General features: G+C 39.1%; 1 protein-coding gene across 2 annotated transcripts; it reads left to right on the plus strand.

The window, feature by feature from the left end:
• Positions 1-2,551: 2,551 nt before the first annotated feature.
• On the plus strand, positions 2,552-105,847 carry LOC138761125 (sodium- and chloride-dependent GABA transporter ine-like). Of its 2 annotated transcripts, none has more exons than XM_069932769.1 (13): positions 2,552-2,744; positions 30,267-30,401; positions 53,387-53,597; positions 72,197-72,329; positions 79,619-79,753; positions 84,265-84,368; positions 84,944-85,068; positions 89,078-89,190; positions 91,439-91,579; positions 93,985-94,084; positions 95,497-95,597; positions 98,580-98,750; positions 105,105-105,847. In XM_069932769.1, the coding sequence occupies exons 2-13, from the start codon at positions 30,293-30,295 to the stop codon at positions 105,234-105,236; spliced, it is 1,575 nt and encodes a 524-aa protein (XP_069788870.1). In that variant the 5' UTR covers positions 2,552-2,744; positions 30,267-30,292; the 3' UTR covers positions 105,237-105,847. The 2 variants fall into 2 exon arrangements, with proteins under 2 accessions (XP_069788870.1, XP_069788869.1); XM_069932768.1 differs by lacking the exon at positions 2,552-2,744 and adding an exon at positions 2,776-3,140.
• The last annotated feature ends 28,558 nt before the right edge of the window (positions 105,848-134,405 follow it).

The following is a 134,405-nucleotide window of genomic DNA, read 5'->3' on the forward strand; positions in this document are numbered from 1 at the left end:
AGGCAAGTGGTCCCACACTCCTTTGCGACATTTCCACAGGACACCCTAGACCCATTCTACTGGTTAGCTGGTGCAGGAAGATCTTCAATGATATATGTAATCTTTCCCATCCTTCCATTAGATCTTCCGTTAAACTAGTGTCAAATCATTATGTGTGGCATGGTCTAAAGAGAGATGTCACCTTATGGGCCAAAACTTGCCTTCAGTGCCAAAAGGCTAAAATTCACAGACATGCGTGTACCGCCTGAAAGATTCTCCACGATGGATGCAAAATTTTAGCATGTCCACGTGGATGTAGTTGGACTTTTGCTGGTCTGTCAGGGGATGAGATAGTTATTTACTGTTATTGACCGTTTTAGTCGTTGGCCGGAAGCAATCCCTATGCAGGCAGCAGACACGGAGACGTGTGCACGGACCTTTATTTTTAATTGGGTTGCACGATTTGATGTACCTCGTCACATCATTTCAGGTAGAGGTACGCAGTTTACTTCCCACCTGTTGACACAGATTTCAAACTTCTGTGGAAGTAAATTATACCACACAACCACCTGTCATCCTCATTCAAATGGACTTGTGAAATGGTTCCATAGGCATTTAAAGTTGGCACTTAAGGCGAGACTGCAGGGGCCGAACTGGATGGACGAATTACCGTTGGTGCTATTGGGAATACGTACAGCACCAAAGGAAAGATTGCCAGTTTCGACTGCTGATGTGATCTATGAAACTCCACTATCCATTCCAGGTGACATACATTTCAGTAGTGACATAAATCAGACAGCTGACTTGGATATTTTACATCTTGTGAGAGATAGCAATAGGGCAAAACAACCCTATCCCACAGTTTTTCATAGGAGTTCCAAACATCAGACGCCACACGACCTACTGACTACAGAATTTGCGAAGGTTAGGAAAGGTCAGAAATGCTCGGCATTTCAATGCCCATATGAGGGGCCCTTTAGGGTAATCAGACGAGAAGGTGTAGTATTTACATTGGACATAGGGAGCCAAGAGCGTATGTTCACAATTGAGCGACTGAAACTGGCAGACACTGACCTTTCGAGACCGGTCACATCACCTCTGAAACGACCCAGAGGTTGCCCCAGGCTGAACTACCAGCATGAACCTACTTCTAGCAGCCACCATTCTGGGGGGGGGAGGGAGGGGTGGTGTAGTGGGGGCTCCACGTGTACAACAGAATCGCACACAGCCACAACAGTTAAGCGAGTGCATTACCAGAGGGCGTAGCCTCCAATTTACATCCCAGTCCTCTAGCTGCAGGCCAGGCACCAACAATTAGGAAAAGTGCACGAATAAGAGCCCGCGCTTTTTATGGCACCCGACACCCGAGGCTGGAAAATGACGTCACTACCGCATCCCAGAAGGCTCAGCGTGAAACGTGTAGAGGGAACTATAAAAAGTGTGGTTAAGCACAATAAAGGCACTGATTCCTGACGCTACTGACTCCAGTGTCATTTATTGCCACTTGCGTCAAGTCGCGTCAGATAGGCCACTACAAAGGACATGACTTGATGAAGAGGATATCACCAATGTTTCACCACTGCAGAATAATGCTATCACAGGAGGATGAGGGGATTGATCTGTAATGTTGAAATGGAATTATAAAGGGAGTTTTGGCCCATAAGGTGACATCTCTCTTTACACTGTGCCACGCATAATGATTTGACATATCTAGTCACTGGTCTGATGGATGAAAAGTTATAATCTTTGCTTCATTTTAAGCAATAAACAATTAATGCTGTTGTTTGGAAATGAGATCTGCTGAGTCATGTTCAGAGATATGAGAGCCAAATAACATACCAGGTCCAAATAAGCATTGAAAACTCATGAGGACAAGAGGGATGCTGTTGTTCAAATTTATTTTAATTCTAGTAGTAGTCTTTTGATCAATATGTCATCGGGTTAAAAAAAAGCTGTTTACTCTCGTTAATAATATCCTCTGGACCCTACACCTCTCCCTATGTAACCTGCTCCAGTCTATCATAGCTCCATATCTCAGTAAACCTCTCCAGCCCTTACACCCCTCTCTATCTCTAAATCCCCTCCACCCCTCTTTAACTTTGTAACCCCCCCTCTGAACACTACACACCTCTGTGGTGATATGTAAGTCCACCACTAGGTCACCAGGGGTCATCCCGGTGACCTTGTATATAAAGCAGTCCAGAGCTACAGTCTAGCTTTCCAGAGAGACAAGACCTCTGAGTGTACATATTAGTTTATTAAAGCTGTCTTATACTCGCACTGCTGCTGTGGTTATTGTCAGTACAACCAGGTTTGTCTTACAGAGAGACAAGACCTCTGAGTGTACATATTAGTTTATTAAAGCTGTCTTATACTCGCACTGCTGGTGTGGTTATTGTCAGTACAACCTCCCTCATTAAAAGAAACCACTATTTTAATCGTACCTAACTGACTCGTTATGTAAATGGTTTCATAACTCCAAAGAAAATGGACCAATGATCCTTTTTCTGATCTCAACCTTCCCTTCCCACTCACACACCACATGAAGCAATCCCTTACTAATCACAGAGCACCGATGCCTGAGGGATTACTTCAAGTGGAATGTGAATGGGGGAAAAAGGTTGAGAACCACCGAGATGGGCCAAACGCAGACCAATGAGACGAGCTGAGCAAGGCAACAGCCTGCACGGACGGAGGCTGTTTCCACGTTGTTTCATGCCCATGCCAGCGCTTCAAAAGAAGGGGCGGAGTTAAGAAATTTGAAGGTACGTCAAATAGTGTTACATAAATGGGAGAAATTTGAAGGTCTATACAGAGGTTAAGAAACAAAGCCTTTTTCGAAGCAGACCCTGCAGTCGCTCGGTGCTGAAGAAGGAGCTGTCCTGCCTCCACGACCCTGAGTCACGGCGAGCGGCGCGCACACATGGGGGTCGGGGCTCAGATCACCGAGGGAGAACGGCTGCCGATGGAAGGGGACAAATTCGAACAGGAGAGGGGCGATGAGGTTGGGGGCGGAGAGCTCCATGACTCGCCATCTCCCCCGCCCCGGCTCAGGGAGACTTGGAGCCGCCAGCTGGAGTTCACGCTGGCCTGTGTCGGCTACGCGGTGGGGCTCGGAAACGTGTGGAGGTTCCCGTATCTGTGTTACAGGAGCGGAGGAGGTAAGCACGAGGAGCTGGGCCGGGGGCTCCGGCTGGGTTGGGTGTGGGTGGAGGGTTGTCCGATGCCGAGATGTTCCAACCTCTCCCCGTCCTCCAGGCCGGGCTGCAGTTCTGGCCTCGTGGTACTCGGTCTAACGCCCCCAAACTGTTCCTTCTCCCCACCCCCACCCCCTAACCGAGCAAGAGAATCCCCCCCCCCCCCCTTCTCCGGAGCCTCCAGATCTCCCGTTTACCTACGCGCTGCTGCCAACGTTTGGTGTCGCTCCTTCTGATGGAGGGTTTATTAGCGCAGAGAGAAAACTCGAGGGGGTTGTGTGGGTCGGGATTGAAAGCAGGAGTTGCATGAGAGTTTTGAGTTAATACTGTTAGGACCGAAATCGTGTGAGTCGGCGTTTAATAGTATTCAGGAAGAATCGATTGGAGTGAGATGATGGCTTGGAAAAGCCAGAATTAAAACTGTTGGTGGGAAGTAGGTGATGGCAGACGTTGCATTGGGAGGGCATGTTGCGAGCCGAATGAAGCTGCCCCTTTTTGTGCCCAGGCTATCAGTGGAACTCTATACCGTTTTATGCATTGAATAATGTCAGCTGTCATCATAGCTTCCAGGACCAGTTGTTGCAAGATTCCTCTCTTTTTCCATTTATTTAAAAAAAACATAATCCTTGTACTGACAGTAACCACACCAGCAGTGCGAGTATAAGACAGCTTTAATAAACTAATCTGTACACTAAGAGGTCTTGCAAGACAAACCTGGAAGGCTAGACTGGAGCTCTGGACTGCTTTAGAGACAAGGTCACCAGTTGTGTAATTATATATCACCACAATCCTTCCTCCCGCTCCACTCCCAGTAACTATTGTGGGCTTGCCAGAATTTACATTTTTGTTTACCTTGCTTTCTGGTGCCAGAGAAAGACAATGGCATTGGAAGAGGTGGGATTGTCCAGTGAAAATCATCTCTTCGAGTGCTGTGTCATTACAAAGCTTGTTTTAAAACAATGGAGAATTTCTGTCAGTTAGTCCTATAATCTTGAAAAAACATTGTCCAAGAAACTTAGTACAAAAAAAATCATTGAAAATTTCACAGGTGATTTTTTTTTAAATCCTCTCAAACGTGTTTGAGAATACTTAGTGTGGCTCTGCCAGAGTCTAAAGTAAATTGAAATCACCTGATAATTAATGTGACTGTTTAGGATGATCTAAAATATTAGTTGAAGAAGAGCAAGGGGTGAGATTGGCATTAAAACAGGTTAGGCTTGGGGAAACATGATGTCAGGAACTGAGGAGGCCAGGAGCTGGGGGTAGTTGTGTGACTGGTGCAGCAAAGTGTGAATGAAGTAGAAACAGATGTGAGAGCAGGGTTAGAAGAAGCTTGAGCAGAAAGTGGCAACATGACTGATGGAACAAGAAAGAGTAGCAGAACCAAGTTCCAGATCTATTTAACTTGCTCGTGATTAATTGTAAACCAAATACTAAGGTAAGTTGATGAAACAAAGGAAAGTTGGGTAGTCTGGGCCAGTAGTATGGGGGATGCTGTGACCATGCTCCCACTGAGGATCAGAGGAGTGCCAGAATGCTGGGACATCACCCCTTTTTGGGCAGCATCCAGCATGGGCTGAAGGCTGGTTTCCATGTTTGTATGATCCAACAATTCCAACTTATCTGCAGTAGTTTCAATATTGTATTAGATTTGAGTTCAAAAACCCATGATTTGTAAACATTGATTGTAATATAACTATCGATTTCCTTTTTTAGATTAAGAAATGAAATATGGTTATGATTTATAATTATGGATGTTGTGCTAAATTGAATGGTTTATTTCACTTATGAAATGGTTGATATAATTTACTAATTTGTACACTTTTTTTGTATACAAACATTTTTTTCATTCTTAACCAATAAACATATTTTAAAAGATAATTGCCCATAACTGGGGCCAATGCCTGAAGAGGGCGCACAAAATCAGTGAATTGGTGCAGACTCGAAAGGCCAACATGGCCTGTTTCCGCTCCGTAAATGGTTATATGGTTAATGTCTGTGGCCAGACTGAGTAGAATGAATGGATGCCACATTCTTTTTTTTTGCAGGTTACTGCAAAATTCTGGTTGCCTGATTAATATGCACACCCCAATTTATTCCCATTTCTTCTATGTGGCATAAGGATCCCCAACTTTGCAGGTGCATTTTGAAGGTTCACACTCTGCCCAGAGACCGGGTTAGTCCACAGTAGTGAAAGGAGAACTGCTGTTGGTCTATGGATGGCAGATTCCTTTAGTGCACCCATTCACAACAAGGGCTCTACAGCCCCTGGATGCAGGCCATAGCACATACAAGTAAAAGCCTTGTTTTCACCTTGTGTAACTGATGCATCATCAATAACTCCAAACTTCATGCTGCTCAACTGTTCTGCACTGGGCTGAGGCTGTAGAAAATTCTGGAATCTTTGGGAGGAGATGCAGGCACAGTTGGTCAATGTGTGTACCCAAACAGACAAACACGTACAAACAGTGGTTTAGCATATTGTTGTGAGGAAACAGGTTTGGTAGGCATCAAAGACAAGGACTCTGAACACCATTTTAGTCGGGAAGATTTTATTTACAGAAGGGAAATGGTAACAGGCACCACAGCACACACTCTTTACAGCATTTGTGGGAAAGAAATAGTGGACAATTAATAATGAACGTGGGGAAAATACGCACACACTCTGAACTGGCACATATGATGATTCAGGATAAATCGCTATGATGCCCCACTACCCCTTGACTCAGTGGAGGCATGGCTCTATGCGACAAGGGACATTAATTAAAAGCTTCCAACCCGTTTTTAACAGTGCACATCTTACCAACAGTTTCTTCAGTGCCCTTCCACATTTCTGGAATGAAGCCGGGTGGTCCAAAGCTGGCACCTTTATAGTGCTGGAGGTTCCAGCCCAGGCTGTTAGCAGAGGTTGATGGATTGGTGCCAGGAGGGTTAATCCAATTACAACATCCAATGGCCCAAGGACAAGTACAGGCAGGCTGGAGAGTCCAGACCTGGTAGCTTCAGGGTGGCAGAGATCATTGTGAAGGGCTTGTAAGCGGTCAATTTGTGTGCTGGCACAGGTCCCACGAGATAGGGCATCAGAAGTCTCATTGAGTTTCCCAGCTGGTACAGGATATTGTAATCGTAGTTGAACAGTTCGATTCTCCACCTCAATATCTTGTTCTTCTTTATTTTACCCCACTGCTGATTATTGAACATGAACGTGAAGTTAACAGGGTGAATCGTTTACTGGCCAAGTAGTATCTCCAGTGTTGCACTGCCTCGACAATGACTTGGGCCTCTTTCTCGACAGAGGAGTGTGGAATTTTGGGGCCCTCAGGGTATAGGAAAAGAAAACAACTGGTCTTCCAGCCTAGTCAAGAGAAGCAGCCAGAGCAAAGTCTGATGTATCATTTTCTACCTTGAATGGGATGGATTCATCCACTGTGTGCATTGTGGCCTTGACAATATCTGCCTTGATGCAGCTGAAGGCTGCATGGGCCTCTGGTGTCAGAAGAAAAGAGGTAGCTTTGACGAGGGGACAGGCCTTGCCTGAATAGTTAGGGACCCACTGGGCATAGTAAGAGGAAAAACCCCAGGTACCTTTTCAGAACCTTAAGGCTGTGGGGAAGGGGAATTTCCAGGAGTGGGCATGTGCAGTCCGGGTCTGGATCAATGACTCTATTCTCAACAGCACAGTCAAGGATGGCAAGGCAGGTTGTGCGAAATACGCACTTGGCCTTATTTTACGTGAGATTGAGGAGCTTGGTGATGTTGAGGAATTTTTGAAGGTTGGCGTCAAGATACGGGAATGTGGTTTACAGCTTGTACTGATCTACAACACAATCCATCTCCCGCTGGAAGACTGAGACTCCATTGGTGATGCCAAAGGGGACCTGCAGGAAGTGGTAGAGATGGACATCCGCCTCGAACCCAGTATATTGGTGATGCTGATAATGTGCAGATTTCAAGTCAATGGAAGAAAAGATCGATACTGTGTGATTTTTGGTTCACTGTATCCGATATACAGGGAGGAGGAACACATCTAGTTGTGTGTAACCTATTAATGGTCTGACTGTAGTCAATAATCACCCTGTTCTCCCCATTCCTCACAAGCATTACTTGTGCTCTCCAAGGACTGGTGCTGGGCTCAATGGTACCCTCATTAAGTAACTGCTACATGTCTGCCAGAATAAAGGCCCTGTCTCTGGCACTGTATCTCCTACTTTTGATAGAGATGGGTTTACAGTCAGGGGTGAGCTTGGCGAACAACAGTGGAGGGGTGATGTTGAGCATGGAGGGTTCACAGATCATGCGCGATGAATAACTGGGTTGCTGGCTGGGTGCCATGGGTGGGGCCTGAATGGTAGATGGAGTGCAGTGGGCGATTCAAGAACTGCTAGTTACAGACAGTGAGGAATGAATGGGGCCCATCAAACTCCATTGTCACACTTTCACGGTGACATTGAAAATCAAGCCCCAGTGCACAGGAGCTCAGAGCTGCGGCATCACCAAAAGTTTAAAGTCTTTATAGTCTATACCCTGCATGGTTAGAGTCACTACACAGTACCCACAGACATCCATCATATGTGACCTTGACGCAGGGAGACCTTTCGGTTTACTGGCTATACTAGTGCCACCACTCCCCACACACCCCCCCCACTCAACATTGCAACTCCCCACCCTCCGCTCAGTGTCGCCACAAGCACCATTGTATTTGGTGGGGGTCTCTCGGGATGTGGCCTGGAGGTCAAGGGGGCAGCAGCCCAAAAAAATTTGGGAACCACTGATCTAGAACATAGAACACTACAGCACAATACAGGCCCTTAAGCCCTCAATATTGTTCCAACCCATATATTCCTAAAGTACTAAACCTTCCCTACCTCATAACTCTATTTTTCTTTCATCTTTGTGCCTGTCTAAGAGTCTCTTAAGTGCCCCCAATGTTTCAGGCTCCACCACCATCCCTGGCAAGCCATTCCAGGCATCCACAACTCTCTGCATTTTGAATAAATTGATAAATAAATAAATAGATTTTTTTAAATGGAATAAATTACCCCTGACATCTTCCCTAAATTTCTCTCCCTTCACTTTGTACATATGTCCTCTGGTGTTTGCTGTTCCTGCCCTTGGAAACAGATGCTGGCTGTCCACCCTATCTATGCCTCTCATAATCTCATAACCTCTATAAAGTCTCCTCTCATCCTTCTATACTCCAAAGAGAAAAGTCCCAGCTCTGCTAACCTTGCCTCATAAGACTTGTTTCCCAATCCAGGCAACAAGTAAATCTCCTCTCCACCCCTTCCACATCCTTTATATAACAATGTGACCAGAACTGAACACAATATTCTAAGTGTGATCTTAGCAGAGATTTGTTGAGTTGCAACATGGCCTCTCTACTCCTTTTTTTTAAACTTTATTTAAAATTTTATAACATGAATAACATATAGGATTACATTAAAAAAAAATTAAGAATAAAATAATAAAAATTACAATACAGTATCCGTAATCTAAATAAACTATACCCACCCCAATAATTATTACACATTAATAACCCAACCCAAATTAGTCCAACCCCCCCTTCCCCCAAAATAAAGAGTGAAGAATTAATAAAGTTAATATATGTGAGAAAAAAAACCTACTTACAAAAAAAACAAAAACATAACCGATTAAAATACTAACAAAAAGAAAAGTAATTAATACTAAAATATCAGACTTAAAAAAAACATATTTAAATCAAACTGAAATGCATATATTTCACAAACGAGGTTAATTAATATAAAAAATTAGTAAAGTTAGTAACATTATCTATCAAAAATTCTTAAACAATAATCAATTCTTAAAAAAAAATTGTAGCATGAAAAAAAAAGAAAAAAAAACTTTCTCTATAGAGATAAACATTCACCAAATATCAGCTAACTTTACATCTATCATCATATTAGTCACATAAACCACCATCTTAAAACAAAATTCAAACCTCATTAAGCATTGTACAATTCAATTTTAGTACTCTTCCACCATTTTTCCCTTTTACTCTTGAATAGTTATCCAATAAAAGCTCCAATACCACATTTAAATATCCCCAATCATTACGTTAAAATTCAGATATCCAAATAATAAAAACACATCTACAACAAAATCTATATCTTCAACAAATGGAGCATAAACCACAAACAAGATTCAAGCCTCATTAAGAATTGTACAATTCAATTTATAACTTTCACCATTATTCCCTTCGTTCTATAACTAAAATAGCAAAATAATATACACCAGAATTAACACTCCTTTCACCTTAAAGTTAAAGAAAAAATATTAAAAAAAACTTATCCATCCCATTCACATTTAAATTTCAAATATTCCTTATCTACTGAATAAACTTTACCAAAAAAATCACATCAATTTTTAGTTTTTTAAACAATCAAATACTTTCTTATGCTTTTTTTTTAATATTTAAACAAAAAAAAACCCTTCACTCTTTAATCTAATAATACAAAAAAAAGGAAAAAAGAAAACGGGTAGGAGGTTAAAAATACCCCCTCCTGTCTAAACCGCGCAGTGCGGTAACTCCCAAAAAAAATGGGTGTAAGATAACTCACACGTAGCAGATGACTTTCAGGAAATAGTGCCTATCCAGTTCTCTCCCCCAACTCTCACTTCATCTTAAACTAACATCATCATTATTTAATATTCCTTTTTTTAAAAAAAACATTAGAAAAAAAAGGACAACTCTTTTTTTAATCAACTCCAACTACTGAGTCACCACTACAACCATTCCTTCTTGGAGCACGGCTCTTTTCTTCCATCTCTTGTCTCCTTAGAGATTACGGCGGACTATGTCTCTGTTGAAACTGAGTAATTGGCAGCTCTTGAGCAAATGCTATAGCTTCCTTTGAAGAATCAAAGAACTTTGGTTGGCAACCATCTTGGAAAACCTTCAAAACAGCTGGATATCTAAAGGTTGCCTTGTAACCTTTCTTCCACAACAACTCTTTAGCAGGATTGAATTCCCGTCGTTGGAACATAACTTCTTGACTCAAATCCGCATAGAAGAAAACTCGATTATTTTGAATCATCAAGGGTGATTTTCTCTGTTGTGCATTTCTAATAGCCACTCGTAAAATTATTTCTCTGTCGTAATAATTCAAGCAACAAACCAAAACAGGTCTTGGACTTTGACCTGAAATAGGTCTTCTATGCAAGGCTCTATGAGCACGTTCCAGTATTATACCTTCCGGGAAATGTTCTTGACCCAGCACCTGTGGAATCCATTCAGTAAAAACTTTTCTTGGGTCTGGTCCCTCCATACCTTCCGGCAAACCAATAATCTTTATATTGTTCCGTCTGGATTGGTTTTCCAAATAATCAATCTTTTTCACCAAATTTTTATTTTGAGTTTGTAAGTCTTCGACCCTTTTGGTCACATCAAAAACTTGATCCCGTATTTCGTCTATATCTTCTTCACACGAATTAAATTTATCTCTCACTTCAAGCTTAAAAGCTTCAAACTCAGCCATCTGTTGAGAATGTATTTTCACCAGAGTATTAAACCTAGTACCAAGTTCAGTCATAATCTTGGATAATCCCTGCATTGTATAAGATCATTTAGATTCAAGATTCACAAATCGTTCATTCATAACATTGCCGTCAGATGCTACTGCACATGTACGAACCAGAATAACTCTTTGTTCTAAAGCCTGTTTGGCGCCCTCTTTAGGGGGCTCTACCGATGTAACATTAATCTCTACATCCGAAAACTGTATCTCTCTCCTGGGATCCATTTCAGGCTGAGTCTCGATGTTTTTCCTGTAGGTAGGCTCCAAAACTTGAACTTTTAGAAAATGTAGTTTTTTGATGATCTGTTGTCATTTTTTTTTTTGCTCTTTTTCACCAAATGTACCGTCAGAAGTTAAATTAACAGCACTGAAGTTATCTAAACTTTTAAAGAATTTTAACGGGCATTTCTAGACAAAACAATAAGATAGAGTCAGGAGAGGACTGGAAGGCATGTCTGATCCTTACGCCATCTTGCCACGCCCCCGGCCTCTCTACTCCTGAACTCAATCCCCTTATTAATGAATCCCAGCGTCCTATAGGCCTTCTTAACTAACCTATCAACCTGTGTAGCGACCTTGAGGGATGTATGGATTTGAATCCTAAGGTCTTTCTGTTCATCCACACTCTTAAATAACCCTATACTCAGGCTTCTGGTTTTTTTCTTCCAAAATGCATCATCTCACACTTATCTGGATTAAACTCCATCTGCCACTTTTCTGCCCAACTCTGCATCCTGTCTACAGTATATCATCTTGTAACCTTTGACATCCTTCAGCTCCATCCACAACTCCTCCAACCTTTGTGTCATCTGCCAACTTACTGACCCATCCTTCTGCCTCTTCATCCAGGTCATTTATAAAAATCACAAAGAGGAGTCGCCACCCCCCACCCCCCTTGTTATGATGTGATAATCATTGGTTTGATATTAGCCACACACATCTTTCTTGCTTGTCCTTCCTCTTTCTGCCCTTGCTCTGAATACAGTCTCTATGCTGCCAAAAGGGGCAAAGATTTCAGGTGTGTTATTTCTGAAGTAGTGCCAGTAAAATGCTTGGTTTGTGGTATCACGAGTAGCCACGATGCTGCCAGAACAATTGGTGGAAGTCGAGCTCCTTCCACCAATCACTTCTAATTTCACAACCACTGCCTCCTGTAGGCCAGCAAGATTTATTTAACCAGAACCCATACCTTTTTAAAGGATTGATTCAACATTGACAATTTAATTAGTTCCTCGTTATCATATTATTTTAAACATGGCTTAGGACCAACTTAATGTGATTGGTTGAAAGGTTTAGATACAATATTCCTCAAGTGGTGATATCAATAATGAGCAAAACAACCTCCAGGTACATCCCATCACTCCCTTGCCTCATAAGTCTCAACACTCCCCCCTCCCCACCTTCCCCCAGCTGGATCCATCTGCCCATCATTTTGTTGCCCTCTCCTTCCAGTTTCATTAAATTTCACCTGCTGACCCCTGTCTCACCCCCCTCTCTTAATCCTGTGCACTGGTTCTCTTCCTTTTACCCTCTCTGCGTTGATGCCTGGTTTTGACCAAAAATGTTGATCGCCCCTTTGCCTCCACAGATACTGTCTAATATGCTGAGTTATTTGAGCTGATTGTTTTTGTTCCAGATTCCAGCCTCTTCAGACCCATGCACCTTCCATCAATTATCCAATGAGTCCTTCCTTTCCTGTGCTTATGAAGTGATATTTGTAGCATCATTAACCAACCACCTTCATGGTGCTTTTTTTTTTCACCTGAATTCACATCATCTGTACACTTTTAAAATTCTATACCTTTTGGTTACTGTGGTTCATCAGAAAATCTCCCTTTCTGCATCTTTGAATCCTCTGTGTGAACTGGGAAATGAATGCAGCCCCATTTACTTTCAATCTCAGTCATCCAGCATGCACAATCTTGTACCTTGAACGTTCCCATTCTAGGAGCACTCCACTGCTCTTTGGACTAATGGGATCATTTTTCATCCATCCAATTGGGAAAACAGTGACTTGGTTTAATGTTTTACTTATTGTTTGCATGGTCAGCTATGCTGCATTCCCACAATATTCTGTGGTGTCAGCCAAGATTATATCCTTAAATCTTGGGTCCAGCTTTCCAATGGAACTGAAAGATAAGTTAATGTTGGCACTGGATACCTCATCTATTTCTTACTGGTTGCACAGTTCATTGGCAGAGTGGTTAATGCATCAGATTTTTACAGCCACCTTGGGGCTGGAATGTCGTGATTCTGCTGCTCAGCTAAAAAATCAGAGCTAGACCAGTCATCTAACTTTAAGACCAGTCCTGAGAGTTTGAAAAGGCAATTATCATTTGTTATTCATGAAGTTGTTGCATCTCCACAAACCCAACTGTCTCACCTGTGTTCTATTCTAAGGGTGGAACCTTTTGAGTTTGCCAATATGACAAGACAATTTAAAATATCCCAAGTCATTGTAACACAGCCTGAGGGATGAGCAGTAAACACCAGCATTGCAAATTATCCAAGAATGACTTTTTTTTTTAAATTATAAATGTATCGATGTAAAGGAAATGGCTATACCATTAAAACATAAGAAATAAGAACAGGATTTAGGCCATTCTATAGAGTCAGCGAAGTTTATAGTCCTTAAATCTCCAGTTCAGCTTTTTGAGGGAGCTGGGAGAGATGAGCTATTCAATAAGGTCGCATTGAACTCTGTTCCATTTACCTGCCTGTTCCCCATCACCCTTAATATACCTATTATTCAATAAACTATCTCGCTGTGCCTTAAGGATATCTAATGAGGCAGCTTGTACTGTTTCATTGGAGATTTGCTCATCTCTGGGAGAAGAGGTTCTTCCTTTTCTCTGTTTTAAATCTGCTCCCTCAAATCTTGAGGCTACGTATCAGTATTTTGCTTCTTAGATCATTTACATGGTCCATATGCAGGTCAATATGACTAGGTGGAATAAAAAGCTTGGGACAGAGTAGATGGGCCAACAGCCCTGTTTCTGTGTTCTGGGTACTATTATAGCCCATTAAAGAATGTGGTGTGCTGTGCAGTTCAACCAGTCCTTGCAGGAGAAGGACAGTGTTATTTTAATCTATACATCAGGGTGGGACCTTTTTGCTGCTGCAGTATATTGATTTTCATGTGGACCTATAACTATGGTTCCATGGCAACCTCAAACAGTAGTGTGTGTGCAAAAAGAACATTTGCTGAGTCATCGTGTATCCACATTCTGAATTGGTATGAACTTTGTCACTATCTGATGAATATAGTAGACGAGAGAATATGATTTAGAGCCGTGGTTTTCAAACTTTTTCTTACCACTCACATACCCGCTTAAGTAACCCTATGCCATAGGTGTTCTGTGATTAGTAAGGGTTTACTTTTTTTGAATATTTTATTTTTAATTTTCAGACTCCTATGGATTCAGACAACAATACACTTCCTTTCAACACTTCTGAATAACATATAGAGTCTGTTCCCCCCCCCCCCCCCATCCCCCAATACAACAGAGAATAAAGTTAAATAAATTATACAAATACACAAAACACAAATACCGGTGAGGTCAACAACCATGCAGAAAACTGAAAAAACCCCAGGTACTTAAATTAAAAGGGATAAGGAACAAAAAAAGAAACACGAGCACATTGTCTGTGCCACGTCCCACTTCTTTGATTCCATTTGTATCCTTGCTGGGACGGATTGTTTAAGTACCCTTATTCTGAAGGGGTGAAAATTATGTCTGTGTATCTGAGTTTCAGATAAGGTTGCCATACTCTAACGAATGTGCCAAATTTCTTCCTTAAATTGTACGTGATTTTCTCCAGGGGAATGCAACTCTGCATTTCCATATTCCATTGTTGGGATTACTTTTTTTAAAATATTTTTTTATTTTTCACACTGAACCATATCAACCAAAATGCATACAAACATTTCCCTCTTAAATATACACAGTGGCATTTTCTCCCCTTTTTTCCCCCCTACCCTCCCTCCCCCCCCCACCTTCTCACCCCCTCCAAAACCAATAAACATTCAACATATACAATACAATAAAACCATTAAATAATGTCATCACACAAAGAAAAATAAACAAACAAAAATGTCATCTACTTTTACACACTAGATCAAGTCATTTTGTCTTCTTATCGTTTTAGGGGGTGGAGGTCCGAGACAAGCCCTCTCTGTTATGTTCCATGTACAGTTCCCAAATTTTTTCAAATAATGTGACTTTATTTTTTATTATTTTTTCCAGTGGAATACATTTATTCATTTCCATGTACCATTGCTGTACTCTCAGGCTTTCTTCTGATTTCCAAGTTGACATTATACATTTTTTTTGCTACAGCTAAGGCTATCATAATAAATCTTTTTTGTGCTTCATCCAGTTTGAGGCCTAATTCTTTACTTCTTATATTACTTAGAAGAAAGATCTCTGGATTTTTTGGCATGTTGCTTTTTGTGATTTTATTTAATATCTGATTTAGATCTTCCCAAAACTTTTTCACTTTCTCACATGCCCAAATTGCATGTACTGTTCCCATTTCCTTCTTACAGCAAAAACATCTATCTGATAATGTTGGATCCTATTTTTTTAATTTATGGGGCGTGATACATAACCTGTGTAACCAATTATACTGTATCATGAGTAACCTTGTATTTATTCTTCGTAGTTCCAGAACATAACTTTTCCCATGTTTCATTTTTATCTTTATGCTTAAATGCTTTTCCCACTTTTGTTTGGGTTTATAGCTTATTTCATCATTTTCCTTCTCTTGCAGCTTGATGTACATGTTTGTTATAAATCTTTCAATTATCATTGTGTCTGTAATCACATATTCAAAGCTGCTTCCTTCTGGTAATCTCAGTCTGTTTCCCAATTTATCCTTTAAGTAGGCTTTCAGTTGATGGTATGCAAACATTGTACCATGAGTTATTCCATATTTGAACTTCAACTGTTCAAATGTTAATAAATAATTTCCTAAAAAAAATCTCTATTCTTTTAATTCATTTTCTCTCCCTTTCTTTAAAGAAAAGGTTATCTATTGTAAAAGGGATTAGCTGATTTTGCATCAATAATAATTTTGGTATTTGGTCATTTGTTAATTTATCTATTGCTATCCTCGGTTTCCCCCGCTTTCCACAAGTATTTCCTTATTATTCTCTTTAGTTCATTAAAGAATTTCTCTGTTAAGGGAATTGATAACGATTGAAATAAGTATTGTATCCTTGGGAAGACATTCATTTTAATGCAATTTACCCTCCTTATCAACGTTAGCGGTAATTCTTTCCAATGTTTCAAGTCTTCCTGCAATTTCTTTATTAGTGGCTGATAATTTAATTTGTAAAAGCGGCTTAAATTATTATCTAGTCTAATACCTAGGCATCGGATTGCTTGTGTTTTCCATTTAAATGGTGATTTTTTAAAAAATTCTGTATAATCCGCATTACTCATTGGCATCACTTCACTTTTATTTGCGTTGATCTTGTACCCCGATATTTCTCCATATTCCTTCACTTTCTTATGTAGTTCTTTTATTGATATTTCTGGTTCTGTTAAAAGTATACTATGATGTCATCTGCAAATAAACTGATTTTATACTCCTTTATTTTTATCTCATTTATTTTATTTTCAGTTCTGCCAATGGTTCTATTGCTAAAGTGAACAATGAGGGAGATAATGGACATCCCTGCCTAATTAACCTACTTAATTTAAATTGGTTCGATACATATCCATTTACTGTTACCTTCGTCAATGGTCCATTCTTTGGCTTGGCTTCGCAGACGAAGATTTATGGAGGGGTATGTCCACGTCTGCGATAAATTGTGTGCATCTTTTGAGGGGGGGGACGTGGACATGTCCTCAGGCCTGCGCAAAGGAGCTTTTAGGTGGAGTGCAGTGTGCGCAGTACTGGCCCCACCCTTTACACCCATGGTTCGTGTGCCGTGGCCAAGCAAGCTGGAATGTGGCAGCGAGGTCCTTGGGTCATAGGTTTTATATCGGAGTGTCCTTCTCCTATGTAGGTTGCTTAACTGGGCTGAAGAGGCCTGCCTCCCCTTTTAGGTCGAACCATATCTAGAGATCTACGACCGCTGTGCACAGTTATGGAGTGGTGCGCCCTGGAATCGGCCTGTGTGCATTTACTCCTGCCGCGGCCGAGAATGGTCCATTATATAATGCTTTAATCCAATTAATATATTTTTCTGGTAGATTGAACCTCTGTAATACTTTGAATAAATAATTCCACTCTACCCTGTCAAAGGCTTTTTCTGCGTCTAAAGCAACAGCCGCTGTTGGCATCTTATTTCCTTGAACTGCATGAATTAAATTAATAAATTTACAGACATTAACCGCTGTTCGTCTTTTCTTAATAAATCCAGTTTGATCTTGTTTTACTATTTTTGGTACACAGTCAGTCAATCTGTTTGCTAATGATTTCACTATTATCTTATAATCTGAATTAAGTAGATACTGACCTATATGATGCTGGTGTTAGTGGATTCCTCCCCATCTTTGGTATTACTGTAATTATTGCTGTCTTACATGAATCTGGCAAGTTTTGTGTTTCTTCTATCTGGTTCATTACTTCCAGGAGAGGAGGAATTAATAACTCTTTAAATGTTTTATAGAATTCTATTGGAAATCCATCCTCTCCAGGCGTTTTATTGTTCGGCAGATTTTTTAATATATCCTGTACTTCTTCTATTTCAAATGGTTTTAACAGTTTGTTTTGTTCCTCTTCTTGCAATTTTTGCAGTTCAATTTTAGCTTAAAATCTCTTCTATTTTATCATCTTTCCCCTCGTTCTCAGTTTGGTATAATTGTTCATAAAATTCCTTAAAGTTCTCATTCATCTCCATTGAATTATATGTAATTTGTTTGTCCTTTTTCCTTGATGCCAATGCAGTTCTTTTAGCTTGTTCTCTTTTAAGTTGCCAAGCTAATATTTTATGTGTTTTTTCTCCTAGTTCATAATACTTTTGCTTTAGTTTCATTGTGTTCTTCTCCACCTTATATGTTTATAATGTTTCATTTTTTTTCCGCCAATTCTCTTTTTGTTATATCATCCCTTATTGCTAGTTCTTTTTCTGTACTTGCTATCTCCCTTTCCAACTGTTCTATTTCCCGATTGTAGTCCTTTTTGATCTTGGTTACATAACTTATTATCTGCCCTCGAATGTAAGCTTTCATTGCATCCCATAATATAAATTTGTCTTTCACTGATTCCGTATTTATTTCAAAGTACATTTTAATTTGGCATTCCAATAAATTCTCTAAATTCCTGTCTTTTAAGTAGCGTGAAGTTTAATCTCCTATATGTTCTTGGTGGGATGTCCTTCAGTTCTATTGCTAATAACAGGGATGAATAATCAGATAGCAATCTAGCTTTATATTCAGTTTTCCTAACTCTCCCTTGAATATGGGCCGACAACAAAAACATATCAATCCTTGAGTATGTTTTATGCCGACTTGAATAATATGAGTATTCCTTCTCTCTTGGGTGCTGTCTCCTCCATATATCCATAAGTTTCATTTCCTGCATTGATTTAACCATAAATTTGGCCACTTTATTCTTTTTGCTAGTCTTTTGTCCAGTTTTATCCAACATTGGATCCAAATTAAGGTTTAAATCCCCTCCTATCAATATATTCTCCTGCATATCTACAATCTTCAAAAAAATATCTTGCATAAACTTTTGATCCTCTTCATTAGGAGCATATATATTGAGCAAATTCCAAAATTCTGAATATATCTGACTCTTTATCATTACATACCTCCCTGCTGGATCTATTATTTCCTCCTCTATTTTGATTGGTACATTTTTATTGATTAATATAGCTATACCTCTAGCTTTTGAATTATATGATGCTGCCCCTACCCAGTCTTTCTTTAATTTATTATGTTCCACTTCAGTTAGATGCGTTTCCTGCACAAATGCTATGTATTTTTTTTTATTGTTTTCAATAAATGTAATAGCTTCTTCTGTTTAATTTGGTTATATATTCCATTAATATTTATAGTCATATAATTCAAGATGGCCATCTCATACTCTGTTTACACCTCTTTTCCACTTCCTTACCACCACCATCCCCCTTTCCCCCATTTTTATCTCTCAATTTTCCCTTTTTAAACTCAATGTATGACAACATATTTAAAACATAAAATACTTCAACAACTCCCACATCCAATATTCCCTTAGCCCCATATGTCTCCCCCCTCTCTGGAGTTTCCCCTTATCCCTTGCTGGGCAACCACAACTCCCCTCTCCATTCGGATTGCGAACCCGCTCGCAAGCGTCAACTGATTTTGCAGTGACAGTTATTCTCTCCCACCCAACCCCCCCCAGAAAATATTTTTTTTTACACAAGAGTCCACCCTCTTTTCCCCCCCTTCCTTTCTTCTCTTTCCCTTCTTTAATTCTTACATATACATTATTTTTACATCTTTATATATATTTTATCGCCGTTTTTCATTCTTGTTACAACTCTTCATCTCTCCTTCTGTCCTGCAGGCGTTCTGCAAATTCTCGTGCTTCCTATGGATCCGAGAACAGTCTGTTTTGCTCCCCAGGGATAAATATTTTAAGCGCAGCTGGATGTCTTAACATAAATTTATAACCTTTTTTCCATAGGATCGATTTTGCTGTATTAAACTCCTTCCTCTTCTTTAAGAGTTCAAAACTTATGTCTGGGTAAAAAAAAAATATTTTTACCCTTGTATTCCAATAGTTTATTGTCTTCTCTAATTTTATTCCTTGCCCACTCCAGTATATTTTCTCTTGTATATCTCAAAAATTTTACTAAGATGGATCTTGGTTTTTGATATATCTGTAGTTTCAGAGCTAGTGTACTGTGTGTCCTTTCTATTTCCATTCCTTCCTGTATTTCTGTCATTCCCAGGACCTTTGGGATCCATTCTTTTATAAATTCCTTCACATCTGTGCCTTTTTCATCTTCCTTCAGGCCCACTATTTTTATGTTGATTCACCTACTATAATTTTCCAACCTATCAATCTTCTGAGCTAACAACTCTTGTGCCTCTTTAACTTTTTTATCATTTTCTTCCAATTTTCTTCTTAAGTCATTCACTTCCATTTTTACAGCCGTTTCCTGTTCTTCCATATTTTCTAATCTTTTCCCTATTTCTGTCATGACCAGCTCTAATCTATTCACTTTATCTTCTGTACTTTTCATTTTTCTTTTCATTTCACTAAATTCTAATGTCAGCCATTCTTTTATGCTCTCATTTGTTCATGGAAAAAAAAAACTTTATCTATATTCTGTCCATCTGTTTTACCTTCTATTTCTCTGTGCAGATCTTGGTCTTCTTCTTTCTCTTCTTCTGTGTTTGTACGTGTGTTTGTGTCTTCTTCTTCCTTGTAACTGTGTCTCTTCTGGGTTTCTTGATGAGTTGCTTGTCTCACTTTGCTGGGCTTCTTGCTGGGTTTCTTCTTGCTTGATTTCTTGCTGTTGGTCTTCTTCTGGGCTACTCATCTGTTGGGCCTCCTGCTGCTGCTCTTCTTTCCTTTTACTCCCTTTCCTGTCACTTTCCTCTTCTTCCAGCTGAGCCCCCCTCCCATTGGTGTTCTCCTTCTCCTTAGTAAGCGCACTGCACACTTTTGTTTGGCTCAAAGAGCCATTTTTGCAGTCCAGCAGTTGGGGGTCACGACTCTGCGGGGTCGTCACCCACCTCGGAAAACGGGCTCTCTTCTCCACGATGGCTCCCTGTTTCTTCATGCAGATAAGGCCTTCTCCTTTCTCTTCCCGCATCTTTTATTTTTTTCCCCGTTGTTTTTACTTTTTCATTCTTGGGTGCCATTTTCATTCTTTTCTCTGCAACTTTATATTTTGTTTGTTATATTTTGTGTCTCTTGACTTTATTTCTTCTTTTCTGGAGAGGGGTGGTATTCCCCTACCGGCCACTACTCCATCACGTGACTCCTCTCTTTGGGATTACTTAAGGTGGTTTGTGAGTGGGAAGGGAAGGTTGAGAACCACTGCTGTAGACCCAATTTTTACTGAAATATTTTGCTTGAGAAAAATTGTCTTTGGCCCATTTCCTTTGGAGTTCTGAAACAGCGCACATAATGAGTCAATAGGTCATTTTAAGCTGCGGCACCTGTGTAGCCCACCTGGGACCCAGGTGCAATTAGTGGGGTCCAGCACCTTTTAAGCTGCGGGGGATTGACCCATTAAATTGTCAACCTGGCGATTTAAGGGGGGGGGGAGATCCTGCCCCCGCAATGACGAGTTGAATGACACACCACGCACTTACCGGAAATAATACCAGAAGTGATGAATCGAAGTCCAAATGGCGAATGGGAACGATTTAAGCAACTCTGCTGTAGTACAGCAGGCAACTGTGTTTTATACCCCAAGTTCAAGTTCATTATTATCTGATTGTACATATACAACATGAGGAAACATCATCTCTCAATAGTGCACATACAAAAACACGAGTATAAAATGATCACATAAATGATCAATAGTAAATCACGAAAATCTGTAGACATCATGGTTGAAGTAAAAACACAAAATGCTAGAGAAACTTAACAGGTCAAATGGTGTCCTTTATGTAGCAAAGGTAAAAATACATAACTGACATTTCGGGCTTGAGCCCTTCATCAAGGTATGAGAGAATGCTGCAGGCAACCATGACACTGTAACGCTATTACTGTGCCAGTGACCCAGATTCAAATCTGTATTTTGTATGCTCTCAAAGTCAAAGTTCAGATTTATTGGCAGAGAAAATACATGACATAGAGCCCTGAGATTCTTTTTCCTGTGGCATAGACAGAATTTCTACTCATTGATAGCGCAAGAAACTGTACTCAAGATGTGTATACAAAAGAGAGAAATGCAAACAAAGAAAAGTGTAAACTGATTCTGCAATGCAGAATATAATCAGAATCCGATAAATACTGATTTGGATATATAAATCATCCCTCTCTGAATTGATTGAAAGGAAGACTATCTGAGCTAAATAAACTAGGTGAGTTGATGAAGGTCTGTGAAACTTCTGTAAGGCTGCAGGTGGTGCCATGTGGAACAACTTAACTTTTGTTGCTTGTTTCATTTGTAAATAAGAGAAGTGTTACAATTTAATTTGAGAGATATTACATGGGATTATTCGAATGTTGTGTTGGATTTCCTTGTTTGTAGGTCTCTCTATAAGGTAAGGTCATTTGTCAGGCTAAATGACAGTTTACACTACAGCAACTCCAATTATTTTTATGTATAATCTGAAGCTAATCCATTTTACTAAATTTATTAGCAGTGTCTGCTATTCCATTGAGCATCACACCCCTTACAGTCTCCCACTATATAACCATATAACAATTTACAGTATGGAAACAGGCCATATCGGCCCTTCTAGTCCGCACCGATTAATAACCAACAAGTTAATTGCATGTTTCTGATGTCAAAACAAAAGAAATATTTTTTTTAAATTTTCATTCAAATAAAATTTCAATGCCTGAATCAAACCGTGTCTTTACGGTTCTAATACCTACACATTATCACTTCACTGATAATTACAAAAATACTTTTTTTGAATACTTTATTTAAAATATTGAATATACAATACAAATGAAACCCCCCTCCCCCACCCCCCCCATGACCCACCCTCCTCCCACCATTCCCCCCCCCCCCCAATAGACCCAAAGAAAGAAGGAAGAAACAGGGGATTTAAACCATCAAAGACACAATCAACCACCATGGATCAGAGCAACACCATGATGAGCTCCAGGAAATTCAACATTTAAACCCCATATAATCTAAATAGAGGCTCCACACTTCAAACAAAAATTATCACGCTAAATTATACGTTATTTTTTCCAATGGAATACATGACCTCAATTCTATATGCCACTTCTGCAATCCCAAATCAATCTCATTTTTCCAAATAATGGTTATACATTTTCTTGTCACAGCCATTGCCAATTTAAAAAATGCAATTTGATACTTTGTCAAGCTCAACCTTTTAACATAACCTAATGAAAATAATGTTGGATCCATTGGTAATTGACTCTTTAAAACTCTCTCTTAAGTTGTATCCAAGACAATTTAACCTTATTACATAGCAGCAGGCAACTGTTGTGACCACTGCTGTCAGGCAAATGCTCCAGTCATTGGGAGGAACAGTAGGATGTAAGCACTGTGCATTTCAGTAGATAAAGCCCAGTCACGCAAGCAAGCACTCACGTCACCAGAACCAATGAGTTGGCCATTTTCATTTTCAATCTGCCGGTGGACGCAACCTTTACTGCGTTCCCTGACCCAGATGTATTTGGACCACACTGACCAGGTCGGACCCATTCAAGCTGCTGCGTGAGTGGGGCGCTAACCGGGCAAATGACCCGGTTAACCCCATTTTACACGGCAGCTTGAAAAGGCCTAATTAGATACGATTAAAACAGTGGTTTTCAAACTTTCTTTCCACTCACATACCACCATAAGTAATCCCTTACTAATCACAGAGCACCTATGGCATAGGAATTACTCAAAGTGGAATACGAGTGGAAAGAAAAAGGTTAAAATCCATTGATTTAGAGCTACAGGAAGCGTGACAAGACTTCTGGTGTAATATGCTGAGTAAGAGCTTCAATACACCACAAGAGTTGAATCATACTGAACATTCAGGGGGGCGTGGCAAGATGGCGTAAGGAGCAGACGTGCCTTCCAGTCCTCTCCTGACTCTTTGTTATTGTTTTGTCTATAAGTGCCCGTTAAAACTTTTTAAAAGTTTAGAAATAGTTAGAGGTGTTGAATTAGTTTCTAATGGTACAACTGCTGAAAAGAAGCAAAAAAAAACGGCAACAGATCGTTAAGAAACTGCATTTCCCGAGGTTATCTGAGCCTACCTGTTTACAAGGAGCCAGGTCTCAGCGTGGAATGGAGCCGGGAAGAGAGGTACAAGATTCGGCAATGGAGCTCCGCTCTTTATCAGCAGGGCTCTTTAAAGATGGCGCCCGGCAGCCCTTGGAACAAAGGGCTGGCCAGGCGCGTGCGCGTGAATCAACGATCGCTGTGAGCACTGTCAGTGAATCTTTGACAGCTAGAACAGCTGGGACGCTGCCAGCTGAAGACCCGACTCTGAAAAGACGCTTACCGATTGATGTAGCGGTGGCGCTGCGAAATGCACCTCCAGTAATGAAGACTTCAACAGACATCGATGTAATGAAGGCATTTGATATAATATGGGTTAAGGATAACCTTGGCCATCAGCCTCCAGATACTGCTGAGGAGGTTGTAGCAGGGGTTTCCACACGCAGTCATACTATAAGAAAAGCAGTTAAACCATATATACAGAAACAGCAGGATCCTACTGTGCCTGAATCTATTCCAGTAGATATGTTTATTAAGAATCTTGAATCTAAATTATCCTCTACAATAAAAGAAATAGGTAAGGCTTTAGTTCAGGTTAATACAAAGCTTAATACTTTGGTGGACATTAATACTCAACAGATGGTTGATTATGGAGCTTTTAAGCTTGAAATGAGTGAAAGACTTGATGGTTGTGACCAAGGCATAGTCGAGGTACGAGACCAAATACAAGATGTAAATAAAACAATTGAAACTTTACAAATTCAGAATAAAAATTTGGCGAAAAAGGTTGATTATTTGGAGAATCAATCTAGATGGAATAATATAAAAATTGTTGGTTTGCCAGAAGATATGGAAGGATCAGATCAAAGAAAATTCTTCACTGAATGGATTCCACAAGTGTTAGGACAAGATAAGTTTCCAGAAGGCTTAATATTGGAACGTGCCCATAGAGCTTTGAGAAGAAAGCCTTTTTCAGGTCAAAATCCAAGACCTGTTTTGGTTCATTGTTTAAATTACTATGATAGAGAGACAATTTTGCATGTGGCTATAAGAAATGCACAACAAAGAAGATCTCCCTTGATGGTTCAGAACAATCGTGTTTTTTTTTAATCCGGATTTGAGTCAAGAAGTTATGTCTCAACGATGTGAATTTAATCCTGTGAAAGAAGTGTTGCGGAAAAAAGGATATAAAGCAACATTTAGATACCCTGCAGTATTAAAGATTTTTCAAGATGGCTATCAACCAAAATTTTTTGATAATCCTAAGGAAGCCATGAACTTTGCTCAATTATTGCCACTTACGCAATTTCAGAAAAGACGTAGTCCACCACGGTCTCCAAGGAGAGTAGAGATGCAAGATGGGAACCGAATTCCAAGAAGAAATGGAAGCAATGGTGGTCGGAGTGACAAAGTTGATTTATATTAAAAAAAAAAATTTTTTTTTCTCTGAGACGATTTCAGATAATGATGATAGTTTAATGTGAAACGGGAGTTGGGAGAGGGAGCTGAGTGGGCATCAATTTCCAGAAGTCATCAGCTACGTGTGAGTTATCTCACACCCAATATTTTGTGGGAGTTACCGCATTGAGCGGTTGAGACAGGAGGAGGTGGTTGCAACCTCCTATCTGTTTTTTGTTAATTAATTTTTGGATTAAGGAGTGGTTTTTTTTATATTATCTTTTAATTTTTTTTTCTTTTTTGTAGTTTTAGGAGGGGATAAGGGAAGGGGGTGTTTTTCTTTTTTTTCTCTTTTTTTTTCTCCTTCTCTTTTTCTTTGTGTTATTGTAAGTAATGTCTAAACTTAAGTTTGCCACTCTTAATGTTCAGGGTTTAAATAATCCTATTAAGCGTAAGAAAGTACTTGCTTACTTAAAAAAAATTAAAAGTTGATGTGGCTTTTTTTCAGGAAACTCATTTAACAGATAAGGAACATTTGAAACTTAAACGTGAATGGGTTGGACAAGTTTTCTATTTTTCATTTAATTCAAAGGTGAAAGGAGTGGCAATTCTGGTGCATAAGAATTTACCATTTCAGTTACAGAATGAAGAGAAAAATGAAGGAAGATTATTAAAACTGAATTGTACAATTCTTAATGAGGCTTGGACTTTGCTTGATGTTTATGCTCCAAATGTTGAAGATACAGCTTTTATTGTAGATGTGTCTTTATTACTTGGACAAACAAATTCCAATGTGATGATTGGGGGAGATTTAAATGTGGTATTGGAGCCTTTATTGGACAAGTATCCAAGAGTAATTAATAAATCTAAGATGGCAGTACAAGTGACTAATATGATGAAAGATTTGAATTTAGTTGATATTTGGTGAAGACTTAATCCTACAGAGAAAGATTTTTCTTTTTATTCTTCACGTCATAATTCCTTTTCAAGAATTGATTATTTCTTAATTTCAACACATTTGCAGGATAAGGTTATATCTGTGGATTATAAGGCAAGGTTGGTTTCAGATCATTCATTATTATTATTAGAAAATCAGATTTCACAAGATGTTCAGAGAACCCCAAGATGGAGATTTAAAATTATGTTATTACAAAAACCAGAATTTATTAGTTATTTAAAAAAACAAATTGAGGATTTTATTAGTCATAATGTTAACTCTGTTTCTCGTCATTTTGTTTTATGGGACGCAATGAAAGCTTTTTTACGAGGTCAAAATATTAGCTACGCATCTAAAGTAAAGAAAGAGAGAATTAGAGAGATTGAAGATTTAGAGAAAAAGATAACTGTTAGTGAAAAAGAATTTCAAAAAAATGCTACTGAAATGCAAAAGAATCAGTTAACTAATTTAAAATTAAAGTATAATGAATTACAAACATATCGATTTGAATGTTTAATGAATCGAACTAAACATAAGTTTTATGAATGGGGTGAGAAAGCTCATAAAGTTTTATCATGGCAGTTAAAAAAAGAACAATTATCTAGGATTATACCAGCAATTAGAAAAAAATCGGGTATTTCTTTTAGACAAAAAGAAATTAATGAGGAATTTTGTAATTTTTATGAAAAATTATATACATCTGAGTGTAAAGATGTAAGTGAAGATGCAATAGATTCTTTTTTGAAAAATATTAATTTGCCACAGTTGAATCAAGAAGATAGACAAGAGTTGGATAAATCTTTTACAGAGAATGAAATTGAAATGGCTATAAGAGATATGCCAAATGGAAAGGCACCTGGTGAAGGTGGGTTCTCTATAGAATTTTATAAAACTTTTTATGTTGATATATCTTCTATTTATAAGAATGTAATACAGCAAATTTATAAAACTTTTCAATTACCTGAATCTTGTTCTAATGCAATAATTACGGTTATACCAAAAAAAGATAAAGATCCTTTTTAGGTTTCTTCTTATCGACCAATATCGTTGTTAAATGTAGATTATAAAATTGTAGCTAAAGTTATGGTATTTACCTAAAATAATACATAAAGATCAAACAGGATTTATAAAAAACAGATATGCGTCTGATAATATTTTGTGACTAATTATTTTGATAAATAAATTTAAATCTCAAATGAATTATGCAATAGTGGTCTCATTAGATGCAGAAAAGGCTTTTGATAGAGTGGAATGGAAGTTTCTATTTAAAGTACTTGAGAAATTTTGTTTTGGTTCTTCGTTTATTGGATTGATAAAGGCTTTATATAATAGTCCGAAGGCTAGAGTTGCTACTAATGGACAGATTTTAGAATCTTTTGATTTAACAAGGTCTACTAGACAAGGATGACCATTGTCACCTGCTTTATTTGCTATAGTTATTGAACCTTTGGCACAGTTAATACGTCAAAATGAAAATGTTAAGGGTATGAGAGTTTTGAATGAGGAATATAAGATTAATTTATTTGCAGATGTTGTTTTATTATACCTGGTAGACCCTGATATTTCTTTACCATTAATTCAAGAATCTTTAGAAAATTATGGTCAATTATCTGGTTATAAGGTAAATTGGGCTAAAAGTGAAATTTTGTCAATTTGTAAAGATGATTATTCGATTTATAAAAATATTACGAAATTGAAGTGGACAAAACAAATTAAATATTTGGGAATTAATGTCAATACAGAATATCAAGATCTATATTCAATTAATTACCTTCCTTTAATAAAAAAGATTAAACTCGATTTGATTAGGTTGAAGGACTTAACCTTTAGGTTTATTGGGGAGGATTAATACTATAAAAATGAATATTTTTCCTCGGATGCAATATTTATTTCAATCAATTCCTTTTTTTTTTAAAGTTTTTTTAAGGATTTATATAAAGCAGTTAGAGAATTTTTATGGAAGGGAAAATTTCCGAGGGTAGCAATGAAAATGTTGATGTGGGACTTTCAATTTGGAGGTTTGAGATTACCTAATTTTCAATATTATTATGAGGCAGCTCAATTTAAATTTCTTAGTGCATTAATGAATATGGAGGATCCGCCCAGTTGGGGAAAGATAGAATTGGCAGTTATTTTAGAAAAATCTCCACATGAATTTTTGTTTCGATGGAATAAAAATTTGTTACGAACTTATGATGTGCCAATATTGAAACATTTATTGAATCTATGGACGAGTAAACTTGATAAAATGGGGCTTAAAAATAAATGGTTTGGGCGATTGCCATTATATAATAATCAACTTGTTCCTTTTACGGTCTCCAATATCACTTTGAAACAATGGGAAAGGAAAGGAATAAAAAACTTATCTGATTGTTTTTTTTGAAGGACATTTTTGTTCTTGGTATTAGTGGAAATTCTGTATTTGTGTACTATCAGTTAAGATCATTTGTAAAAGAGATATGTGGTCGGCAAATGACTTTATTGCCCGAAACTAGTTTTGAGAAATATGTACTTTCAATACCAGAAAAGGGGTATATATCTGATTTGTATTGTATTTTACAAGAAAATGAAAGTAAGAAAGATTGGGATAAAGATACGTTGAAATGGGAAAAAGATTTAGGTTTTACAATAGCTGAAGAAGCTTGGATGGAAATTTGTCAAAACAGTATTCGGAAATTGATTAATGCTAGATTAGCGATGATTAATTATAATTTTATACATCAACTATATTTAACACCAGAAAAATTTTAAAAATTTGGTCTTAGTAAATCAAACTTGTTTTCGTTGTGATCAGGCAGCTAGTACTTTTTTACATACTGTCTGGTCCTGTGACCGATTGCAACAGTTTTGGAAAGGTATTCAATCTATATTTAATAGATTATATAATATTTGTGTTATGTTAGATCCTGATATATTTTTATTAGGGAATATGCAATCATTAATTGATTTGGGATTAAATGATTATCAGATTTCTTTTATCTATTTAGCTTTAGCAGTGGCCAAGAAATGTATGGCGTCTACTTGGAAAGATAGAAATATACTAATTTTGGATAGGTGGTATTTAGAGATGAGGTCTTGTTTAATTATGGAAAGGATATCTTTTTCAATTCAAGATAAGATGTCTTTTTATAAGTTGAAGTGGACTCCATTTGTTAAGTATATGCAATTAAGTTTGATTTAAGTATGTTCTTAGATGTGATATTTTAGATCTGATAAAAAATGTTTAATTATTTTTATTTGTCATATTTTTCTTTTTCTTTGTGTGTGTTTTTTTTAATACATAATATTGTTAATTTTACTAATTCCTCACTCTTTATTTTGGGGAGGGGAAGGGTGGGTTTTTTTTATATAGATTTTTTTAGTTCTTGTATATGTAGGGGGGGTTAGGTTGAATTAAGTTAGATTATTAATGTTGTATTGTAATTATATTATTTTATTTTATATCCTTTCTTTAAATGTAATTTTTCTTTTTATTCCTGTGATAAAATCTTTAAAAAAATACTGAACATTCAGTATTTATTCTTGTTGTGATTTGATGTTCTTACCCAGCACAATAATCCGAAGTTTTGAAACGTTTCCTGCATCATTTCATTTCTCAACCTCCTGTTTAGTGATTGGGGTGAGTGGAGTTTAAAATGCAACAGCAGAATTGGGACCCAACTTGAGGATGACCTCAACGTTATTCCAGCATTCGAATAACTGAGTCCAAAGATAAATGCTTGAATTAAATTAAAGTGAGGCCATATTAGGTGACATTCTGGTGGTGAAACATTTTGATTATTTGTGTAGTTGGCATGGAAATGGAAGCATATGGAAATGGAACAGAACACCAGCTTGTCAGTTACGTGATTTTCAGTTTAAGCCAGTTATCAAACAGAACAATGGAGCTGATGTGAGAGCTTGAGATGATTTCTTTCAAGCTCCCCATTCCTTAACAGAGCTATTTTGAGGATCACCCTAAATAGGAAGTGAGTCAAGCAGAATGCTGGCATACACAAGTCGAATATCAAATATGTGATTGCTATCAGGTGGAAATGTTTACAGTTTCGAGGCTGAGCCATTTTCCCTCCTATGTGACACTATCTGGAATGGTGGGGGGTTGGGGGGGTTATTGATTCAGTAAACAGAGGAATTTCTTACGTGAGAATCATGAATCTTTGGAATTTCATCCCCCAGGGAGCTGAAGGCAGAGTCACTGAATGTATTCAAGCAGAAATTGGCTTTTTTTTCCCATCTATAGGCAAGACCAGTGTTGTGGAGAACTGCCAGGAATGTAGAACTGAAGCCATAGCCAGATCAGCTGTGACTTTATTTCCTTTTTTAAAATACAGTATGTTTCTGTTTAACACAGATATCTCACATTCTTTATCACTTATTCTGACTCTTTTTGTGTCGGGCAGGTGCTTTCCTCATCCCATATCTCATCATGGTCTTGCTGTGCGGAATTCCACTGCTTCTTATGGAATTCATCATCGGACAGTATACAAGCTTAGGACCTGTCCGTGCCTTGGCTGAAATCTGCCCTCTTCTGAAAGGTTTGTAAATGTTTATTATTACAGTGCATTACATCATCTAATTTGGACCTCTGTGACTAGAAGACTACATGTCTTGTTACCAGAATACTACATGTCTTGTTACCAAACCATCCTAGTCTGTTATTTATAGAGTTATGCATAATTCTCTCTAAACTTACTGTTTAATGTTTTAAAACCCCCTTCAACATAAAATATAACAAATGTCTTCACAGACAGAGTGAGTCCAACTGCTCAGCCAGCTGACATTTGACCAATTGCTCCCCATTATTCATGACAACATGAATAATTTCAATAATTTGCTTATGCAGCGACACCCTTGAACCACTAAAGCTATCATTGGTGTTTTGACATTTTTAACCAAGAAGGAAATGGTCAACTTGTATTTGCTAAAGAAGCCTTCCAGTATGGCCTCCTCTGGATCTCAGTTACATGCACTGCATTGACTCCTGCTCTTTTTGCTTCTCCCACCATATCCTAAGGACTACTCTCTGCTCAATGGCAGGTTCCGGCGGACCCTCATTCTCTTGCTACTACAGCTCCGTTCCTCATTCGCCATGATCTGCTACAGACCTCTCCCTCACTTTGTCCTCTGCCAGATCCACACATTTAACCACCGATTCTACATACACCTGACATCCATCAAGGATCGGAAGCTCACGTCCCTGGAGACTGCCGCCTCGGGGAACTCACGCGCACGTCTCCACTGGCCCTGGTGGTTTACAGGACCGAGCTCCTTACCCAAGTCTCCGCCTGGCCTCGGTGACCTACAGGATCAAATCTCTGTCATGAACTTCCTCCCTGAACTTGCCGGCCCACAGGACTGGGCTTCACATGTAGGTCTCTGTCTCGGCCCAGGCAACCTACAGGATTGAGCCTCTGACGTGAACTTTCATCCTGAACCCGGCAGCCTACAGGACTGAGGTTTGAATGCGGGTTTCCACCTTGCCCCTGTGACCTACAGGACCGAGCCTCCATTGAGAACTCCCACCCTAGCTCTGTGAGCACACGGGACTCTGACACTCTCTCTCTCTCTCTCTCTCTCTCTCTCCCTCTCTCCTGACTTTCTCAACTTTCCTATAATCTCCACCTCCTGATTCACCCCATCTTCCTATCCTCCCTGACACCCTTCACTCCAATGAACCTCCCCATAACTCCTACCTTCCCCTCTCGGAGACTGAATTCTCTGTCCTCCATAAAAGCCTCACTTTCATACTCCTTATTGAGTTCCGTGCACATCATGATGACTTCTTCTGTCGTCTGTCTCCGTGCCTACTTCCACAGCCATAACTCTTTCCCCCCCCCCCCCCCCCATCAATTGCAGATCACTCCTTCTGCTTTAAACTTTCACCCTCCTGGACACCTTGTTCCAGTCTTTTGTCTGGTCTGGACCTTTTATATTTCCAACTGCGGCCATGTTCACTTCACTACTCCCCTCACTCATTCCACTCTCACTCCCTCTGAATGCCTGGCTCTCCACTCTCTCTGCACCAGTCCAAACCTCACCTTCAAACCCACAGACAAGGGTGGTATTGTTGTGAACTGAAGCAATGTTTCGCCTGTGAATCAGCAGGGATCATCTACTGCATCCAGTGCTCCTTTGTGGTCTCCCACATCAGAGAGACTTGGCGCAGACTAGGAGATCACTTTGTTGATCATCTCAGCTCTGTTCGCGCAATGGCGTGGATCTCCCAGTGGGCATTCTTTTCAATTCTCTATCCCATTCCCTTGCAGATGTGTCTGTCCATGGTCTCAGACTGAAGCCACCTGCAAATTGGAGGAACAATACTCACCTTGTGACTGGGCACCCTCCAACCGAATGGCATTAATATCGACTCCTCTGGATTTTGTTAAGCCCCACCCTTCTCCAGTCACCTTTCCCTTTCTCTGTTTCTTCATTCCTGTCTCCTTTTGCACAAACATGAGAAATTCTTTGTCTGGGTTCCTTCCCCATTGTTTGAATTCTGAGACTATCTGAGATTTCCTGGTTCTGGCTTATTCTGCTTATTCCTTGAAAAATGGCTCAGGACCGAAACGTCCGCAATATATCTTTGACTCCTATAGACACTGAAAAGGCTGACCAAGTGCCTCCGGCACTTTAGTGTATTTTTACTACAGACTTTTGTGTGTCACTTCAATCATCTTTGACCTCCTTGGCGCAGGAACAAGGTGTCACTATTATGTTCAGTAATTGACCTACAATATTCCTCCCTTGAAGTGACAATGTAATAGGGTCTAATGACTTTCTGCCCTGAGTGAGTCACAGGCCATTCCAAATAACAAAGCAGTATGTGCTCTGACAGAGCAAATTGGAAAAGAAAAGTAGCTTTGCTATCAAGATTTGGCACCTTGGCAGCATTTCCTGTGGGATTGTCAGACAACCCTGTGGCTCACTCTTGCCCTGAGCCTACAGTCATCTGTGCACACATTCAGATCCCTGAATATGCCCAGCTTAGGGGGTGGAGAGTGGATTGGGGAGGGAAGGGGCAGGGTGGGGGGAGGTATCTTGGCCTGTTTCCATAAGAGGGAAAGAGATTGGTGCCTTGGGACAATCTCAGTGCCAGGATCAGCAAAACCACAATCTTCTTTCAAGGAGTGATGGCTGAATACATTGGTGTCCTCCTTTGGCAAAATTCCTGGAGCACAGCCTCTATGTTTATAGAGACCTGAGCCTGTAGTGCTGTTCCTATTCAGGCACTGATACAGTTCAACTACATTTTCATCTGAGTGCAAAATGGCAATATGTCCACATCACGCACACACTGATTGTTGGATTGGCCCTCACCTAATTTGCAGAAATGTTACCTCTGTTAAACGTTTTAGATCCTATTATAGAGAGTTTTTATCTGACAGCATGATGACCCACACCCAATAAGACCAATGGACACCCATCTTGACTGCCCTGAAGTCTATCATGATTAGTTCCTGTGAAGAAATGCTGAGCATCTCTACCAGGACTGGTAAGATGGAAATGACCAGGGGAGATAAGATCTGCCTCTCGGAAAACACCAGATGCTATTGTGTTGGAAACTCCATAATCTTCGAGATGAAAGACTAAGAGCAGCTGAAGGAAGTAGCCTTACGGAAAACCTACCACTCAAAGAATAATACTCTAAAAAATGAATGGCATAGCAAGCTTCATGATGGTGGGAGGTTTTTGGGGTGAGCTTGGCCGCTGGTTTCCAGTGAGATTTTTGTGTGGCTCCTGAAGGAATGTTACTGTTTTCAAAATTAAATAAATAACTAAATAGATGGTCCCTGCGCTTCCAAGGGGAAAAACTCATTCTGACAGTTGACAACTTTGGCTCGACACCTACTCTCAAGCCATGGATCAGCAATGATATATCCTGTGGTTGCCTTGTTGAGCAAGAGATTATTGGAGTAAACTATTTCATAATTCTGTGCAAGATCATAGATTTTTGTGTTCCTGCTATAAATTTCTTCTGTTCTTGAGTTCAATTTTAAGTCATTTGGCACCTTCTCTTGGTGGGAGGTTTTCTTCAGCTGGTTGATGCAGAGGGCAAAATATCTTCTGTATTTGACTATCCTTTTTGATTCAACTCCTGGACTATTATGATCAGTGTTGGTTTACAGTTTTAGATTAAATGCCGGTGATGCAGGGGGAAAAAGCTGTTTGTGGCCTCTAATTTTAGTCTGTATGCTAAACACCTCTCTAGCAACCAACATTGCTGGTTTTTTTCATTTGTCTGCCAGTGACTGAATTCAGCAGGATCAACAGCACGACATCTGTTCTTTTTTTAAGTTTGATTTTTTTTTTTAAGAACTGCATCTCTGTAACTACCTTTTGGACTGTTATTTTTTTCTCTCTCTGCGGAATCTTGTCCACTTCCTTCCCCTCATTCCCAAACTCTACCTGGATGCATGCTTCCCATCAGTGGTGGAATGGCCAGTGTAATCTATTATGGGTTTTACCCTGACTAGCATTTTGAGTGATCCTTAAAGCAACACAAAAGGCCATCTAATGGTGCAAGTCTTTCCTTATTCTTATTTGGAGATGGTCATATATGGCTTCAGTGAACACTTGTTAAATCCCAGGTTATGTGAGTGGAGTTGGTTCACAGAATAAGTTCGGAGTTCCATGTTCACTGTATCATTTGAAGAGAGTCATCAGTTAGGGGCTCTCTTCCTTCAGATCATTTGAGTTGTGACGCTCAACTTGTGTATCACAAGACAGAGGCAGCTCCAATGTGATTCCTCTCCACCTTAACCAGACTCATCACAGGAAGTGCCAGTGAACATGCAGTATCTGATTTTAATAATGTTGCTTGATGGACTTCAGGGACATATTATGACTATGCAGAAGATCAAGACTACAACCACCTCGAGAGCATTACAATACACAGCAGATTTCTACAATCAGCATTTCTGGTAGCATTGTAGTTAATTAACAGCCCCTATCAGCCCACGCTGCCCAATTAATCTACAGCCTCGGTATGTTTTCAATGGTGGGAGGAAACTGGAATGCCTGCAGGAAGTCCACGCAGGCATGGGAAGAATGTACTAACTCTTTACCAGATTCAAACCCAGGTTTGCTGGCACAATTAATTTTTTTTTTCTTTCACTACCCACAATAAAGAGCTGTTGGAGTTTGCTGATTTGTGTTTATCTGCCAAACCATGGCTGCACTTCAACAGTAATTTTCTGACTAGGAAACCTTTTAAAACTTCCGAGGATTCAAGTGTTGGGTTTCTTTAAGAAGTGGGATAGCAGCAGTGGTGGGAGAGGTTGAGAACTGAGGGCATTTCTTGGCTCTCAGTCCAAGTTCTGAATGTGCTGTCCCTATCTCTCCTTCGTATTCCTGAGTGATGTCTGCTCTGTTGCCATTTCGGCGACTCCATCTAGAAAGGTTGAATCATGATTCCAATCTTTGGAATCCTGAGAATGATTGTCTGAACAAACTTGTAGGAATCTCAACCCCCAACTCCGATGGAACAACGGCTTCTGTCTTTGTGGCTTGCATTACTGAGCCAGGCCTTAAGCACTGCAGATCTGTGCTCCAAACAGATACCCATTCCTTTTCTCAAGATCTCCAAATAATTTCAGCAGTGAGATGAACGTTACCCAATTTTATAGACAGACAACATCATCATATAGCACTGTCAGATTTAATTGTGAGATGCCATTACCCTTTCGCAGAATGGAATCCTGTTCCATTCACATTAACATCAGTCATGTCCAGGCAGCAACTGCAAAGAATGGGAGTTTACTGTCAATACATAGGTGCAATGCACAGATACATTGAAAGCTTTAGTTGGTGCAGCTTGGGTTTCATTTTCACTTGAGAAAGCTTTTGTTTTCTAGTCTCTAAGCAGGCTATTCTGCACCTGCTCCTGATCCCAAGGACCCAGCAACATGGAAGCTTACCACCTTGTGGCTGTTAAACACACACAATGAGTAGCACATTCAGCTCTCTTAGAAAGAAGACTCTTTGATCTGCTTCGGAGGAAGAGACTGTCTATAAATATGAGTAGTAAATTATCACAAGTGCACAAGTTGCTTATAATCTTGGAGCAGTACCATCAAATAGTCTTCTGGATCATTCATTCCACGGGGGTGGTACACTGATTCAACATGTAGTGCTGCTGTTTCTCCCCTCCACTCCTGACAGAATGCACATCATCACCCAGTGATGATGAAGGAAAGGCAAGACATTTAAAATTCAGGTTGTGATGGGGCTTGAAAAACATGTACTCTTTCTGCTTTTATCTTTCTCAGTGATAACTGTCCTGGGTTTGGGAAATACTGTTGAAGTAAGCTTGATCAGTACCAGTACTGCATTTTCTAGATGATGCACACATTAGCTGAGGTATATTGGTAATGGAGGAGTACCAGTCAGTCAGGCAATATTAGTCTTATTGGAGCTGTACTCCAACAAGCAAGCTGAAATTTTTCATCATACAGCTGTGGTGGACTGGTGACCTTCCACCAGCACCTTCGTGAACCAGTTGGTGGGATAGGACCTGGTTTTAAACTCAAAAAAGTGATTTTTTTTTTATTCCTGATGAATGAAATTTAGCTCATCCCATCCAAATCTAAGGAGAGCACAGCAAGTATAGAAACAATCTCCATATATCTCTCACAATCTCACCTTCTTTTTTCTTTGCCCCATGGTAACTTGTTCCTGTGACAGAACTTGGAACTAAGGCTCTGTTCCCAGTGAAGTGTAGTCACTGTTTTAGAACCTTTTTAAAGTAATTTTCACACAACATCCATAATCAACTGTTGGAAAATGCCTAAATAATCTGTATAGTGATTTGAGGTTTGAATACCAGGTAAATCCAAGATTGGATAGTTTGGTGAAAGCACCAAATTAGATTTGGTGTTCAAATCTCTGAAGCCAAGAAATGGATGATGCAATGAACTATATTTGGATCATTTTAAAGCAATTATTGGCTCCTTTCTTTTGTAAAACTTCCCTATCCAGTTAAATAAATATCCAATGCATCTATGTCTGCTTCCCCACAAAGCAAACATCAGCATCATGTGTTGCCAAACTGAAATTCTTCACAATATCCCATTGCATCAAGGCAAATGATGCCTGAATTATTTAAAATTCATACCAAATATATTAAGTGATCAGTTTGTAGGTACATATTTTAAATTGATTGGAAATGTGTATCCTTCTGCATGTTAATATTTCCCAGCTTTTGTTTGCTTCTTCAATATGTCCTTTTATGAATGTGATGTGTTTGGGTTGATTACTCAAAAGGGAAAATTGGATTCCTGCCCAAAGCAAAGATTACTCATTCAGAAATCTTGCTGTTGTTCTGTGTTGAGCATTTTAAATAAAGCAACATGATCTGGTTTTCACTCACTGGCAGAATTGCTTTTATTTTTGCCTTTGTTGTATTTTCTCAAAGGGGTTGCTGCTATATTTTTCCAATTCTAACCTAAAGATTTCTCCTCAGTTTCTTTTGTTGAGACAGAGATAGTCTACCCGATCAAATCTGTTAATCGCTTGATCATTCACATCAGTGCTAATCGGACAAAGAGACAGGTAGTGAATACGCATCTTTTTTCACATGATCGTAAGTCATACTGTTGTCATATTTCCCATGATCCATCCGGCTCATGCATGTCACCCTTATAGACAAATTTGGTGACATTGCCCCATTTTACTTTGGGCTCAGCAACATTAGGTCAGAACTGACTTTGTGATGCCACAACTGGGACTTGCATCCCAATAACACATTTGTGTTCAATAGCTCAGATTTTGACCTGGTTTCTCAACAACCCACAACTTAAAAGTGTTACTTCAATTTCCCGACAAGGCCCATTATGCCCATCATGTTTCATTGCCAGGAAGCTGGGTTCCTGCTGATTGTGTACTTTGCACTCATTGATCTTTTCATTGTCATTGCTATGTTCAACCTTTCCATTCTCTCCTCATTAAATTAAAAACTAGTCCCACAGAAGTCTGCCCACAATTTAAATTCTGAGTGTTTTGGTAATCTTGGCTACATTGGACCAAAGCATTTTGAATTTCAAATTCTCTATTCCTCTTCCATAGAAACGTTAAGAACAGGAAGTGTTTACCCAATTAAAAACTTGAAGCTTTTTAACATTGAATTACCTGTGCTATTTTAAACCTGTTTTGGACAAATAATTGACATTTTGATTGCAGACAAAGGTGATGTCACTTGTCTGCAAGGAAGTCAATGGTGGCCTTAGTCTTGCTCTCCAATAAACCAACTCAAAGTGACACTGGTGGAAACCTGTGGTAGTTTTTGCATGTCGATCCTCTAGATTGAGTCATCATGGTTCGCGTAGCGGTTAGAGCTGCACTGTTACAGCGCCAGCGATTGGGACCAGGGTTCGAATCCCATGCTGTCTGCATGAGATTTCCCCATGGGATCTGGTTTTCTCCCACCCTTCAAATGTACCAGGTTTGTAGGGCAATTGGGTGTAATTGGCGCCGGGACGGGCTCGTGGGCAGAAAGAGTCTGTTGCCATGTGGTATGTCTAAATTTTTTTTAAATTACAAAATTCTAAACATTAAAAAAAATTAGATTATAAATGGGGAGGATAGTGTGAAGAAACTTCATTATTGCAAAATGGAAGAAAAAAAAATCACTCAAGTCTGCAAGTTGAGTGACTATAATGCAGATCAGTGAATCTAGATTCATGTCTTTTGCTTTGAATGGTTATTGTTTGAGAATAAATGTGGTTTCTATCTTCCATGTTTTCTCCATGTGGTTGTTAATTGGTAGGAAGAAAATTCAATAATTTAAATAAGTTGCTGCATATTTTTATTTGGATAACTTAAAATTTTAGAAATGCTTATTTTTGATTAATAACCAATGTTTAACAACTGTCAAATCCTACATCCTCTTCTCCACTGATCACAGCCATGGGCACACAGCCCTGAACCTGTGAAGTTTTTTTTTTTACTTACCACTCCACCAGCATCCACATCCAACACAACTCTGGAATTTCTGGCCCTTACAACACAATCTTCACCACCAGACACGACGTCTCCTTTCCTCCCCCCTCTGCCTTCTGTAGGGACAGCTCCCTCCGTGACTTCCTCATGCACTCATTCCCTCCCACCAATTTCACCACCCCCCCCACCCGGCACCCTCTCCAGTGGTTGCAGGAGGTGCCATACTTGCACCTACACCTCCCCCCTCACCTCGGTCTGGGGCCAAAAACAGGACTTTCATACGAAGCCACACTTCACTTGTGTATCTGCAGGATTGATTTACTGCATTTGTTGCTCCTTTTGTGGCCTTCTCTACATCAGAGAGACTGCGCAAATTGGGAGATCACTTCGCTGATCACCTTCACTCCGTCTTCAACAGTAAACCGAGACCTTCCAGTAGCCAACCATTTCAGTTCTGTGTCACACTCCCGTACTCGTGTCTGCCCATTGTCCCACCAAGTTAGATTAGCCTATTTCTGCTCCTATGTCTTACGGTCTTGCACTGGCGTCACTAGGAGGGGTGCGAACTGCACTGGGTGACCCCATCAGAGGGGGTGACATCAAAATGACTGTCTATAAAAAAATTTGGTGCAGTGTTTCAGCAGAAACTTAATATTTTCTATAAAAATATCCTTGTTACTATAACAAAAAACATTTTTTGTAAGCCCACCTTACATGTATCAATTTTACCTACAAGGCTAAAACTCTGTTAATTTATTTTTTGAACCTTCTAATGTGCTCTAGTCAGAGCTGTCATTATTACCCAATTACAATGACGCCTCAAATCACATGGTTTCATCTGCATGCGCTGTTGTTTTCATTGCTGCTCGTGTTTTTTTTATAGTCGCTGCTTTTGTCAAATTTCTGGTGTTTTAACGACAATGTTATGGTAATGAGTATTTGTAAACCTATATCAATAACTTTTTTTTGAGAATGAAGTAGTATAATGTAATTTAAAGGTGTAATTTAAATTTTGCTAGTTCTTTATCTCACTACTATTGCCATTACATTCAGTGATTTTGGGAATTGTGTTTTATGAGTAACGTTTAGTACAAAAAGCATTAGGACATGAACAGACTGTCAACAAAAAACATTACCAGACCATACAGAATCTTAGTACTGGAGGAGGTCCTTTGGGGGGGTGGGGGTGGCGATGTTTGACACCACAAGTTACCATGCTGGGTGACAATAACTCCCAGTGACACCACAGTGGTCTTGTGTACTTATGGTCATAATTATTCATATAAGGAAGAGGGAACAAAACCATTTATAAATCAGTAAAGCATATAAAATACCTTTTAGTTTTTTGAATCTTGAGTGTTTTAGGGGAAGTGTTTTATATTTTGTATCTTTTGTTTGCATACAACAATCAGCGTATGCCCACAACAAATGGAAGGCTTTCATGTTAGAGGTCATGAAATTAAGAACATTGACAGTTTAAAAGAGGCACATTTCTCTCTTTAGATGTACAGAACCAGCAAAACACTAAAATATAGCTCACTCTAGGACAATAAATGAGCTTCAGATAAATTTGCTCCAGTATCCCAAAACTTTCCATATTATCATCCTTTGTTATGTTTTCTGCTGAATTGGACAGTTTTGCCTGGACCCATCATATCTAACAGTTTGCACCACTAAAGAGACTACATTCATCACTTTAATAATTCCTTTTCTGGCTCAGTTTTTTTTGGATAATATTTTATTTATCTTTTAAAGTATATTTAACAATCAACAAACCATACAAAATACACAACGTCAAGAAATCTCTTTCTTTCTTTTTCAATCTTTTTATTATTATTATAATTTATAAACACATACAGTTCAAAGAGATATAAAAAAATACATAGTAAGTAATGAATTAATACAGAGATATTAAACAATAATATTACAGAATAAAAATATATCATAAAAAAAAAATTTTGATCAGTTTAGGGTGTGAACTATCTCTAAAAAAAAAGATATAATTAATAACAATATATGAAAAAAGAGGAAAAAAAAACCCAAAAAGAAGAAAAAACAAATCTGAATTAAAAAAGAAATCTCATCTCTCCACCCCCTCTCTGCAAGTCTAATGAAAGAGAAAAAAAACCAAAGAAAAATCCCATCGTCAGTGTGTTGAGTAAAACATAGAGATATGATAGTACCACAATGTTATAATCTTTACTGACAAGTCAGTAGCGATCATAACTCTATATTGGCACCATTGAGGTACCTATATGTTCTAAATAAGGCTGCCAGATTTTTAAGAAGATGTGCCATCCCTTCCTAAGACTATAGTGAAGAGGGATGCAACTGTTCATTTCTGAAGACCACCTATCAATGAGGGAGTCAGGTTTCCATGTTACTGCTATATATTTACTGGCCACACACAAGACACTTTCTGAATTTAATTTGGAAATGAGTTAACTATCTACCAACACTTGTAAAGTTCCCTTGAAGATGAAGCTCTGGGTCGACTGGGAAGGTGACTCCTGTGATGTTAGGATGTCACAAAAGACATAACAGAAGGGTTTCACCTTTGTACAGAGCCAGGTGGAATTTAAGAAGAACCAACCTCGAAACCAATACCTAAAATACATCTCTAATAACTCAGGTTTATATTGTGGGGTGAGGTACAGCTGATGGAGAAAATTATAGTAAACCAGTCTATATCTGGCATTGATAGTAGCCAACAAACTTCACTGACGTAGATCTAACCAGAGTTGTTCATCAATTGTTGTGTCTAAATCTGACTCCCATCTCACTCTAGATTTATGCAAACCTGGCTTTGGGCTCTCATTCATCAATAAAAAGTACATTCTAGAAATAAATTTATATACCCTTCCTCCATGAAGTAGTTTCTCCACTTCAGTGAGTCCTGGTAAAGTCATTTCAGGGCCCAAGCTGGCCTTAAGGAAGGATCTTAATTGAGATAACAAAAGAAGGTCTTGTTGGGAAAGTCATATTCCTTCAACTGTTCAAATGATGTGAAAATCCCTTTTTCTTAGCAATCTTCCAGACATTATATCCTATTATGATACCAGGCTTCCAGAATTTTGCTGTTCAAAGTCATGGGTAGAAGTTCATTTTGTCTGAAGATGTTTCCGGTAACAATCCCCTTTTCAGTCCAGAGCCTCCACAGGTCTCACACCATATTCTTACCAAGTGTTTTAAAATGGGGTTGTCTGTCCTGTTGGCTATAATTCTGGAATTGCATTTATAAATAAAATCACTGTACACACTTTCTTTTAGAGAGTGCAATCCAATTTGTACCCATGAGGGTATTTTTTAAAACTGGGTAACTGGATGCCTCCTAATCTATAATCCTATGTTAACTTTTCCATGGATTCTCTGGGTACTTTACAGTTCCATATAAATTGCCTAACATGCTTCAGGTAGTAGAACGGGCAAAGATTGGAAAAAAATACTGCAGTCTTGGCAATGTTTTCATCTTCACACAGTTGACTCTGCCAATTAGAGTGATGGGCAAATTCACCCACCTACTCAAATCTTCTTCAATTTTACTAAGTAACAGGAAGTAGTTAAGTTTGTATAAATTCTGAAGATCATTATCTGCCATTATTCCAAGGTATTTAATGCCACTCGAGGCCACTTGAATGGGCTTGTTCGCTGATACTCAATGTAATCAAAGTTTGTTAGTGGGATAATTTCATTTTTTCTCAGTTTACCTTGTATCCTGAAGCTTTGCCATAAGCTTTTAATAGTCTGTAATTTAGTACGGGAATTAACCAGATCTGTTAAGTGCAGGATTACGTCATCTGCCATAAACAAGGTCAGCACCAAGAGGGGGCATCTACAAATGAGGTGCAGTATCCCCCATGTGGTTGCAGCCATTCCTGGCCATCAGACCCGCCCTTACTCCTTCCCACGTCATGAGCGTCGAGGTTGTCACACTAGCAACTCTCCACCCACCCTCCCAACCATGTCACTAGCATGCGTCAAGCGTCGGTAGTGTCGAGTCACACTTGATGCAATGAAAAGAGCGTCCTCGTGCCCCACGTCGGAAGGGCAGATGGTGTTAACAGCAGGTCTGTACCGCTACTACCCCCCTCCCACACCCTTGACAGATAGGTCCCAGCTGGCATCACCCCCCCCCCCCCCCATCACTGAGCGAACCCCCTTCTAACATGCGTTCTGGCACCAACCCTGACCATAAGATTAATTTTGTGATTTGTCTGACCCACTTTAAAACCCTTTATTTCTGAGTCTTGACTAATTGCCTCTGCTAAGGGCTCAATAGCCAAGACAAAAAATCCTGGAGATGAGAGACAGCCCTGTTGACTCGACCTGATCAGTGAGAATGTTGCTGAGATCTGTCCATTAGTGGTGACTCTGGCATTGTGTCTACGATAAAGAGTTTTAACCCAATTAATAAACAGTTTTCCAAATCCAAGCTTGGCCAAAAATCTAAATAAATATGGCCATTCCAGCCTGTCAAAGGCTTTTTCAGCATCCAGAGCCACAGCGACACTTGGTTCAGCCTTAGAATTTGCATAGTGGATAATATTAAAGAGCCTACATAAATTGTTAGCTGACAGATGTTTCAAAATAAAGCCAGTCTGGCCTGGATTTGTTCACTTCGGCAAGTATTGGCCAGGGCCTTCTGGTTCAGTTTTTTTTTAATTTAGACATGCAACACATAACAGACCCTTTCAGCCCATAGGCCTGTGCTGCCCAAATAACCTACACCCCCAGATAATTTTTTTGAACCGAAGCAGACATGGAGAGAATGTAGAAATTCCTAAGACAGCACTGGATTCAAATCTGAGTCGCTGGCACGCTAATAGCATTGTTCTAACTGTTAAATTAATCACTATTAATTACCAGGTTTGTTTTACTTGATGTTGTATTGTCTTCAATTTTTACACAATTGAGGAATGATTTACTGGATGTCTTTCATTAAGATGCTGTATCTCAAAGACAAAGATATGTAATATTTTCTAATAATTCATCTGGTACATAGTGTCATCGCCTCTTCTAATTGTCATGTCTAAACTTCAAATATTGTGCAATAAACATTGCAGACCAGCCTGTCATTTGCAGGAGAAATGTGCTACACACCTCTGTATTCATGCATGATTGGGTATATTGTGCATCTTGGAAGTTATCTTGTGGTCGAGACACATTGTGCAGATACAGCATTTCTTGGCTGAATGACTTGTACCTCAGGTTGGAGCAGGTGTCCCAGATATTGGGTGGGTAATGTCAGCTAATGTGCACTACAGGGCTGAACTCTTGCTACCTCAGTTATAAAACTGAGGTGTTGAACTGAGATCTGGTTTGCCTGTTCAGATGGATTTGAATACTCTGAGCATCTGGCAAAGTTTGGGGTCAGATCTAACCTGCTGTGGTTATAAATTTAGACAGACATACAGCACAGTAACAGGCCTGTTTGGCACATGAGCCCGTGCCACCCAATTACACTCAATTAACCTACAACCCTAATATGTTTTTGAACAGTGGGAGGAAATTGGAGCACCTATGCAGACACTGGGAGAACATACAAACTCCTTACAGGCAGCACCAGATTTGAACCCCAGTTGCTGGCATTGTAACAACATTGCATTAACCACTGTGCCACCCATATTATATTTTACTCTAATCTAATTGTGAACAGAAACAAGTGATTTTTTTTTTGTTGTAATTCCATAATATGGCCAGTAGGGATTTTGAAACCATTCCCAGTGTGACACATTGCAAATAAGTACTTTTATTGCTGGAACTGGAGAATTTATTGAAAAAAATGCTGTACTTCGCTTCTTGATGTTCTTCTTCTAGCTCTCTGTTTATTATAAAGTACCAACTTTTGTTATTTCTGTCCTCTTTTTAACATTGTCCCATTGGAACTGTCCTTGTGCATGTCTAATTTGTTGCATGGAATGAATATTACATATTCCTTAATTCAGTTTGCCAGCCTTGCTGATTATTAAAAGGCTGTATTCACTCATGTGGGACCATCCACAACTGCTTTCATACTTCCCTCATCTCCATTTGCTTTTGGGTAGGAATAGGTAATATTTATAATGCTATCAATCTTTTCATATTTTAAAATATTTTTTTTAATGTTATTGCCAAAGTTTTCCAAAATGACTCAATGCCAAGGAGACTGTACTGAATTGATAAGATATTTTTGTTGATGATCTTCAAGCCCAGTGTAGTTTAGAATATTTGGTTATCTGAACTGTTACCCAGTTTAACACCAGCTATGATGACTTGCAACGATATATTGTGTCATGTCCCAGCACCTCAAGATATGATGGAGTCATGTATGGCTTTATTTAGATGCTGATCTGGCAGAAAGGTCATTACCTAACTATTTGCAGAAGTAGGACAGAGCAGGATGGAAAGCTTTATCCTGATAGTTTAAAAACCTCTGACATTCAAGTAATCTCCCAAGTGAAATGTGTGACTTTTGGATTCTGGCATTTTAATGGAATTTTCAAAGAATGAAGAAGATTTAAACAGATTTAAATGTCTGAGAAGTTTGCACCCGATCAGGGCCTCAAACTCTGTATGGAGTTGACTTTGGAACAGCATTTTCACCCTTTCTTAAAAGAGAATTAAAAATAATTTTTATCTTAAATCTGCATTTTGTATGCATACACTTCAAGGTGGATTGGGGATTTGAGGCTTAAAGCAGTTAATATCACTTTTTTAATCTCTTGTATCCTTAGTGATGTTTTAGACTGGCATTCATTTTCCAATACCCTTCCTATTGCTTCTGCCCATTGAAATGAGGCGGTTGTGTGGCAGCGATGTTCGTTGTTTCCTGTATAGTTTTATCTGCACACAGATCTAGTAAATTTTATTAGATCCAGTAGATTTTTTGTTAATGCTTTTAATATCTTTTTCTGCAGCCATTCCTGTTGGTTCAGAACATAAAATAGGAACATTTTAAAAGGTTAAACTTTGAGCAATTTTAACAAAGGCTTTCAAAAGAAACCTTTGCATCAGTTTATCAGGAATACTTGAAATAAATTACGTGCTTTTAAATGTTGGTTTTAAAACACCCATTTGAACAGAAGGGGAACAAAATCGGAACGCTTAGTGAGTTTACGTTTTCTTGAATTAATTGAAATTTTCAATGTTTTTAATGATGTGCTTTGAAGTAATTTGGTTCTTTGATGTGTAATTATATAATAAATGTAAATTTTAATAGCTTTTGAATGAACATTTAGAAACCTTCTTGATAACTTTGACAGCCATTTAAGCATAACGTAGTGGTTGAATATGCTGTTCATTTGTTTTTCCATCTGTTTTTGTGCAATGTCTGTGCTCTTTCTCCAAGGCCCAACCCTCACAATGTTAACAGCATTACATTGCACAGCTTATTGTTGTGCCCAGAGTCTTGCCTTGTAGAGTTAACCATACAACCATTTACGGAGCAGGTTGGATGACATTTTCCAATAGATCCACGATAAGTAAATACTTGATAGAAAGTTCCAGTCCAATATATTCTGGTCAACTTGGCCACTTCAAGGATGTTGTTACTACTCTTTCAAGATGAAGCAGAGATAAATGTGAAATATTGGTATTTCCCTCTAAAGCAAAAATTTACTAGATCTGTGTGCAGTTAAAACTATACAGGAAGCAACGAACATCGCTGCAACACAACCGCCTCATTTCAATGGGCAGAAGCAATAGGAAGGGTATTGGAAAATGAATGCCAGTCTAAAACATCACTAAGGATACAAGAGATTAAAAAAGTGATATTAACTGCTTTAAGCCTCAAATCCCCAATCCACCTTGAAGTGTTCTCAGGAGAAGGCCCACAAAGTATTGTCCTGGCAGGTGAGGGTAGAAGAGGCCTCGAGAACAATTAATGTGATTCAGACAGGGAAGGCAAGATCTCATATAAGCCGAAGGGAAAAAATTATACGTTTGGAAGGGTTTACAAGGAATTGTATAAAACAGAATTAAGGGGTGATCCCAACAAAATAAATGATTTCTTGCATCCATTGGACTTACCAAATTTGGATCAGGAAGAGTGAGAAGGGCTAAATGCCCCTTTCTCTAAAGAGATCATAGAGTCCTTGAGCTCTTTGCAAGATGGCAAATCACCCAGAGAAGATGGTTTCCCCACTGAATTTTATAAGGAGTTTAAAAATCTGCTAATGCTCTTTTTATGAAGGTGATGGATCAGACGGCAGAGACGCATACCCTCCCAGAGTCTTTCTCAACAGCAGTCATCACAGTGATACCGAAAAACAGCAGGGGTCCATTGAACCCCATCTCGTTATTAAATGCAGATTATAAAATTATCGCAAAAACATTGGCTAACAGGTTGGCAAAATATCTGAGAAATTAGCAAATCCAGATCAAGCTGGATTTGTAGAAAGGAGGCAGTCAGCAAACAATATAACTAGACTGCTTAATGTAGTGCATCTGGCACAGTCAGGGATGGATCCAGGAGTGGCTGTATTTCTGGATGTGGAGAAAGCCTTCAACAGACTGGAGTGGGACTTTTTGTTCAAGGTACTGGAGAAATTTGGATTGCGTCAAACATTCATTAATTGGGTGAAGACACAATACCATAAACCCCAAACAAAAATTATTACAAATGGGCAGATATCTCCAGTTTCCATTGATCAGGTCCAGTAGGCGGGCTGTCCATTATCCCCACTGCTGTTCGTGCTGGCAATTGAACTGCTGGCGGAAGCCATTTGGTGGGATCCAGACATAAAAGGGTTCACGGTGCGCCAGATGAAACACAAAATTAATCTTTTTGCCGTGTTAATGTATTTGACAAACCCTGGGGGGGAGGTGGGTGCAGTTGGTCGTTGGCGGCTGAAGACCACACTGGAAGATTATGGGAAGGTCTCGGACTATAAGTTAACTCTGGATAAAAGTGAAATTATGCCTTTGACAAATGGAGATTATAGCCAATATCAACAGGGGAGTCGATTCAAATGGCCACAGGAAGGCATTAAGTATTTGAGGGTAAAAATAGATAAAAGACTTATGTAGCTCATACAAACTTAATTATCTCCCTTTGCTACGGAAGATTAAGGGAGACCTTGATAGATGGAGGACTCTGCCCATAACGCTGGTGGGCATAGTTAACTGTATCAGAATGAAGGTGATGCCGAGACTCCAGTATCTTTTTCAGTCGTTACCCATTTCATTGCCACGGGTTTTCTTTAAGACCCTTGGCATATGTGTCAGAAGATTCTTGTGGAATGGTAAAGAGGCTAAAATCTCCATGGACAAGTTGTCATGGGATCACAATTGGGGGGGGGGGGGGTCCTAAAATTTCCAGATTAAAAAAAATATTATTGAGCAGCCCAGGCAAGATTTATCGCTTCACTCTTTGGGAAGGTGTGAGGAATCCCCCTCCTTCTGGGCACAAATTGGACTAGTGGTAGTAGGTGAAAAGATGGCAGGAGAATTTATATACAAATGGGACATCAAATTAATTTCAAAGAAAACACATAACTCCCTACTAAAACATATTCTTCAGATATGGCAAAAAAAAAAAATCAACGTATTGGATGGAAGGTGAGGATATCTCCTAAAATGCCTTTGACCCAGAACAAGTTGATGTCCTTGACTTTGGGTAATAAAAGACCCTGGACACCTGATGCCAGAAGGGGATCAGGTGTATGGAGGACTGTTACAAACAAAGGTAGTTTATGTCATTCGAGCAATTAAGAAACAAATATGGTCCATCTAATAGAATATTTTTCTGCTATCTGCAAATAAGATCTTTATTAAGGGAAAAATTAGGACAGTCTATGACCCTGCCTAAGTCTAGTAATGAGGAGATTCTAATTCACAAGGGAATGTGTATAAATTTTTTTCTCGAATGTGTTACATATCCCAAGTGAGGGCCTGAAGCTGGGCTTACACAGGTCAAAGGAGAGATGGGAGTCGGACTTGGGCACAACAATCAATGAAGAGTGGTGGCAAGATCCATTTCTGTACAGTGTGACTGGGGTCATTAACGCCAGATATAGGTTGGAGCAATATAACTTCTTGCACCAGCTGTACCTCACACCACAAAAATTATTTAAATCAAAGCCAGAAATTTCAGAAATGTGGTTTAGGTGTGGTGTAATTTCAAACCTTTGTCCACTCCACCTGGCTATGTACAAAGGTGAGATCCTTCTGGGAAGAACTGGGGGACATTCTGAAAAAAATTACAAAAGTGGATTTTCCACAAGATTTGGAGTTTTTGGGAGATATTAGAAATGAGAGTTTTCGACTGTCCAAATATCAAATTCAGTTTGTGAAGGTCAACTTGGCAGAAGCCAGGAAGTGGAAGTCTGACTTGCAAGTAAATATGGAAATGTGGAATTGCATTCCCTTGGAGAAAATCACTTACAATCTAAGGAGGGGTGGGGGGGAAACATGACACATTCATTAATGTGTGGCACCCTTATCTGAAATACATGAGCATGTAGATTGACTAACTCACCCTCCCTGTGAAATATGGATATAATAAAAGCCTGTCTTAGTAGTGAAAGGATTGGAGTTAAGAAAATGGAACATGGCACAGGTGACATGCATGTTTTCTTTTTAGCCCTTTTGTAGTTTGTTTTATTTTAATTTGATTTTTTTTAGTTTTTTTGTTTTATTTCTTACTTGGGTTACTTAGTTAATTAGTTGTCCTTTTTGGTTTTCAGTGGGGGCTCGGAACCCCACCTGTATTTATTTGTATTTGTATGATATATAATCAGTATGGTTATGTGTTTGGGAGCAAAAGGCAGTGGGGGGGGGGGGGGAAACAAAATACAGATTCTGTATGTTCCATGAATGTTGAAAAAGATTGTATTGATTGTTGAAATTACTTTGAGTCTGTAAAAAGGCAAATTTAAAATATAAAAAAAAAGTTGTTCTCAGATCTCTCGGGATAGGGGAAAAAAAACAAGAACCCAACTTTTACTTTGCTCTTTGACCTCTACATATTATAATTGCATTCAATTCTAATCTTTAGATCTTAGTTTCTGTTTTTTTTAATCCTAATTTGACAGGTCCATCAGGCCTCCTTCCGCTTCCCATGGGAGGGATGGTTTCCTGACAAATACATTCAATATTGGCAGGTTATTGCATTTCCTTGCTATTTAGCAGTTGGGATAAAGTACCTTCGGTTATTGATTTTTTTAAAAATCTTCTGAAAAAGTTACTGATATGAGTGGTTCACTTGGAAATTTGTTACCACTACAAGGCTGTTACTAATGGTGTGGTCTTTATGGTTGAATGTTGAAGGGAAATGCTGTAACAAAGCCATTCCATCCAGAGATTGCATTGGATTGGCTGTGAAATGATTATGAATAATTGGATTTTTTATTAATCCAAGACATGTTTATACTTTAATGCACTCTGTCTTAAATATTGAGTAGCACATCAAATAGTTATTTGATTTGTTCTCAGCAAAGGATCCTGAAGACCAAGATACTAATTGCATTATGAGTGATGGATATATTACTTTGATTTTGATGCTTGTCTATACTTTGGATGGTCATTTTATTTATTTATTTTTCTCCTTGAATAGTCTGTGTTTTATTGAAAAAGTACATATTTGTACCTTCTTGTTTGTATTTATGTTGCTCAGTTTTTGTGACTTCCATTGCAACTTGATTTTTTTTCTCTCTCTCCTTTTAATGCACCATTACAGCTGCCAAATTTTATCAGAGATGTCTCGAAATACATTTTAGGAAAGGAGTTTGGATACAAGAATCACCTGGACCTGGGCTGAAACTTCATCAATAGTCTTCATTCTGTTTGTGTTTTCGAATGGTAGTTAAATCCTTTTCCTGAGAATAAGTAGAAGAGCTCCTATTTTGTTCAAGGACTTCACTGGAGCTTGACAGTTAGATTTTTATTGAAAGCTTATTGTAAATATTTATGTTTCTTGTCTAGAATTTCCTTGCTGTAAAATGAAAGAGGAAATTTCTTTATGCTGCCATTAGGAATAATGGGAGGGGTTAATGTTTCAGTCAGTTGATCCGATACTGACATAAATCTGAAGACCATTAATTGCTCTGTGGCCTGTTGTCACAATTCCTGATTAGTTTGAGTTGTCTTAGCTAATTTTAAATATTTCTAAAGAACCAAAATCCCAAGTCAGGGACAGAAATTATTTTGTTTTTAAATTTTATTTCATTTGAGATTTAATCCTTTGAGTGTTGAATGGCGCTGATTTCAAAATGTGCAATTTCTGCTTCATATTTTAGCAAAAAGTATTGTTTGCAGGATTCACATTTTATTTGAGATGAGTGTCAAAGGAAGAAGATCGATCACCCATAAGCCATGACTGTGGATGTCTTTACTAATTCACATTGTTAATCTTCAAAAGCATTGCAAATTGATATAGATTATAGAAATATCTCAGAGAGAGCTTCAGAAAAAGGGTGGAATATGAAAGGAAAGATTGGAACAAAGTAAATGTTTAAAATTTTTCTTGTGTTCAAACCAATATTAATATTCTTGAAGAGCAATAATCCCCTAGATTTATATTTGAACTTGACTGAAGCAATCCAAGAGAAAGGACTGAAACCTGGAGTGAGAACAAGGCTGAGTTGCAGTACCTGCAGTGAGCTTTAAGAGGATCAGCATCCTATTTAAAAATTAAGTAAGATGGGCTTTCAAACCTTGCTTGGGTTCCCAAGTTAAGCCCACTCTAATGAGTGAATTAGACTGGAGCATGTTCATGTAATGGTTTTGATAACCAAATGTGGGAGTTTGCAGGACAAACATGTTACAAGGGAAAGAGTTTCTGTAAGAGCATTGTGAGGAGTACCGCAAAAGAAAGAATGAATGCTGTGGAAGTAATGGAAGCTCTAGCTGTGTGTTGATGAAAGGAAGAAGTGAAAAGATTTTCCTGGTGTTGGAAATGATGAGAGGCAGTGAGTAGAATAGGTACAACAGAGCCCTTGGGGAGAGACTGAAGTAGTCAAAGGTACATCCAATCTTCATTTGTAAATAGTGAAAACTTCAGTAGAGGAGTAAAGGACACTGGAAAGTCCTTGTCAATCCATATTATGGTCAATAAAGTAATCAGCCATTTGAAATCTTTCTCAATTTGCCTGTTGTAGATGTTTTCCCGGCTAGGACTGGTACGGTAAAATACCTGGTCATGCTCTGTGAAATGATGTCCTGGCTTCTGTCTAAGGAGTCTCTCCATGTCACATGGCATTACCATCATGCCAAGAAGGATACAAGGTGCTGATCTAAGGAATAGGCAGTGGAGCAAAAAGCAGGATTTTTAATGTCTGTTTCCATAAATTAATCATTTCTATTGAGCCCCATTGAACAAAATTTGGGCAGTTTTTCAATGAACAAAGAAGTGTTGTTATGATCAGAGATAATAGACTATGAGGAACCAAAGTGACAGAACAAAACAATCCTACAACCAACAGGTCAGACTGCAAATCCGTGGCCCTGCCTTTAAGTCGTTCATGGTGGTGGATAATTAAGGAACCAAGAGGAGAGGAACCATTCAAGAATGTCTGTATCCTCAGAATCCAGCACATTATTGCATCCTCTAATTCTGCCTACTTTTGTTGTAGCTTGACTACATTCTGGACTATCTACAGGATAAATGCAGCGCCTTCCCACCTCACAACCTCCAACATCAAGAAGGTTCTGAAGATTGTATTCCCATGCACCTCTTGCCCAAATCAGACTTCATTCTGACTTGGAACTATGTTCTTGATTTGTTTGTGGTCAGGGAGAGTTCCAAAATTCTGGTCTCTCCTTGACAATATGGGAGTATGTCATCAACATGCACAATGTAATTGCTCAAGTAGAAAGCCCAAGCCTACATTCTCAAGCAATGATGTTAAAAACCCTATTCCACTGTGGTTTTGACAGAATTGACTGATAATGCATGTAAAGGATAATGCATGTTGCAATTAGATTCTGCACTTATCAGTGGCATTCATCCATTTTGTTTCATTTGACCTTTGCTCTACCTAACACATTTTTGTGTATATTGTAAAATACAAAAAATGGTTACTTGGAGGTAGCTGAATGTGCAGTAATTAATTGTCTGCTTTGTGAACTAATTGAGCCAAGTTTTGAAGATCCGAACGTGCATTAAATTTGAACCTATCTGGACCATTCTCCCATGATGATGCCTTGAACTAGCCTCCTACAATTTCTCTCTGGATGGGTTTACAATTCACCATTTCCTTACATCTCAGTATATCAGTAGAAAACCTTGATGCAGACTTACTTTGAGCATGAGTAAATTAAGCATTCTAGAAAGAAGACCAATTAGACTTTTCAAAATTATTGAAGCATGAAAGTCCGCAGATGCTGTGATTATTGTCTAAATTATTTTATCTCTTATGAGCATCCTTATTTGTGAGTTTTGGAGACCTGTTAGAGAGCTTTTATTTGGAGCATTTGCTCCCTAACAATAACTACTGAAGTCCTCAAATGATGAATAAAGTATCGTGATGACTTTTGGTTTTTGACCATGAGGAAGACTTCATATTGGGACTGCCTCACCTTGTTTCAGTAAGAGGAACAAATGTTAACAGTGTTGAATGCCACGTGCTGTCCTTTTGTTAATGGCCTTATCTTTGATGCTGTGCAGGTGTCGGTGTGGCAACAGTTGTCATTTCATTCTTGCTCTGTACTTATTACAATGTTATTATCACCTGGGCTCTGTACTACCTCTTCAACTCCTTTTGGTCAACTCTTCCCTGGCAAAGCTGCAACAATACATGGAACATTGTGGAAAATTGTTCTGATGGATTTCCTGGGAATGCCACACACCTCAAATCTGCCAGTCAACAGTTTTTTGAGTAAGTACAAAAAGGAAACGTGCAAGTAGGAAATAATGAATCATTTGAATATTCTAGAGTGTACCATTCCAGCTTTGGATGCAATTTTCATAATGATGTACCTACTCAATATTTCCACAAAGTAAATAATTTGTGTTTCCTTTTATTAATATTTTTGATTTTTATAAAAATATACATAGTAACATTTTAAATATACACTATATTAAACTTTTTCTTACAAACAAAATTTAAAAAAAACAGTCCATCCCTCCCTCCCCCTCCACACCGTCAGACCTATTTGGTCCAGGTATGGCTGCCAGACCTTTACAAAAGTGTTGTATTTGTTCTTCAAGATGTATGTGATTTTGCTCCCATTTTTGTTTAGTTTTACCATTTGTTTCCTCGTTCTCCTTTTCTTGCAGTTTGATGTACATGTTTGTTACAAATTTTTTGATTATCATTGTGTCTGTAATCACATATTCAAAATTGCTTCCTTCTGATAACCTCAGACTGTTACCCAATTTGTCCTTCAAGTAGGTTTTCAGTTGGTAGTATGCAAACATTGTATCGTGAGTTATATTATATTTATCCTTCATTTGTTCAAAGGATAATAACTTATTTCCCAAAAAACAATTTTCTATTCTTTCGATCCCTTTTCTCTCCCATTCTCTAAAGGAAAGGTTATCTATTGTAAAAGGGATTAGCTGATTTTGCGTCAATATTACTTTTGGTAGTTGGTAATTTGTTTTATTCCTTTCTACATGAATCTTCTTCCAAATGTTGAGCAGATGATGCAATACCCGTGAATTCCTACGTAGTACCAATTTTTCATCCCATTTATATAGTATATGTTCAGGTATCTTCTCCCCTATTTTATCTAGTTCTAATCTGGTCCAATCTGGTTTTTCCCTTGTTTGATAAAAATCTGATAGGTATCTTAATTGTGCGGCTCTATAATAATTTTTAAAGTTTGGTAGTTGTAAGCCTTCCTTTTTGACCATTCTGTTAATTTATCTAGTGCTATCCTCAGTTTCCCCCCTTTCCATAAAAATTTCCTTATTATTTTCTTTAACTCCTTGAAGAATTTCTCTGTTAGGCGTATTGGTAATGACTGAAATAGGTATTGTATCCTTAGGAAAATGTTCATTTTAATACAGTTTATCCTTCCTATCAGTGTTAGTGGTAAGTCTTTCCAATGCTCTAAGTCGTCTTGTAATTTTTTCATTGATGGATGGTAATTGAGTTTATATAGATGGCCGAGGTTTTTATTTATTTGTATACCTAGGTATCGCATTGCTTGTGTTTGCCATCTAAATGGCAATTCTTTCTTAAACTTTGAGAAATCCGCATTATTCATTGGCATTGCTTCACTTTTATTTGCGTTGATCTTATATCCTGACACTTCTCCATACTCCTTCAATTTCCTATGTAATTCTTTTATTGATATTTCTGGTTCTGTTAAGTATATTATAATGTCATCTGCAAATAGACTGATTTTATATTCCTTCTCTTTTATTTTTATCCCTCTTATTTTATTTTCTGTTCTTAACAGTTCTGCTAGTGGTTCTATAGCTAACGCGAACAGTGAGGGAGATAGTGGACATCCCTGCCTTGTTGATCTACTTAAGTTAAATTATTTTGATATATATCCATTTACTGTCACTTTCGCCAATGGCCCCTTATATAATGCTTTAATCCAATTAATATATTTCTCTGGTAAGCTGAATTTTTGTAGTACTTTGAATAAATAATTCCATTCTACTCTGTCAAAGGCCTTTTCTGCATCTAAAGCAACCGCTACTACTGTATGAATTAAGTTAATAAATTTACAGATATTGTCTGTTGTTCGTCTTTTTCTAATAAATCCAGTTTGATCTGGATTTACTATTTTTGGTACATAGTCGGCTAATCTGTTTGCTAATAGTTTAGCTATTATCTTATAATCTGTGTTAAGTAAAGATATTGGTCTATATGACGCTGGTGCGAGTGGATCTTCCCCCGTCTTTGGTATTACTGTAATTATTGCTATTTTGCATGAATCTGGTAAGCTTTGTGTTTTATTAATCTGGTTGATTACTTCCAGAAGGGGAGGAGCTAATAAGTCTTTAAATGTTTTATAGAATTCTATTGGGAATCCATCCTCTCCTGGTGTTTTATTGTTCGGTAGTTTTTTTTATTATCTCCTGTAATTCTTCTATTTCAAATGGTTTTATTAATTTATTTTGCTCCTCTGTAATTTTGGTAGTTCAATTTTAGTTAAAAATTCATCTATTTTGTCTTCTTTCCCTTCGTTTTCAGTTTGATATTGTTGCTCTTAGAATTCCCTGAAGTTTTCATTGATCTCCATTGTATTATATGTAATTTGCTTGTTCTTTTTCCTTAATGCCAATACCATTCTTTTAGTTTGTTCTGTCTTAAGCTGCCACGCTAGAATTTTGTGCATTTTTTCTCCTAGTTCATAATATTTCTGATTTGTCTTCATTATGTTCTTCTCCACCTTATATGTTTGTAGTGTTTTATATTTTATTTTTTTATCTGCCAATTCTCTTCTTTTAGTTGTATCTTCCTTTTTTGCTCCGGAACTATGAGAAATACAATAAACAAGAGGTTACGTATGATACAATATAACTGGATACACAGGCCATACATCACACCTCAAAAGTTAAATAAATGGGACCCAACAGTATCAGACAGATGTTTTTGCTGTAAAAAGGAAACGGGAACAACAATTCATGCAATTTGGACATGTGAGAAAGTGGAAAAATTTTGGAAAGATCTAAACCAGATATTAAATAAAATCACAAAAAGCAACATACCAAAAAACCCAGAGATCTTCCTCCTAAATAATATAAGAAACAAAGAATTTGGACTCGATTTGGATGGAGCACAAAAAAGATTTGTTATGATAGCCCTAGCTGTAGCAAAAAAATGTATTACGTCAACCTGGAAATTAGAAGATAACTTGAGAATACAACAATGGTATATAGAAAGGAATAAGTGTATTCCATTAGAAAAAATAACATATAATTTAAGAAATAATATTACAATATTCAAACAAATATGGGAGCCATACATGAAACACAATAGAGAAATCCTACTGTGGATTTCCACCACCTAAAATGACAGAAGGAGAAGATAATGAAAAGAACTGACTCAGTAAAATTTCTTGTTTATTTTTACTAAGTGACAACATTGTTTAATGGGTTTAATGTATCTTATAGTTTAAACTTTAAATAAATGGGAAAGGGAGTGAGGGAGGGAGGGAAGGGTGGGGGAAAAAGGGGGAGAAAATGACACTGTATATATTTAAGAAGAAAAATGTCTAGTCAATATGGTTTATAGTGTGAAAAATAAAAAAATTTTTAAAAAAAGATGTATGTGATTTTTTTTTCCCATGCATATACAACTGTTCATTTCCACAGTCCGTCGTGTTATATGTAGAGGGGAGTTGGACTTCTAAGTGATCGCAATAAATTTTTTGCTACCACCAGTGCTATTTTTATAAATGAGATTTGATATTTGGTCAATTGTTGCTTATTTCCATAAAATTACCTAATAGCTATAGTTCTGGGTCGCCCGTGAAGGCCACTCCTGTTATCCTGGTTAATTTTTCTGTGATTTCTTGCCAAAATGACTTCACCTTCATGCACAATCATGTCTCAGTCCCACATCTGAAATTTCGCCTTTTGATCCATGTAACTTTTGTGGGGTAAGATATAGTTGGTACAAAAAAAAACTGAACCCGTCCATATTTTGCATTTATAATTGATGTCATGCTGTCCTTACACCAATCTGACCAGCTTCTTTCTGAAATTATCACACCCAAGTCCAACTCCCATCTTTTCTTTGACCTCTGCAACCCTGGTTTTGCCCTTTTGCTCTGGAGAGCATAGTACATTTTTGTTATAAATTTGGATGTATTCCCCATCCAAACTGTTCGCTCTGTTTCACTAATTTCAGCTGGGGTTAACATTAGTCCCCATCTTTCTCTTAAGAACGATCCGAGTTGGAGAAAAAAGAAGGTCCCATTGACCACTCTGTATTTGTGTTTTAATTGTTCAAAGGACATGAGTTCCTTCCGTGTAATAGTCCTTAATAGATCTTATACCTTTGTCATACCACAAATTTAATATTCTTTTGCCCACGTTCATAAGCAATAACACATTTTTACACAATGGTGTTTTCATTGATATCCCTACTTTTTTTTCTCCTATATATTTCATATAACCATTTACGGAGCGGAAACAGATGTTATTCATTAATATAATCCTAATCATATGTATTAAAGTGGGGTTATCCATCTTTTTCTTTAGTGATTTGACACTCCATTTATAGATAAAGTCCTTTGCTTTCCCCTTCTCCATTGAGTACATTCCCATTTGAACCCAAGATGGGGGTTGTCTTCAGTTTAGAACGCTGTGAGAAATCTAGCCTGTGCCGCTAGGTAATATTTTTTGAAATCTCGAAGTCCTCCCAGCCTGTAGTCCCATGTCAAGTTTTCCAATGCAGTTCTTGGTACCTTATTATTCCATAGGAACTGTATAATATGGTTGTTTAGTAGCTTTAAAAAGTTTTTAGGTAATGGAATAGGGAGTGATTGAAATAGATATTGCAGTCCTGGCATCACTTTCATTTTGATGCAGTTAACCCTTCCCACCAAAGTAAATGGTAATTCTCTCCATTTCTATAGGTCTCCTTTTATCTTCCCAAGAAGAGGAATGTAATTTAGTTTATACAGATTTTATAAGTTACTGTCAGTTGTTATTCCAAGATATTTTATGCCATCCAGCTTCCATTTAAATTTATTGCCTTTTTGGTATCTTTCATATTCATAATTTGTTAATGGCATTATCTCCCTTTTATCTATATTTATTTTGTAGCCTGATATTCTTCCATATTTTTCAAGTGTTCCTTGTAATTTTTCCAAAGACTTAGCCAATTCTGATAAGTACAATAGCACATCATTAGTGAATAGACTGATTTTGTGTTATTATTACCTGACTTTGAAGACTTTATATCTGGATCCCTTCTTATTATCTCTGCCAGCGGTTCAATCACTAAAATAAAAAGCACTGGGGCATCCCTGTCTGCTCAATCTACTCAAGGGGAATCCGCCAACATTTGATCATTTGTTATTATTTTAGCTTGTGGGTTATGGTATAAAGTTTTTATCCATTTTATAAATGTTCTGCCCTTACCAATTTTTTCCACTGTTTTAAATAAAAAGGGCCACTCCAAACAGTCAAATGCTTTTTCTGCATTTAGGGAGACTGCAATACTTGGATTTTGTTCAAATTTAGCCATGTGTATTATATTAAATAATCTTCCTAGACTATTTGAGGAATGCATTCCTTTAACAAATCCTGCTTGATCCATATGTATCCGTTTTGGCAAGTATTGTCCAAACCCTTTAGCCAATGCTTTTGCTAGTATCTTATAATCAGCATATAACAGGGATATTGGTTTTTTAGTGGGTCCCTATTCATTTTCGGTAACACTAATAATCACATTGAGAATGATTCCAGGATGGTCTGTGTTCCCACAGCTTGGTCCAGGACAACCATTAACAGGGAAATCCATCCTCTCCTGGTGATTTATTAGCCTGTAGGGTGCCCAGGGCTTTTTCGACTTCTTCCCTTGTGAAGGGAGTATCTAATTCTAATCTCTCTCTTCTAGCTTTGGAAGTTTGACATTCAACAAAACTTCTATTTCACCTCATCTAGTAATTCTGATTTGTATAATTTTGTGTAATATTGCCTAAGAATGTCATTAATTTCTTTTTGCTTATATACTAGGGTATCTCTCTGTATTTATAGCATTTATCATTCTTGATGACTGCTCTCTTTTAATCTGCCACCCTAAAACTTTGTGCGCCCATTCACCCAACTCATAGTATTGTTTATTTTTTTTTCGGAGCCGAACAGGAATGTGGGTATGACAACGGCTCTGTATACGCTAATCTTTGTGAGGTTTTTCAGTTGGTTGTTTTTCCAGACTCTTTTGTGTAGTCTTCCAAAGGCGCTATTTGCCTCGGCGAGTCTGTTGTCTATCTCGTTGTCGATCCTTGCATCCGATGAAATGGTGCAGCCGAGATAGGTAAACTGGTTGACCGTTTTGAGTTTTGTGTTCCTGATTGAGATGTAGGGGGGCTGGTAGTCATGGTAGGGAGCTGGCTGATGGAGGACCTCAGTTTTCTTCAGGCTGACTTCCAGGCCAAACATTTTGGCAGTTTCCGCAAAACAGGACGTCAAGCGCTAAAGAGCTGGCTCTGAAAGGGCAACTAAAGCGGCATCATCTGCAAAGAGTAGTTCACAGACAAGTTGCTCTTGTGTCTTGGTGTGAGCTTGCAGGCGCCTCAGATTGAAGAGACTGCCATCCTCAACATTCATTGGAGCGACTTCATCTCCAATATCGAAGTACTCGAGATGGCAGAAGCCGACAGCATCGAATCCATGCTGCTGAAGATCCAACTGCGCTGGGTAGGTCACGTCTCCAGAATGGAGGACCATCGCCTTCCCAAAATCGTGTTATATGGCGAGCTCTCCACTGGCCACCGAGACAGAGGTGCACCAAAGAAGAGGTACAAGGACTGCCTAAAGAAAGTTCTTGGTGGCTGCCACATTGACCACCGCCAGTGGGCTGATATAGCCTCAAACCGTGCATCTTAGCGCCTCACAGTTCGGCGGGCAGCAACCTCCTTTGAAGAAGACTGCAGAGCCCACCTCACTGACAAAAGACAAAGGAGGAAAAACCCAACACCCAACCCCAACCCACCAATTTTCCCTTGCAATCGCTGCAACCGTGTCTGCCTGTCCCGCATCACACTTGTCAGCCACAAATGTTCAGCTGACGTGAACATTACCCCTCCATAAATCTTCATCCTCGAAGCCAAGCCAAAGGAGTATTGTTTAGTTTTTAATATAGATTTTTCTCTCCTATATGTTTGTATTTGTTTTTATTCTCCAGTAGTCTGTATTCTTCTTATAGTCCTGTTCTTTGATTTTTTTTCTAACTCTTTAAAATCCTTCTCCAAACTGTTTACTTCTGCCATATGTTCCCTCTTAAGGTTCTTTGTATAGGATATCATTTATCTCCTTGTGTATGCTTTGACTGTGTCCCATATTTTAAAAAAATATATTATTTTTTATATATTATTAAATATATTATTAGTAGAGGCAGATTTGTTTCACAAAATACTTTTATCTGACTCTTCATACATTTGCAGAAGTCTGTTCTTTTAAGTAATGTAGTATTGAGACGCCATCTGTACACATTCTCTTGCTTTTCCATTGTTGCTATAGTTAATATTAATGGGGAATGGTCTGATAGAAGCCTCGCTAGATATTCTCTTTCTATCACTGTACTTTTTAACTAGGCAGACATTAAAAATAAGTCAATCCTTTTATGTGAGTCATGTACCCTTGCGTAAAAAAAAAGTACTCTCTCTCTCTCTCTCTCTCTCTCTCTCTCTCTCTCTCTCTCTCTCTCTCTCAGGGATTTAATTGCATCCATACATCAATAAGATTTAGATCTTTCATATATGAAGTTGTGGTTTTTGCTGTTCTCCCCCTCATTATTGTTCTTGTAGAATTGTCTAGTATTGGGTCCAAGCAGAAATTAAAATCTCCTCCAACTAATATATTTTGTCTTCCCTCTCCTGTTTATAAGAAGATATCCTTCATAAAGGCTTCATCGTCATAGTTTGGAGCATAAATATTCATAAATGTCCATTCTTCTCCATAAATTTTACTATGTGCCATTACATACCTTCTGGCTTGATCAATTGAAGTATCTTCTTTTAACACTGGGTGTATTTTTGTTCATCAGAACAGCCACCCCTCTTGCCTTTGAACCAAAGGAAGATGATATTATTTGTCCTGCCCATCCTCTTTTTAATTTATCATGTTCCAATTTGTTAAGATGTGTTTCCTGCAAAAAGATTATATCCACTTTTAATTTCTTTAAGTATGCCAAGACCCTCTTCCTCTTCATTTGCCTGTTAATATTGATTAATAAACTTTAGTGTTTTATCCAAACCATTTTTCAAAAATATTGTATAAGAATAAAACCTTTCCAATTTTTTAAATGCTGTCATTAACATTTCCCTTTTAAGAGACATTTCCAACACATAAATTTCCTCTTTAAGAAACACACACACATCCCTAGCTCTGACGGTGCGATGACAATAGTACCTGGAAACCCGCAAAAACACAGATGGTGCCCTTTTAAAACTGCTCCTCTCCTGGCTCCAACTCCCCACCCCCCCCCCCAACCACTCACCCACCCCCCCCCCACTCCACCTTGCTACTTTCCTGACCACCTTTCTATCTTTTTGGAGCGCTCCATATAAACTACAATGGTTTTTCTTTTATCAGTGAAAAGAAGATGTTTTAGTCCTATATGTCTTTCAGTTAGTCCCATTTTGAAATGGTCTTTTCAGCCCTTTCAGCTGGTGACTTTAATTTTTTCATAACTTTCTTTAAAATTCTTACACTTCTTTATTCTTGAAATTTGTCAATCATCTTCTGAGACATCCACCCTCAACGTTGCTGAGTAAACCACTGAGTATTTTAAGTTTTCAGATCGCTGTTGTCTCTTTACCTCGTCAAATTCCTTTCTTTGTTTGACCAAGGCAGGGCTGAAGTCCTGGAAAAACATTACTTTTGCACTGTCCACCACTAATGGGCCATTTTTTTTTTGTATATTCATTTGCTGCTCCCAAGATCGCATCTCTTTCCTGGTAACTTTAAAGTCTTACCAGGATAGGTTGTGGTCGCTGTTTGCCAGTTCTTCTGGGTCTGAGGGTCCAGTCAGCCCTTTCAATTTGTAGCTTTGCATTTAACTTGTTTTGTCCCAGCATTTGTGGGATCCATGTTTCAAAGAAACTCACTGTGTCTTTTCCCTCTGTTCCTTCTCTCAGTCCAATGATTCTTTTGTTATTATGTCTGCTGAGATTTTTCATATGGTCAATCTTATCCATCAATCTTTTTTTTCCTGTGTCCCATGTTTTTGTTTTTTCGTCCAATGCCTTCAGACTATCTTTTATTTTGTCCAGTTCAGCCTGCAAACAAATTATTTGTTCCATTAAGTCTTCCACAACTTCTTTGATTTCTGTTACCTTTTCCAATAGGTCTCTCATCACTGATTCATGAACTGAGTGCATAAAATTTCCATTTTGTTCAGGATGTTGGTTATGCCTCGGGCCGAACCCAACCCCCCCCCCCACAAGCTCTGCTGAGTTTATCCAATCCCAAGGCCCCTCCTGAGTCACTCATCATCAGGCTTCCACTCGATGTTCCTGGCTGAGCTGTTGCTTCTTCAGTTTTTGTTTTTGTTGCCTTGGTCATTTGCCACTTGTTCTATCCATTTTTTGGGGGGTGCTAAAATTCTTGTCTAGAGCTTTCTAATCATATTTTTAATACTTTTTGTGGAGAGCTCCTTCAAAGCACATCTGCTCAGCTCCTTAGCATGGTCACGCCGCCTGGGATCTGTGTTTACTCTGTTCTTCCTTTCCTTTCACCTCAACCAAATACCTGAAGCCAAAGATGCTGTATTTAATCTTGAACTGTCCTGCTGTTACCCCTAGACCTGGATATTTGTACAAGACCTCACTGGTGATTCTTTATCTTAATTTTTTCCTTTTTATCTGGCCTCCTTGGCACTTAACTCCCAAGAGTAGAAATGTGGATGTTGGGAAGGTTCTAAAATGGTAAATCTCCAGAACTATTTCCTGCTACTATACCAACTGGATCACTATTTTTGCATTGGATTCTTACTCGGAAGGGAGTCCAAATTCTGGTTGTACTACCTTTAGAAAGGGGAGGGGGGGATTTAGACCCTTGTATAGTTTCTATCATACAAATCCACATATCTTTGCCTTGTTGACATGCCCTTAATAGGTTTGGCTATCAACAATTTAAGTTAACAGTTGACCTGGGATCAACTGCAATTAATATTCTCCAAGTTATTATTTTCCTACTTGTTTTGATTGTTTTATGCATGACATTTAAAGGTCACTGGAATTCTGATCTTTGTATTACCTTGAACATGAAATGCTACGCCTATGTCCTGATTAGCATTGAGCACTAAAGATTCAAAAGAAGGGAAGGAATTTATTTCGCTTTGTGCTTGTGCATGGCATTTAAAAATCAACATGCATAGACATTTTGACAGCTTGTGATTCTTTTCTAGCTTTTCCAAAAATATAGTTTTAGGCTGAAAGTATCCCTGCATTGAAATCTATTAGCTGCAGTTAAGGTTGGCTGCGTTATCTTTCAGTAGCTTTAAAATGTGCGATCACTGTGTCATTTGTAAATATGAACATTTGACTTTTCCATCTCGTCATTTGTAAATACTGTAACCAATTAGCATCCCAACTATGATCGTGCAAGATACCTGGAACTGTTGCCCCCAACAAACTTGTGACCTGGCTGGCAGGGAGATGACTGGGGTTTGGTGATCAAACCTCTTTTGTGCCACCAAGTGGTTATTAGGACTGTCTCCTTAGTCTTTGTGAATGTTACAGTTATGTAGGCAGGACCCTATCTGTTGTTTGGCAACACACATTTCTGTTGCTCATGGACATGCTGAGGTCATTTCTAGTCATGTTGGTAACTTCCATGAGAAAAGCATGAGGCAAATAAACCTTTGGGACAAATAAGACTGCTCTTGAAGACACCCAAGATTTTGCTGATGGATTGCTTTAAATTGGATTTATTTGGATTTGTTTATTATTGTGCCCCATTGGCAAAGGAGGCTTCCAGAAGTGTTCAAGAATTCCAACACCATTGCAATGTGTCATGGTTCATAATTTAAAACCCTCCATCTGGATACCAGTGATAATGTTCTTTTTTTTAAACTTTATTTATTCGTTCAAAATACAGATAGTAAATAGCATATACAACAATAAACCAAAAACATGAACGTTATATTTTATAGAAAAAAAATGAAAAAAAGAGAGAAACCCCCCCTCCCCCCTTTAGCCAGCTCTCCTAAGGAGAGTCATAAAGAAAGAAAAAAAATAGTAAGGAAAAATTAAACAGACATATTAAAATCTAATCAACATAAATCAAAATGTAAATATTCTGAATATAATAACCACTTACTAATAAAAAAGCTATAGTTATCACACAAAACATATGTAAATTTTTCCATTATTAAACAGTATATCCTCTCATTATGCCATCTATTAATATCAATCATATTTGTATCTTTCCACATACTAACAATACATTTTTTCTCTACAAATAATGCTAAATATACAAAAGTAAATTGAGATTTATCTAATCCCAGACCTTTCAGAGGTTGTAAACTGCCCAATAAAGATACTATCAGATCTAAAAGTATTTTAGTCTTAAACAGATTTGGATTTATCCCAACCCTTTTTATTCATACCATCCTATAACATTTAATACATAAATGAAATATAACCTTTCTCTGGTACCTTCATAAGAAAAGTCTCAAATTTAGTCTTTTCAGGCAAAATCATATTGCTACCAAACACACATTTTACCAAAGATCAAATTTAAAAATAAAGAAACAAAGAATTCTTATCAATACCATAGCTCTCCCTCATCGTTACGCTTAATCAAACTGTATAAACCTCGAGCATTAAAAGTAGCAAACCTCAACTTTAACATATCTACTAATATTACTAAAGACCAATAATATCTTTATATAAAAACTCAAATCATCGTATATAGACCCTCCAATAGGAGAAAAAAAATCACAAAAAAAAGCTAGATAAAATGAAAATAAAAAAATAAGAAAAAAAAATTAACAAACCCCACCCCCCCAAAAAAAACTACCTAAAGGTAATAATCCCTAAACAAAATTTGGGTGTGGATCACCCACTAGTGGCTGATGACTAATAGAACCTAGAACAAATCTCTTCCTCCCCAGCCAAACAAAAATAATCTCAAAATAGCATAATAACGTAAAAAGTAAAATATGAATAAGAAGATTCTGCTATTCATCCAAGAGGTTCAAAACTCAGAGATCCCATTTCAAAAGAAGTTGGACTCTTTTCATTCCCATTTTTCCCATTTCTACCATTTCTTCCATTTCCAGAACAACCAGATTTTCCTTTAGGAGACAATGGTGGACTATGTCTTTGAGCTCTTATATCTGGCAATGAATCAGCAAAAATCATTGCTTCTTGATCATCCTCAAAAAACCGAGATTGATATCCATGAAACACCTTCAACACTCCCGGATAGCGAAAAGTAGACTTATAACCTTTATGCCACAAAATGTCTTTAACTGGATTAAATCGACGTCGTCGTTGAATAACCTCTTGACTCAAATAAGGATAGAATAAAACTCTGCTATTCTGAATCAATAATGGAGTTTGTCGTTTTCTCGCATTTTGCACCGCCAGTCGAAGTATTACTTCTCTCTCCAAATAATTCAAACATCGAATTATTACAGGTCTCAGTGGCTGACCAGGTAAAGATGATCTCCTTAAAGTTCTATGAGCCCTTTCCAATACCAAGCCTTCAGAAAAAAATTCTTGCCCTAGTACTTGTGGGATCCAATCTGTAAAAAAAAAAAGAGGATCTTGTCCTTCCATACCTTCTGGCAAACCAACAATTTTCACATTATTCCTTCTACTTTGATTCTCCAAATAGTCTATTTTCCTCTCTAACTCCTTCTCACATTCTCGCAATTCTATAACGGACTTTTCAACCTTCAACACTTTTTCTGTATTAGAAGCCACTTGTTGTTGACATTCCAAAAAAGCAGACAGAAATTTTTTAAATCTTCACAAGATGCTTCTACACGTACTTTAACTGTATTCAATTCTGAACTTATCCTTTGAGCCAACTCATTCATTATAGGCTGAATGACAGCATTTAACTGCTTACATTGTAATTCAGAAAAGCTCAGCCTTGCTTTCTCTAACGTAGTGGCAGAACCAGGTAACTGCAGCTCCTGCTGCAACTCAACAACAGGCATTTTAACGGTCTTACTGCGGGTCTGGACTCCCAGCGACGGCACCCCGACTTCCTCAGGGGGTCGACGCTGGACTCCCCCCGCAGCTCGCAGTTTTTTCAAAAAATCACTGATGAATTCGAGATCATCAGGTTGAAATGCTTCCTGAAGCGTTTCAGATAATAGCATTGTCTTCCTGTGTGCTCCCTCCGTTAAAATCGGCAGGCTGCCAGAATTGGGATCCACTTCTTGGGAACACGCACCTTCCTCCAGAGAATGGATAATTCCAGCGTTGTCCTTCACTTGGTGAGTAGTAGACATTTTTTTTCCAGCTCCCACAGGCAGTCTTTGTAGTTTAGGCACTGAAGAAATTAAACCTGAAGCTGTAGCAAGTTGTTTCGGCCCCAAATCTTCAGTACTTCGAAAATGTAACTTCTTCTGCACTTGAGGTTTAATCTTTTTACCAATAATGACCATAATAGTTCCTTAATACTTTAAACTAAAATGTAAGAAGTTTAAACTTGAAAACAAAGGGTTAAAAAAAGGGTACTTAAAAGTCCGGCCAGAAAGGTGGAGATTACACGTCTAGACTCTACACCATCTTGCCACGCCCCCCCACCCACCGTGATAATGTTCAATTTATTATGATATGAGAATTTATTGCCATAAGCACAATGTATAGATGTGTTGAAATTCTTTCTAACTGCAACCACACAGGGTACAAAAGATACACCAAGAACAATAATATAAATTAAATTACCATAATGTGTCATGAGACAGAAAAAGAAATCATCTAAAAGCCCAGATAGTTGCAGTTAGTACAAAACAAGTGATGTTTCAATTGTGCAGACAGATCTTTTGGAGTTCCTGTGGGGAGTCTATGGTTGCTGTAGCGTTTGGAGGAAGAAACTATTCTTGAACCTAGAAAAGCAAGACTTCAGGCTTGCGTACCTTCTGCCTAAAGGTAGCAGTGAAATGAGGTTGTAATCAACCAGGGTGATAGGGATCTTTTGTGATTTTGGCTCCCTTCTTGAGGCAGCAGTTCATGTTAATGCTTTCATCATTTCATGGGAGGTCAGTCCCCATGATGGAGTTGACTAGGCACTTGAGTTTCCAACCCAGGTCGTGATGCAACCAGTATGCTTTCTTTTGCCAAAGTTCAATAAAGTACTTGACAGCATGCCAAATCTCTTGATTTCTTAGAAAGTAGAGACCTTGCTGTGCCCTTTTCATGGTGGCCTGAATATGCTGGCTCCAGGAGAGGACTTCCCAATATGTGGACTCCCAAGAACTCACAAAATATGAACCCTCTCCATCACAGTCCCACCAATCAAGACCGGTGCTTTCCCTTTCTGAAATACCCAATAAACCCTTTGGTCTTACTGTTGCAGAGAGTAAGATTGTTGGTCTAGTAATCAAATTCTCTATCTCCATCCTGAATCCTGACTCATAATTACCACAACATGGTGTGGTCAGCGAATTTGTAGATTGTGTGGGAGCCAAACTTAGCTGTCATTGGTCAAGAGTGAATAAAGCAAAGGACTAAGCACAAGGCCTCAAGATGTTGATGGTCAGTGAGGAGGAGGTAATGTTGAAAATTCTCACTGATTGGGGTCTCCTAGTAAGGAAGTCAAAGATCCAGTGGCAAAGGGAGGAAGAGAGCCTCAGATCCTGGAGGCTGACTATTAGTTCTGTAGGTATGATGGTATTAAATGCCAAGCTGTAGTCCATGAACAGCAGCCTGGCACATGTGTTTTTTTTAAATTTTTCATTTGCATCAATACGTACATATAAATTCATCATATAACAACACAATGTAATTAAAACGATATATAAATTTTTCTCTTTATCCCCTCTCCCCCAAAGAAAAAGAAGAGAGAAAAAAGAGAAATCACCTAACATATAATTCTATCCTGTACATATTAATTGGGAGGAGTGGGTGTCATGGAGGATGTGGATGGACTCTTACTAATGAAATCCATATATGGTTTCCAAATCGTATAAAAATTCTCAGTTAGATACTTTAATTTTCAAGAAATCTTTTCTAATGGTATACAATTTTGAATTTCCGTATGCCATCTATCCAACATTATAAAATTATCTGGCTTCCACATTACTGCCATACATTTCCGTGCCACCGTTATTGCTACACTCAGAAATTTTCGTTGATATTTGTCTAACTTCAATTGCGTATCAGTGTCATATAAATCACCAAGCAAAAATATTCTAGGATCTTTTGGTATCCGTATCTTCATAATTTGTCCCAATAATATATTCAAGTCTTCCCAAAATGTTCACACTTTTTCACAAAACCAAACTGTTTCCTTGTTACATCTGAAACATTTGTCAGAACAAATTGAGTCCATGTAATTTATTCAGAGTATAGTATAATTATATTGTACCATTTGATATCTAACATTAATTGTATTAATTACACTCTCCTGGCACAATCTTGACCAGGCTTCATCATGAATTTTTATATTTAAATCTTTTTCCTTTTTTTTACTTAAATAGTTCCTTTTTCTACATTTTGTCTTGTAATTGTTATACATATTAGTAATAAATTTATCAAATAATGTATATATTAATAAATACTCAAATGGGCTCTGTTCCGGAAGTCTAAAATTTGCACCTAATTTCTTTTTTAAATATGATTTAAGCTGATGGTATGAAAAAATGGTTTTATTTGGTATATTGTATTTCTCTTTCATTTGTTCAAAAAATCAAGATAAAAGAACCTAAGAAAAAAATCTTTTATCCTGTTTATCCCATTATTGTGCCAGATATCAAATAAAGGATTATTTAAAGTAAAAGGAATGTGGATTCTGCTTTAACATCATCTTAGCCATTTGGTAGTTTTTAATTCCTTTTTCTATATGAATTCTATTCCATATCTTGAATAAATGTTTTAAAATTGGTACTCCTTTCAAAAGTTCCCTGTTCCATTTATACAAAAAATGTTCTACATTAGTTTCTCCTATATTATTCATTTCAATATGCACCCATGCTGTCTTCTCCCCAATATGATAGCAGGAGGATTGAAATCTTAATTGAGCTTCTTTATAATAATTTTTAAAATTCGGCAAACGTAATCCTCCCTGATCAAATTTCCAAGTTAGTTTTTCAAAAACTATCCTTGCTATTTTATCACGCCAAATAAATTTTCTTACACTTTTATTTAATTCTTGAAAAAACTTCATTGGTGTAGGAATGGGTAACAACTGAAATAAATATTCCAACCTCAGAAAATATTCATCTTTATACAATTTACCCATCCTATTAAAGTTATTGGTAAATCTTTCCATCTCTTTAAATCTTCATTAATTTTTTTGTAATGGTAGATAATTAAATAAATGATTTAAATTTCTATCATTATTAATTCCTAAATATTTAATTGCTTCCTTTTGCCACTTAAACCTCATCACCTGGTTACTTAATGTATAGTCCCCATCATTCATAGGCATCAATTCACTCTTTCCTACATTGACTTTATAATCTGATATAAAACCATATTCTGCCAATTGTACATTTATTTTCTTCAATGATATTTCTGATTCTGTAAGATATAACATCATCTACAAACAAGCTAATTTTATGTTCTCTATCTTCTTGTCTAAAACCCTTAATCTCATTATCTCTTTATAATTCTGCCCATGGTTCTATAGCCAATGCAAATAAAAATGGTGATAATGGGCATCCTTTTCTAGATGACCTTTCTGATAGAAAAGGTTTAGATATTTGCCTATTTGTGACCACCTTAGCTTTTGGATGATAATACAAAGCTCATCCAATTATTAGAATCATTTGGAATTCCAAAAACATTCAATACTGTAAATAAAAAGTCCCATTCTAGTCTATCAAATGCTTTTTCTGCATCGAAAGCCACCGCTACTGCTGGTATTTTTTTCTTTCTGGGCTACATTTAATAAACATAAATTTAACTATATTGTCAGCAGATCTTCTATGTTTAATAAAGCCAGTCTGATCCATATTTATTAATTTAGATCGATAGTTAATCTGTTAGCTAATAATTTGGATACAATTTTATAATCTATATTTATCTCTTTCTACAGTTTAAGATTTGTATTGTATTAAGTTTCAATCTTTTGATTCCAATAATCTTTGTTCCTTTTCTAAATACAATATATCTTTGGTTCATATATTCCTTCTTTATTTTAGATGTAACTTATTATTTGTCCTCTTAAATAGGCTTTTATAGAGTCCCATATATTAAATTTATTTGCTACTGTGTTCATTAATTTCTAGAAAAAACTTTATCTGTTGTTTCATAAATTCACAAAGTCCTTCTTTTTTACTGTATCAAATCTCCATCTATAACCTACATTTGTTCTTCCAATGCAATTGACATCACTAAAGATGAATGATCCGATAATATTCTTGTTTGATATTCAATCTTCTGAACTCTTGCTTGTAATTGTGTAGAGACTAAAAACATATCAATACATCTTGTGTCTAAAAGAATAAAAAAATAATCCCTATCATTAAGATGAATTTTCCTCCATCAACAAGTTTCATCTCATTCATTAAATCTGTCACAATTTTAACTACTTTATTTATAACAATATTTCCACCTGATATCTTATCTAATTTTTAATCAAAAGTAACATTAAAGTATCTACCCATTATTATTTTCCCCTGGGCAATTCATAATTGCATAAAAATATCTTGAAAAAATTTCCCATCATCCACATTTGGTGCATATATATTCATTAATGTCCAATATTCTGAATAAAATTTGACAATTAATCATTACATATCTCCCTGCTTTATCTATAGTTTTATCCAATATTTTAGTTGGTAAACTTTGATTTATTAATATAGTTGCTCCTCTGGCCTTGGAATTAAATGAAGAAGCCAATACAGATCCAACCCAATCTCCTTTTAACTTCTAATGTTCTATTTCAGTCAAATTAGTTTTCTGCAAAAAAAGCGATATCTACTTTAATCTTTTTCATATAATTTAACATTTTATTAAATGTTATTGTATTCTGAATTACATTAATATTAATACTAATAAAATTCCATTTTCTTGCCATTAAGTACCAATATTAAATCTTCTGTACCTTTCCTACTCCCCTCACTCCCATAAAATAACAGCATATGTTACAATAATCTTAGTCAATCCAGGTATAAAATAAGAAAAGATAGAAATAAGAACTAGAAAAGATCCCCTGATGTTGTTACATCTCTATTCCCCTGATATATTCGGGATGTGATCCAAATCACATTCATGCAAATGGTTAGGCTTATGGTCCCCACTAACTCGCTTTGATATACCAAACAATCTCATGTGTTCTTGTGGTCCATCTCATTTCGTCCTTAGAAGTACACTCTATCAATGTGGTTGAAGTTCAAATCCAGTAATAAATGAACTACATTGCTTAAGACCTCAGAAAGATGAGTCAACTGTTCATTACACTCCTCATTTGTCTAAATCTTGCGCTTGTAATTGGGTTTTGTAACATATATCATCATTATTGTGTGATGTGCCTATTCATTGGTGTTCTAACATACAAAGAAATTAGCTTCAGGGGTAATTTTGCAATAGGTGGGGGAAAAGAAGCTCATGTGACATGTCTATTAGGATGCAAGAGAGCAAGCACATCAAATATTAAAATAGATGTGCAATTTTTTTAAATTAAAAACCGCATTCATTCTTTAAACAGTTACAGGTTGCTGGAAATGAGTGATGGGATTGAAGAGCTCGGCAGCATCCGCTGGAACCTGTTTGGGCTTCTCATCCTGGCTTGGATCATTGTTTATTTCTGTATATTCAAAGGCGTTAAATCATCAGGAAAGGTGAGGAGACGATGTTCTGAAAGCTGGGATGGGGGCGGGGAGTTGTTTCACACTTTTATGCTCATTTAAAAGCTTGCAAGGCAATATTTCATGAGAAATGGTGACCATCTATGTGAATACCAGATGAGAGTCCATTCTTGCACCTTGAATTTGACTACATTGTTTAGCCTGAGTTCTATTCCATCTTGGTTATATCAATGAACATTTTAGCAGCATAGAGGTGGATTTTGTCTTGAATATGTCATTTTACTTTTTCTGAATAAAATGTTTTGGCTCTTAGATTTGGTACTCTACTAGAAATCCATTTCTATAAAGTTTACTAAGTAGGTATCAAACCACCACTTACAGTCCCCTCATATCCTCCTGTCATCTTTCACTGTTCTCATATCCATCCTCATTAAAGACCTCTTCACACTTCCTATTCAAGGCAGAAAGTTGGTTTTTTTTTCATTATCCTACTTCGAAATATTCAACATTTTTGTTTATTACAAGATGTTACACTAAAATAAGCACAGAGTATTGGTAATTATGTTTATTTGGCATAACTAAATGTAAAGTAATTTTTGATTAGAAAAAATATTTCCTATCTTCCTCTTTATCCCCAAACTTACTTAATAACATCTGTTGCACCAGCAGCGTTATTTGCATAAGCTTGTAGTCTGCTAACTTTAGGCATTTCTCTGAAATGATCATGGTTGAGAGGTATGTTACTTAGAGAGTTCACCTGGCAGAAATAGATAATTGGTGTCAGCAAAGCACCATCTGCACAACTTTTGGTTTTGGAGTCAAGGTGGTTTCAAGCCAGGGGAGTCACGTGATGGAGTAGTGGCCGGTCGGGGAGCTCCAGCCCTCTGCAGAAAAGTTTAAAAAAAAACAGAGAAAACACAAAGGCACAAACATGAAAATTAAAATAAAGTGAAAATAAAGGTGGGAAGAAAATGGCAGCGAAGAAAGAAAAGTCGAAAGCAACGGGAAGAAGAGAAGAAGAAAAGACGTCGGAAGAAGAAGGTGAAGGCCTTACCTGTCCGAAGAGGCCCGCTGTGGAGAGAGAAGCCCGCTCCCTCAGGTCAGTTGAAGCCCCAAGCTCGGGTCTACAAAAATGGCTCGCGGAGCCAAGCAAAAGTGCGCAACTGCGCATGCGTGACTCCTCGCTCATACACGATGCGCAAGACAAAAAAAACACTGACGGGAGGGAGGACCAGCTGAGGAGTCGATCTCCACAGCTGAAATTGACAACTACAACACAGCAGCAAGAGGAGAACATAGAAAACCACGAGAACAAGAAAGAAGAGAGTAAAAAGAAATCAAAGAAACAACAGTTGACCAACCCAGAGGAAGAAGAAGAGGAAGAACACAGAGAAATGGAAGAAGAAGGGAAGGGCAAGTACATGGATATATTTTTTTTAAAGAATATATGGAATCAGTAAAAGAATGGCAATTACAAGAATTTAATGAAATAAAAAGAAGAATTAAGAGTGCAGAAGAAAAAATGAATAAAATAGAGATGGTCATATCAGAGATAGGAAAAAGAGTGGACAAGGTGGAAGAACGAGAAACAGCCATAGAAATTGAAGTAGATGACTTAAAAAAGAAATTAGAAGAATATAATAAAAAAGTTAGAGACACAAGAGCTGTTAGCTCAGAAGATAGATATAATGGAAAATTATAATAGAAGAAACAATATAAAGATAGTGGGCCTTAAGGAAGATGAAGAAGGCAAGAATATGAGAGAATTTATAAAAGATTGGATCCCCAGGGTCCTAGGAAGACCAGAATTACAGGAAGAAATGGAAATAGAAAGGGCACATAGAACATTAGCCCCTAAACCACAACCACAACAAAAACCAAGATCCATTCTAGTAAAATTCCTAAGATATACAACAAGAGAAAATATATTGGAGAAAGCAATGAAGAAAATAAGAGAAGACAAAAAACCATTGGAATACAAAGGTCAAAACATTTTTTTCTATCCAGATATAAGTTTTGAACTCCTGAAGAAGAGGAAGGAGTTTAATACAGCAAAAGCGATCCTATGGAAAAAAGGATATAAATTTATGCTAAAGTACCCAGCGGTACTTAAAATAATTATTCCAGGGCAGCAAAACAGACTATTCTCGGATCCGGAGGAAGCACGAAAATTTGCAGAACAACTACAAAACAGACAGAGAGATGAAGACATATAACGAGAGCAAAAATGACCACAAACTATATGTATGTGTGTATATAGGGGTATACACACACACACATATAAATATATATATGTGTGTGTGTGTGTGTGTGTGTGTGTGTGTGTGTATGTATATATGTGTGTACATGTGTATGTATATTTATATATATATATATATATATATAGAGAGAGAGAGAGAGTATAGATAAGAATTAATAAGGGAAAGTAAGGGAAGAGAGGACGTAAGGAGGGAATTAAGAGAGTGACCTTTGTTATATATGAAGATTAAAATCTTTTCTGGGGGGGCTGGGTGGGGAAGAACTACGGTCACTGCAAAATAAGTTGACGTTTGCGAGTGATTTCGCAAATCCAAATGAAGAGGGAAGATGTGGTTACCCGACAAGGGACAAAGGGCAACTCAGGAAGGGGAGGGGATAATGGGGTTAAAGGATTTTTAGATAGGAGAGTAATGGAAATATTTTATGTTTTAGAAATGTTGTCTTATAATGTGCTTAAAAAAAGAAAACAGAAATGGATAAGAAGGAAAGGTGATGATGAGGAAACGGAAAGGAAAGATAAACAAAGTAGAAGATGGCTATGTTGAATTATATGACTTTAAATATTAATGGAATACATAACCAAATCAAAAGTAAGAAACTGTTAAATTTATTGAAAGAAGAAAAAATTGATATAGCATTCATACAAGAGACACACTTAACCGAAGTGGAACACAAGAAATTAAAGAGAGATTGGATAGGACATGTAACAGCAGCATCATATAATTCAAAAGCTAGAGGAGTAGCTATATTAATCAGTAAAAATGTACCAATCAAAATAGAAGAGGAAATAATAGATCCAGCAGGGAGATATGTAATGATAAAATTTCAGATATATTCGGAGTTTTGGAATTTACTCAATGTATATTCACCTAATGAAGAAGATCAAAAATTTATGCAAGATATCTTTTTGAAGATAGCAGATAAGCAAGGGAACATACTAATAGGAGGGGATTTCAATCTTAATTTGGATTCAAACATGGATAAAACTGGAAAAAAAACTAATAGAAAGAACAAAGTAACCAAATTTATAATTAAATCGATGCAAGAAATGCAACTTTTGGATATATGGAGGAAACAACGCCCAAAGGAAAAGGAATATTCATATTATTCGGGCAGACATAAAACATACTCAAGAATAGACCTATTCCTGTTATCAGCTCACATGCAAGAGAGAGTGAGGAAAACGGAATATAAAGCTAGACTATTATCAGACCACTCACCCCTGTTATTGACAATAGAGTTGGAGGACATCCCACCAAGAATATATAGATGGAGATTAAACTCCATGCTACTTAAAAGACAGGATTTTAGAGAATTCATTGAACGACAAATTAAAATGTACTTTGAAATAAATACGGAATCAGTGAAAGATAAGTTTATACTATGGGTCACAATGAAAGCGTTCATCAGAGGGCAAATAATAAGTTATGTTACTAAGATGAAGAAGGACCACAATCGGGAAACAGAACAGTTGGAAAGGGAAATAGCAAATATGGAAAAAGAATTAGCAATGAAGGAAGACACAACTAAAAGAAGAGAATTGGCAGATAAAAAAATAAAATATGAAACACTACAAACATATAAGGTGGAAAAGAACATAATGAAGACAAAACAGAAATATTATGAACTAGGAGAAAAAACACATAAAATTCTAGCGTGGCAGCTTAAGACAGAACAAACTAAGAGAATGGTATTGGCATTAAGGAAAAAAGGCAAGCAAATCACATATAATCCAACGGAGATTAATGAAAACTTTAGAGAATTCTACGAACAACTATATCAAACTGAAAACGAAGGGAAAGAAGATAAAATAGATGAATTTTTAACTAAAATTGAGCTACCAAAATTACAAACAGAGGAACAAAATAAATTAACAAAACCATTTGAAATAAAAGAAATACAGAAGATAATAAAAAAACTAGCGAACAATAAAACACCAGGAGAGGATGGATTCCCAATAGAATTCTATAAAAAATTTAAAGATTTATTAATTCCTCCCCTGCTGGAAGTAATCAACCAGATTTATAAAACACAAAGCTTACCAGAGTCATGTAAAACAGCAATAATTACAGTAATACCAAAGACAGGGAAAGATCCAATTACACCAGCGTCATATAGATCAATATCTTTACTTAACACAGTTTACAAGATAATAGCTAAACTATTAGAAAACAAATTAGCCGACTGTACCAAAAATAGTAAATCTAGACCAAAATGGATTTATTAAAAAAAGACGAACAACAGACAATATCTGTAAATTTATTAACTTAATTCATGCAGTAGAAGGAAATAAAACTCCAACAGTAGCGGTTGCTTTAGACGCTGAGAAGGCCTTTGACAGAGTAGAATGGAATTATTTATTCAAAGTACTACAAAAATTGAGATTACCAGAGAAATATATTAATTGGATTAAAGCATTATATAAGGGGCCATTGGCGAAAGTGACAGTAAATGGATATATATCAAAACAATTTAACTTAAGCAGATCAACAAGGCAGGGATGCCCACTATCTCCCTCACTGTTCGCGTTAGCCATATAACCACTGGCAGAACTGATAAGAACAGAAAATAAAATGAAAGGGATAAAAATAAAAGACAAGGAATATAAAATCAGTCTATTTGCAGATGACATTATAATATACTTAACAGAACCAGAAATATCAATAAAATAATTACATAGGAAATTGAAGGAATATGGAGAAGTGTTGGGGTACAAGATTAACGCAAATAATAGCAAAGCAATGCCAATGAATAATGCGGATTTCTCAAAATTTGAGAAAGAATCACCATTCAGATGGCAAACGCAAGCAATGCGATATCTAAGTATACAAATAAATAAAAACCCCAGCCATCTATATAAACTCAATTATTATCCACTAATGAAAAAATTACAAGACGACTTAGAGCATTGGAAAGATTTACCACTAACACTGAAAGGAAGGATAAACTGTATTAAAATGAACATTTTCCCAAGGATACAATATTTATTTCAGACATTACCAATATGATTAACAGAGAAATTTTTCAAGGATTTAAAGAAAATAATAAGGAATTTTTTATGGAAAGGAGGGAAACCGAGGATAGCACTAGATAAATTAACAGAATGGTAAACAAGGAGGCTTACAACTACCAAACTTTAAAAATTATTATAGAGCCGCACAATTAAGATACCTATCAGATTTTTATCAAACAAGGGAAAAGCCAGATTGGACTAGATTAGAACTAGATAAAATAGGGGAGAAGATACCTGAACATATATTATATAAATGGGATGAAAAATTGGTACTACGTAGGAATTCTCCGGTATTGCATCATCTGCTCAACATTTGGAAGAAGATTCATGTAGAAAGGAATAAAACAAATGACCAACTACCAAAACTAATACTGACGCAAAATCAGCTAATCCCTTTTACAATAGATAACCTTTCCTTTAGAGAATGGGAGAAAAAAGGGATCAAAAGAATAGAGAATTGTTTTTCGGGAAATAAACTATTATCCTTTGAACAATTGAAGGATAAATATAACTGACGATACAAGGTTGGCATACTACCAACTGAAATCCTACTTGAAGGACAAATTGGGAAACAGTCTGAGGTTACCAGAAGGAAGTAATTTTGAATACGTGATTACAGATACAATGATAATCAAAAAATTTATAACAAACATGTATATTAAATTGCAAGAAAGGAGAATGAGGAAACAAATGGTAAAACCAAACAAAAATGGGAACAAGATCTAAGCATAAAGATAAAAAATGAAACATGGGAGAAACTATGCTCCGGAACCATGAGAAATACAATAAACATAAGGTTACGTATGATACAATATAACTGGATACACAGGTTATACATTACACCTCAAAAGTTAAATAAATGGGACCCAACAGTATCAGACAGATGTTTTTGCTGTAAAAAGGAAACAGGAACAACAGTTCATGCAATCTGGACATGTGAGAAAGTGAAAAAATTTTGGGAAGATCTAAACCAGATACTAAATAAAATCACAAAAAGCAATATACCAAAAATACCCAGAGATCTTCCTCCTAAGTAATATAAAAAACAAAGAATTTGGACTTGATTTGGATGGAGCACAAAAAAGATTTGTTATGATAGCCCTAGCTGTAGCAAAAAAATGTATTATGTCAACCTGGAAATTAGAAGATAATTTGAGAAAACAACAATGGCATATAGAAATGAATAAATGTATTCCATTAGAAAAAATAACATACAATTTAAGAAATAACATTACAATATTTGAACAAATATGGGAGCCATACATGAAACACAATAGAGAAAACCTACCATGGACATCCACCACCTAAAATGACAGAAGGAGAAGATAATGAAAAGAACTGACTCAGTGGAATTTCTTGTTTATTTTTATTGAGTGACAACATTGTTTAACGGGTTTAATGTATCTTATATTCTGAATTTTAAATAAGTGGGAGGGGAGGTGAGGGAGGGAGGGAGGGAAGGGGGGAGAAAACGACACTGTATATATTTGAAAAGGAAAATGTATGTATCTTGATCAATATGGTTTATAGTGTGAAAAATAAAAAAATTTAAAAAAAAGAATGCAGAGCAAAAAAAAAGGTGGTTTCAAGCCACACCTGATGTTGCTTGTTGGGAGAGGAAGAGGCATTGAGGAAATGGTATTATTGGTTTGCATCCGTGGGTACTTTTTGATGCTGGGTTCAGACCCAGCAGTGCTTTGTCCTCCTGCGTTGAAGCTGCACCTGAATAAACTGGTTGGCCCTTCAGAAGTTTCGATCTTTTTGTTTTTCTTCTCCCGTTCTCCTTTGGTACCTGGCTGTCTTCCAGCTGCTACCTCTTCCCCTATTCGAAAATAACTGGGATTAGCATGTGGGTGTGAGATTATGCACCGAGTAAGTGTTCTACAGTGAATGAACACCCATGTATTCAGGCAGTACACTGTGGGAAGAGCCAATCTAACTAAATTTCAATGTCTGGAACCCTGCAAAAGGACTGTAATTGTTTATTTCTGATCCTGTTCTGAATTATATTCTACCCAAATTGAATCAATCTCGTTCTCTGTCTTCCCAGGTGGTGTATTTTACAGCCATTTTTCCATATGTTATCCTGATGAGTCTTCTAATCAATAATATCCAGCTACCAGGAGCCAAGGAAGGAATCCTCTTCTTCCTCACACCCCAATGGAGCCAGCTACTGAATGTCCAGGTGCCTACCAGACAGTTCACTGGGTTTTGATTGGTATAACATTGGAAAACACTGAAGCTCTATGATTAAAAAGCACACTGTTTTACCTGTGTCCTTCTAAAAACCATGTCGCTCCAATTCTGTTTGTTTAAACAACTGCCAGTTTTATTCCAGAGTTGCAGAGGTGGAGAATGTGGATAAATAGTGTCTAATCTGATTTGGACAATGTCTAACTTGTTAAAATGACAGCACCATGACTTCAATGGAAGACTGCACCATGTTGTATTTGTAGCACAGAATGAGCCCATTCAGACCATCTAGCCTGGCCAGCTCTGAGCAATCCCATTGCCATACTCATTCTTCCATACCCTCCACTCAGTAATTTACAGTTGCCAATTAGCCTATCAATTGCTGCATGTATCTTTGGAATGTGGAAGTAAATTGGGGGACCCAATGGAAACATGTTTACAAGGGGAGCATGCAAACTCTACACCGACAGCATGGGAGGTCGGGAGGAAGACAGAGAGTCTGACTGACTGACTTTTGGTCTCCATTTTGTGGTATTACATACTATGGAAGTGTATTCATTGAGTAATGAATATTTACAAAGCATGTTAAACAGTTCTGTCTAGCTTTCATTTTCCAACCAGAGACAGAAGTCAAGTGAAAATATTGCTTTTACATTAAAAGAATTTGTGCTTGGAAATTGTACTCTAAACTAATGCAACAATGTTGGGCCAAGCAGTGGGACACCAACTACAGTGTCACCCTTGATGTTTTTTCCTTGCTCCACAGTTTTTAATTTGTAATTAAACAATTCATGTTGAATTAAAGTACACATTCCAGAATTTATTCAAGGTTATTTGTATACATTTTAGTTTGACCATGTAGAAATTGCAGCACATTTTATACATAGTGTTATGAACTAACCACCTTTTTAAATTTTGTTTGGGACTAAAGAGACTTTGTTAGTACTAACACAGGAACAGCAATGGAAAATTCACCAGACAATGATAAATTCAAAATAATAGTTTTTATTAAACTATCAGTAACATAGCATTTCTCACTTATCTTTAAACCAGTGGTTCTCAACCTTTTTCCACTCTCAAACCACTTTAAGTATTCCCTATGCCATCGGTGCTCTATGATTTGTAAGGGATTGCTTAAGATGGTAGGTGATTGGGAAAGGAAGGTTGAGAATCACTGCTTTAGACTCAATTGTTACTGAAATATTTTGCTTGAGAAAATTTTTCATGGGCCCATTTCCTTTGGAGTTATGAAACCGTGCACATAACAAGTCAATTAGGTATGATTAAAATAGTAGTTTTCAAACTTTTTCTTTCCACCCACATACCACCTTAAGCAATCCCTCACTAATTACAGAGCACCTATGGCATAGGGAATACTTAAAATGGTATGTGAGAGAAAGGAAAGAAAAAGATTGAAAACCATTGCTCTAAACTTTAAATTTAACCCCCACTATGTGTGTGTGTGTGTGCACACATAATTTAAGCCCCACTCTGAAAAGTCAATCTTTAAAAGTTCAGCATCACTTTAGTCCTGTTTAAAGGTCTTAAATTCTCAGTTCAGAAATAATTATAAAGCGCTATTAAACATCATATCTTCAGGCCTCTTTACTCATTAGCTATTTTCTTCCATGATGAATTCACAAAACCAGTCAAGGGTTAAATGTGGTTATCTTCTTCCACGATGAAGTCATAAACCAGACAAGGGTTAAATGAAGTGACCATACAAATCTGTCCTCTTTTCCAAAGAGATAGCGAAGTGGTCTTCCTTATTTCAAAAGCCACTGATTCTATGTTCCCATTTTCCCAGGAGTAATGCACATAACAACACCATTTTTGGAAACTCTGTCTTTCACAAGGTTTCAACCCCTGTGCGTCACAGGGTTTTGACTTGTGTCAACTCCCAAACTGAACTGACTAAAAATATCTGAATTCAATAATATAATTCTCCAAATCAGGTGACCATTTACATCATCAATGAGGTCAGTTCCAATTCTTTAAAATCATGTGATCAGTTATTGTAATTTTAAACAGTTGCCCAGGCCAATTTATTGTGAACCATGAGATTTTCATACTTCTGCCTTATAGACAGCACAACTCCGAAAGATTATGTCACTTCTGTTCCAGAGGCTTAAGTATATCACTCACATGTCTCTGAGTTTAATTTCTCTTGTTCAAGAGGCCTTGTAGTTTAGTTTTAAAATGAATAGCTTCCTTAGCAGTTCCCAGACATGTCAATTCCGAGAATGAGCTTTCTTCTCAGAAAACCATGGTTCTCTATAAATGTACTGTGACCTTTGTGACCCTATACCAACCCACAACTAACTACTAAGAATACAGATACAATATTTTTATGCTATAATTTACTTTACTAAGTTATTTTTATTTATGAGAAATATAGTTTAACATTAAAATGAAGGTTCACACAAATCTGTCACAATAGACCCCTCATTTCAGGGCACGATAATGTTTTGAACATTTGGCTTCACAAGTGAGTACTCAGGTATGTTTAATTGCTTCATTGGTGCAGATATAAGAGAGCTTGGCTTGCTTATAAGCTTTTGATCACCTTTGCAGTCTGAAGTTGCCATTTTAAAACATGAAAGCCAGAGTTGTGCCAATTAAAGTCAAAGAAGCCATTATGACACTGAAAAACAAAAATAAATCTGTAAGAAACATCACCCAAACCTGAGGAATTACTGAAAGCAACAGTTTGGAACACCATCAAAAAGAAAGGGTGTACTGGTGAGAGCAATAATTGCAAAGGGACTGGTCTTCCAAGGAAGAACATCACTGTTGACCACAGAAGAATTCTCATCATAATGAAGAAAAATCCCCAGATGTCTGTCTGACAGATCAGAAACACTCTTCAGGAGGCAGGTGTGGATATATCAATGACTACTGTCTGCAGAAGACTTCATGAACAGAAATACAGAGGCTACACTGCAAGATGCAAACCACTAGTTAGCCACAGAAACAGGACGCCCAGATTACAGTTTGCCAAAAAGCCTGCAGAATTCTGGAAAAAGATCTTGTGGACAGATGAGATCAAGATTATCCTGTATCTGAGGGATAGCAAGAGCAAAGTGTGGAGGTGTAAAGAAACTGCCCAAGGTCCAAAGCATTCCACCTTTGGTATGGTTTGCATCTTGCAGTGTAGCCTCTGCATTTCTGTTAATAAAGTCTTCTGGGGACAGAAGTCATTGACACATCCACACCTGCCTCCAGAAGAGGGTTTCTGATCTGTCAAACAGATTATAGGAATTTTTCGATATTGTGAAGAGAATTCTTCTGTCATCAGCAGTGGAGGTTGTACTTGGAATTCCAGTCCCTTTGTGATTACTGAGCTCACCAGTACATTCTTTCTTCTTAATGATGTTCCAAACTGTTGATGTTGGTGATCCTAAGGATTGGGCGTTGATTTTACTGTTTTATTCTTGTTTTTCAGCTTCATAATGGCTTTTTGACTTCCATTGGCACAACTCTAGTCCTCATGTTGGAAAAATGGCAATTACAGATTGCAAAGGTGATCAAAAGCTTAAAAGCAAGCCTAGCTCTCTTATACCTGCAGCAAAGAAGCAATTAAACATACTTGATTAATCACAAACACCTGTGAAGCCAAATGTCCAAAACATTATGGTACCCTGTAATGAGGAGACTAAGTATAAAAAGTACTGTAATTTTTACATGGCCAAGCCAAAATGTTTTCAGATAACCTTGAATAAAATCTGGAGTGTGCACTTTAAGTACATGTGAATTGTTGATTACAAATTAAAACTGTGGAGCACAGAAGCAAAGAAAGAAAAAAAAAAAGTGTCTGTCCCAAACATTATGAAGGGCACTATATTTGGCCATTAGACCCCTACTGAAAAGCACTGAACTTCAAGCATAGAAGACTGTCAGAAACATGCTGCCCAGCACTGCTTTAGAAGGTTGGGTTCAGGGCTCAGAAGGAGCAGGCCTGCAAAGGGGTGGGGAGCTTGCTGGGGTGCAATCTGAGACCATTGTTTTGGAAGGGTGGTTGGATTGGGGATTTAGCATTTGTGATGCTGAGAGGGGTGGCATTTTGTGATGTTGAGGGGGTTGGCACTATTGAATTAGTGTCCATATTATGGAGTTGAGGGTGCCTGGGACTTGGGCAATAGTGTGTATGGGTGGGACAACTGCAGAGGGCCTGGGACATCAGGGGTGGGATGAGGCTGGACTGGAGAATGATGGTAAGTAATTCACTTAACTGGCAGCTATCCCTGAAAGCTCTACAGAGGGGAGACCACATTACCTCATTCATAACCAACAATATTCACTGCTGGGACTCCCAAGTTCCTAGACGAAGAACCAGAAGGAATTCTGGACAAGGAATGACAACATCTGCAGTATTTTACCAATGATTCGTGATGCTCAATACCCTAGTGCTACGAACTCTCATTATAGATGCCACTTCAAATGCTCCATGTTATATTTATAATTTATCTCTTTATATCTTAAATTTCTGCATTTTTGCCACAGGTATGGGTGAATGCTGCTGCACAGGTTTTTAACTCCATCGGAATTGGGTTTGGCAGCATGTTGTCTATGGCCAGTTACAACAAGTTCAATAACAACATTCTCAAGTAAGGAACTAGCTGCCTAATCAGTGGTTTATTATTTAAGAAAGGATAACATTGCACAATAGGGCCACTAACAGACCCACAAAGAAAAGTGATGAAGGCTTTGTTTCTGAGGGATTAACCAAAGCTGAAAGCCTGGGGCCATTGAAAGAGTGAAACCTTTATAAAGTGCATTATAATGAAAGTAATGCAATTATATTGTGGATTATGGAAACGCAGGCTGTTAGAGAAAATAGTCATGTGTTTGAGGAGGAAAGCTTTAAACAGCAGATCACTTGGTTTGAAATGTGGTTCGCCAAATGGTGAAGTGCAACAAGCCAAGGAAGTGTACAATAACTGGGCAGAGATTCAGTGGTGCTGAAGAGGTTTGAACATCAAAGGTACTTCAGGGCACTCTAGTTCAGAGAGAGCAGCTTTTGCAGACCAATAAGATTTTCCTAAGTGTGAAACTAGATGTTGTCTTTTATTGTGACTGGTAGTGTCTTCATTTACCTATTCTGCATATAATAACAGTTTGGAACGTGATCAAATGTTTCTGCTATGCATGTATCATATCTCTATACTTGTTCTCCTCCCAGGGATACACTCGTTGTCGTGGTGATAAATGCAGTCACAAGTATTTTTGCAGGTTTGGTGATTTTCTCTGCCATTGGGTACATGAGCTACCTGCACAAGCTGCCTGTTGAGGACATTGCCACTGATGGTAAGTCTCCTTCTGATCATTCCAGGGTATAAGGATGCTCGTGGAGCTTGATCTGCAGCAAAGTTGGTGACAAACGTCATCCACATTAATCTACAGTAGGGGCAGTTTGCCCCCCACAGGCCCAAAACTGATCACAATTTAACATTCAAATCAACCATGAGAGAAAAAAGACTCTCAAAGTGTACAAAGTGTGAGAAGAAAGAGATGAACATTTATTAAGACCAATTATTACTGACCTCCTATAAATCTTGACTATCGATAAAAGTTGTGAAATTCATTAAAAAATCCCCCAAAGCCTTTCTATATGCAAAATGATTTTTAAAAATCTGTCAGGTTAAAAACCATTAGAAGGGAACTTTGTGCAAACAAAGAACGAGTCCAATCACTACCCCGTTGTGCCTCAAGTTATGGTTAATTTTGAAATATTACTTTATCAGTAGCAATAAGGCCATCTTGGGAATAGTAAGAGTGTAGTTCTTTAAAAAGGAAGTTGGAAAGATAAAGTCTCTGAATTGCTGTTTGAAAGTTCTACACTGGGGAAACACACCCAGTTGTTTCCATTTAATTCCATTTGTTTAGAAATTATTTGATTTGTATTCTTGAGAAGTAGTTAGTAAGCAATTAATGGTATGTGAATTATGCTGTTCCATAAAACATTGCTGTGTGGCTGCACACCACTAGGCAGGCGAACCGGCCCCGCTTGTAATCCACATGGTGAGGCAACCAGGCAAAATGGTGCCGTCGGGGGTTTCCTCTTCTCAGCACAGGGCTCAGAAGCCCACACTGGGGGACCACGTGACGCCTGGGTGACGTCAGCGCCCCCCCCAGCATGGTTCTCAGCCAAGTCCAGCCCAGCAGCCTGCAATAAATCAGTTCTGTTCACTGAGCTCAACTCGTCTGGTTGTGTATTCTTTCAGTAACAGTGTAGCTGCCGCTACAATTGGTGACCCCGACTGGTTCAAACGTCTTTGAACCCATCATGAGCGAACCTGGGATAAGTGCTATAGCCATCAAGCTGCCTGAATTCTGGATTCAGGAGCCGGAGACCTGGTTTGGCCACGTGGAGGCTCATTTTCTCCTCCACCAGATTTAATCCGACACGACCAAATTCTACCATGTGGTCGCCGCCCTGGACCAGGCCACCGCCAAATGCATGCTGCATCTCATTCAGCACCCACCCGCCAAATACAAATACGAGACCATCAAGTGAGTGCTCACCGGACCTCTCGGACTATCCAGGCGCCAGCATGCTGCTCGGATACTGCACCTCGATGGAGCTGATGGATAAAATGCTCACTCTCATGGGTGATCACACCAACTGCCCACTCTTCAAGCACATTTTCCTCGACCATCTGCCCGAGGACATCCGGCCATTACTGGCCCAAGAGAGCTTTACCGACCCGAGGAAGGTCGCTCAGAAGGTCCAAGAGCTATGGCTCGAGCGATCCCCGGAGGGCTTGGCAGTCCAGCAGGTCACGAGGCATGGGCATGACCACACCAAGATGCCCCAAGCGCTGCGGTAGAGCATCCAGCCCCTACAGGGGCCACCAAGAGCATAACCAGGGCACGGCATCCAGGCCTCTGCTTCTCCCACCAGCGCTTGGGAGCCAAGACTCGGAAGTGACATCAGCCCTGCTTGTTCCAGGAAAACGAGCACGCCAGCCGCTGTTAATGGCTGCGGCGGCTGGCCAAGGACACAGCCTCCTCTACCTGCGGGACTCAGTCAGCGGCCGGCAGTTCCTCATCCACACTGGGGCCCAGATAGTGTTATCCTGGCCACGGCCATCAAGTCCAGGAACCGACCTCGAGGACCTCCCCTCCGTGCAGCCAACGCAACAGAGATCTGGTTGTATGGAGACAAGACATTCCACTTCCAGATTGGCCAACGAAAGTTCACATGGAGGTTCACTGTCTCATTCCTTCCGACCGCCATCCTGGGTGCCGACTTCCACCTTGCCCACGGGCATCTGGTGGACATTCGGGGTAGGAGCCTGATGGATGCCCGTACTTTCCAGGCTATTCGCCTCGATGCCTCCTGCATAGAGCAGCTGCAGATGGCTAAGATCAGCACGCCCAGAGCCGAGTTCCAACGAATCCTGGACAAGTTTCTAACCCTATTCAAGCCACAGTTCTCTGCTGCCTCACCATGCCATGGGGTGTTCCACCACATCCCCACCCAGGGCCCACCAGTTCACACCAAGGCACGCCGGCTCCCGCCTGACAAGCTCCAAGTGTCGAAGGAGGAGTTTTCGCATCTGTTGGAGCTGGGGATCATTCGGCGATCCAACAACCCGTGGGCCTTGTCGCTCCACCTGGTCATGAAAGCCTGCGGCGGCTGGCGCCCCTGCGGATACTATCCACGGCTCAACGAGGCAACCATTCCTGACCGTTACCCCATTCCTCACATCCAGGACTTTACGGCCAACCTGTATGGTGTGAGGGCTTTCTCCTGGTGTGCGGGTATCACCAAATCCTGGTGCATCCTGAGGACATACCCAAGACGGCCATCATCACCCTCTTCGACTTGTTCTAATTCCTTCGCATGCCGTTCGGGCTCAAGAACGCCGCTTAGACCTTCCAGCACCTCATGGACTCAGTGGGCATGGACCTGGATTTTGTCTTCATTTACTTAGATGACATCCTCGTTGCCAGCAGGGATCGGACACAACACAAGGCCCACCTGCGCACCCTCTTCTCCCGGCTGGCCGACTTCGGCCTCACCATCAACCGAGCCAAGTGCCAGTTTGGGAAAGAGTCCATGCAGTTCCTGGGCCATACCATCAATGGCCTAGGGAGCCACGCCCGGCGCTACGAAGGAGTTCCCACATCCGGACAATTTCAAGGGGCTGCAGGAGTTCGCGGGTATGGTCACCTTCTACAAGCGATTCATCCAGGGAGCTGCACGCATCATGCAGCCGCTATTCGCCCTCATCGCAGCTAAGCATAAAATGCTTACCTGGACCCCAGAGGCCTGCAGTGCATTCGAGGCCACCAAGGACTCCCTCGCGAAGGGTACCACGCTCTCCCACCCACACACCGACCTGCATATGGTTCTCTCCGTTGATGCCGCTACAGCTGAATCATTACATGTTCATTTCCCCCTCTCTCCGCCCCCAGTTAGGAAGAACAAATGTGAAACCCCCAAAGCATTTGGGAGACCAATGAAATGGATGGGGGTAGACTTGCTACCTGCTGCAGACATCTTCTGCTAGGTGGGAGTAATGCATTTCCATGTGTCTTCTTTCCCCACTCACACACCTCTCCTCAAGGGTTGGGCCAAGCTGTTATTGTGATCCTCTCCCACACACTATTCAGCTTGCAACCAGTTTGGATTATGAACAATTCTCAGGAACAGAACCCTGTTGTTTCCTGGGAAATTCTGCAAAAGAAAAAAAGCAATGAAACTGCTTTTTGGTTTGGTTATTTGATTACAGATTCATAATCCAAGGCTCTGGAACAACTGTTCTGAAATTGTTTGATTGTATCTACACAACCTGAGAAAACAGCATTTCTCTGGGCCTTGGTGCACACACACAAAATACACAGTACATAATAATCATATATAAATAATATAATTTAAAATAAATATCTTAATATTTGGATCATTTAGTTACAGGATACTGTTCATCAATCTCACACCCTCACAGCAGGAAGAAGCTATTTCCCATTATGATTTTAATGCTCCTGTACCTTGATGATAGTGGATCAACAATACTGTGTGCTGGATGGAAAGGGTCCTCTATAAGTTTTTGGAGATCTATTTAAGCAGAGCGCCTGGTAAATATTGTCTTTAGGTGAATTGGTCTTGACTTCCCTGGCAGTCTGACTCAGTTTGGGGGGGACATGGGATTGCTGAGTTCCATTCTCTAACTGGTTCCAGAACAGCTTGAAGTGACTGCTCCTGGGCTTTGTTTACTGTCAGGCTGCCAGAAGAATTGGAAATCCTAGAGTGTTTAAGAATGTCATGCAATTCAATTTTCTGACTAATTCACATCTTATTGCCTCACAGGCCCAGGGCTAGTGTTTGTCGTTTACCCAGAAGCCTTTGTAACCATGCCCATTGCCCCGATGTGGGCCACTCTTTTCTTCTTCATGCTCCTCTGCTTGGGTGTGGATAGCCAGGTAAGAAACCAACACAATTCATTGCTTTAAGAGAAGGACTCAGCCATGTAGGCAAAATTAGAAGGGTATGGAGAGTGACAGCATCAAAACTGCAACTGAACTAGTTTGCTCACATGTAGAGTCTTTATTTCTCCAGAACGATGGCTGATTTGAAGCATTGGATAGTTTGTGGCAAAAATTTGTATATTTTCCTCTAATGTAGAAGGGTTGTGAACCAGTGTTCAGGTTTATGGTGTCATACAGCATGGGAGTGTGTGCCAAGCATCAAGGAATCATTTGCACTAATCCTACTCATCTCCCCAGATTCTAGCACTTATTGGCACCCACCTGTCTTTGAGTGAGGCTTGGGAGGGGAAAACATGCAGTCATGGGGTAAATATAAGCACATAAGAAATAGGAATAGGCTATCCAACCATTAAAGACTGCTCCGTCATTCAATGAGATTATGGCTGATCTAACGATAGGTTCATACTCACTACCTGCCTTTTCCCAATATCCCTTAATTCCCTTCCTATGTAAAAATCTTTCCAACCTTGTTTGAAATATATTTACTGAGGTCGCCTCCACTCCTTCAATGAGCAGCGAATTGTAGATCAACCAACCTCTGGTAAAACCAGTTCTTCCTCATCTCTGTCCTAAATCTTGAGGCTATGTCCCCTAGTTCTGGTCTCCCCTACCAATGGAAACACCTACATCTAGCTTATCTATGCCTTTTATAATTTTATGTTTCAATGTCACCAAGATCCCTTCGAATTCTTCTAAATTTCAGCGAGTACAGTCCCAGATGAGACTGTCTCTCTTTAAATTTAGACATACAGCACAGTAACAGGGCATTTCAGCTCACGAATCCATGCAGCCCAATTTACACCCCAGTACATTTTGAATGATGGGAGGAAACAGGAGCCCTTAGAGAAAACCCATGCAGACGTGGGGAGAACGTACAAATTCTTGTTGACAACACAGGATTCGAACCCCAGTCCGGATCCGAACACTGGCGCTGTAAAGGCATTGTGTTAACTACTCCACCAACTTCACAGTCTAACCCCTTTATCTCTGGAATCAACCAAGCAAACCTCCTCTGCATCATCTCCGAAGTCAGTACCTCCTTCCTCAAGTAAGCAAACCAGAACTGCATGTAGTACTCCTCTCACCAGGACCTCGTACAGTTGTTGCATAACCTCCCTGCTCTTAAATTCCATCACTCCTAGCAAGGAAGGCTAACATTCCATTTGCCTTCTTGATAGCCTGCTTCACCTGCAAACCAACCTTTTGTGATTCATGCACAAGCATTCCCAAGTCCTTCTGCACTGCAGCATGCTGCATTCGCTTGCCATTTAAATAATAATTTGATCTTCCATTTTTCCTTCCAAAGTGGATAACCTCACATTTGTCAACAGTAAACATGCAAACTCCACACAGACAAGAGTGAAGGTCAAGAAAAAAACCTAATTCACTGTAGATGTGAGTTAATAGCTCTCCCAGCTACAACACCATGCTTGCAGTGAGTTTTTAACCTTACTGCTTGCCTCCCTCTTCTATTTGCATTATGTTTGCTGATAATGATAAGAGACAAATGAGGAGGGAGATCGTTCTGGAGTTCATTGTTCATTATTATTCATCAGGGCAGGTAGCATCTGCGGAGAGAGAAACAGATAATGTTTCAGGCCTTTTGGTAACTGCCCTCTTTCTTGTTTGAAGCAAATCTGTAAATGCAGAATTCATGTGTTGAGCCCTGACAAGATGCACTGTGTTCCAATCTAATCCATGAGCACTGGAGCTTCAACAGATCCCTTCCTTAGTCTGAGTCTAAAGGTGTAGGTTGAAGCCCAAATCTGCAGAACTGAACTCACAAACCCAGGTTGCCAGGCTACCTCAAGTGGAGGACCCAACTTTCCAATTAAACCATGTACTGAGGAGATCTGATGCCACAAACCAAGACCAGCTGGGGCTGCCATTCCGTGGTCATCAGGCCACTATTTCCATTCAAAAAGCATCACCTGAAAGCAATAACAACAATAATCTGTTTTAACATCTTGTTGTTAATGTAAAATTTTGTTTGGAAATTACCAGCAACATTCTCATTTACAGAAATGACTATGCTTCAAAACCAAAGTGCTTTGGTGCACAGTGGAAATGCAAATATTTCCCGTTTGTAAATTCAGTGTAGTTTCTTCCTGAAGTAAGCAGCTTTACTGGAAAACTTTGTGATTTCTGGATATTTTATTTGTTAATAAATTTTCTTTTGCAGTTTGCGATGGTGGAGGTGATGGTGGTCAGTCTGATGGATAGCTGGGGGAAAAGACTGCTTCGCTTTTTCAGATACAAAGAACTTGTGGTTCTTGCTGTCTGTTTTGTAGCATTTTTGCTTGGGATTCCCAATGTCACCAAGGTAGAGTCCTTTCTGCTGCATCGTGCAGATGTTCAAGATAAATATTGGGATTGGATGTTGAGCATAATTTTTATCCACAAGCCAATACAAGTGTATAATGTAAAATTAAAATCTTGGAAATATATCATGCTCATCAGTCTGAAACATCAACTGTTTCCTTCTGCAGAGATGCTGAATGATCTACTGAGTATTTCCAGCATTCTGTTTTATTTCAGATTTCCAGCATTTGCAATGTTACCTTTTGACAACTGCATATGCTAATAAAATGATCAAAATGTGTTTCTAATTGATTAAACACACCATCAATAAAAAGGTAGTAGCCAATAAATACAGGAGATACACAAGGTGTCACTGCATGTTAGATGTGCTAGCATCTATCCAACATACTAATGTTAGCATCGTGTATGTACTGCAAGATGATGTTTAAATGACACCAGATTCAATTTGATTCCACACAGATCAGAAATTAAATCTATATTCTATAGGATCTAGAGCTATGCAAAGCTGGAGAATATTTTTTTTCCAAACCCACTCCAGCAGGAGGCTTCTGCAGAAAAGTGAGGAGAACATAGAAAATTACAGCACAGTACAGCCCCTTTGGCCCACTATATTGTGCTGACCTCAATAATTTAAACCTTCCCTAACTTACACCTATAACCCTCTATTTTTTCTTGCATCTGTGTGCCTTTCTAAAAGTCTTTTAAATGTCCCTATTGTACCATCCTCCACCACCACCTCTGGCAATGTATTACAGGCATCCACGATTTTGTGTTTTATTTTTCAAAAATAACTTACCCCTGATATCTCCCTAAGCTTTCCTCCTCTCACCTTATACAGATGTCCTTTGGTATTTGCTACTATCACCGAGAAAAAATGCTGGCTGTCTATCTTAATTATGTCTCTTAAAATTTTGTAGACCTCTATTAAGTTACCTCTCATCCCCTTTCTCTCTAAAGAGAAAAGTCCGAGCTCTGCTAAACTTCCCTCATAAAACACATTCTCCAATCCAGGCAACTTCCTGGTAAATCTCCTATGCACCCTCTCCAAAACCTTCACATTGTTCCTGTAATGTGACCAGAACTGAACACAATATTCCAAGTGTGGTCTAAGCAGAGTTTTATAGAGCTGTAGAATTACCTCATGACTCTTGAACTCAATCCCCAACTATCTTAACTATCCTATCAACCTGCATGGCAACCTTGAGAGATCTATGGATTTGAACCTTAAGGTGTCTGTGTTCTTCCACACTGTTAATAATCCTGCCTTTTACCATGTAACCCTAACCTTTTGCTGCTTGACTACTGTAACACTACTCCCTACACATTTTTAAATTTGTTCTTATCGCACCACCTGCTGTATGGATTACCAGGAGAGCAAGCTTTTTGTTGTATTTCAGTGCACATGATCATAAAACAATTCACTTCAATGAAGTTGTACATCACAGAAATGGGCCCTTCTGCCCACCACATTCATGCCAACCATTTTACTTATCTACACTAGTCTCACTTGCCTTGTGTTGTCAGAAAGTCATAGTCTTACAGCATGGAAACAGGCCCAGATTGTCCATATCAAACAACGTATCCTCCTGCTTTAGTCCCATGTGGCTGCATTAAATCCATGCCCTTCCAATTCCCTGCCATCCATGTAGGTATCTGTGTCACTCTGTCTGGCAGTTCATTCCGTATGTTCACCATCTCTTGAGTGAATAACTATCATTTGTGTTCCTTTAAATCCCACACCCTTCACCTTTGTGGTTCTATCTTAAATTCTCCTATTCTATTTTGTGTCACTATTTGCATCTCGTGAATTTATGGACCTCAATCTCAACAAAAGCTCTAAGGAAAAAATCCATATACTTTTATACCTTATTAGAGTGTCCGTCTAAATGTCTCTTAAATCTAGTGATGGAATCTGCCTCCGCCACTTCCTCAAAGCATGTTCCAGATCAACTTCGGCTTTCTTTCTGAAGTGCATGGCCCAACATATTTCATTTGTACCTGAACCATTATTTTAATTCACAATAGCTTTTTTGGTTTTGTTCTCTTATTTATTAAGCCCTTAAGCCTGCATGTTATTTTCGCTTCATCCTGCCATCTTGCATACCTGTACCCTAGCTCCAATGCCAGAATTCACTATGTTTCACAAATGATAGGGAAGGCTGACAGCTGTACAGTGATGCAGGTTCACTGTTGTTCTATTGCCCAGACTAAAAGCAAGGAGCAATAAATGCTGAAAATGCTCAACCGATCTATTTGACTCTTTTATCCCTCATTCTGTTGATTGATGGCTGCATTGTATTGTATTGTAATAACTGATAGATTGGCAGCATTCCTTTACAAATGTGACTTAAACTCTGCCTGTGTATAACAAAAGACAATGAATTAACTGATTTTTTTTTTAAAAAGGGCGGAATTTATTTCTTCCAACTAATGGACCATTACACAGCCATGGTGTCTCTCATGTTCCTGGCTTTCTTCGAAGTTGTGGCCATTTGTTGGATTTATGGTACAAGATTTAATTTTGCCTTGTGTTGTTATATTTTAATATAATAGAGGAATTAAGGATTTGGGAAAAAGGCAGGAAGGTGGAGATGAACCTATCATCAGATCAACCAATATCTTGTGGAATGGTGGAGAAGGCTCGATGAGCTGGATGGCCAACTCCTGCTCTTATTTTTTATGTTCTTATCAACACATATAAGCTTGTTGCTGTGCTCTAATCTTTCTTGCACTTGTGAGACTTGTTACTTTATTTTGAATAGTTCATGCCCTCAACCACTTTCACTTTTTATCCCTGCTTTTTCTTCTCTCTGTGTCAAGTTATCGTGCAGTAACATGGATAAGATAAGGAACTATCCCAGTTCAAAGGCAGCAGATCAATTGCAAATGTGCCTTTATAAGGTAGTAAAAAATTAAGCCTTTCAAGGTTATTCCTATTCCACAAATGTGGGTATGTGGTGACCTCCAGGAGTGACTTTTGCACTGTATGCCTTACTGGTAAGGAGCTGGTCATTACAAGAGCATAATGCTGAACCCAAACGGTGAAAAACTATGATAGGGATTCACACAGCTAAGAATTGGAACGATCATTCCCATTCACAGCCAACCAGTTTCTCAACCTTCACTTGTCCATGAACTTCTGCGTGGCCTCATTTCTTCCCCCCCCCCCCCCCCCCAACCTATCAAAGAGGATCCAATTTCCTACCATATCATACACTTTATCTACCATTGACCTCTTGTTTCAAGGGTGTGTTGCCTGTCAAGTGCTGATTTTCAAGAGTATAATAACATGGTGCTGACTTCCCCATAGATGGATCCAAAAGAACTATTGGCAGCATTTAAGAAAAATGGTGGCATTCTCCCTGCTGAATTGGCAAATATTGATCAATGCATGGATTTTATTACAGCAGATAATCAGGTTATTACTGTTTGTAGAACCTTGCACACTGATTGGCTAGTGGAGATCATTCTGAATACAATACTCATTGTGAGCACTTATTCAGGGATGCCTACTCTGAAGAAGTTCTCCTCCTCTTCAGCTGCTCATTCTGAGATGAGGCTGATCACCATTGCATTACCTCATTCCTGGTGTCACAGGAGTGGGATTGCACAATATCACTTGAGCACAGGGCTGAGGGGGGAATCATTCCACTAACAGCTTTCCTACAGCCAGTTGTCTAATGCTAAAAGGACATGGAGTGACCATTTCTATTCGTGGATGCTGCCTGATCCCCTGAGTCTCTACTGTTTAAACAGTCAATCATTGACTGACAAAGCAACACTGCTCTTAATAATGTTTAGGCTTGTATCACAATTCAGTAATCTACACATCCTCTTTAAAGAAAGATACTTTGTATTAGACACAATCTGTTTATGGAGCAACTTCCTCTCTGGGTTATGTGTTTGGTCCTGTTCCAGGTGTTCGCAGATTATGTGCCAATTACAAAGAGATGCTGGGAACTTCGCCAATTTTCTTTTTCAAGCTATGCTGGTGGTTTTTTGCTCCATTCCTGCTCACAGTGAGTAGCTAATCTTCTTAATAACCTTCTTACTCATGGTAGAAAAGGAAATTAAACTGATTCAGGGAGACAGTGACCTCTGTGAAACCCCACCATCTTCCTCATTCAACATTTTTATCCTCTGCAATTTCCACTACCAGACACATTTTGGCATTCTCTCTCCACTTTCCGCAGGAGCTGCTCCCGCTGGGATTCCATTAACCATTCATCCTTTCCACTAATCACCTCCACTGTGTCTACCCCTGTGCCCACAGCTCTTCCCTCACCACCATTCAGGGCCCCAAACAGTCCTTCCAAATGAAGCAACACTTTGTGAATCTGCAGAGGTCATCTACTGCATCTGGTTCTCCCATTGTTGACTCCTTTACAGAGAGACTGGATGCAGACTGGGAAATTGTTACGTTGAGCACCTTCATTCTGTCTGCTGCAATAACTGGGACCTCCCAATGGCCATCCATTTTAATTTCACACACCATTCCCACACTGACATGTCTATCCATGGCCTTGTGCACTGCCAAACTGAGACTACATACAATTTGGAGGAACACCTAATATTCCATTTAGGCACTCTTTAACCAGACAGCATTAACATTGACTTTTTCACATTCCATTAAATCCCTCCTCTGAGTCTCTCTCTCTCCTCTATTCTTCACTCTCCTTTCCCCCAGCTCCCCTCCCTTCAGCTTTTTTTTTCTTCTACCCATGCACCTCTGGCTTCTTACCTGTTAGCCTATACTCCTCCCCCTAACCCTCTCCTCTCCTCCCCTATTTTTTTTTCCACATACCGTGACAAAGAGCTCAGGCCCAAAATGTTAGTTACCCTTTGCTTCCTATAGCTACTGTGTGACCTACATCCAGCTCTTGTACATTGCACGACAGTCACAGTGTCTGCAGACTTTCCTGTTTAACTCTGAAACCTACCACTGGTTCCCCACCCCTGCTGCCATAAAGCCAGGTCCTGAAAGCCAGACATTAACCATGGTTGGCTGCCAGTGGAATGAAGGGCTATCACTCAAGATTGTCAGTAGGACACCTGGTCCATTGCAAGGCTGCTTTAGAACTACGTGCCCCCTTCTGGAACTTGCTGCTTTCGGACCATCACAGCACTTGCTGGCCCCAATCAACCCAGTGGGTCAAATGTTTAGCCCAGCTGGGGTGTATCAGCAAGAAGGCCCCAGGTTTCTTTTCTGAAGGTTGGAAGAAACTTCTTTGTTCATCTTCAATGACACCTTTGGTTAAAACTAAGCAGGGAGGGCTCACAGGGGACACATCTTGTCCAGCAATCTGCTGAAACTACAACTTTGATCCTGCTTGTGTCCATTTGCTCAGATCAAAGTACTGGAAGATACAGTACAACTCCAATGATCCATGTCGGATAAACGGTTTTTTTGGAGAACTAGTAATTTTTTTAAAAACAGCCCAGTAGCAACAGCAAGTCATTTGTATCAATGTTTAAAGAACAACAAACAACAAGAAAAGGCTTTTTAAGCATTAAAATAATGTTTAATTCTCATCAAAATAATGCTGGCTGATACCTGGGAAGGCTTCCTGGGCCGGAGGAACACTCACTGGTGAGTCAGTGGGCTCCTATCTCCCTGGTCACCAGAGGTCCCAATCCCGACACTCGAGTCCTGACTCCAAATCCTCCCCTCGGCCCAGTGCACACGTTCACTGGGGAGTCTAATGTCGTGTGCGTGTGTGGTGGTAGGGCAAGGGGAGGGTTCAGTGTTGGCGTTCAACGTGCCCAGGAGGGAACACCACTGAGCCCAAGGTCCTGCTCCTGCCCAGGAGGCTACTCTATTTGATGGCGTTGGGACAAGGGATTCTTCCGATCGCTTACGGCTGGGAGACTGAGAGGGAAAGTTGGAGAGAAAAGTCAATAGTAGAAGGTAAAGAAGAAAAAGAAAGAGAGAGGGGAGGGAGTTACTTGAAACAAGGACAATTGTTCTAATTTTATGTTGGGTGAATTTTTTTTCAACCTGTGAGGTAATTTCGGTTCCAAAAATAATTCGGATAAATGAGGATTTCTGATTTGTTTCGGATATCCTTATTTATCCAAAATTTTTTTAAATTGTCAGATAAATGGAGATTTTAGAGAATCTGATTTTGGATCACTGGAGTTGTACTAAATATATTCACTAGATAGAAGCAGTTGTTTATTTAGAAGATTGAAGCCCCATTGCACTTGGATTAACATTTATACAAGTACTCCAAACAATGGTTCATTATCATTACATGTAGAACCAGATGAAACAGTGATTTTCTGGGCCACAGTACAGACATGTGTATATACACAATACACTGCACATAATAATCAGATATACATTAAAATAGAATTTAAAATAAGTATATACAAATATTTGGGAATTTCAGGATGCAAACCTATCCTTTTTTCTCATGCCTGGTGTTCTGGACTCTAGTCCTAAACCACAGCCTAGACTTTTGTCCCACTGCACTCCAGACCTCTGCCTGCACACTCTACTTGCACTCAATTCCACCACCCCCCACCCCCACCCCCAGCTCACATTCCAGGTTCATGAGTGAACTAGAGATCTGAACAAACGGATGCCAGTCTTACAGTATTAGACAATAATGTTTACTGACAAATTAAGCTTCTAGCTGCTCAAAAGGACAAGATAAAGGGTCCCAACCTGAAACATTGACTTACCATTTCTGTCCATGGATACTGCCTGACCCTCTGACACCCTCCAGATTCCCTTTGTTCATTCAAGATCTGCAGTTTTAGTGTTTCACCTTTGGATTGTTCACCATCTGTTCAGGCAGATACTCAGATGTTCTTCCTCTGTCTGTTCTCTAATGCAAGCCACAGAAAAGAGTTCAGCTAATTCGCCGACACTCTGCTGTTGTCCCCAGCCAACTGCCCAAAAAATGCCCTTTGTTCTCCAAAAAGTTATCTGATTTATTAACTCATGCACATTTAACTTTTTTTTTATAACTAGCCTTTGTGTTGATACCCTGCAGGTTATCCTGATATTCAGCATCATACGCTATACTCCTGCCCGATACGGTAAAACGTACACATATCCACCTTGGGCTGAGGGCCTCGGCTGGACTATCTCTTTCTGTTCAATCATCTGGATCCCCCTTGCAGCTGTACACACGTTGTACACCAGCAAAGGTTCCTTTATTCAGGTGAGAGGATTGGTGGGATGGGGAGAGCTTCCACCACTGTGTGCCATCATGCGAGTATTGCAATAGATTAATGATCACAGTTTCAGTGAAAGTTGCTCAAAATGAATGAATGCTTTCAATTAGTAAAATACCATGATAATTGCAACATTATCGTTTCTGTAGATACTGGCATATTTAAACTTGACCTGCACAAGTCAAGCATTCTTCCATCAAGTTCCCTTCTCTAGTGAATCATATCAAGTGCTACAAGCAAGACAATCTATAGGCATAAATGACTCCTACAATAGACTAACTAAAAGGACATGATAAATTCATGTGGTCAATTGAAATTCATGTCTGCATTTGCAGCAGATTCTGGAAATGGAGCTGGGTTTATTTGTGACTGGTCTACAGGAGACCATTCTTCTCCCTCGTGTTGAAATATGGCTATGCAGAAAGAGGCCAATGAGCCATCAAATTAGAGCCAGTTCCAAGTACAGAAACCCTATCACTCCTGCTCCAAATCCACAGCCCAGGAACTTATTTTCCTCAAAGTTTTTATCGAATTCCCTTTTGAAAACTGAGTGATTCAGTTTCCAACATCTTAACATCTTTCCAGATCTTAACAACTCTGTTTTTTTTTCAATTCCTTGTATCCCCTGGCATCATTTATTGGAAATGTCAATCTGTGGCCCTGGACATAAAGTCATACAACACAAAAGCAGGCCCTTTAGCCCATCGCGTCTCTGGATCTGTGAGGTAGCAGCTGAGTTAGGTGCCATCCTTGAATTGTTCATTTTCTCCTGATTAAACCAGTCATAAACTTGTGTTTTCTTTGTCAATAGGTTTCTCACCTTTCCCTTTTCCAAGGAAAATCCTATCTTCTGTCTGTCGACAATATCCCTGCATTCTAGTAAATCTTGTCTCTTCTTTCTCTGGAAACTTCACCTCCTTCCTAAACGGGGAGACCAGAATGGAAAATTATATTCCACTTGTGAACAATCTGGTGCTTTATACAAGTTGAGCATAACCTCACAGCTTGCACAGTCTTGTGCCTCTATTTATGAATCATAGGATCTCTCTTATTTTACCTCTCTCAATAAATTATACACACTATCTCACTATTCCTTTGTAACTATTTCATCAATATTATCTCTTATTAAAAATAAAAAAAATTTTTTTTAAATTTTTAAAAAAAATATTATCTCTTATTTTGTTTCTCTGTAATAAATGTTATCTACTACTTGTCCTCCCATTCTGCCTCTCAGTCCCTTTGCGTCTATTACCATTTTCAACTATTTACTGCACCTCTGTGCATCAGTAAATGTGAAAATGGTGAATTAAGTCAGGATCAGTAGAAACCAGTCGGTAAAGTTCATCCATAACAGACAAGCAGGAGTTACCCAGGAGTCGCCAACAAAATAGCATGAGTGTGCAAGCTGACTTTTCAGTAGTTGATAAACCTGTTCTGGGTTGCATAATAAACTGTGGCTCCCCTAACAAGGGGGTGGTGTTTTTTGGGATATAATGAAGTCCTGAGATATGATTCCCATTAAATTAACAGAAACCAAAGCAGATAATAGCTCTACCATAGAGAAAGTAGAAATACCAATTGTACTAACATTAGCATGACTGGGTGTGAGCTCCACAGGGTTGAGGGGTGGGGGGCAGTATGGAAGACAGTGGCACTGGTTTCCACTAATGCCGATATTTTATCCCCAATATGATTGTGAATAAGAGGATTCTCTTTCATATTGCTGGATAAATTTAATCTTAGTCACCTGTACCACTGATCCCTCAGGGTCCCTCTATGCCAGCAGGTTGGGATTATTAAAGTAAAAGGAGGCAGATGGCAGTTTGACGAGGAGACAGTACCTCATGTTACATTAGGGCATGAGGTGTGACCGACCAACAATCTCGTGTCCAAAGCCCTTTACAACCATACCGGCGGAATTTATCCAGTGACGGATTGCGAGTGGACAGTCCCCACCTATTCAGAAACTAAATGCCCCAGGCCTCATTTTCTCTCTTGACCTCTACCTCCATTGTTGGCCCTTGATGGTCCATGTTCTTACCTTTTTTTGGTCGCTTAAGGGGAAAAGATTATCCCTATCCATATTAACCAATGTAGTAGTAGTAGCCTCAGCCAAGTTTTTTGTTTGCCGGTCAGAATTTCACATTTTAAGAGTTTATGCACACATGCAATTTAAGGTCTGGATTTAAGGCCAGTGATTGATTATCTGCCAAGGGAACACCAGCACATTCATCCCATTTCCTCTTGTGCCTTGCCAAATAATCCACCATTGTCTCCTGTGGTTGCTGCAAAGTCTGAGTCACTTCACCAATATTCAAATTCAAATTCAATTCAAATAGCTTTATTGTCATTGCACAAGTTATACAACGAGATTAAAAAGACAGCAGTTCAAGGTTACCAATGCAGCGACGCCACCACAGGCAGCACCACAGAAGTTAAATAAATAATTTAATTTACAGTGCCGTATATGTCCTTTATGTGAATGGAGGGTGGGGGGGGGGGGGGGGTCGGCTGTATGTATGATAGATGTGGAGGACAGAGAGGGGAATTTGTGGATATGTGTGTTCAGTATAGAGACAGTCTGGGGGAAAAAGCTGTTTCTGAGTCTGTTTGTTCTTGTCTTGATTGACCTGTAGCGTCTGCCAAAGGGTAGAGGGTCAAACAGATGCAGGGCAGGATGGGTGGGGTCCTTTATTATTGCTTGTGCTCTACTGAGGCAACGAGAGGTGTTGAGATCCTTTAGGGAGGGTAGGGAATATCCAATTATCTTTTCTGCTGCCCTCACAACCCGTTGAAGTCTTTGCCGCTCTTCTTCAGTGCAATGGGAGAACCATACTGTGCTGCTCTCTACGGTGGAACTGTAGAAGGGTATCAGCAGCTTCTGACCTACCTTGCTCTTTTTGAGCATTCTCAGGATGTACAGGCGCCTCTGGGCCTTTTTGATGACTGCTGAAGTGTTTACAGTCCAGGAGAGGTCCTCTGAGATATTGATGCCCAGGAGGGTGAAACTGTGGACCCTCGTCACACAGTCACCATCTATGTAGAGGGGGGGGCGGGTCAGACCTGTGCTTCCTGAAGTCCAGAATGATTTCCTTTGTTTTTGTGGTGTTTAGGATCAGGATCAGCCTCCCTAATAGACTGTCATCCTCTGTTCACCCACCAGTCCCATTTATACCTCACTATCTTCTCCTGGTGGAACAGAGAGCCATTCCTGCAATCCAGACCATGAGGCTCTGTAGGTGCAAACCAACAACGTGGTTATATCCCCTGATGAGGGGTTATAAATATTGCAAATTTGGATAAGCCAATTATGGAAGGTATTAGGTACTTTTAAGGGATTTGGGGCTTCTGCTGTCGTGTTCCTAACATCCGTGGGGGTCCAAGACTTAAGGACTGGGGTGTGGTCTATCATCAATTTGGGATACATTGACGAATTTGGTTCCTTCTCAGAATCAGAAACAGATGGATCATGTTTAACAGGTTTTGTGACCTGCTTTTTACTTTCTGATCTGGTCTGTGGCCCAACTAGCAGTGGAGCACTGGCTGGGAAGATTCAGACAGTCCCAGCAGCCGCAGTGATAACACTGTGCATTGGAATTCTGTCGAGCAGCAGCAATAGCTCAAGGAGTTGATTTAACTCTTTGGATTTCACATCGTTCTTTATGAAGAATATTTTTGGTAAAGACAGGCAGGTGGATCAGAGGGCTTAGACACTTAGGGTCTGTAGACACCTTTTTCTTTAGTTTTGGGAGATTGCTGTCGCTTCATAGGCATTTGCCAGGGCACATACATGCCTTGGGCACCACTTGAAGGGGGTGCCACTGTCCTCACTTTGTCCACCCAAAATCGAACTCCAGAGTTGAGCACCACACTGATCCACGCCTTTCACCTCATGCTCATCGCCTGCCGACCCAACCTCTGATCCTGCCCCCGCTGCGGTGCTGCCCGAGTAAGCCTGACATCTAACTCCCGAGCCTGACGCAATGACCACCTTGCTGATCCTAGCCCCAGCCATCCTTTGCCAACCCCCATCTAACTCCCGACGCCTGACCGCCTCACTGATCCTACCTAGCCCCATCCGTTTTCCCCATCTAACTCTCGACACCCGACTGCCTCACTGATCCTACCTAGCTCTGTTTTTCCCCCCGCCACACATAGGAAAAATGATCTAAGGGGCTAATACTGCCACTAAAGTTGAGAAAGGAATTGCAGAAGAGCACCTTGTCTGCAATCTATGCTCCCTGGCACAATTTAAATACATAATTTAAATAAATAATTTAAATACTTAATTTCAGAATGCATGAGCCACTGAGTTCCTCCAGCAATTTGTTTTTGCTCCATGATTTAGTGAAGAAAAATCAAACTTGAAATGCAAATCTTCAAGCTGGAACAGGTCTGATATAGATCAGTACTTGGGGTTGATGGAATATCACCAATGGCAAACAAAACAAGAGATTGTTGTTGTTTTTGTGACACTTCGGCAACGTCAGTTAGGGACGGTGAAGGAGGTGGTGTGGTGGCGACAGGTTGGTTGCAGGGTGAAAGTTTTAACAGAGGGAAGGGCTGTGATTTCAGTGTTTGCAATGGTCTATTTTCCCTAGATACTCGACTGTGTCACTTAGCCACATCCAACATATATGAAAACAACTTGACATGTAATTCAGTTTCCACATAGGGTCTCCCTCCCCATCTTGAGTTTTATCCACCGTTTGATTTTTTATTAGGTTAAATTGTCCTAACTATATCCCGGAGGCCATCCATACAAATAAATTGCTACTTAAGGTCAATGCCCATTGATCATTACTAGTTTCTCCAATTACCGTCTCCACTGGGGATCCCAGAAGAATAACAGGATCTCTTATCTGTGCCGATGTTTTATCAATCATTTTATCTTCTGACATGATTTTCACGTTATACAAGGACTATTTATAATTGGTTTACCCTTCCTTAATTTAGGTTTCGGCTTCAGAACTCGCGTCATCTTTGATCCCATGGTGTCTTTACTAGGCTGATTTCCCGTAACTGCAAACACAGCAAATTTCTTACCCGATATATATTACAGTATACAACATTTTATAACAATTTTACGAGAATGTTCACCAATGTCCCTGAAATAAATCTAGAATAAATCTTTTCCAAACCTCATATTTTTCTAGGCCTCTCACTCTTCCCCGCTTCTTGCCTCAGTCCATTGGTATTTCGGCTCAGCATAGGTCACCAGCTTGGTCTGCGAGACTCCAATTTCTCTCTTAGGACCTGGCTTTTTAGTTAGAGTGGATCTCGATCCAATAGGAATCCTGATGACTATGCCAATTCTGTCAACGAAATTAACTGATGGGAAATCTTGAGTATCATTTCACAGACTTTATTTCACATGATCTATCAAGGAGAGTAGGCAGCAGTCTCCACTGCTATTTGACTCCAAAATCCACCTCTACAAGTACATATTTATACTGAGAGACAAACAAGCTGTTACAGAAAATAGGATTTCATCATGGGAAAAAAAACACGTTGAAAACTACAATTTTTGTATATTAAAACTAGTTTTGTCTAATTTGTTAAAAAAATGCATTAGTAATCACTGTTTTACAAAGTTAAGGCTACAAAGTTTCTAAATAATATCTCTTGCTGAATACAAGTTGTCTGCTTCAGGCACTGTATTAGAACAAGGCCATTTGCCAACTGTGTTAGTGTCAATGTCAAAGCTTTCTGCATGTACTTTCTTCTGCAGATTGATGTTGTATCAAAACAGGCTGTTTGTCAACTGTGTTGGTGTCAATGTCAAAGCTTTCTGTGTGTACTTTCTTCCACACAGAGTCAATCCTTTCTTCATAAAATTTCTTCCATGTAACCATGGGGAATGCCCAGTGTGAAAAGTGAGCATTTACCACTCCCATCCGCCTTCTGCCACTGAGACTATTTCCTTTCCATGCTGATAATCACCCATTAGTTACTTGAGCCTTCATTTTGTAAACTAATCTTTCATATAGGACTTTAACCAAACACCTTCTAAAAATCAAGATGAATAAAATCCAATGCATTTCTTCGTCAAGAATCTGTTATCTCCTCAAAAGATTAATTGACTTCAGTGAAACAAAATTTGCCTTTCACATGTCTATTCCAGCTCTCTTCCTCCAACTTTTCCAAGTGAAAACAACAGAAAATGCTGGTAATGGACAAAAATATTATTTGACTTCACTTGCCCAGGAGTTCCGTTGATCTTCCAGGGAAATATAGCAATAGTTGTAGATCACCCAGTAGAATATCCAGGTCACAAGTGTAAGGAATTTTCAGTAAGATCACTAACACAAATAAATTAGATTTTCTTTCCTTGTTTCCAGCGTCTTCGATCTTCATTATCTCCAGTCAGTAAAGTGATACCAGCAGGAAGTCAGGAGGAGATGGTCAAACTGAAGTTGTCTTGTTCTGTCATCCACACTAACAGAAACCTTGCTAAAGAATATAATTTGTGATTTTATTTTCAATGAAAGAAGTGTGATGGATGTAATGCTAGGATAACTGGTTTTGGAGGTGTATTTTGCTTTCATTTGCAACACTGAAAACAAAATGTTTTGTCATGTCAGGCTAATGGATTCACATTTTAGTTGTGTACAATTAACCATTTTGTATTTGTGCAAAATGGCTGTTTGGCCCATGATTTTGTACCAATTTTTATAAACCTTCCCTACATTGCACCCACAAATCGTTATTTTTCTTGCATCCATGTGCTTGTCAAAGAGTTTTTTTTAAATATCCTTATTGTAGCAACCTCCACCATCATCCCTGGCCATGCATTCCAGGCACCCATTACTCTCTGTGGTGGGGGGAGGGGAAGGAAACTTGCCTCTGACATCTCCCCAAAATTTTCTTACCCTCACCTTATACAGATGTCTTCTGGTAAAAATGTACTGGCTGTTCACCATATTTATGGCTCTCATAATCTTGTAGACCTCTATTAAGATACCTCTCATCCTTCTTTGCTCCAAAGAGAAAAGCCTTATAGCTGTTAAGCTTGCCATATAAGACAAATTTTCCAATCCAAAATCCTTGACCTTAACTGTGAGCACAGTTAGTGGAGTAGTAGGAAGCTGTTAAGTCTAAGGATTGGAGAGGGGTGGGGGGTGGGGGGTGGGGGGGGTGGGGGGTGGGGGGGGGGTGGGCATCAGCAATGTTTAGTGAAACTATGTTGGCACTAGGATTATGAAAAATATTATTTAAGATATTCATCCAAAGTATGTCGGTAGATTTGGTGCCAGATTTTAAAAAATTAATTTTAAAAGATGTAAAAGCACCAACAGAACCAAAAAGAGCCTAAAAAATTCTAAAACTGCTAAATGATTCAAGAAATGGCCAAATTTCTGCTGTTTGGCACCAAATCTGGCAACCCTGGTCATCACCGTGCCGGTTTTGAGTACTTAAAAAAATTTGCTAACAGACGTGCTCCAAAGAAAATAATCTATAATCAAAAGATATGACTGATTTCCCACATAGCATGTAAAGTATATAACTCACAGTTCCATTATTTAAGCAGTGGAGAAAATACTTAAGGATATTATTAGTTCCCCACTCAGTCATCATTATCACCAGTTAATTTCTCCTGCTGCTTCAGAACTATGCATCTAATCAACAGTCATGAGGTGAAGTAACCTCTCAGAAGAACTCATCTCTGATGTTAACTAATCCAGGCCAGATCTATTGATTTAAATGCTCCTGAGACCAGCCAGTCGTCCAGCCTAGCAACTTCACTGCCATTTCGTTTGGTGGCAGAGTACCGGAGATGACTTGACAGCAAACAAATTGGAACTCTCTTGGGAATTAAGGAAGGAAAAATGGGATGGAAGCAGGTTAACCAGGACTGCAAATCTCAATTATGGGAGAGTTGCGAGGCCTTTGATTCTACCCTTCACCCTGTGAACTGAAAGCATACTAACAATAATTCTCAGAATAAAATCCATTCTTTGTTCTGCATCTTACAAATAATGCATTTTTAATGGGCATCTAAAAAAGTGAATATTAAAATTAAAGTTGGGCTGATAACGCTGATTTAGAAAATCAAAGGAAATATCCACCGGATTTTATCCAGAATTTACTGTTTGCTTTCTTAATCCTATATATTTTGATTTCCAGTCCATTGATGTGAACCCACATTGTTTAATCTGAGTCAAAAATTGGGACAGATACATTAGGGTGACTCTGGTTCATTGATCATCCAATTACAAGACAGATGGTTACTTAAACAAAAGTTGCTTTTTAAACATAAAAACAAGATCAAACTTTAACTTAACCCCCTTCTAATTCTAAGCGCATGTGTATGCAATGTGTATATGTTCAGGAAAGTTCTTTGTGTTAATAATCCAATCATTCACTTCTCACTTCTCCAAGTTCACTGGTATCAGGCAGTTCTTATACTGTGCACAGAATTTAACATTTATGAATTTTCACCAGGCTCTGGTGCTTAAAGGTAAATGGTTACTGTTCAGGAAGGTTCTTGTTGGTTTCATAGAGAGATTTGTCACTTGTTGGACACACACAAACTGATTTCCTCCGATCAGCCACTTCATTGTCTTGCTGAAGAAACCTTGCCCTATCGTGGGTTTTCCAAATGAGAACCTCTTCTTCCAGGCTGAACTCGAACTCCCAACCTGTCTTCAAAATGGGGTTTAAACAAGCTTGCCATGTTGAAGCCTCAAAAACTACTGCAGAACTGATCTTGATCTCTTGCTCACTCTCTCTCCCCCTCTCCCCCTCTCCCCCTCTCCCCCTCTCCCCCTCTCCCCCTCTCTCCCTCTCTCAGAGAAGAATCCTGTTTTTTTCTCTCTCTGCTTATAAAAACCAAATCTCCTCCCAAGGCTCCAAACCCAATCCTTGAAAGATCTTTACCAGCATTTGAGCCTGGACTTTTCATTTGCACCCACTTTTGAAATTCTTCCCAAAGCAGTTCCATTGTCTTTTACAAAATCACTGGTGCCTGAATGTCTGGCTTCAGCAAAGCTCTTGCATTTTAAATGAGATATGAGTGTAAGTATCTGTTTGTGAAGTGGCCTGCTCTAAACCACCACAATCTATCTCTTTTAAAGACATATTTATGTATAGTATATAATATAACCCGTAACAATTGTAATGCAGAACTACTGACTGGAAACCAAACCATTTCCATCTCAAGAAGGTGGCAGGTGATTTGTTTGAAGAAGAATCAGATGTTCGTCACACAATCATTTATTGGTGTTGCAGAGCAAACCTGGGAGAAAATTAACTTGCAACTAAAATTAACTTGCAGCTAAGGGGAGACTCATGAAGAGTTGGAAGATTTTCTAGGCAATGGAGCATTGAAATGTGAGGGCATTTTTAAAAATAAAAAGAGCGGACCTTCATTATGATCCTGGAATCTATTTAAAGCAGATTCTTAAACTGAGAACAAAAAAATGTTGGAAGAACTGAGGGCAGAGGGTAAAGTAGCATCCACGTGTGAATTGACGTTTCAGGTGAAGACCCAATATAAAGTAAGAGGAATGATAGCCAGTATGAAGTGGTGGAGGCTGGTAGGTAACGGGTGGAAGCAAGCAGGGATGTGGGTGGATGGAACCAGATATGGGAGGGGAAGTGGGACAGAGGCTGATAGGTGGAACTAGGTGAGGAGAGGGTAATGGGCAGATGGAAACAGGTAAGAGGGGGAGGAAAGGGAGAAGGAAAAATGGTTAGACAGTTGTGTGTGAGAGGAGAGCAGGATGTGGACCACCTGAAACTGGATAATTCAGTGATCATACTGTATACCATCTGAGTGGAATTGTTTTACAATTTGCATTTGGGCCTCTCCTCAACAGTGGAGAGGCTGAGGACACAAAGGTCTCTGTCAGAGTTGGAAGGAGCAGTGAAATTACTTTTTATAGGAAGCTCAAGGTGGACTTGGTGCACAGAGCACACGTTCTGTACAATGCAGTGGTCTGGTGTATGTTTGATTTCACTAATGTTGAGGAACCCACATCAGGAGCATCAAAAACAGTGGATCAGATAGGAAAAGGTGTAGTGAACCTCTGGCTCATCTACAAGGGCTATTTAAGTCTCAGGATGGTGGTGCCAGTTGTAGCAGACAGTAAGGGATGGGCAAACCAAGGAATTCCAAAGAGAGCAGTCCCTGAGGAAATCAAGTGGGTGGGGTGCAGAAAATGTGACTGATGATGAGATCATGTTACAGCTAGTGGAAATGGCAAAGGCTATGAGATGAGGGTTGGGGACCAAGATAATTCTATTACTGTTCTACCTGGGAAGAGGGGAAGGTCAGAGCAGACATGGAGGAAATGTATGCCCAGGCTCCACACTTCAAGAAGGAATGCATTTCAGTATCTTTGGAACAGAAGGCCTTATTTTGAGAAGTAATATGCAAAACAATCCAGAAAATGAACTGTCAGGTGGATTTGAGGGAATGGTCAAAGGTGGTGAAATTTACGAGTTCTGTGCAAGTGCAGGAAGCAGTGCCAAGTAGTCCATGTAGTGGTGAAAAGGCCAAGAGGGTTGTCCAGAATAGGCTTGGCAAAAGAACTTTAATATAACAAGCATAATAGCTAGGCCCTATTGCTACCCCTGTGATCTGCAGGAATTGAGACGACGAGCGTTGTGCAGTCTTCTTGTGTTTTCTTGTAGTTGCCATGTTGGTGATTTTTTTTTTTTAAATACATAAACTGAGAATTTATAAGTTTTTGAAAACACTATTTAATGTAACTGTTGTAGTGGGTAGAATCGCTGCAACATGCAGCCGGTCCAAGATGGCATTGGCTCCCCTTCACTGCCAATAAGGAGCTCACACCTAGCGCCATGTGCAGGCTAAGGAAACCTCCACTTTGGCGTAGCAGTCCGCTGGCCAAAGAATGACACTGCGACGCGATGGCATCACTTCCGGAAGCCGGCGGGTACGTCACCAGAAGTGGGTGGGCCAGAGCAGAGAAACGGCAAATTCAAACCAATAAAGTCAATCTTTGGTTTGTGGACGCCTCTTTACTCGGTAGCGCTGCCACAGCAGTCACTACAGTGGAGACCCCCAATGGTTCCAAGCCAGCCCAGGAACTGGCTACAACTGGCTGAATCTCAGTTCCACATCAGGGGAATTGTTTCAGAGGACACCAAATTCTGGTATGTCGTCAGCACCCTGGATGCTGCCACAGCTGCCAAAGTAAGCTCCTTCATAAAAAACCCATTGATAGAGCAAGTACAAGCAGTTCCGACTTTTCCTCCTCAACTCCCTAAAGTTCAGCTGGCACGAATGCCCCATTAGAATCCTCAACGTTCAGGGCCTGGGTGACAGTATTCCTCTCGAAATTACCAATACACTTATCCTCAGCAGTTTCTGACATGAATTTCAGCACCCTGCACCTCATAGCCAAGGAGGCAGATAGGCTGTTCCACATGCCATAGCAGACCTCCCTCCACATGCAACCAGTCTACGTGATTGGCACCACCACCCCATCCAGTCCACCAGAAACACCAGCGGTAGCTGCAGCACAGAGGCAACACAAAGAGCGGGTGGAGCAGAACAGCAAGTACTTTTTGTTTTACCACCGCCAATGGGGCAAGAATGCCCAGCAGTGCATGGAGGAATTGGGAATTGTCTGTGTTTCAACAGTTGAGGGCTTCCCCACTCCATGTGGTGCAGAAGAGCTCCAGCGGGTGGCATCCGTGTGGCAACTACCAACGTTGAAACAAGGTGACGGTGCCAGACAGGTACCCCATCCCACACGTCCAGGATTGTGCACGAGACTACAGAGCTGCAGGATATTCTCCAAGGTAGACTTCGTGAAGGGGTGCCACCAAATCCCGGTATATCCCAGCAACGTCCAGGTCGGCCATCATCACACCCTTCGGCCTCTTCAAATTCCTAAGAATGCCTTTTGGATTTAAAAACACAACCCAGACATTCCAATGGCTAATGGATGTGGTCAACAGGGACCTCGACTTCATCTTCGTTTATCTAGTTGACATCCTCATCTCCAGCCCCAACGCCAGCACCCGCCTCTTCGACAGACTGCAGCAGTTCGGGCTCACGGTGAGCCCAGCCAAGTGCCAGTTCAGCCTGCAACAATAGAATTCCTGGGGCATCGCATCACCCCAGAGGGCACCATGCCACTACCCAACAAGGTGGAGGCCATTCAGAACTTCCTTAAGCCGAGCACCACCTGGGGATGGTCAACTTCTACCATCGCTTCCTCCCGGGAGCAGCCACCTTCATGCGGCCCCTGTTTGGACTCATCAAACTCGACGACAAGACATTGGAATAGACACCACGAACTGCTGACCTTGTTCCTGGTGATACGGCACTTCCACGACATGCTAGAAGGGAGAGTGTTCACTGTCTACACAGACCACAAACCGTTGACCTCAGACCTGAGGTTGGTAAGACAACAATGGTACCTCTCCTAAGTATTGGAATTCACCACGGATATCTGCCATGTCGCCGGCAAGGCCGACATAGTAGCCATTGCACTGTCTCGGCCCACTGTTGCTGCAACCTGCGGAGGGCTTGACGTTGCTCAGCTCGCCAAGGACCAGAGGGAGGACGCAGATGTCCAGGTGAACCAGACGGCCATCACCAGCCTGAAGGCCAGAGATGTCTGCCCCACATCAGAAGAACCGACTCTGTTTGCAACATCTCCACCAGGTCCCCAAGGCCAATCCTACCCGCGATCTGGCGACAGCGGGTTTTCAACCAGATCCACAGCTTATCTCACCCCTCCACAAGGTCCACGGTCTGCCTGCTCGGACAAGTTTGTGTGGCATGGGCTCCACCGAGATGTTACCCTGTGAGCACTGGCACACCAAAGCCCCCTAAAGACTTTCGAGCCGGTGCAAAGCAGGTTCGAATATGTCCACGTCGACATTGTCAGCTCCCTCCCAGTGAGCCAGGGTATGAGGTATCTGTTCACGACCATCAACAGATTCACCCACTGACCAGAGGCGATACCCAGGGCTGCATGCGACACAAGAGACGTGCGCTCGTGCTTTCCTCGCTACCTGGGTCATGCATTTTGGAGTCCCAACCCACATCACATTGGACCGAGGAGTGCAGTTCACCTTCTCCCTCTGGTCCAACCTGGTGAAATTCTACAGCAGCCACGTCCACTATACGACGGTCTACCATCCCCAACCAAACTGACTGGTCGAACAGTTCCACTGCCACCTGAAGGCCGCGTTGAAAGCCCGACTGACCGGGTTGAACTGGATGGACGAGCTCCCATGAGTACTGCTCTGGATCCGCACGGCACCGAAGGAGGACCTGCCAGCATTGTCCACAGAGATGGTTTATGGCACACCGCTCTCCATTCCAGCACACTAGACATCCTGCACAAGCTGAGAGAGCAAGTGGGCGGACAACCTTCCCCCCCCCCCCCACCACTGTCCAGATTCGGCTTACCACCCAGCCACATTTCAGCAGATCTACAGTCCACCCTCTATGTTTTTGTACATAGAGGACAGCAAAGGGGCCCCCCTACAGTGCCCATACGAAGGCCCCTTCAAGGTACAGCAGAGAGATGGCAAGGTGTTCACATTGGACATTGACAGCCGACAGGACAGATTCACAGTCAAGTGCCTCAAAGTTACCCCCTTGGACTCCAACCTGCTGGCCCCAGACCCTCAGGTCAAGCAAAGAGGTAGACTGCCCAAAAGCTAAGACAGACCGCTAAGGGAATGGTGGCAATTCTGGGGGCGGGGGAGATGGTGGTGTAGTGGGCCAAGCGACAACGTGAGTAAACAGGCTGAATTTCCGCAACATGTGGCTGGTCCAAGATGATGTGGGCGCCCCTTCACTGCCGATAAGGAGTCTGCACCAAGCGCCAGGTGCAGGCTAAGGACCCTTTCGTTTCTGTGTAGCGGCCTGCCAGCTGAAGAGTGACACCACGATGCGATGACGTTACTTCCGGAAGCCGGTGGGTACGTCACCAGAAGTGGGCAGGCCAGAGCGGAGACATGGCAAATTCAAACCAATAAAGTCAGTCTTTGGTTCACTCTCACACATGGGGACATCTCTTTACTCGGTAGCACTACAGCAGCAGTCAATGCACTGTCTTTTTTTTAAAAAACAGAAAAGTCTAGAAATCCTCATCAGGTCAGGCAGCATCTAGGAGAGAAAAATAGTTAATACTTTATCAAACTTCTATGAGAGAATCAACTTGAATTGTGACCATTTCTTTACGATGCTGCCCGACCTGCTGAAGTTTTCTCTTTTTCTATATTTTCTATGATTTCAAGATTTCCAGTATCTTTTTCTTTCATATTATCAAAAAACCATTCAATGCTAACACTATTTCCAACAATTTTAATTCATCATTTTGCTGATTAGTTTGTTACAGTCAGGAAACTTTCGGAATGATGTTGGTAACCCAGATTCTAAAGCTGACCTTTGTCACTACAATCAGCGTCAGTTACTTATGGGTGAGGGTAACAGTCTGAATCTGTAAGGGGACTGACTGTGTTTATATTATTCACTCTGTTATATTGCAGAGCGGAAGTGACCTCCAATGGAATGCTTTGTTTACATTTTCATTTGCATTATATTGATTGTTTTGTATGGACAATGAATAGTGATTTTGTTGAAGATTCTTTTCCAAGGTACAAGTTGTGGATCTTTGGTTATCAGTGACTGATTTGGGGAAGCTCAGTTGACACCCACTTACATTTGTTGAGCTGCAGTTTTAAAAAAACCTGCTGCCTAACTTCTGCCTGTACAACCTCTTTCACACTGTGACCTTCTACCACAGTGAGCTCGAGAGACAGGAGAAAAGCTGAATAATTTTAGGGGATGACTGAGATTGGCAAAAGTTCCAAGAGAACTGGGAATCACAATAGTTGGGACTTGTTGAATTACCATCACTCATTTCACTATTATTCTCCAGCTGTGACTTGTCAAACTCTTTCCAAGGAATCTGCACACACAGTGCTCAACCCCTGTACAGAAGAAAATAAGCCTTTTTACAGAAGGTACTTCACTTGACATCTTCGCAGCTTCCAGTTTTCTGCCAGTCCAGGAAAATCCATTGCAGGAAAACCTGCATCTTTCAATCAGTACCCCAGACAGGATAATTCAATCTCTAACCCTCTAGTGCAGCATCAATGACCATTTTTATTGCATTCCTTCACATGCCTTTAGAGTTTTAATGTTGAATATAAAAACTGGTCTTTGCCTTTTGATTGGCTACATTCAATTGCACCAACTTAGTTAGCTCAACTTCTTATCTCTACAAGCACATGATTACTGGGTCTGCTTTCCCCAATTATCTCGCCTTCTCCAGATGAAATGTAGCCTGGCCTCCTCTAGTTACCAGGGACAACAACTGTTGATTTTAGAATGTTGCTAAATGCAAGTGTAGGAACAATCAAGTTGATCAACATTATTTCAACTTCCTTCTATTCCCTAGAGCACAAGAAAATAAGAGCGGGAGAGGCCATGGCCCTACAAGTCTTTCTCACAATTCAATCTGACCCTGACTGGTCTATGCTGGCCTCAACCCCTCTCCTGCCCTAGTTTCACATAATCCTCAATTCCCCAATGTTTCAAATATTTATCATGAGATGATCTATCTTCCACTGCCATTGGAGCAAGGAAATTCCAGGGATTCTCTAACATCAGAGAAAATACATTTCTATGTACCTCAGTTTTAAATGACAGCCTCTTATTTTGTAGCTTTTTACCCTTGTTCATGACCCTCCTACTCGTCTGATTCCCACCATGCCCACAACACCATAACCATTTCTTCTTTGGCTTGGCTTCGCGGACGAAGATTTATGGAGGGGGTAAAAAGTCCACGTCAGCTGCAGGCTCGTTTGTGGCTGACAAGTCCGATGCGGGACAGGCAGACACGATTGCAGCGGTTGCAAGGGAAAATTGGTTGGTTGGGGTTGGGTGTTGGGTTTTTCCTCCTTTGCCTTTTGTCAGTGAGGTGGGCTCTGCGGTCTTCTTCAAAGGAGGTTGCTGCCCGCCGAACGGTGAGGCGCCAAGATGCACGGTTTGAGGCGATATCAGCCCACTGGCGGTGGTCAATGTGGCAGGCACCAAGAGATTTCTTTAGGCACTCCTTGTACCTCTTCTTTGGAGCACCTCTGTCACGGTGGCCAGTGGAGAGCTCGCCATATAACACGATCTTGGGAAGGCGATGGTCCTCCATTCTGGAGACGTGACCCATCCAGCGCAGCTGGATCTTCAGAAGAGTGGACTCGATGCTGTCGACCTCTGCCATCTCGAGTACTTCGACGTTAGGGGTGTAAGCGCTCCAATGGATGTTGAGGATGGAGCGGAGACAACGCTGGTGGAAGCGTTCTAGGAGCCGTAGGTGGTGCCGGTAGAGGACCCATGATTCGGAGCCGAACAGGAGTGTGGGTATGACAACGGCTCTGTATACGCTTATCTTTGTGAGGTTTTTCAGTTGGTTGTTTTTCCAGACTCTTTTGTGTAGTCTTCCAAAGGCGCTATTTGCCTTGGCGAGTCTGTTGTCTATCTCATTGTCGATCCTTGCATCTGATGAAATGGTGCAGCCAAGATAGGTAAACTGGTTGACCGTTTTGAGTTTTGTGTGCCCGATGGAGATGTGGGGGGGCTGGTAGTCATGGTGGGGAGCTGGCTGATGGAGGACCTCAGTTTTCTTCAGGCTGACTTCCAGGCCAAACATTTTGGCAGTTTCCGCAAAGCAGGACGTCAAGCGCTGAAGAGCTGGCTCTGAATGGGCAACTAAAGCGGCATCGTCTGCAAAGAGTAGTTCACGGACAAGTTTCTCTTGTGTCTTGGTGTGAGCTTGCAGGCGCCTCAGATTGAAGAGACTGTGAAGAGGCAGTCTCTTCACACCATAACCATTACCATCACATTATATATTCTTTTGCAAATCAGAGAAGTGGAGAAAGTAAAGTTACAGCTAGAGTTCTGCTCTTATCTTTGTTGTTCCAGGCCAACCTTCCAGTCTCCTGTCTCCACCAATTGCTTGCCACTCTGCCACTGTTCACTTCTTTCCCAGATGATACTAAGTGTGACACTGGATCACAGACTCTGGAATTACAAATGTAGTGTTACAGGTTATATATTATACACAAATAGGTCTTTAAAAGAGATAGATTGTTGGGGCGGGGGGGGGGGGGGGCCTTAGTGTAGGTCACCACAAACAGATATTTACACTTCACATCTCATTTAAAATGCAAGAGCTTTGCTGAAGCCAGTGGCTTTGCAAAAGACAATTGGATTGCCTTGGGAAGAATTTCAAAAGTAGGTGCAAATGAAAAGTCTGAGCTCAAGTGCTGATAAAGATCTTTCATGGATTGGGTTTGGAGCCTTGGAAGGAGGTTTGGTTTTTACAAGCAGAGAGAAAGACAAACAGGATTCTTCTCTTAGAGAGAGAGAGAGAGAGAGAGAGAGAGCTCAGTTCTGTAGTAGCTTTTGAGGCTGCAATGTGACAAGCTGGCAGGCTTGTTGAAAACCCCATTTTGAAGACGGGTTGTGAGTTCTGAGTTCAGCCTGTTGAAAAAGCCTTGTGGTCGTTACAAGAGGAAATGGTTGGCTAGAGTGTTTTTCCTGAAATAAGGGAAACAAGAGGAATTCTGTGGTGACCTGGAAGAAGAGGTTATCGTTTGGAAAACCCATAATGGGGCAAGTTTTTTTGGCAAGACTCTGAAGTGGCTGATTAGAGGAAATCAGTTTGTGCGTGTCTAACGAGCAACAAATCTCTCTCTGAAACCAACAAGAACCTTCCTGAGTAGTTACCATTACCTTTAAGCACCAGAGCCTGGTGAAGAGTCATAAATGTTAAATTCTGTGCATCGTATTGCCTGATACCAGTGAACTTGGAGAAGTGAATGATTGGGCTGTGAATCAAATAAATTTCCTCCACGTATACACATTACTTATACATGTGCTTAGAATTAGAAAGGAATTAAGTTAGGTTAAGTTGTTAATAGTAATTAGTTAAAGTTTGATCTTTTTTGTGTTTAAAGAAAATAAAAGCAACTTTTGTTTAAGTAACCATTTGTCTTGATGAATTTCCATTGCTGCTGGATTTTGGGATCCTCTGGGCTCGTAACAATAGCTTAACAAGGATTGTGCTTGCAGACCTGCTGCGTCAGCTCCCTCAATGTGTCTCTCTGGAATTTTCTGCACTCCACACTATTTCTTGGCCAAAGCACTGAAACTTGTGTCAGTGTGTCAGCCTGCACATTATGTAAGCAGCGTCGGACCTGATGGAAATTTTTTATATTGCGCAATTGTATATAGAGTAATAGATTACATCTGATGGATGTAAAATTCCAGAGATTTGTTAATCAAAAAGCAGGTCAGAAAAATATTAACTTGTATAAATTTGTTAACATGGTGGGGGTTGTGCTCTACTAAAAGTAGAGTGGGCTGTGGTTTGTTTTTCTTTTTTTTCTTATTGGTCTTTTATTTGAATATAATATTATATTACCTGGGCTATGATTTATGTATGTATTTTTCAATTTATATAACTTGATGTACCAATTGTTTAATAGCCATGTACAACTCTTGACAATGGATTTTCATTGTATTTTTAAATTTGTATTGTTTAAAATTAATAAAAATAGTTTAAAAAGAAAACTGTACAATAAAGACCTTCATAAATCTGCAACCAGAAGCCCCAAGCACCCAAGGATAAGGCAATGGGGCAAGAAATGGACACTGGAGGATGTTGAGAATTCCAAAAAAATTTATTTATTTTCCATATAAAAATGTAGTCTGTATTTGCATCACCGTTCTTTATGTCCTCAGTAGATTCAAGCAAATTCAGAAGTGAACTCAAATCAGAGTTTACACAGCAACATTCATCTCAAGAAACAAAATCAATTGTCTTATCCAAATGAATTAGCTTTATACCATGAACACCCATCACACCAGCTACTGTGCAAAACCTGTCATCTGCTGACCCTGAGCTTTTTCCTGAGCTGTCCTTCAGAGGTGTGTGATTAGAGATGAAGGATGACTGGTCTCAGCAAAGCAGCCGTTCCAATTGGACCTCCTGCTAGAACAGGAGGAGGCCTCGAGGAAGTATCATCATCAGTTAGCGAACATCTACACTGTTAGGCCATTCAAATGATGGACCCAAACTGTTATCTCTGTTTCTATTTCACAGATGTTGCCTGGCCTATTTAGTGTTTATCGCTTTTGTTTCAGATTTCCTGCATCTAATTTTCTCTTTACTAGTCAGAGATTGGAGCATAAGTGCCTTCCACACTGTGGAAGAAAAATTTATTTAATCAATTATTCTATGGTTTTATTTATCTTCTACCTAAGCCTGCGCATGTGCTAGTTAGTTTGAAGCAATAATTTCCATTCTGCTGTTAATAATTTGATTGAATTAGGATGAAGATGTTAGATAGGTGATTATGAATTGAGCAAATGGCCTTGTGTTGAGAAGAGTATCAAGTTTGATGGGTTCACAGAGAGATGAGTCTGGACACAAGTGTTACAATCAAACGTAACTTTTATTAACAAACAGGAGAATGTTAAAAGCTACTCAATTATTAATTCATGTAAGCAACAATACAAACATTCACCTTGGACATCAGTTGGATTCCGACAATGGTAAACGTTTATTCAACCTGCTCACACAGTTTAAACAGGGATTCTTACACATGCTCCTGGTTCCCTGATCAATGGGGGTGCGGCTCTACTGCAAGTATTGATCTATCACAACACGACGGCTCAGCTTCAGTGTAGTGCAAACCTTACCTGCAACCCTTCCAGCGTCGTCCACAGTAGTAACCTGGCATGGAGTGGTGACCAGGGCTTGGACCACGAGGTAAAGAGAGCAAATGTCCTCTGTGCTGGTGCTAAATACAGTGTAAATCTGTGCTGCTAGCCAATAATTACCCTAGGTGATTTAAATTAGCCAATGACGAGATGTGCATTAATTAGTGGCCAGAGTCCAACCTTGATTGACAGGTGATGTGACTTTCAAATAAGTTTCAGTTGGGGAGGACACATGACCACCTGCAATACACACATGACAGACTGGCAGGGAGGCCATGTTTCCTTCATACACAATACCTTGAGAGCCAACAACTTTTTAACCTGTCACAAGTCCTTATTCAACTCATGTTCCTTTGTGAATCTAAGTCATGTATGCTTGGGTGTTGTTGGACATACAGATGATTGTTTTAAAATGAGGATTCTGTACCCCTTTGCAGACTTTATGATGAGTTTTGAATAAAAAGTCTTTGCAACTTGAAGTCTTGTCTATAGTGTAAATTTCTTCAAAAGCACCCGGGGAAGGGAAAGTTGGAGGCATGATGAAGTAGGAGAACAGTTAAAAAGCATGACTAGTTTTGTATTTACATACAAATTGGTTGTACATTTTATCAGGAGGGTGATCCAATAAAAATCTTAATTTTAATGTTAAAAGTATGTTATTTGATGTATTGTTCCATCTAAAATTGGACTGTCAAACCTCTCCGTTACCATATTAATGAACATCATATAGCTACTGGTAATTTGGAATTATTTGATTATTTCAGTCCTATTTCAGAGATCAAATGTGAATCTGGACTGCTCTGTTTAAATTCCAGTTGGATGGTTTTCTCGGAGTGCTTTTACTTTTGAAAATTTGCAAAAAAAATCATAAAGAAGCAGTACATAATTATCAATGTGACTATTTCCTCATATTGGTAGCTGTGTGCTTCTGCATCTTTATGCAGTCAAACAAGATATCAGATGCCTCCTGATGACGCATTCTGCCTCTTCCATTCTACAGTGTATGGCACCTGGTCACCTCTAACCTTGATGCAGCACAAAGTAAGGAGAGTGCGGCAAGGTGGTGAGATTTTAACTCTCTTCATTTGAAGCCGCTCAGTTAACACAAGGACAATCTTGTTAGTCTCCAGAGAAGAGTCAGTATCCTAGATGGGTGTCCTGGTTCTGAATGATGAGAGGAGCAGAGAGCATGAGCACTTAGGGACATGAACAAGAACTTTTAGCCTCAAGACATTACCTTCCTGTGAAAACCCAAAAACTCTTGCAAAACTGCAAAGGAAAACCTCCGCATTTGTTTGGAGACAGCATTTGTAACTGGCAATTACGTTCTTCCTTTTTGAATCACTAACAATTTTTCTAAACAAAAGCTTTTAAAAATTAGGAAAGAACTGCAACAGCAAGTATTTAATAGAATAAGTACAAGAAAGGGAAAGGAAGTGGTTAATGGAAATTGTTAAAGAAGAAAGAAATGCCCAGAATTGTCTTCAAAGAAGGCCATCCAACATTTTGGCTCAGAGATAACTTCCTGTTGATTAAACAAGTAAATATTTATGTTTTATCAGCAAACATGTAACAAACAAAAAGGGTTAGAACTATTTAGCTGAGTTGAACTAATGACTCTAGAATATTAACTTTTTTCTTTCCACAGATTCTGCCTAACTACATTTTTGCTTTAAATTTCCAAACTCTCACATCCCTCTTTTACTCACTATTATCAGAGTATATTATATGCATTTATATGATGAGAGATGACTTAATAGAGGAATACATGTATATGATTATGAGGAACTTAGTTAGGGTGGACAGCCAGGATCTTTTTCCCAAGGCAATAACAGCAAATACCAGAAGTCATGTGTTTAAGGTGAGTGGAGGATAGTTTTGGGGAGATGTCAGGAGTATTTTTACATAAAGGGTGGTGGGGGCCTGGAATGCATTCCTGGAGGTGGCGGTGTGTGCTTGTGCAATAGGGACATTGAAAAGAGTCTTAGATTGACATATGGATGAGAAAAATTAGATTGTTATGGAGTAGTTTGACATATGTTGGCACAGCATCATGGACTGAAGGGCCTGTACTGTGCTATAATGTTCACAAGATCACAAGATATAGGAGCAGAAGGAGGTTCATCAGTCCATCAAGTCTGCTCTACCATTCATTCCATCCTTCCACTCAGCCTAACTCCCCAGCTTTCTCTCTGTAACCCTTGATGCTCTAATCAAATACCTGTCAATCTCTGCCTTAAATGCAACCAATGACCTGGCTTCCACAGTTGCCTATGGAAACAAGTTCCACAGACTTACGACTCTGATTAAAGAAATGTTTCCACATCTTTGTTTTAAATTGATGCCCTTTTATCCTGAAGTTATGCCCTCTTGTCCTTGCCACATCTACTCTGTCCACGCCTTTCAGCATTCGAAATGCCTCTATGAGGTCCTCCCTCATCCTTCTGTACAGTCCAAGAGCCAACAATTATTCTTTATATGCTAACCATTTCATTCCTGGTATAATTCTGGTAAATTCTCTCTGAACCCTCTCCAACACCAGCATATCTTTTCTCAAATAAGGTGCCCAAAACTGTACACCATCTCACCAGTGCTTTATACAGTCTCAACATTATATCCCTGTTCTTATATTGGTATTCCTCCAGAAATGAATACTAACAATCCATTTGCCTTCTTCACCTGGAGGTCAGCCTGTAGCATATTCTGCATGAGGACTCCCAAGTCCCTTTGCTCCTCGGAATTTTGAATTTTTTCCCCATCTAAATAATTGTCTGCTCTTTTTTTCAATATTTTTATTAATTTCATTTTGCAAATGTTACATAGGTAAATAAGCATGAATAGAACAATAATTAAATTTATATCATACAATTAACAATAATGAAAAACTCTTCATTTACATTTTTTTAAAATACATGCAAAAAAATAGCAACTAACTAATCTACAAATTCGACCCCCTACCTACAGAGGCTGTTGGCAACATACAAAGTCCACCAGCTGATAATGAAAAGAAAAATAAACAATGAGGTCAAGAATCAAAAATTAGTTAAGCTTACAAATTTGGGAAATAATTAAGAAAAGAACCCCATACAGAAATAAAATTTACATTCATTACAGTTGTGGAACATCTAATTTTTTCTAAAAACAGCTATTTCTAAAGAGGGAGGGACAGCATCTTTCCATTTCATTAGTGTTTTTTTTAAACTTTATTTAACATTTTCCAAACAAAAACTTTTACAAAATCCATTATATAAAGATTAGAACTACAACTATCCCACCCCCTTCTCCTCACCCTCAACAGACCCCACAAGGGAAACATTAAAGAAAATCCATACCGCAATTTAAGATATTACTAAATTCATACATTTCAAATAAGGCGACCACATCTTAACAAAAAAAATCATAATTATCATGCAAATTATATGTTTTTTTCCCATATAAATACAGGACCTCAACTCATTATGCGAACGATTTACATCTATCTCAACTTCGTCTTTCCGGGAAGTCGCAACACATTTACGTGCTACCGCCAATGCTAAATGCAAAATTGCTGTCTGAAACTTATCTAACCCCAAGTCCATAAATGGAACAAAATAACCCAACAAAAAAATTTTGATCTAATAATGATTGAATTTTAAACAAATTTCGAAGAAATCCCCTAATTTTATACCAAAATGATTGAACTTTATCGTAAAGCCAAACAGAATGTAAAAAAGTTCCAACACATGATCCACATCTAACTTTCCATTTCATTAGTATGGCCCTTCTGGCAAAAAGTGAAGCAATAGCTACTACATGGGATTGTGAAGAATTCAATATCGGATCATTGGGACCACATATTTTAAATAAGGCAATAAAAGGAGATGGGGTCAAATTAATATTAAGAACTAAAGATAGTGTATGAAATACACACCTTCCCAATAATTGAGAAGAGAAGGACATAACCAAACCCTCCAGTCCATTGGAACCATGCAAAACTCCATTGATTCCTGGAAGATCATTACCAATGTCTCCACAATCTCTGCAGCAAATTCCTTCAGAACACGAGGGTACATTCCATCCAGGCCAAGAGACTTAATTACCCTTAGACCATTTATCTTCCCAAGTCCCTTCTCTCTCATGATCTTGACTGCATTCACTTCTCTTCCAAGAGAGCCACAAGAGTCTGATAAGCTACGAATGTCTTCTAGAGTGAAGACTGATTCAAAATATTCAGTCAGTTTCTCTTCCATATCTTTGTCTCCCATTACAATTACTCCAGCATCATTTTCTATCAATCCTATGTCCACTATGTCATACTCTTTATATATTTTTAAAAGCTATTGGTATCCTCTTTGATATTACTTGCTAACCTCGTTTCATAATTCATCTTCGCTTTCCTAATCACCTTCTTAGTTGTCTCCTCTAATGTTTTAAAAGTTTCCCAGTCCTCTAACATCCCACTAATTTTTCCTTCCTTATTTGCCTTTTCTCTTTTACTTTTACTTTTACTTTGGCTTTAACTTCCTTCATCAGCAATAATTGTCCATTTTTCATTTCACAAATTTATTTCTGTTTGGTCTATGCCTGTACAACCATATAACCATATTACCACTTACAGCACAGAACAGGCCAGTTCGGCCCTACTAGTCCATGCCGTAACAAATCCCCACCCTCCTAGTCCCACTGACCAGCACCCGGTCCATACCCCTCCAGTCCTCTCCTCTCCATGTAACGATCCTGAACTTTCCCCATTTCTCGCAGAAACTCAAGCCATTGCTGATCTGCTGTCTTCCCCATTAGTGTGTTTTCCATTCAACTTTGGCAAGTTCCTCTCTCATGTGACTGTAATTTCCTTTACTGCACCGAAATACCAGAACATCAGACTTTAGCCTTTCCTTTTCAAATTTCACAGTGAACTCCATCATATGGTGATCAGTGCCTCCTAAGGGTCCCTTTATCTTAAGCTCTCTAATCACTTCTGGTTCAGTCCAAAATAGGAAGGGAGCAATCACTGTATTAGCAGTAGTCTATAGGGCCCCAAATAGCCCTCAAGACACCGAAGAGCAGATAAGCAGGCAGATTTTATAATGGTGCAGGAAATTCAGGTTTGTAGTTATGGGTGATTTCAACTTCCCTAATATTGACTGAGACCTCCTGACTGCAAGAGGGATGGATGGGGCTGAATTTTTCACTTGTGTTCAAGAAGGATTCCTGATATAGTATGTGGACTGGCCGACTGGAGGAGAGGCCATACTGGATCTAATTCTGGATAATGAACCTGGTCAGGTGGCAGACCTCTCAGTGGGGGAGCATTTTGTTGAGATTGACCACTATTTCCTGAGCATTAGCATTGCTATGGATAAGAATAAAACCAGACAAAATGGGAACATGTTTAATTGGGAGAAGGACTAATTATGATGGGATGAGGCAGGAACTTGCGAGAGTAAATTGGAAACAGATGTTCAAGGGCAAATTCAGGATAGGGAAAAGATGGTAGGAAAAGGGAACCGTGGTTGACAAAGTAGGTGAGGCAACTAGTTAAGAGGAAGAAGGAAACATACATTAGATATAGGAAACAGGAAATAGGAAGGGCTCATGAGAAGTATATGGTAGCCAAGAAGGACTTAAGAAAGGACATAGGAGAGCTCAAAGGGGGCTTGAGAAAGCCTTAGCATGTAGAATTAATGAGAACCTCAAGGCATTCTCTGTGTACGTGAAGAACAGAAGGATGATTAGAATGAAGGTGGGACTGCTAAAGGATAAAAGAGACAGGGGATGTCTTAAATTAATACTTTGCATCAGTATTCACAAGAGAAAAGGGCCTTGATCAGGGTGAGGCTGGAATAGAATAGGCTTGTATGCTGAACAATGTGGAGATTAAAGCAGAGGAATAGTCGGATCTTCTTAAAACATTAAGATTGATAAGTCCGTGAGGCCAGATGTAATATACCCCAGGCTGCTGTGGGAAGTGAGGAAAGAGATAGCTGGAGCAGTAGCTATGATCGTTGAGTCCTCTTTGGCCAAAGGGGATGTGTTGGAGGATTGGAGAAGGGCAAATGTAATTCCCTTGTTTAAAAAAGGTAATAGGGAGAATCCTGGGAATGATGGACCAGTGAGCTATTGGAGAGGATTCTTAAGGATAGGATCTCTGAGCACTTGGAGAAGTACAGTATACTCAAGGATAGTCAGCATGGCTTTGTGAAGGGAAGGTCATGCCTCATGAGCTTATTTGAGTTTTTTCAGGAAGTAACAAAAGAAATTGATGAGGGTAGGAAGGTAGATGTGGTTTATATGGATTTTCGTAAGGCATTTGACAAGGTCCCCCATGAGAGACTCGTTCAGAAAGTCATGAGGCATGGGATCCATGGAACCTTGTCTGTGTGTGACCAGTGGAGTGCCACAGGATCTGTTCTGGGACCTCTGCTCTTTGTGATGTTTATAAATGACCTGGATGAAGAGGTGGTAGGATGGATCAGTAAGTTTGTGGATAATATGAAAGTTGGAGGAGTTGTGGATGGAGCTCAAGGTTGTCAAAGGTTACAAGAGGATATAGACAGATTGCAGCATTGGGCAGATGGATTTCAATTTGGATAAGTGTGAGGCGATGCATTCTGGAAGGACAAAGCAGAAGGCTGAGTACAGGGTTAATGGTCAGTTACTTAAGACTGTGGATAAACAGAGGAACTTTGGGGCCATGCATTCCTCAGGTTCATTGCACAGGTTGATAGGATAGTTAAGAATGCCTATGGGATGCTGGGCTTCATTAATGAGGGACTAAGTTCAAGAATAGAGGGGGGAGCTCTACAAATCTCTGGTAAGACCATACTCTGTTGTATTGTGTATTGACCACACTGTGTATTGTGTTCATTTCTGGTCACCTCATTTTATGAAGGATGTGGAAGCTATGAAATGGGTGCAGAGGAGATTTACCAGGATGTTATCTGGACTGGAAAATAAGTCTTATGAGGCAAGGTTAGCAGAGCTGGGACTTTTCTCTTTGAGCGTAGAAGGATGGGAGGAGACTTGATAGAGGTCTACAAGATTATGAGAGGCATAGATAGGGTGGACAGCCAGCACCTGTTTCCAAGAGCAGGAACAGCAAACACCAGAGGACATATGTACAAAGTGAAGGGAGGGAAGTTTAGGGGAGATATCAGAGGTAAATGTTTTATGCATTGAGTGATGGGTGTCTGGGATTTCTTACCAGGAATGGTGAAACACTAGGGGCATTAAGAGACTCATAGACAGGCACATGGATAGAAGAAAAATGGAGGGTATGGAGTAGGGAGGGTTTAGTACTTTTTTAAGGAATGTATGGGTCAGCACAGCATCGAGGACCAAAGGGCCTGTACTGTGCTCTAATGTTCTATTATACAGCACTCAATCCAGAATAGCCAATCCCCTGGAAGGCTTATCAACAAGCTGCACAAAAAGCCATCCCAAAGGCATTCCACAAACTCTCTCTCCTGAGATTCCTTACTGTGACAGAGTATATAGATATGTTTTTGGGAGATAAATTGAGAAAGGTTTGTTAGAGTAGGTTACATAAAAACACTTTAAAACCGATCTTATTTTAAATACTGGAGCTCTGCTAATGCTTTTGCAAGAGCTTTGGAGAGTGCCCAAGAGACTTCACTAATGGATTGTCATTAACAAAAGGCAACAGATGAAAGATCTTGTTGGAGCCGCAGATTGTCTGGAGTTGTTCTAAGAGGGTCATGTGGTTTTGCAAGCAGAGAAAAATGGTGGAAGATTATTAAAACTGAATTGTACAATTTTTAATGAAGCTTGGACTTTGCTTGATGTTTATGCTCCAAATGTTGAGGATACAGCTTTTGTTGTGGATATGTCTTTATTACTTGGACAATCAAATTCTAATGTGATGATTGGGGGAGATTTAAATGTGGTATTGGAGCCTTTATTGGACAAGTATCCAAGAGTAATTAAGATATCTAAGATGGCAGTTCAAGTAACTAATATGATGTCAGATTTGAATTTAGTTGATATTTGGCGAAGATTTAATCCTACAGAGAAAGATTTTTCTTTTTATTCTTCGTGCCATAATTCTTTTTCTAGAATTGATTATTTTTTAATTTCAACACATTTGCAGGATAGGGTTGTATCGGTGGATTATAAGGCAAGATTGGTTTCAGACCATTCTTTATTATTATTAGAATATCAGAGTTCACAAGATGTTCAGAGAGCTCCAAGATGGAGATTTAATACTATGTTATTACAAAAACCAGAATTTATTAGTTATTTAAAACAACAAGTTGAAGTTTTTATTAGTAATAATATTAATTCTGTTTCTAGTCATTTTGTTTTATGGGATGCAATGAAAGCTTTTTTACAAGGTCAAATTATCAGTTATGCTTCTAAAGTAAAGAGAGAGAGACTTAAAGAGATTGAAGATTTAGAGAAAAAGATAACTGCTACTGAAAAAGAATTTCAAAAAAGCACTACTGAAATGCAAAAGAATCAGTTAACTAATTTAAAATTTAAATATAATGAATTACAAACTTATCGGTTTGAATGTTTAATGAATCGAACTAAACATAAGTTTTATGAATGGGGTGAGAAAGCTCATAAAGTTTTGTCATGGCAGTTAAAAAAGGAACAATTATCTAGGATTATATCAGCAATTAGAAAGAAATCGGGTATTACTTTTAGCCAAAAGGAAATTAATGAGGAATTTTTAATTTTTTAGTAAAAAATTATATACTTCGGAATGTAAAGATGTAACTGAAGATGTTATAGATTCTTTTTTGAAAAATATTAAATTGCCACAATTGAACCAAGAAGACAGACAAGAGTTAGATAAATCCTTTACAGAAAATGAAATAGAAATGGCGATAAGAGATATGCCAAATGGAAAGGCACCTGGTGAAGATGGGTTTTCTATAGAGTTTTATAAAACTTTTTATACTGATATATCTCCTATTTATAAGGATGTATTACAACAAATTTATAATACTTTTCAATTACCTGAGTCTTGCTCTAATGCAATAATTACAGTTATACCAAAAAAAGATAAAGATCCTTTACAGGTTTCTTCTTATAGACCAATATTGCTGTTAAGTGTGGATTATAAAATTGTAGCTAAAGTTATGGCTAATCGATTAGCTCAATATTTGCCTAAAATAATACATAGTGACCAAACGGGATTTATAAAAAATAGATATGGGTCAGATAACATTTTGCGTTTAATAACTTTGATAAACAAATCTAAATCTCAGATGAATTATCCAATAGTAGTTTCACTGGATGCAGAGAAGGCTTTTGATAGAGTGGAATGGAAGTTTTTGTTTAAAGTACTTGAGAAATTTGGTTTTGGTTCTTCATTTATTGGATTGATAAAGGCTTTATATAATAGTCCGAAGGCTAGAATTGCTGTCAATGGGCGGATTTCAGAATCTTTTAATTTAACAAGGTTTACTAGACAAGGATGCCCATTATTGCCTGCTTTATTCGCTATAGTTATTGAACCTTTGGCACAATTAATACGCCAAAATGAAAATGTTAAAGGTATGAGAGTTTTGAATGAGGAATATAAGATTAATTTATTTGCTGATGATGTTTTATTATATTTGGTGGATCCGGGTATTTCTTTACCAGCAATTCAAGAATGTTTAGAAAACTATGGTCAATTATCTGGTTATAAAGTAAATTGGGCCAAAAGTGAAATTCTATCAATTTCTATAAAATATTCTATAAAAATATTACCAATTTGAAGTGGACTACACAAATTAAATATTTAGGAATTAATGTTAATACGGAATTTCAAGATTTATATTCAATTAATTATCCTCCTTTAATAAAAAGGATTAAATTAGATTTGATTAGGTGGAAGGATTTACCTTTGGGTTTATTAGGGAGGATTAATACTATAAAAATGAATATCTTTCCTTGAATACAATATTTGTTTCAATCAATTCCTTATTTTTTAAATAAAAGTTTTTTTAAGGATTTATATAAAGCAATTAGAGACTTCTTATCGAAGGGAAAATTTCCGAGGGTAGCGAAGAGAAAGTTGATGTGGGATTTCCAATTTGGAGGTTTAAGATTACCGAATTTTCAGCATTATTATGAAGCAGCTCAATTTAAATTTCTTAGTGCATTAATGAATATGGATGATCCGCCCAGTTGGGCAAAGGTAGAAATGGCGGTTATTTTAGAAAAATTTCCTCATGAGTTTTTGTTTCGATGGAATAAAAATTTATTACGAACTTATGATGTACCAATATTGAAGCATTTATTGAATCTATGGACTAGTAAACTTAACAAATTGGGGCTCAAAAATAAATGGTCTGGACGATTGCCATTATATAATAATCAACTTGTTCCTTTTACAGTCTCCAATATCACCTTGAAACAATGGGAAAGGAAGGGAATAAAAAACTTCACTGATTGTTTTTCTGATGGATGTTTTTGTTCCTTTGATGAATTACAAAGAAAATTTGGTATTAGTGGAAATTCTGTATTTGTGTATTATCAATTAAGATCTTTTGTAAAACAGATATGTGGTCGTCATATGATCTTACTGCCTGATTCTAATTTTGAGGAATATGTACTTTCAATACCAAAAAAGGGATATATATCTGATTTGTATTGTATTTTACAAGAAACTGAAAGTAAAAAAGATTGGGATAAAGATAAGTTGAAATGGGAAAAAGATTTAGGTTTTATAATAGCTGAAGAAGCCTGGATGGAAATTTGCCAGAATAGTATTCGGAAATTGATTAATGCTAGATTAGCGATGATTAATTATAATTTTATACATCAGTTATATTTAACACCGGAGAAACTAAAAAAGTTTGGCCTTAGTAAGTCGGATTGCTGTTTTCATTGTGACCAGACGGCTAATACTTTGTTGCACACTGTCTAGCTTTGTGATCGATTGCAACAGTTTTGGAAAGGTATTCAATCTATACTTAATAGTTTAATAGTTTATATAATATCTGTCTTGTATTAGATCCTGATATATTTTTATTAGGGAATATGCAATCACTAATTGATTTAGGTTTAAAGGATTATCAGATTTCTTTTATCTATTTAGCTTTAGCTGTGGCCAAGAAATGTATAGCACTTACTTGGAAAGACAGAAATATATTAACTTTAGATAGGTGGCATTTGGAGATGAAATCCTGTTTGATCATGGAAAGGAAATCTTTTTCAATTCAGGATAGGATGTCTTTTTATAGGTTGAAGTAGACTCCATTTGTTAAATATATGCATTTAAGTTTGCTTTAAATATGTTTTTAAGTGTGATATTTTAGTATTGATAACTTTTTTTGTTAGTATCTTTACTTGTTATGTTTTATCTTTTTTTTTGTAAGTGGGCTTTTTTTTCTTATATATAATATTGTTCACTTTATTAACTCTTCACTCTTTATTTTGGGGGGGTTAGACTAATTTTAAGTTAGGTTATTAATGTTGTGTAATAATTATTGGGGTGGGTTAGTTTATTTAGTTTACCGATGTGGTACTGTAATTTTATTATCTTACTTTTATTCTTTTTAAATGTAATTTTCTATTTTATTCATGTTATAAAATCTTAAATAAAGTTTAAAAAAAAGAATACCTTTAGACCAATTTTTGAACATACTGTGTCTCTACCATCCCTCTGGGTACCATTTTGCCTCATTGCCTGTCTTCTTTAGCCCTCGTACTCTGGTTCCCATCCCTCTGCCAAATTAGTTTAAATCCTCCCTAACAGTTATGCTAAAGTAATGTTCTATTTGTATATGTCATGTGCCACTTCTGCATTCTTGGAGCCATGTTGCTTATGGCTAGATCCTGAGGGAATCTTTTGGAAAAGGAAGGTCAATGTTACCATCATTTGACCACATAGGACAGGCTCACTGTTTGCATTCTTGATGCTAGACTCCTGAAATAAATGTTCTATTCCAAGCTCCAACATGGGAAGAGACTACTAAACACCAGACTTAAAAGATTCAAGGCTATGCTCAAGACCCTGTACAAAAGTCAAGGTGCAACTATATTCACACAGAGCAGGACTCACTCCAGAAATGTTGGTAGCTCTGTGCAATACTGGGTGGAATGTACTGAGCTTTTCTGAAGCTACTGCAAGAATGATCACTCTGTGTTGTTAAATAAGCAGCCTTGCGTTCAGTTCACTCCTGTCATACAACTAAGGAGAAATTCATCTCAACTAGCTGCACCAAGTTAGTTCTCTCCAGACATTGATTATAGCTGGTGAATGAATATATTATTGTCTGTGAGATTTAAACATCATGTCTGATAAGAGATAATTATATGGACTTTTTTTGTGATTAAGAGTGGAATTGACCAATTCCAACTAATGGATCCTTAGCAATGGTCCTTTTCATGTTCCTGGCCACCTATGATATTGTAGCTGTTTATTGTGTTATAGTATGGACTTAATTTTGTCTTGTTGAGACTTATTAACCTATCCTGTCAAAATCAGAAGAGTTGTACAGCAAAGAAACAGGCCCTTTGGCCACGACATTCATCTTAACCATTTTGCCCATCAACACGAGACCCATTTATCCACATTCTATCCTTCTACACCCTGCCTGTTTAAGTGCCTGTCTAAATTCCAAAATAACATAGTCATTCTATCTGATTCCACCAGCTCTTCTGGTAATCACTTTCTATATAAAAATAAATTATCCCCCTCAAGATTCTCTTCAAATCTCCTACATCCCATATTAAACCAATGCATTCTTGTTTTTCATACCCCTTTCATGGGGAAAATATTTTCACTCTCTACCCTACCAATGTCTTACCTAATCCTATTTACTCCTTAGCCTCTCTTGCTTAAGCTCATTCGATCCTATCACTTCCCATAACAAAAGGAATCCAGTTCAGGCAATATCCCAGTGAAAGGTAAAACAGGAAACTCTGCATGTACTGTGATTGAAGTAAAAAAAATGCTGGAGAAACTGTAGCAGAGATAAAGATCCATAATCAACCTTTCGGCCCTGAGCCCCTCATCAAGGCACAAGCAAAATGCAGGCAGGTGTCCAAATAAAATGGTGGGGGAGGAGAACAGTCCCACAGGCAAGAGATAATAGTTGGATAAGAGAGGGAGGGCACACCAGGGAGGGGGGATAGCTCTGTGGAGAGGGAAGTGGGTGGAGAGCTGAAGGAAAGAAGACAAGATGGGAAAGATAAGGAGAACAGGGAGTAGGTGTACTGAATAAACAAGGAGGCTTACAACTGCCAAACCTTAAAAATTATTATAGAGCCGCACAATTAAGATACCTATCAGATTTTTATCATACAAGGGAAAAGCCAGATTGGACTAGATTAGAACTAGATAAAATGGGGGAGAAGATACCTGAACATATATTATATAAATGGGATGAAAAATTGGTACAACGTAGGAATTCTCCAGTATTACATCATCTGCTCAATAATTGGAAGAAGATTCATGTAGAAAGGAATAAAACAAATGACCAACTACCAAAACTAATACTGACGCAAAATCAGCTAATCCCTTTTACAATAGATAACCTTTCCTTTAGAGAATGGGAGAAAAAAGCGATCAAAGGAATAGAAAATTGCTTTTCGGGAAATAAATTATTATCCTTTGAACAAATGAAGGATAAATATAATATAACTCACGTTACAGTGTTGGCATACTACCAACTGAAATCCTACTTGAAGGACAAATTGGGAAGCAGTCTGAGGTTACCAGAGGGAAGTAATTTTGAATATGTGATTACAGACACAATGATAATCAAAAAATTTATAACAAACATGTATATTAAACTACAAGAAAAGGAGAATGAGGAAACAAATGGTAAAACTAAACAAAAATGGGAACAAGATCTAAACATAAAGATAAAGAAGGAAACATGGGAGAAGTTATGCTCAGGAACTATGAGAAATACAATAAATACAAGGTTACGTATGATACAATATAACTGGATACACAGGCTAATATTACACCTCAAAAGTTAAATAAATGGGACCCAACAGTATCTGACAGATGTTTTCGCTGTAAAAAGGAAATGGGAACAACAATTCATGCAATTTGGACATGTAAGAAAGTGAAAAAATTTTGGGAAGATCTAAACCAGATATTAAATAAAATCACAAAAAGCAATATACCAAAAAACCCAGAGATCTTCCTCCTAAGTAACATAAAAAACAAAGAATTTGGACTTGATTTGGATGGTGCACAAAAAAGATTTGTTAGGATAGCCCTAGCTGTAGCAAAAAAATGTATTATGTCAGCCTGGAAATTAGAAGATAACTTGAGAATACAACAATGGTATATAGAAATGAATAAATGTATTCCATTAGAAAAAATAACATACAATTTAAGAAATAACATTACAATATTTGAACAAATATGGGAGCCGTACATGAAACATAATAGAGAAAACCTACCGGGGACATCTACCACCTAAAATGACAGAAGGAGAAGAGAATGAAAAGAACTGATTCAGTGGAATTTCTTGTTTATTTTTATTGAGTGACAACATTGTTTGACGGGTTTAATGTATCTTATTTTCTGAACTTTAAATAAATGGGAGGGGAGGTAGGGAGGGAGGGATGGGAGGAGGGAAGGGGGGGAGAAAAACGACACTGTATATATTCAAGAAGGAAAATGTATGTATCTTGATCAATATGGTTTATAGTGTGAAAAATAAAAAATTTTAAAAAAAACATGAGTAGGTGTACTGGCAATAACCACACCAGCAGTGCAAGTATAAGACAGCTTTAATAAACTAATATGTACACTAAGAGGTCTTGTCTCTCTGCAAGACAAATCTGGAAGGCTAAGACTGTAGCTCTGGACTGCTTTCTATGCAAGGTCGCCGGGATGGCCCCTGGTGACCTAGTGGTGTAATTACATATCACCACATTCACCCCCCCTTAAAAAATTGTTATATCCCCACCCCCTCCCTTGTTTGTAAGTTCATGTCCAAAATTTTTTGTGGCTTCTGTTGTCTTCTGGACCTCCTCGGTAATGCTATAGGGGTGGGGAGTGCGGTTTGCCTTTCAGCCTTTCTTGGTGGAGGTATGGGAGTGGGAAGTACTAGATGGCCATGTGGCCATATGGGCTGGGGATCTTCTTGTATGGGATTAGGTCCTGCCATCAAGTCAAGAGTGGTGATATTTTGTGGGGCGGGCGTACCCAGGGTCCTGATTTCCGGGGTGGGTGGTATAGTCCTCTGGGGTGACTCGATGGACGACTGTTCTAGTGACTGCTGCTGCGCTCCTTGTTGATCCGTAGACATCTGTCTTTCCTCCGCGTTGTTCACACATCCAGCCAGCGTAAGATCCATGGTGGCCACCGAGTCTTTTCTTCCATCCGGGAATGTGACGAGGCCGTACTGAGGGTTTGCGTGCCAAAACTCCACTTGATCCACCAGCGGGTCCGCTTTGTGGGGTCTGCAATGCTTCCGGAGGAGAACAGGTCCCGGTGTCATCATCCATTTAGGCAGCACTGTGCCCGTTGTGGCTTTTCTTGTGAAAGAAAAGATACGTTCATGTGGGGTCATGTTAGTGGCCGTACACAACAAAGAACGTATAGAGTGTAGGGCTTCTGGCAACACTTCTTGCCATCTAGTAACAGGCAAGTCTTTTGCTTTTAAGGTCAAGAGGACCATCTTCCAGATAGTGGCATTTTCCCTTTCAACTTGTCCATTCCCCCTGGGATTGTAACTTGCAGTGCAGCTAGTAGCAATCCCTCTCTCGTGCAGGTACTGCTGTACTTCTGCGCTCATGAATGCAGCACCCCTGTCTGTGTGTATGTAGTTCGGGTACCCAAATATGCTGAAGATGGGTTGGAGGCAGTTTATAACAGTGGCTGCTGATATATCAGCACACGGGATTGCGAAGGGGAAACGGGAATATTCATCTATTACGTTTAGGAAATAGATTTTTCTATTATTGGACGGGAGCGAGCCTTTAAAATCGAGGCTGAGGCACTCAAAAA

Source organism: Narcine bancroftii, chromosome 4 (genome assembly GCF_036971445.1).
Source record: "Narcine bancroftii isolate sNarBan1 chromosome 4, sNarBan1.hap1, whole genome shotgun sequence".
NCBI lineage: Eukaryota > Metazoa > Chordata > Chondrichthyes > Torpediniformes > Narcinidae > Narcine > Narcine bancroftii.

Bases quoted from the DNA above. Each gene is read 5' to 3' on its own strand.
- LOC138761125 (XM_069932768.1), top strand. From the start codon at position 2,903: ATGGGGGTCGGGGCTCAGATCACCGAGGGAGAACGGCTGCCGATGGAA. The intron at 30,402-53,386 runs GTTTGTAAATGT...GATGCTGTGCAG, and splicing joins AATCTGCCCTCTTCTGAAAG to GTGTCGGTGTGGCAACAGTT. The intron at 72,330-79,618 runs GTGAGGAGACGA...CTGTCTTCCCAG, and splicing joins GCGTTAAATCATCAGGAAAG to GTGGTGTATTTTACAGCCAT.